This window comes from Rissa tridactyla, chromosome 10, assembly GCF_028500815.1.
Source record: "Rissa tridactyla isolate bRisTri1 chromosome 10, bRisTri1.patW.cur.20221130, whole genome shotgun sequence".
Classification (NCBI taxonomy): Eukaryota; Metazoa; Chordata; class Aves; order Charadriiformes; family Laridae; genus Rissa; species Rissa tridactyla.
This window is the reverse complement of record NC_071475.1, coordinates 13,421,074-13,565,252: the sequence shown is the minus strand read 5'-3', so window position 1 is coordinate 13,565,252 and position 144,179 is coordinate 13,421,074. Positions and strand designations below refer to the sequence as shown.

Sequence of the window (144,179 nt, the reverse complement as noted above, 5' to 3'; positions counted from 1 at the left end):
TCATGATTATCACATTCAGGATGAGTTTCAATGCACACTCAGCAATGGAATGAATGATTTGCTGATCTTAATTAGAGATGGCTGAGGGTAGAAGAAGTATCTGCCTGGTGAGGTAGACTGCAGGAATACACTTTTTCTACCAGTTTGAAGAGAATGGTCTAAGTAAGCCATCAATAGATTCTTTTAAAATGACCTTTTAAGACTGAATTTTAGCTAGAAGCCTATTTCTCTGTATCATGTGTACCTCAAAGATCAATGTTAAAAGATTATGGAACTGCTGCACATATTTCTTTGGTATTTGCTCACCTTCCTTCCAAATCTTTCTTTACTCGAGGTTTACTTTCAGCCAGGAGTCAGATTAGCCTCAGTGAATGAACCCACAGAGCAGCTCCTCAGATCCATAATGTATTTGTCTCAGCAGGATTCTACATTGGTTCTCTGCTGCAGAGGCTAAAAACCTAACAACCTTGTTTTCTAGCTTGGGTGTCTGTAGCTGTGAACCTGGAACTCTTACTACTTCCATGGATAAATGACCGGATCAGACTCTTCAGGACTGTTCCTGCATCAGAAATACGGAAGATATCTACATTCCATTTCAGTGGGTGCCAAATCAAATTGATACTTTCCATAAAGTATCAAAACATGGAGTTAATGTCTTGATTACATCAAATAGATCAGGTAAAAAGGAAATACTATATTAAAGAAATGCAGCTATAGAGTATCATACAAGTTTCTTTTGCAAACAATGTTAATGTTCCTTCAAGGCACTGCTGGTAAAGTTTTCCTGATGATGTGTATTGAGAAAGAATCAAGATAACTGATTACTCTTAACTGAGGTTTTATTTTCCAAAGTGTAAGTTTTCAGACAGGCTTCCAATCAATGCCTCTGCTACCAAATGCTTCTCTCAAGGGCATGCTGGGTCGACAGATATGGATCATGAGATCCATTTCATTTTCAGTTGGGAATATCCTGGTCCATGTATTAGCAATTGTGAAGAACTGCCTACTCTGTTACCACGACCTCTCCTACACTGGTGCAAGAGGGAGTGGGATTTGCTTCCTTGTATCCTATTCATCCTAAAAGGATTACATTAATATGTCCCAAGGGAAATAGGGGATAAAGAGTATTTGTAGCCATTCTTCCTCCCCATTTGTTAACTGTGGAACACGATTAATAGATTACGAGACAGAGTCATTTGAATATTTTCATTCAAACTAGTTGAATTTGGAATTTATTTATTTGCTTTTACTGTATACAAATTTTCTTCCCAACAGATATGTCACTGAAGGATATTTGATAAAAATCACATATTGTTTTGTCATCGTTCTAATCCCTTTGTTTGCAGGCTATGCTATGATGGCAGTTTCCTCCTTACCCCATTGTTATTTGCCTTGGGTTTCATTGTTCACTTCTTGTTTACTTCTGCTTCGTATTTCTTACTAAGCACTTTAGAGATTTTCACGACTTGAGGGTAAGACCTTGAGATTTTGCTTTTGTCTGTTTAGACATAATTTTGAATTATTAACTTCTCTATAGCTTTTATATTTTTATATTGCAGGTATAGCAAACATAGCTGTCCTTGTCTTCCTCTCTTTATTTGAGATTTAACAGCTAGTAAATCAACTGACATTAAAATGACTCTGTGGAATGTGCAGAGGCTTAAGTGAACCAATGAAGGCATAATGCACCTGATAATCTGAAAACAAGTAATGAAATTTGAAATGATTTTATTTGGAAAGACATCTAGAGGTCAAGGATATTCTGAGTTCTGTAGGGCTGAACGTGGGTTTTGTATGTTTTGGTTTTTTTCTCTTTCATTGTGAAATGCAATTAAAAAAAAAGAGGTCTCTGACATTTTAGCTGTTATGATTCAATATGTTGACTCTTAGAGCAATATGGAAATGAGAGGAGCAGAGATGCCCATTCACGTTACATTGTATAGCCCCAGTGGTACAAACAAGCTCAGTTGAGCACAATACAAATGTCTTTGAAGAGTGTGCAATCCTTGTGACAGCACTGCTCTTCCCTGCCGAGGTGGAAATAAAAAGCTGGTGGCCAAGAAACCTGGGGAGTGGTTCTTACACTGTTCCTCAGGGTCTCAGGGCAATATTGCGAAGGAAGCATCCTTGACATGTCTTTCTTTGGAGTGCAGAAGGCCAGGGGGTGAGAGGAGCTGTTGTCAGTTTTCTGCACAGAGCATCTGATCCAGACCATGCCACGCTGTGTCGGCTGCCCTGTCTGGTAAGGAAGTCACTAGTGTCCTCTTTTCAGCTCTACTGAATGCCGTGGAAAAGATGGACATCTCTAGGTACTGCGTTTTCCTCAGTGCTTTACTCATCTTTTCAAAAATGAAGGACTACCAAACATTTTTTAAAACAACTTATGGAATGTTTTAAATCTGAGATACTCTGTGCAAGAGGAACAAGGGAACCAGAATCTGGTAGCAATGTTTTTGGTTTTGGGAAGCACTTTAACAAACCAGGTTCTGAAACATGACTTCAGATCCCCCAGTTTGGGTCTTTGTAGTAACTAAGGAGTAGAACTGGAAGAAACCCCTTTTAACCACAGTCTGTTTTGATCCTAGAGGGAGCTACTGACGATGGTCCACACGGCACTGTGGGAACAAGCCACTGTGTTTGTGCTGTAGGCCACCAGGAAACAGAGGCTTTGGACCAAAACTGTGCATGTAGCGATCTGTCCTCCACAGGAGAGGCTGGCTGCATGTGAAGAGCTACACTGGGCATTTTCCACCAAAACAAAATTAAACTTGACTGCGGACCTTGTTGCGAGATGTTTTCAGGGAGACTTGTAGTTCTTTAAGAGATGAACTTAGATCTGAAAGCAGTGAGCTTCTAATGGGTTTGATTTCAATATTGTACAAATATTAATGAAAAACAAATGCTATGGCCCTTTTAATAAGGAAAAAAATTTCATCATGTTAAAATGTTCTTCTTCAAGGGAATCAGAACTATTTATGAAGTTAAGACAGTACAATCAGTAAGTTCAAATGGTGAAGCATGAATATTAGGCAAAGAAATATTTGCTGTGAATAGTCTACAATGCACAGACTATGTGAGTGTTGTTTTTTTGTAAGGCCTATTCGTTGAACAATTACAATTAATGAAAGAATTGAAAAACCCACCTCTTTGACACACAGGTTGCAAAGACAAAAGTACTAAGTAACACATTATTCATTGCAGATTGCACATTTGGGTTAGCTTTTTATACTCAATGGCTTCCTAGGAGCCAGCTTCATCTTTAAGCATTTCTTGTTTGCTGCCTTCTCTGAAACAGGATCATTTATAGTTTAACCTAAAGCTCAGTGTCCATCAATTCTCCATTTGAAGGGAGTAGCTTCATGCTGCATTGTATTTTTGACTGAAGTGTAAAAATATCTATCCATTAATTAATTGAATTTGCTCATAATTCTCCACTTCTCCTCTCCCTACTTAATTATCTGCATGTGGACTGAAAGAGGAGTGTTTTGCAGCTTGGAGCTGAAAGGATTTTGGATATGTGTTTGGAAGCCTTTAGCCACAGCTGAATGTCATTAACCAAGAAATTTACCATTTAATAAATGCCTAATACAGTGAAAACCTTTTATTTTGCCAGGAAAATATTTTCCTTTTTTTCCTATTTATTCCATGACTCCTAGAACATGTTTTTATGTAGATTAATATTCCTTCCGTGTTTATTTCATGTCACACCAATGTTTGTTTTCCATGCTTTGCTGAAATACCTTCAGTCCAAGTTGATTAAAATCAATCCAACTTTTGTCTTGCACTTATACAGATATTTATTAAATGGCAAAAATTAGATGATCAATGAAGAAATGGTAGTGGAAGTCAAAGCAAACCCTCATAACCTTTGCAGCCCTTTACAGCAGGATTTCGAAATGAGTTTTTTAAAAAGACCTTTATAAAATCTTTCATGAACAAATAATTCAGATAACATTTGTTGGCAGAAGAATATGAGAGAAGCAGAAAACTAAATGAGCTATCTGATTCCTGATCTAGTTTTCACAAAATGGTCAGCTGGCCTAAACAACCCGCAGAAAAATTAACTCTGTTCTCCAAGACAATGTCCAGTAGCAAACAAACTGAATTCAAGTTGGGTGCAGGAAAACTTGTAACATCTTTTCCTTTTCAGCTGATTCAACAGCAAGAGCTATATATCTTCTAAAGAACAAAATATTACCTTTTCTCTTTCCCTTCTTTTTATTACAAACACACAGCCACACAGATTTTGACTTCTAGCAGCCAACATAACGTGAGCCAGAAGCTTTTATGCAGATCAGCTTAGCAGCTCAAAAATGGAAATGGAAATCTCACCAAGGGGAAAAAAAAAAAATGATGCAGAAGAAAAATAAAAGGGACAAAAGACCAACAACAAACCATTGTCTCAGTGTCAGAGCGCTCACACCACAAAGCTCAGTTTTACTGGCGCTGAGTAACTGCATCTCCATCAGACAAACGATTTGTGGGAATTTTGCATGTCTGTAGGTCAAGTTCATGCAGCTTTAATCAGTGGCCGCTTTTGAAAATGTCAGCCATCGTGAGTCAAAGCAACAGCTCAGGGAAAGGAATTGGTCCAGACATGGGACATGTATTACGTCATTGTTAACTGCAGCGTAACTAATTCTGGGACTGGTTTGTAAAGAGTTTGGCCCATAATAGGTCGGGAATCTTGACTATTTCAGATAAAGACCATTCGTAGGAAGACAAAGAGGTACAAAGTGTTGGAGGGACACCTAAAGACACGCTATTTCATAATTTCTGATTCAACATGATGCATTGCCGTGTCTCCCTATCTCCAAGAGACCATGACTTTGGAAAACTTGATAGCACCATTAGGCAGCTGTGTAGCACTCAAACTGAAACACAGAAACTCAGGCTGAAACAGTGGAATTGGCTGAAGAGAATACAAATTAGCTAACAGATTTATTTCTCATACTGACATAATAAACAAATATTGATGGTTTCCTGTGGTGTAATACATCCTTATTCACTGCTTCACAACTCACTTGGAGCTTCATCATTTTCTCTTCACTGCTTCTAAATGGGTGATTTATCCCATACTTCTCGAAATATTAGTCTGTTTACAGTCTTCAGATAGCTAACAGATTGTGCATCATTAAAGTAACAATGTGGAGACTTGCAATGGTAGATTGTTGTGCCATTCACCTTTATTTTCTTTTTTATGCACCAGAGTTTTAAAGAAGAGAATGAAGCAAACTGCATCAGCTTTGCAGTTAATGGAAATATTTTGATTGTGGATCTCTGTAATGCCTTCTGAATAACTTCAGCATCCCAGAATACCTCCTGCCTTTTGAAAATTATGATTTGTTAGGTGCATAAATCAGAAAAAGAGCACAGGTTTGCAAATCACATGAAGAGTGATGGGCCCCAAGTTGCAACCTGAAGTGTAAACTCACATGCTGTGACAGAGTGTAAAACCGAGTTGCAAATTTCAAATGAATGGAGCCCAATTCATATGCAGCGAAGCCCAAACACTCCTCATGCTTGATGCATTCAGAGTCCGGATGAGAATAGTTTCACTTTCTCCTATCTTGGGCAGATACCCAAGCCCTACCTCCACACTACTCAAAGGTAAATATGAGAGTAATCACTGCAGGAACACCGGCTGAAACAGTTATGTATGATAAACATTATTTCTAGCCCTTTTCTTTACTCTCAGAATGAGAAATACTCTCATGCATTAAGTATGTAATACTTATTCGTCATAATGAAATATCCCAAATACTGAAAAATGTAATAACTATCTTTGCAGAATTTGTAGATGGAATCTTTGGATATATAAATTGTCAGAGTTTCCTCATGAACTTTCATAAAGCTAGGATCTTATTCATAGGAATTAAGTGCCAGAGTGGCCATAGTCCAGCTCTGGACTTGCACAATCACACAGAAATTAAACCAATCCAAGTTAAGATTTATAACGACTAAAAAATTATTTTGAAGATTTTGTACTAGTTCTAAAGTGTAAAAAACCACAAAGTTCTTATGGGATATAGTATTATCAAAATTTAAACAAATAAAATTACATAATGCTAGAAGTTTCCTGTGCAGAGAGAATAGTGCTCAGGTAGCACAAGTCTCATAGATCTTTGATTAAAATTATTTGACAGACTTTATTCCATTGTTTCCACCTTATTATGTAGAATTACTTCCAGATTTATGATGTTATTTCTTGACGTTAGCACAGAATATAAATTAAAAGTTACTTTATAAAGTAAGCTCTACTGAGATTTGAGAGTTTGGAATCAAACTCTACAAAGATCAAAATACAATTTTTTCTGTAGCTCTGTTTTACTAAATGAGTTAAATGCTTAAAGAAAGTTTCTTCCACCTTTTCAAAACTTAAGACATAAACCTCTGCCTAATTACGCTATTTTGTGCTGTATTCTAATACCTCTTTTAAGTTATTTTGCGTAACATGTAAGATGAATCAAGGGCTGCCAGAAGGTACAATTTGCTTTGGGGGCATTTTTCATAAAGAATATGTTAGAAAGTGCAATCCACAGCTTACTTTAAATGAGAAAGAAAGAAAGAAACAAACAAACAAAAAACCCAACAGATATATCAATGGAAAGTAAAACTATTTTGCCTACATTATTGATCTTAGAAAAAGGAACATTTTAATTAAATCTTCCATTTGCAATTTAATACTCCAATTTTGCATGAACAATCATTGGTAGGAAATGAAATATGTCTGTAAGAGGCATGGAAATCACACTGCTTTCAAGTGTGATGCGCACATTTGCCTTGTTCACTGTTAACGAAGAAAAGGGCCACTCATGGCAAGGGGTGGAAGAAACTGATTCCCTAATGTCTGTGTGGAGTTTCATCAGCTTTTTCTACCTTGCTTCAAGGGTTGAATGATTTGGTCCACTGAGAAAATCGGAATTAGAGGTAGACTCTTTCTACCCATCATCATCCTTCTCCAAGACAGCAAGGACATCTTTGCCACTACCTCTGCTCTGGAAAGGAGACCAAAGCGCAATTATTTTTCTTCTTCTCTTACTCCATGTTGCACTAGCTGGTATTTCTGAATGGGTTCCTTGAGAGCCCCAGGAATTCTGATCTACCCTGAGGAAAACAGGTGTCCTGGACTGAGTGATGGGAAGGAAACTAAGTTGCAGTGTTCTAAAGTGGAGACTGTAATACAGTCAAAAGAAAACTGGAGAGCTGTTTTTGTTAATGGTACTGATAGCCTTAGTGGGGAAAAAAAATACCTCCCTTACTCATTGCTAAAGTAGCCACTGGAGACTGAAGAGCTGTCATGCATTCCCTTGCCACAGTACCAATTTTCTAATCAAACTCCATTCGCGCCTTTCGGCAGCACCTGCTGGACCCAGATGCCCGGCTTTGGCTTGAGCTGCTGCTCCAGCAGCTCTGCTGCTCTGGCAGACATCTCCAACAATCGCATTGGCAGCTTTCACCTCACCTCGGGGCCTGCTGATGGCTTGCTGGGCTGGAGAGCATTGCTCTCCTGGATGCCTTTTTTTCATTTTGTATCAAGAGGAATATTCCAGTTTTAATCCATCTGTGACTCTGCCCAAAGCCTTGCTGATACCTCTGATCTCTGCAGAGGTTGTGTTGTAGTAATCCCATATTTCCATGTTCGGTTCAGACAGAAGTCTGCTCTGGGGCCTTTGAGTCACACGCAGCACCGTGTGCTTCTCCTGTAAATCAGTTCAGTGGCTTTTTGGATACTCCTTGACCTGAGGGTCCTTCACTGTGCAGGTTGGTTTGATGGACTATTCTTTCCAATTGCCCAGGCTCTCGCCTCTAGGAAACCAAATGTGTTTATATAGCGTTGATCTGATCTGTTTCTCGGAGAACTGGGCTCTGCTATGCCTATCTGAGGTAGACCATTTTATCTTCCTCAACATTGTAGGCAGGTAAATCTGCTTACAGTAGGTGAATCTGTCCCCCAAACACGCAAAAGCAATCATTCAGGACACTGAAATTGTATTGGCAAGAAGCACAGTAGCCCAAGGAGCACGTTAAGTGATCAACAGGATCATTAGTATTGACATTAATCATACGTCTAAGTTAACACAGCATTTTCTGAAAAGGCAGTGCTCAGGAGATATTGTTTACGGTTTCCTAAAGCCTGGACAAACTACACAGGCTTCTACACAGCTGCATTTTTTCCATTTTCCTTTTAGAACCTGCGGCTAGGGCAAATTTGAATAGAAACTTGCATTTACAGCATTGGTGTGTTTTGATGCTCATGCCATACCAAGACTGCATTAATAAATTTAATGTGATTGCCAGGAGCCCAAATCACACTTGTCAGCTCATCTTCATACCTGCCCTTTGTAGGAGAACCTATTCCCCCCAAATAATGTTATTGAAGGATTTCTTTACAGCCTTGTGAGCTGACTCTCCTGTTGCATGATCTGTTGAAGCAGATTTAGTTCAGCACGTTCCACGTGCTGCCTGAGGAGCACAGTCTGTATCCATCCTCTGACCCAGGGATCAATGGACACTTCGGCGTCTGCTTTCACCCTCACCCAACCAACCACACACTACATGAGATGTGGAGGGACATCTGTAAATCATAATAAATAGAAAGCGAATGTACAATTCAAGCCTTTCCCCGGTCTTTTTTGCATTCTGCAGGAAAACCTATCAATTCCCAGAACTGCTGATAATACGAAACTCCTGTGCGATCAAGTTCTTTCCTGTTTCACTGAATTATTTCAAGTGGTTATTCCTCCGTGTGCTTTTCCATTTCTGCATAGCTGTAGATTTCAAGCTTTCCTGTACAGCACTGCAAAACATAATAATCCTACTTCTCTCCATCCAGCATAATAACATCTTGAGATTGGCTAATAAATCTCATTTAAAAAAAATAATACATTCTTGATTCTTTTGATTTGCTTTCTGGTTTTCTAGATTAGATTTCTCCTGCTTAACTTGCAATTTTTCTTTTCTATATATGGGAGATAGGAAAATAACTTTTTTTTTTAGTTCAAAACTGAGATTTACATGAAAAATCAGCAGCTCAATCTTTAAAGAAAAAAAATCACTGGAAATCATTAAAGCTATGGTAACACTACAGTAGTGTATACTGTTTTCAGATTCACAGAAATCTTTTTTTTCTTATCTAAACCATAGACACTTGTAATTAGAACTCATGGATTGAGTCTTTGCAAATAAATTATGTGGGTAACTGAGCTCTTTTTCTGCTCATGAATGGCTGTGATCTGATCAGGATCTCTGCAGATGTATTTGTTATTAACAGCTGTCCAATGAGGAATTGGGATTAGACCTCTGCATATGGCTGTTCGCAGCCCGTTCACACCAATTATTGAATATTGACTATTTACAGTGTGGGACTGGACACCTCAGTTATGTGGGTTGCTCTTGCTGTCCGATGACAGACGCTGTAGAAAAAACAACTAAACAGTAGGAAATACAATTATTTACATGGAAATAGAGACATATAAAGGAAGAACATCCACACCTCAAAGAAGTACAACAAATTATTCACAAAAATGTTTTTGAATATTGAATGATTGAAGGACTTGAATACAGTCAAAACCAAATTGGTCCTGGAATTCAAAGGAATGTATTCAGAATTTGTTTGCAGCAATGGGAGACCTACATTAAGAAACTATTTGAGACTTCTTCAGTGTGTAACATCCCTTGTAAAATTAGTTACTGCATATGCGTGCTCATGTGCATCAGAAGGAAAGACTGAATCCTAAGTGAATACCTCTAATTCTCCAATTTATTGTTCTGTGACTTTTGCTAAAGTAATGTCACTTTATCGGCAAGCAATATATCGGTATGAGCAGAGCATCTCCCACCCGCAATCCCACCACTTCCCCGCTCACCAGCGAGCTCATCCCTGAGCTCTTCTTCACTCATCTGCTAAGCTGGTGTAAATCAGTGTCACTGCTGTGCAACAAGGCACCTGGCCTCTAGATTTTAGGATGCCATCATATCCCTGTACTTATTTTAAGTTGAACACAGAAATTGCACATCTATTTTTATCTGACACTACAGCACTGAGCTGGAAGCGAATAGCCTGGAAAGGAGCGAGCCTGACCTCAGTTCTGCTGGTGTTTTATCTTATGATTGTTCTGGGACTTCAGTACAGTTACACTGCATTAATACTTGAAAAAAAAGTATTTGGCTGGGATTTGTTTTCCTCTTCTGGGGAGTGGTAGGAAGCAAGTGAGTGGTTATTATAGTAATATTTGAAAGTTGCTAGAAATTAAAAATCAAATAACATCCCTCAAAATTGAGGGTTTGAATTTTTCTGAGGTTTACTGGAAGCTGTCCCTGACAACAGTGGGTCAGAGGCTGGTTCTGGAAAATGTGTTTTATACTTCCAATGAATAACTGTGGTATCTGGCTCATACTGGGATAAAACCCTAGCAACTGAACTTGTCGGATATATCTAATCTAAAAGCAGGAAAAACAGTACACAGCATTCAGGACCTCTGGGAACAATTCCTTCCCATGAACAGCAGACAGGGGAAAAATCTTCACCTGAGCTACTTTTCAAAGCAAGTTCTCTATGGAAACTGATAGGTACAGGCGAGTACCATGACCGCATCTCTCCGAACACTGAGCCCAGATCCATATGGCGCCGGGGGCCAGGTGATAACGTAGGGACAGACCCGAAAGAGTCTGTCATTTCACTTCAATAAATCTGAGCGCATACCTCAGCAGTGTTTTCCTATTGATAGGTCTTATCAAGACGCAATAGTACTATGTAATTCTGCTTTTATTACATTTTCTACCATACACGTCCTGAGTAGAATGGGAGGAAGAGAATATTGGGCGAAATTATGCTGCTTTTTGTAGCAAAGCCGCATGCCCACCGCAGTACTGCGCAATGCCACTACCCCTCTGCTTCGTGCTTAATTGGTTTCAGACTTGTCTGACATCAAAGCAATCCTTAATTTGAAAACTGGTATTTATCTAAACTGCCACCTCTGTACAACCCCTAATTGGTCTTCAAATTTATCTGATTAGATCTTTGTGGTTTGTTTTTTTATAAACACAGGACTAAATATTTCTGGGTCATATACTTGTGTTCATCAACAACGCTAAATATGACCTCTATTCACGAATGCATTTGAACGTGCTAAAATCAATATATCTAAAATCAATACTTTCATTCAAATCTGAGCTTAAGAAATGCAGATGAAGGTTGCATTAGACCAAAAATTTTGTCTGACTCCTTTTTCAAGCCAGCCCCACCCTGAGGGTATTTTGTTTTGGCTCTGGACAAAACACAGAGGAACACCCCAGAGCCCACATCTCACCAGCATCCCTCCACAGCCACGTGCTCTGGGAAGGATAACAAAATCAGTGGATTTCAGTTTGTAAGAGGTTATATGCAAAAAGTTACAGGAAACAAATGAATGAAAGGGTGGGTTTTTTTCCTCATTCTGAATTACATACTGCAGAAACAGAAGTGATCCATTTATTATTTTGTGGATGAAATAGAGCTGCCAGAATTATCGAGGCAATACTTAGATAACCCCCATGAGAGATAAGCAATAAAAAGTGCCCTGCAAGCAATATTACCTACTAAAGCACCATGGCCAGATGGATATATAGTGAATTTCATAGAGCATCAGTGATAAATGACTTCCAATTTCATATGTGATTTATAAATATTCTTTGGAGACTAAAGAAATATCTTCTTATTTTAATTAACCAACATTTCTGTCTTCTCAAAATAAGGTGAAAATCTCAAGTGCATCTGATCCAAACCCTTTCACAAAAATTTTAGCTATTAGCTCAGAGAAAGTCACAGTTATGCCTCCTTATCTTTCCCAAACTGGATTTGTTCTGGGCAAATTTTTAACAGATGGTTCCCAGTATCTAATGAATACAGCAGACCATTACAAATAGGACATGAGATACACTTAGATAAAGAAAAAGGAGTTTGAAAGAGTGTTGGAAAATACTTCAGAAGTTCAGGAAAATGTAGCTAAATTAGATTCAGGTACTTCATAATAAACTAATGACTTGAATTAAAACAACAAGACATAAAATGCTTTCAATTTGAAATGAAACTCATTTAGCATACCTAATAAGCCTTCCTCTTGCTTGAGAGCTTTGCCAGGATTCCAGGAGTAACTGAACAGGAGCTCACCCTCTCCTGCCATTAAATACTTTGTGGGGGAAAATAAAAAAAAAAAAACAAACAAAAAAACCCAGAAAAGTAATTTATTTTTTTACTAGACTATAAATAGAGGACAAAAAATGGATAATTGAGTGACAACATGCTATTCTTTAAGAAATACAGAAATAAAAAATTGGGGGGAAAAAGTAGCAGAGCTGAGGAGCACTTCACAGCTGCAGAAAAAAGAGGTTTCTGAGCAGATGCTTACAAAATGTCTGCACAGGGCTCCAGGTGCTGATGGTTAAATGTAACAGGGCAGACGAAGCAAAGGGTGTTCTGGGAAACAGGCAGGTGTGAAGGGTGGCTCTGTGGTGGCTGCTGTGTCAGGAGCCTTATGTTATCATCATACAAGTAGGGGTTTTTTTCTAACTTACCCCAAACTCAATCTTAACGTAAATATTAGTTGTGAGTACAGCACAAAATGAGAAAAGGCAATTGCAGGTTAAAATTGTGTGTGAAGCAGCTTCTCTTTAGGTATCTTCAGAATACGTAGGGCTTGCTATTGTGAGGTAACAACAGGATTGCTTGAAAGCCTTCTCTTTTTTTCAGCCTGTGTTAAAAAGACTGTCAGAGACTTGATGTTCTCTTTCTGTCTTGTGTAAATCACAAAAAGCGAAGGAAACTGAGTTCTGTACCTGCTATAACTAGCACCAAGCTGTGTCCCCTACAGCTTCAGGGGAGAAGCCATTTCTAAGGTAATGAAATGTGAGCTCCCTGAAGACTGTCCAGCATTTGGAAGGACATCACCAAACTACTGAAACTTCAAAATAGTGGATACAGCTCAGTCGCTGTTTGGGGAACGCTATAGCAGGCTGTGATACACAGAAGAAAACCTTAACATGGTTGACTTGTTGTTCTGGGGGGGATTTGTATAGCTCTCCTGGTACTGCTTCTAAATGTGGTGACTCATCAGGCAGCCTTGGGTTGACCAGGCTTTGTTCCTTGCTGGAAGTGTTGTTGGAACTTCAGCAGCAATGCAACCATGGTGATACAAGTACTGATCTTAGTGTGACCAAAATCCAAGCAGGCAGGAACCCTACTGCCGGGGACTAAGCAGGGCTTTGGGAATTGATGTTGCCCTATTTAATCTTGCTGTCAATCAACATTGCAAGCCTTGATCGACACACCGCATCTTAGGGAACCGCCTCATTTGGTGTTGTTGAGAAATTGTTGGCAGCTGTTGAGGGATGCCAAAATTAAGAAGGAAGGCAGAGGGAGGGCCATTAACTGTGTTGTCCTCCCTGCTGCCCATCGTTGGGGCAGTTGTGCAACGGGGAGTTCGCTGGGACTGCTTGCTCCTCTGTGTTGCAAGGTCTTAGGCAAATCATCATGCTTCTGTATGCCTTTGTTTCCCCTCCTTTCTCCCTCTGTTATACCCCCTTTGGTGTAAGACTGTTGGGTGAGCTGAAATCAGAAGGCCCAAGTCCCTGCGTGGGTGGTTACCTTGTTGGAGAGGTGCCTCCAGGCAGCTGGTGGAAAACCCTAAATACAGGACTCAAGGTAGAGCTTAAACCATCTGCATATGCCACTAAGGGTTTGTGTAATCTGTAAATGATACTGTAAAACTGATAATACCTGCTTAGAAAAACTAATATTGTGACAGCAGTTATTGTAGGGAGATGTATTGCATTTTTAATGACAACAGCTGTAATTTTCTAAAGAGATGGCTGCAAAATCTGAGAAAGGAAAAAAGGCAATAGTGCCCTATTTGTCACTACGCAGTCTAAAATGTCTTCAGATGAAAAAAAAAAATCCCAGTGTGGTGTATGGGATTAGAATCTCGTATGAAATTGTGTTGACAATGAAACTGTTTTAATCAGTTAAATTATCATTTTGTACAAAAAAGACAGATTTGCTTAATAACATCCCTACTCCAGGGAAGTAAGAAGAAATTGTCAATAAAAGCAATTACAAGTTAAATGAGAGAGACAAATACAGTACAGGATGGGTCTTGCCATTTTTTATTTGTAATTGCAAATAATTGTCCTCATACAAAGCAACTTACCCTATGTGTCATATAACAGATCAATACTGGTAGATCACCATTAAGATAGATTTTTCTTTTCTACCTAGCTATATTTAAATGATGTTTCCTGAAGAGGGCTCTTCCTGTATGCTAATAGGAGAGCTTTTACTTGCCAGAGATTGCCTGAATTGGGATAAAGGTGATCTTTATGATCACAGATTTAAATTGAGGTTTGCTCGTCTCCCCCTCAGTATGTGTATTTTAAAAAGGCTCTCAAAAAAATTATAGGGTAGGCAGAAGTCTATTATTCTACTATTAGCAGAAACCCTAAAAGAGCCCATTTTCACGTGGTTCATAACCACGCTTTCCCCTGTGAGCTGGAGTTGCTTCTTCAGCAGGCTCCATCCTTCCGCTGCAGTGTGGGACTTGGCAGGAGGGGCCAGAGGCTCATTTCAGTGATGTGTTTGGGCTGATTTTTAAGTGGAAAAGGGACAAGGCCATCTGTAACCAGAGATACCATGGTGGAGAGCAGGACTACAACAAACAGTTTAATAAACTATTGTTATTGTGGGATAGTATTCAGTGGGGAAGGAGTACTTTTGCAGTCTGTATGGCAGTTGAAATCCTTCCGTATGAAAGAAAACTGGGTTTCAGGATTGTGGGAGTCTTTCCCTTTTTCCTGAAGTCTTAAGTTAGAGCTAATTTTACTGATGAAATAACATGGACTGCTAAGGAATATTATTTTTCATTGGTGTATATATTAATTTTTTTAAATAAAGAAAAGTTCCCCATGGGGAAAGGGGTACCTGAACTGAGGAACTTTAAGGTAACTTGCAACTAACAGCTAACTTGCAGAAGTGTTCAAGACCACAGCAGCAACTTCTTTCCTTAGGAGAAGATTAAACCTTCCCCTTGTTAACAAGTCACAGGGTTCAGTGTGAGAGACCACTTCAATTTCAAAAAATCTCAAATTTACAAGTGAGCAGATGACAGAAGTGTCTCAAGTGCTGATGAGTTTATACGCATAATGCACTGAAGTGCAAATAATTAAGAATTGCACTGATCACAGGGCTTTAATGTGGCTTCAAAATTCAGGGTGAATTTGCACAAACATTTCTCTCCATTAGCAAAGCTGCTCTAAGCCTTTCCCGTTGGCTCCTTCCCTGCCTACCCTTCTGTTACAGATTGCAGTCTCCATGGTGCAGATTGCACTTGTTTTGGGGGCTGTGCTGTAAGCAGGACAGATGTAATTATCCGGATTAAGAAACTCAAAGCACAACAAACCTTCAGGTTATATTTTTCTAACTGGGATTATTTGCTGATCCCGTTTGCAGCACAGTCCTTGTGTTCTGAAGAGAGTGAGGAACCAAGTGAAGGCGGGGAGGAGAAAGGGCCAAGACCTCTGGTGCTTCAGCCTGAGAAAATGCTCTTCTACCTTCAGTGCTTGTGTATTGCTTTGCTCGATGCCACCCAAAACTGTTCTTCAACTCTGTTATTAAGACCTAGATATTAGGGATAATACTCTTTTGTGCTCTTTTTACTCTTGAAAAGAGTAAAATTCCTCAAATATCCAGGTGCTTTTAGACTGAGTCTGTCTTTTAAATGCAATGTGGGTTTTTTGCTTCTAGTTAAGCATTTCAACACACCTGTGTGCAATGATTCTTGAGTCAAAGAGTCATTCAAGAGTCAAACTCCTACCCCAGTGGAAGGAGCAGCCCATGGCAGGATGGAGGAGCCAGAGATGAGTGGGGTGGGAGGACCTTTCCCACTGCTGCAGCAGTTGAAGGACTTGCAATGTGGGGCTACCATCACTGAGCACCACAGCCTGTATTTAATCAGAATTGGTCCTATGAAAATATCCTTCTTCTCAGGGTAATCCTGTTGAGCGGCTCACAGGAGATGAAAAGCAACTTTAGATCTCTCAGGTTCTTCTCTTTCCAGTTTATTCAAAACTGGATTTTTTCAAATAGCTCAGAGTGAATAAGTTGCCATTCCAGGTGTCTCTTGTTTTTTTTTTGATTGCAAGTGAGTTTGCAGTCCAGCTGAAACAGATCGAACATTACCACTGGGAATTGCCAGTGGGGCTTAGGCACTTTGGAAATCCTACCACTGCGTATATTATGAGAGCAAGTTAGTAGCAGAACTGACCCATGTGACCTCTTTAATAAGATTGGAAATGATTGAAAGCTCAAAGTATGTTGTATGTCCCTAGCAAGGAAAAAACCATGAAGAGAATACCCTTTATGACAAAAGGTATTGAAAGTCCAGAATATTTGTTCTCAAAAATAGAAATGATGAGCTGGCTCAAAGACCTCCCTGATCTGGGCTTACTGTCGATGGATGTGTTTCACTGCTTTGTTTTTCTTTTAACATTTATTATCCCTTTGAATGCTGGGGGGGGAGAGGAGAAATTTTTTTTAATTCTTTTTTTTTAAATTGAAGCCTCAGGGTAAGGAGGATGCTCGTACAGTTTGGAATCTAGAGCTGTAGAAGACCAAACATGCTTTTTCTCTGCTATGGAACAACATGAAGACGGAGAAGTTGGGCAAAGAGAAGAGAATTTTCACTATTTTGGTTCTTAACCAGAGGGGTGTTCTATTCACAGCTCCCAGGGGACTGGGATCCTCCCCAGCCCCAGTACTGGGACTGTGTGTCGTGACACCAGCTTAACCGGTGAAGATCCTGCCCTTGCTCCCCATCCTCCTGACCATCCATCACTGCTGCTTCCACAGAAGTTTCTGCCTCCAGATCTTCCACGCTGCAGCTGTAGTTGTTTCTCAACCCAATTCTGTCAAAAAGATCCAGTTAATTTGAGCACTTTTAATAGTAGAGGTTTTTGGTTTCCTTTTTCAACCTGGATGATTTTGACAGACTGTGGAACCGAGTGGGCAGGGGAATGAATTACACTTGGACAGATGGTCCTTTAATTGACGGTGCTATTGCTACTTCTATGGTGGTGCTGTGATACTGTAATAAACCCGGCGGTGATCATAGCTCTGTTGCGGTAGGTGCTATACAAACAGAGATGGAAATAAATCCTGTCCTGGAAATCTGTACCTCCCTATAAGACAAAACATCCAAGAGGGGGGAGACGCTGAGGTTACGTAGGTGAAATGATGCATCCCCCTCACTGTTGCAAGCAAGAATGTAGTCCAGATCCTGTTGGGAGAACTCAATAAGAGCATGAGCTCACAGTTACTCAGACAGATTCAAAGGGTTTATGACCATGCTGCCTGCTCTCAAAAGACAATTATAAATTAGGACTCCAGCGATGCTGCCCTCTGGGGAGAAATCAGTATGAAATCACCTTTGGGTGATAAAACCAGACCAGTCCCTGCCATTGTTCCTCATCCCTTTTCATGCTTTACCAAAGCCACATCCATCCCCGCTGGGCTGGGGCTCACCCTCGCAGCTCTGGCACAAGCGACAGGAGTGTGAACATGGGTGTCACTCACAGACAGAGGGGTTGGCGGGGATGCGGTGGTGTCATCCTGCCGATACAGGGCACAGAGCATCCTTTGGCTGCAGCGGAGGTGGCCTCCCCACGCTTGTCTCCAAGGGAAGAGCTCACTATTACTCACGGCAGAGCTTACAGGGTCCAGCAGGGAGCCAGCCCTTTGCTCTGTGCACTGTATGAGCACACAGCACGACGAATTACGTGGCCTGAAGTGCGTGCAACCCAACCAAATAACAAAGGGCTAGAAGGAAACATTGTTTTCCCACTTTTACAAAGAGGAAAAAAAGCACGAGGAAATAGCAAGTTAGATTCTCTGAGGTGAGTGCATCATGTTGCCAGTTTCAGTTGTCCGATAATTAGACCACTGCTGTCCCATGGGAGAATTTTAACAGAATTTTAAGTTGACAGAATAAATGCTTTGCCATGCAGTACGTATGACATTTGCCTGAAAACTCTTGAGGTCCAATTACTTTTCCTATTATTCTGGAGTATGACAAGGTGCTTTCCCAGGTATTGCCAGGTGACAAGCCTTTTATAGGCTTTCTACAGGATGAACCCAAAAATTATTGAAACCTAGCGGAGATGTGTCCATCAGCCTGGGGGTACGTTAGAGGTGGAGAGGTGCTGGGCACTAGAAGTAGTACTTGGCAGTCTGTGGGTTTTGGAGCCCATCTCACCCAGAGGGATGGATTGCCTAGTGATTTATCAGACTACAGAGACTGCATATCCTTGGGATACCTTCAGATTTAAGGAAAAAAATAATAATTTTACTTGTAAATAATTATAGGTAGTAATAGAACCTTTTCAAAGGGATAGAAAACCAGACGCAGGATTCAGGTAACTTTATGGAAGAGCCGCGCTAAGCTGTAGCCCTTCTGCTTTTTGTAGTAAGAACCTGGGCAGCGGCGGCATCAGGGAATCGAGATGATTCCCTCCGCTTCTCCTGATGGCAGCGGGGAGGCAGGCACTGCTGGTGGGATCTAGCCTGCAGAGGTTAGTCCAGGCTCACTAAGTGAACCTCTAACAAGACCAAAGACTAAACTCATTTCTACATCTGCCCACTCAATCACAAAGCCATCGTTTCCTGCAGCCAGCAAAGCTCTTCCAAACCTGGCTAAATTAATGTGATTGTATTAAAGGGATGCAAAAGTGTTCATATAATGGATAATAATCTAATTATCTTCTTTGTACCACAGAGTTCGTTAGGTTTTTTCATTTTCCTCTAGGTTATGTTATCCACTATATAGAATTACCAGAATGTATAATCCTGTCCTAATAGCTGATTGATCATTTCTTCTTTATTCACAAATTATCTGACCCTAGAAAATGGCTCTGTGTTATCAGGGAAGAGCTTCAAACTTTGTTAGATAAGGTCAGGAATTTCTTTGACAAGTGCAGGTACCTCGAATACCAATCCAGACACATCAATGACTAAAAGGCGAATGGTAATAATCACAACAAATACCACATCCCAACAGCTTAGTCTGTGTGGTTTCAGCTATGTTTTTCTCTTTGCATTTATGTTTAATTAAACTAATACTATATGATGCTGTTAGCAGGGTTTCTTATTCTTCCTTTGATAGTCTCAAAGCCAGTAAAATAGGCTGTGGTGCTTGAACAATTTTGCAATTAATGACTCAATGCGGTTGGCAAGTGTGTTGCTAGGGAGATAGTCAAAATGATATTTTTTTGATTAGTGCTGTAATTCAAGGTGGGTCCCAAAGAGTATTGTAGCTTTTGCCTTGTTTGCTGTCATCTCTGCTCTAGATGTCAAAGCGAGAGAACCTTGTTCGTTTTGTTCTGAAAGCATAAAGGAAGTGGAACAGAGGACATTTTAGTATATTGATTTTTTGCTTGTTTTTTCCATCTTCCTAAAGCATTTTCTGGCCTTTTAAATTTTCTCTATCAATCATGTTCTTTTTCTTATTGTTGGAATAGTAATAAGATGTTCTATATAAATGTCTTTCCCTTATTATATAATGCCCTTAGTCAGGCTGTAGTCTATAATTATTTTCTGCTCCTACTTTTGTATGTAACCACCAGCAAGAGATTTTTCTCTTAACTCCTTCACAGTAACACGACTGTGATTTTATTTCCAGTATCAGCTGGGCAGATTTAAACACTCCTACCTAGTATGAGATAGCATGTGTCTGTCCGTGACTGTGGGAAAGCGCATCCTTAGGAGCTGCTGGCTCTAACTACGCCCAGCTTAGGAGAGGTTTAGACACTTGTGGCGGTTCCTCCATCAATGCCCGGTAAAACCAGCAATGCCCGGCACAGCTTTGCTGGTCATTACCTCCTGGGTTGCAAAATCTCTGTGCCAGAAAGGTGGATGGACATGCTGTCAGATCTCTGCACCACAGCCGTGGCCAAAGACCTCTGCTTCAGGTGAAGGCTCCGCTGACCTCCTCACCCAGCAGAGTGTGTGGTTTGAACTGAACAAGCTCAAGGTGTGAATGAAATAAGGTGGGCAAAGAGGCCTCTAGGTATGTATAGGGGAATATAGGTGATGCCATGCTTAAAGATATCTTAAAAAACACTCCTACAGCATTGTCCAGTGACTTCATGGTCAAGATGTATATGGAGGAAGCCATATCATGATGTACCTTAACACTTAACCTTGCGATTTGCGTGCCTTTGTCTTCTGACTGATGATATAATAAAAATAGTTAATTCAAGTGGAAGTAAGAAAAGGTAACAGATATCCTACAAACAGTAAGTAATGCCTCTTACACACCACCCCATCCCGATTAGCACACTGTGCTTCACAGCGTGCAGCCTCATAAAAATAAACCCTCTGCATCGCTTGTGGCAGGGCACTTTCATCCACAGTGAGATGGTGAAAGCCGACCTGTGGTCCCACAAAAAGATGATTATCTGCTTGGGTTTCCAGGAAAGCTCTGAAAACTTGGGAGGAATCAGCTTCCAAGCAAACTCCTTTTCCACTGACCTGCACTACATTTGCAATTCCACCCTCTCAATTAGCAGTGAGCCTCCAGGTGAACGGCATTTAGCTTACAGGCTTTGAGGGACTTGTTTGCTAGATACTGAGGCTCCTGTGCAAGGCATGCTGTGATTCTGTGTTTTAATGACATGGCAGAGCAATAGCCCAGGGCAACAGAAATCCATGGCCATGGAGATTCTGTGCATTTAAGGTTTTCGCAGGTTTTAGGGTATTCACAAAGATTTCCTGAAAAATGTGTCATATTTTCCAGCTAATAAAGTTCTCACTTCTGGGAAATGAAATTTCTGTTCTCCCTCTAGTCCTGGGAGACAGACTAGAAAGTGAAAGTGGATGTGTTTGGAATCTGCAACTTGGCAGGATTGAAAAAACAGGTTCATTCCTCAGGAATAACAATAATAAAAAAATCGAACTAACACACCTGCGGTTTCCCCTCACTGTTCCATGTAAAATCACCAAGAAGATGTGGAGGGCAACTGGGATAGTTTTGCCAAGGTGGCCTGTGAAATCCGTGGCTGTTCTGTCGTGTGTCCCGACGAATGAATTCATCCTCGTTTCAGAGTTTGTACATCCACCAGACCAGCCGTCTGATCCTGCTCTTGCTCTCTCGCTGCTTCATTAGTATAAGTTTAAACCTCATCTTTTGGCAAAATCACTGTGGATGCTGCTGACTGAAGCACCTCCAGTCCTGATTTAGAGCACTGCCTGGGGGGTCACAGGTTTGATGCTGAGCAAACCTTGTGTGATTAAATAAATATTCAGATGATGAGCAAAACCTTGCGTGGATGAGCGTCTCTGTAGGATTGTGTTAATGGCGAGTGAGTCATATCATTTAGCCTTGTGTATCTGTTTATTAAGCTAAACAGCCTGCCTCTGCTCCTGCTCTGCGTTTATATAGAAGTGAAGTTACAGGAGCTAAAGGAACTAGCTCAATCTACGGAAGAGTACGGTGGGGTAACACCAAAGGGTGTTGGGTCTGGGGGTGAAGTAGATGACTGCAGTGTGGTTATGGGAGCAGCGAGCTTGCCTTTTTTGAAAGAACAGAAAAGGTTCAGAAAGAATTTGGCCCACTTTTGAAAATGGTCACATTGATTTCAGTTCATGAAGCCACTCCTGGAGAGGAATGTAACTAATACAGCAAGGTTGAAACAGCCTGGCTCTTGGGTTTGTTACCTTAAGACAAACAAACAGCTTGTCTGAACAACTGAAAAAAGAACGGCATTATGGCACCTGCTTTTTTTGCAGGTATTAGGAAGACAACCCAAAGAGACATTTTGCCGATTGACATAGACTAATTAGACCAAACTGTACTGGGTCACAACATTGAGGGTGCAGTTTAGTTAGACACCTGAATATCCATTGTTGTTCAGCCTCCACTTCAGAGGTTTTTATTTTTATTGCTTTTCTTCTTCTAAAGGTACCAGAGAGATCAGAAAGAGAAGGATCACTGAAGGACAATTTGGCGTTTCACTCACAGGGATCTGGACAATGTGAAGATGACTAATGCAGCTATTTCAGATGTAAGAACATACATCCCGTAGACAGCGAGCAACCTTACTCTTAATTCTAACAGTGGGTGCATAGATCGCAGGTGTGCCTTAGTAGGTGCATAGATCGTTGAGGTGTTTGATTTTAAACGTATCTTTTCAAGAGCTGTGAGCAGAACAAGGCCAAATCCTCGGATGATGAACAGAATCCTTGTGTGGATGAGTTTCTATGCAGCGCTGTGTAAATGACAAATGAGTCACTTCATTTTGACTAATTGATCTTGTCTTGTGTATTTGTTTATTAACATGAAACCACTTACTGCTGTTCCCATTTTGCATTTATATAGAAATGAAGGTTGCAAGCAGTTAACAGCTAGGTTTCCATTGAACTAGAATGGTAGGGAGAAGGGAACCGGGTGTTTTCAGGTGGTTTTGTGCTCATGCAACAAAAGCAGCAAAACATTACTTTTTTTTTTTTTTTTAAATGGCAAGCTAAATTTTGACTTGTTCCTAGAAGTCACTGCTTGGGGTTACCAGAGAAAGTAAAGCTGTGGACATGTTAGTGTTTCCAAGCTTTTGGACTAGGCTTAGTGCCACTACCTTCACGCATGTAACTACAGAACGGCATCTAACTTACAAACAGGTTGTTATAAACTCCTTTTCCAATCCTTTTCCTAACTTCTGATGCCTGGGAACACTTTTTTTCATGAATTAAAATTGGTGAATCTCCACTGGCCAAATGGATGTCTAACTGCACCTTTCCAGTCGGGTCCCAGGCCACGGGTGCCTGCCAGGGTTTGAGGCTGCTCAGGGATGGCAGATGAGGCACAGGCTGCTGATGTGTCACACCATGTACTGCACCCTGTTGGACCGATGGGTGTAGAGGGATGGTTGGGTACTCCTGGGGTGACTCAGCCCACCTGGGGTTTGAGTTGCCTCTATGGGTGCCCAGCTCTCTTCCAGGTGACTTAGGAAAGCTGCATCTGCCCGGTAGGTGCCCAAGGTTAGGGGTGGTGATTCTGTTTTTTGTGTCTATCCGGAGACTGATCTGGACCTGAATCACACACTGATATGTATTGTCAAGAAAAGACACGTGAGAGGGAGTTATAGTAAGCTGGAAAACATTTGGCATCCTCTTTCCTTGCATGCTGTTTGGCAGGACAGAGTTGTTTTTGACAAGCACCACAAGGTCTTGCCAAAGGGTTGTTAGAAGAGTAATGAGTATCAAATCATAGTTTTCCAGTTTTGAACTTTCACCCCCCCTGCCCTCTTAAAGAGGAAAAATGGATCAAAGTACTGTAAAGAATTTGTTATCCAATGCTAAAACCAATGCACAAGCAAACAAAAGCCCATGGAATATAAAGGGAGTGTGACAATGCCTCTCTTATCCTTTCTCTTCTGGTTCGCCTCTTCAAATGGATGATATACTTCAAAGCTTCCAGAACCATTTTCTTTTGTTTTCTGGGTAATTCCAGACTAGGAACTAAATCCTTCAGAAAATACAATTGTATTTCATGATGGGACATCTATGACCAAAGAGGTTTTAAACTTTCACAACACGTAGTGTCTTTCCCAGTGTGTAAAATGGTTAAAAAATGTCCACAAGAGGAAAGCAAAAATTAAAATTGAGGTGTTCAGAGATAACTGTAATCCTATGTGGAGCTCAAGAAGCAGAATTAAGCAATTGTATTTAACTGCAGAGGCAGAATTAATCTCAGTACATTTAAACACGCATTGACAACTGAATTGGCTATCACAAGCTAGTGGAAAAGAAGTTGAGAGCCATTTTCTTTCATGAATTTTTGGACTTTTCTCACCAATTAATAAGTCCAGAGACTTAAAAGCATTGCTGTAGATTTTGAAGCTAACTGAATTAGACGGACGTGAATAGCTTGCAAAGAACAAGCTTTTTTGGAAACGTACTCATTTCCAAATCCATATTTCTTCTGTAGATTGTGAATGGAGAAGTGAAATGGACTCTGACGCCAGGTCTATAATGAGCCCAGAGAAGAATGCAATGGGAGGGAAGCACAAAGAACTGTGTCCTGTGCTGATGTGAAATACTGTCGCCCCTGCTCTGTTGGGCTGGTTTGCTGTAGCCTTGGGATGGGACCATATAGCATTCAACGTGAAAGGAAACTGCAGAATGATCTGAAAGAGAAGTTAGGAAGATTCAGTTTGAGCATTTTAAAAATATAAAGAAGGTATAACATTGAAGATAATTAGCAGGAACAGAATGTGTTGTGTTGCTGATACAGGATGTAAGAAATGTTTTTCCATTGCCTGGTTCCTACCTGAATGCGGCTGTGCTCATTGCCAAGCCCGAAATCAGTTTAAACACAGGCTCTTTGACACTAACCTTGATTCCTCTATCATGAAAACGGCTGAAGCTATTATTTAACTGGATAAGGGCAGAGGAATTATTTTCATTTCAGCACTTGGTATCACAGGGAATAAAACACATACACTAAATGCATTTAAACAGCCTGAGAGGGAGGAGGAGTATGACAGGAGGCAACTACAGTCCATCGTTGACTGTTCTCTCGGGGTGACACTCACTAATAGCTCGAAGATGTACAAAGCCTGTGGTGGAAAACTTCAGTGACATGTAGCATCTTTGCAGGGGTACATTATCCACACTGCCCTTGATGGCCTACAGTATAGCTGGAGAGAGAGCTTACATGATTTCTTTCCCACCAGTTTTCAATGGTTTCTTTGATGAAGAATCCTGGCAGGTAGTTTCCATCCTACTTCAATATTGGTTTTAGCAACAGGAAGAATTTTACTGTCTAAAATATTAAACAAGCCTTCAAATATTAAACAGTTAACATTCTTCTTTTAGTTTGTATTGGAACCACCTGGAGGCCATGGTGCAGGCCGTACGTTTGGAACGGGTGCCATCGGAGCAGAACACGCTCAAAAGCAGAGGGTGCTCCCCACCCCTCGCCTCTCGCAGCTCCGTGCTCCGCACGAAGGGAAGAGCTTGCTTTGCAGAATATGTGACTTTGCAATTGATCTTCTAGGAAACAAATCCATGCCAATGAGCCTAAAGGGCCAGGCTGATCAAAAGAATAATAGGCAGGTTGATGTTGAGGGTTTCTTTTTCCCCTTTATGTTGCGGTTTTACCTAAAGTGATTCATTAAAATCGGAAGGGAGATAAATGACAAAATCTAGTTTCGGTACTAACTTCTGGGGTCCAAATGCTATCCCTGTTCAACCCCTGTGCTGAAAACAAAGGAGAAAATCAGAGAGCGTTGTAAAGGGAGAGCTGACATGAGCTAACGGTGTTTAGAGGTGAGGCGTCCTCACCCTCCCTCTGTCCCCTTGGCATTGGCCATGCAGATGTGCAACTGCGATCGCTGTCAGCCGTGAAGTGCACGGGCGGCAGGTGGGGGAAGATGGGGAAGGAAGTGCGCTGAGTGTTTGCAAACCTAGCTATAGAAATCACTCTGTCTGGCTGAGCCCAGCTGCAGACCCCAGTTTCTGTAGCTGCGGTGCCATGGTGGCACGGTACGGAAACGCCCCAAAGCTTAGTTTTCTGAGTGCCACCAGGTCGCTGAGCTGCAGCAGTTCCGGTGTCAAACCCATCCTCTGAAATGGGATAAGAAAGTAAACATCCAGCTCCAAGTGTCTATATTTCTAGGAGGGAAATGACATTTCATAAATACTCAACTATGCTATTCTCAACATCCAATTTTCTATATTGGATTCATTTCTCAAATCTACTTACTCAGTGCACAAGACTGAAATGTTAATCTAACAAGTCCTGCAGTTTTATAAGCAGCATGTAGCTTTCCATTTAATCTGACAGTTGCATTTAAATGACCCTACAGCTTCAGGGCACTGAGGCAACCATTATTTCATTATAACATTTCTATACAATAATAAATAACTATGCATGACAACTCTTGAAAGGAAATAACATGCATATGGTATGGCTAGTATCAGCTATTGAAAGAATGTGTGCTGTTATGGAAATTTGTCTATGAGCACCGCAGGAAACCTCTATTCCCAGAGGCCAGATACCAACTGTGCAGTAAAACCGAGCTGTTCCTCACGGTAGTTTACTATTTCCCTCATCTGCAGAGAAGCAGGCTTTTTGACCTCTGCATTGGGACTGCCAGCAAAAAAAAATTCTAGTTAATGACAGTTCTGGTACATTTTAGCATTTTCCATTTTGGAGCCAGCTAAGACTTTCTGTTCAGTGCACCACTGAGCGGTTGTCAGTTGTTAATCAGACCAAGTCAATTAGTGTTCTTGCTATGGATTTGTTCAGAGTATGACAGCACTGGATGGCTCTATGGGACTAGAAAGTAGCTGAAAAATAGGAAAGAAATATTTCTAGAAATTCCTTGGTTCTGCACTTATATTCTGGACACTTTTGCAAGTTTTCATCACAATTTTAAAGTGAAAGTTTTAGGCAGTCCCCATCAACCATTTTATTTAGCCTTCCAAAACTACTGACCAAAAGCACAGGGCAGTTGGTTTATCCTCAGAATGGTCACCCTTAGTTTTGCACTCAGGGGTGACCTGCTGGGTAAGGCATCATCCCGAAGATGAGTGTGGGACCACCAAAACACCTTTGCCTCAATGCGCTTTTGGTCTGGTCATCTATTGTCACTGGGAATGCACAGGTTGGTCCTGGGTGCTCCTGTGGAACGTGAAGGGAATCCTACATATGGATGATGGGCAATAAGGGCAAAAAATGCCTCCTTTTTGTGAGAACACAATGCTGTGCAGGTAACCTCCTCTAAGCTCTTAGATGACCTTGTTTGAGAACTAAGTTGGACTAGAGACCTCCTGAGGTCCCACCCAGCCTCAGTTATCCTATGCTCCTAAGAAGGTGGGAGGAGAAGGACAATTCATGACTATCTGAAGCTCTAAGAAGAAACACTGTGTTGAGTCTTAAACAAAATGCAAGTCGTTGTTTCTTCATCTCAACTCTTCCCTTCCAGAGCAGCACACAAACCAATTAACTTAATTCCTTCATATTTTTAAGAAATGAGCCTTCATGTTTACGAAAGTTGAAACTTGGGTTTAAAGGTTTTAATTTTGTTTTAAAGTTCATCCATTTCTCTCAGGAGCTGTATTCCACGGAGCACTGAATATATGCATGTACACAGACAATGGCGATTCATTAACTGGATGAAGTGTGGGGACTTGCGTCTGTTTTGTTGACACTTCTTTTCATATGGAAAATCCAGTGCCAAGTTTTCATCTATTCATGTTGTGTCACCTCTTGTAAAAGTCAATATGTCACTATTTTCTGTATGTCAGCTGAGACTGATGGGAGTGCTGACTTTAAAGACAGGTCAGAAAGGCATTGGGAAAAAAAAGCAACAACCTTTGCTAAAGCAGAGTGATGCTAAATGTCACAGAACAAAGATTTAGATGCAATTTAGAGTGCGGACATGTAAAATGTGTACACTGTGGAGTTCGGAGACTTGGTTAAAATGTAACAAAGTCTGCGATATTATACCCAGATACCTTATTACTTCCTCATTCTCCCCCAAAACTCCGATGTGTCTTTTAAGGCAGTGAGATAGATGCTCTTTTAGCAGTACTGGAGATGTGCATCAGCTAGCGCAAGGCTCAGGGGCGTTTTGCAGAGTGTTGTTCAGCCTTCCCCATCAGTTGGAAGCGTATCTACTCGTATCCATTTCGGGATATCCTCTGCTTTTACATTAGCCCATTATCCCTGAATGGATTCAGACTAAAAGTTTAGCTTAAAGCTGCTTTTGGCTACTGAGACCGTCATTAGAGCAGCCTAAGGAGAGAGCAGAGGCACTAACTGGAAGTGCTTCAGACCTGGGAATTCTGCACTGGCGTCAGTCCCATTTCCATTCCCTGTCCCTTGCCATTTTTTAAAACTCGTGCATTACCATAATGGTGCAAGGTACTACAGAAATCTATACTGCAGCTTGCCTTTAACATGCAAGAAGTTGAGTCCGAGCGCTGAGCTGGGAGACCCTAATTCATACGAGTAATTGTCATCACAAAGACCTGTCCTCCCTGCAGTGAGTGGGATGGAGGAATTAGGATGTAGATATCTCTGCCTGTCACTCTCTAGAGGTCACTATTTTGGATTGATGAATTGTGAACCAGAGTATCTGCCTGTGTACAGTTTAAGACCTGATCTTTGTCTGTTCTTTCCTGTGACCTCTATTGTTATGCCCATATTGTTACTTTGGTGCTGGAAATCAAAGGCAAGCACAGACTAAAAATACTGCAAGCAAAAAAAATTAGCTTTAATAACTTGGTCTTACCTTTGCATTTCAAAGGGTCTGTCATATCATTCAAAGAGCCACACGTTTTTAAAGATAATGCCACCTATACTAGAGATGCCATTTTATTCATACCAAAAATTATTGATTCTTTAATTGAATTTGAGTGAAAATACAAGTGAACTAGATACTCTCCATTCCAGTAATTTGCAGCAGAATCCTTCAGTTCTAGGTCACTTGATTTTATACATGTATATATATATGCATAAATATATAAAAAAGTATGCAACCAAGCCTGGAAATGACAGAGAAGCATCGCATGTTCAGTGCCCATTGTGAAATGAGTTGGCTGCTTTCCTCTGTGCTTGGTAGAGACCTGTTCCTATCACAGATCTGTCATCACAAGTGTCATGAACTGACAGCATCTCAGCGGGGAGGCTGGCTCGCGGGTCGAAGAGAAGACACGCTGGAGCCACTTGCTTCTCTCAGACGTTCCTCTGGTTCGAATGACTCGCACGGAGGGTACGAAGCTGGGTTTCCACTTGGAAACACGCAAGTGGAGATCTTCATCGCAGGCCCTGAGGCAGCAGGAGCAGCTTTCTGGTCAGGTATGTCCAGATTTCTCGTGCCGAGGTATTGGACAGATTTCCTTTGCTAACCACTTTCCAGGGCATCTGTTTCTCTGAGTACTCGGGACACCTCTCAGATTTACACACAGGTCTTTGTGCTCACAGAGAAAGCATCATTATTTCAGAAAAGGTTCCTGGATATTAATGTACGATTTTATGAGACCTTATTTACAGGAGGATGAAATGAAATGGAATGAAAGCAATATTCTGTCATTTCTAGTTCCATGCTGCACCTTTTTTGGAAAGTATGAAAATAAAGTAAACCTGTCAAAACCATTTAAAGCTAAAAGATTCTACTTTTAGCTGCTTCTGATTTTCCAAGCTGCTCCTGAGGAACTTCGAGGGTCTTATATCCAAGATTTTAAGAACTTTGATCAGCACAACAGTTTGAATAATTGTGATTGACAGCTGTAATTATTTAAACTATTGCACTGTGTAGCCCCACCTCCCCTTTAATGGTTCAGGGAAGAATATATGTATCATATTAACATAAATTTAATTTACTGTCTCATATAAAATGCAAATCAATAAGGCTAAACTTGAAGCAGCATTCATTTAGTTTTTAATGCAGGGCAAGGATTCTTACCAAGGGTGAGGGATAAACAAATCAACATAAATATACGAGTAATTTGAATTCATCTATGAAGATTGAGCACAGTCCTTCTAAGAGTCCCCTTTACGGGTCTGCCTGATGCTCGTTTAGGAATTCTGACGTTCTTGTTCTCTACCTGCTAGTTTTCTCAAATGCGATGTGATGCAGTCCCCCTCAAATTCTTTGCTAGAAACCTTTATTTAAACCCATTTCGAGATCAGCGCTTTAGCAATGCCAATCAACACTAACTGAAGGTACAAATTCCCAAAATATTTTCAATCCAAGACCAAGTTCTTCTTTAAGGCTGACTGATGTCTTAACTCACCAGTGGATGATCCATTCACTCCCTTGGGATAATTAACCCAATAGCAGTTATCATGGCTATGGGTGTCAGCAGCCAGCACCATATCAACATCTCAGAAGCTTGTTGCCTTCAACACTCAAACGCCACCTGTAAAATGCTGCTCTTCTCTATATAAAACTTCCCTTCAGAGCCTTGTTTTCTGGCAAGTCTGGGAAAATAAACAGGCTTTGAACTATGCCCTGAAAGTCTTTCCAAACTGTAAGTCAAAGGCAACTTTCTACAAGATGACAAGAGTTTAACATGATTCCTATGTTTATATATATTTTTTTTTTAAGTCAAAGTTCTTTATTTATCATAGGATTTGAGAAACAAAAGTCTCCTGCCTTTGATTGCCTGGGAGAAAACATTTTGCAGATGCCTCTATAAGAGTTCTAAGGGTTGTTTAAAGTCATCTGCTTTTCTAAAGATGGAAGTTCAAGGGGAATAATTTCAAAGAACCTCAGAGGAGAGAAACCGAAGTTGGCATATCTTCTCATTTGTATATTCTTTATTTCCTATTTGAAAGAAGAAAAAGTCTTGTTTTGTATAGACAGAAGAACTGAGATGGAAATTGCCAAAAATTTAAATCAGCTCCAAAGGAACGAAGACTTGTTCTATCACCTGCTGAAATCAATGGGGTATTGCCTTTGCTTCATTCCAGAACCAGACCTGGATGTAAATAATGCAAATGGAATTGTAAGCAGAGGTTAGAAGGAGAATATAATGGTTGAACCTCTTCAGCCTCATCAAGTCTTTATTAAAGATGCTGTTCAGGGCAAGGCATTGGAATAAAATCTCTTTAGGGAACTTCAGCAATACTGAAATGTTTATGAAAAATGGTGGAAAAGTGTTCTTTTGTTTTAACTCTGCGTTACCATCTGTGTTCAAAGTACCACTCTGTCAATATTAGCCTTTTTTTGAAGGAGATGGAAATGCCTAATAACATCTAGGAGATTTTCTAGAATTGAAGTATAATTTCTAGTTGCAACCTGCTTTTTTAATGTACAAATAACTTTTCTGGAATAGAAGTCGTCAGAAAGAGCATTCTGCAGTCCTCTTTGCCAGGTATCACTTGGTCTTTGAAACAGACACTTTGGGAGTCTGCTGCTTCTCTTCAGGGCTTCATTTAGAAACAAATACTGTGAAAAGTCTACACCTTTATTGAAAAATGTTCATTTTATTCATCCACTGAAAAACATAACTTGCAACAACAGCAAGAGACTTTATAAACAGCCTGCAAGAGGTCTCTCTGGTCATTTCTGCTTAGAACATAATCTTAAATTATTATATCATATTGAACTCACAAAAATAAGAAAAGGCTTTAATTAATTAAAATAAATAGATTGATAGCCTTTCATTTACCATTGGCATGCTTACACTTCCCTGATCCATGGCGCCTCCTGGACTGTTCACAGCAACATGACACAATAATTTCAAACAGGATGAAGTGATTATATTATCTAATTTAGAATACAGATGCATCATGGGAAAGCAGATTATCAGACAAAATGGTGTGTCAGCTTTATTCAGGAGAAAGGAGAATTGTATAGATTATTTTTCCTTCAGATCTAATATCTGTTGTTCGCAGTAAGTGACTGTATTTTCTGCTTGGTCATAGTTAATTTTCTTTCTGTTTTTGACATATTTTCCTGATTTTCATAAAAATATCTCATGTTATTATATTATCTATAAAGTCAAGTTCTGTTTTAAGATAGTCTCTCAATTTCATGTATTTGTGTCTTCATCTAGCTCCGTTTTTTTCCCCGAAGTATTTAGGGCTCAATGACTTAAGAATCCTCTCCACAATGCTCAAATGAAAGCATTTGACAGCTCATTTTACTCCTCTCTAATCTAATCTTCTCCAGCCTGCACACAAGATCTGTGCTCCTCCCTACCTCTTCTCTAACAGCCTGGATCAAGCCTGGATTTAAGTCATTGAAAGGCAATGGTGGTATGAAGGACCTTTGTCAAACATGGAGTAATTTATTATGATAATGATAGTAGCAATTTAAGAACGGTAAGTTTCCAAAGATCATCCTTAATTAGTTAACTGAATTGTATCAGCAGACCAACATCCAAAGAACGTTTATTTGCTTAGTGTCCTCACTGCTCACTGTCCTTCTGACTCTCATACTTACCATCTTGCCCTCCTGCATTTGATGTTTGATCAATATTATCAAGAAACCTGATCTGGTTGCCATTGAAATGACTGCAAAACTTTCTTTGTTTTGGCTGGAAACATGACCAGCCTCAGATTTTTGTCTTTTAATTAACAAGAGGTTTTAAAGATGAGTCTCATTATATCTGGCTTCATTTGATCTGCGTAGTGACCTTTTCTGGTGCACTCACAGCCGTGCTTCGGAGCCGCACCGGTGCAGAGGAGAGACCTTTCCGTGGGGGCGAAGGGAGCAAAGCAGCAGAAGAATAAAACAGCCAGCTCTGACGATGTCCCAGGAAGAACAAAGAACACGACTAATTAGATTACTTTATGGCAGTGTTTAATCTTTTCCAATGAATCGAGATCTGTTTCCTGTCTCCATTCCCTGCTGGTTTCTCTGCGCTATACAACATCAGTGCATTCTTTGTAAATGTTCTTCCCAAGACTGAATAAGACCCCTGTGAAAATGTTTAACCATCAGACTTTGTTAATCCACTTTTGCAGATTAATGTCTGAACCGAACCGTAGTATCTGTCCAGCAAAAGCACCTGGCGCTCTCTCTGCTGTTTTCAATACACCTTCGTATAATCACCGGTCCCAAAGAAAGGATTAGTCTGTCATTTCTTAATTCATCTTTAAATCCCCTTTCAATAAATCTTTGAAATTAGGAGAAATGTTATAAATAAGGGATTTAATCAACAATGTAGTTTTAGTGTTCATTTCCTTTTAGGTTGGGTTTGGTCTCTATGCTTTCTAAAGTCTGTGGAGATTATTCAGTTTCTCTTCCAATCTTTTCATCTCATCTATATGAAATATTTAAACTTTCAACATTTAATAATGATGAATAAGATCAAGAATGGAGCTTACAGCAACTTCAGGAAAATTCTTTCATTTCAGCCGATGACGGCCTGAGAGCATTAAAGTTACAAAATCAACATTCTCCTGTTTCCTTTAGGGTGATATATAAAGGTGCTGCCCCTTTATATTGAAATGTATCTTTTTTTTATGTTCATATCATCTTTCAGACTTGCTGACTAAAAGATCCAAATTTTGCCTGGTCAATTTGCCTATAAAACATTGTTCTTTGGGTTGTTTTTTTCTGATATGTGGGTTTAGGAGTGACCTCAGGTCTTTGGCCCCTTAGTTGAGCAGGAGATAGAAGCTGTGTCCTGTCTGCAGGCCCCACACAGGCTTCCCCAATGAAATCATTAAAGATACTACTCACTGTAGGTGAGGAAGGGTTGGATGACGGGGATCAGAGGAAGAACTGAAGTATCTATCACAAGTGCTTCTCAAATCCTAATCTTTTAAACATATTTTAATGTGACAAAATCTAAAAGCTTTCCAGTGTCACCCTTATTCTTTTTCAGTTTCACCCCTTTCTCTCTGCGACAATTTTGAACTTCCCTAAGACAGATATATACCCAACTAGAAATGGTAATTCTCTCCTTGCGCTTCTTGCATTCAGATGTATTGTAGTGGATGCTAATAATATATATTTTCGTTATGGGCTGTTCATTCAAGTTGTATGCTTTTCCAAATGACATATGCAATTTGAGGATTCCATTTCTTTGCTTTCCCCAATACTCTTTATTGAGGATAATACACCCAAACACCACCAGATACTTCTAGCTCTTAGGAAAAACTATTAAGTCATTAACAGTTTCAATTTTTGCCATTTCTTTGACTAAGGACATATTTTTGGTATGGATTTATATGCTAAAGCATGATTTCTCTTTAATAAAAAATTTGTCCAAGTTATTGATAAAATTCCATTTTTGTCTTGTTTCCATCCACGCTTTGAGTTAGTTTCTCAACTTAATTACCCTTTGCGCATGTGTGTATTTATTATTTTCTTTTTTTTTTTTCATTAATGAGCACATCATCATTACAACACCTACATAAGCAAAGCAGGAACAAAAGAGTTCAGTGATTTGAGGAAGGTGGTCTCCTCTTTCCTCATCTCCCAGACACTCCCATTCCTATGTTGCCCTGTTGCCCTGTTCTTCACATGTCCTTAAGGGGATGAAGACATTTTAGAGATGGAATTGTAACCCTTTCATGCTGCTCATGCAGTGAATAGTCAGCAGTTGATGCTCTTGCCCACTGGGGAGTGAAACCAGTGCAGGGGTTGGAAGAAAGCGGTAGCAGAAAGTGATTTCTCTGATGGTCTCGACAGTACCTTCAGCCTATGGTGCTGATAGTGCCTGAGCCAACGTAGATGGCAATGTGAAAACTGCATTTCTGAAAACCCAGTTCGAAGTGGATTGTGAAAGAGCACAGCAAATTCTGTTGCAGTTCTGAAACTATAACTGAGGTCCTCAAAATCCCAGGGCATCCCTCTCTTAAGCCCACCCATGGACTTGGTGGCGTTAGGTTAATAGTTGGGCTTGATGATCTTATGAGTTTTTTCCAACCTAAACGATTCTATGATTCCATGTCCCTAATTTGAAATGGAGTAATGGTTGTACCTATCATGAATGGGGTTTGTCTTTTTTTTCTCTCCTCTCTTTCTCCTCTTCCTTTCTCCTCTTGTCCTGTTGTGCTTGTTCTAGTTCTTCATGAAATGCCTGGAATAGATCATTATGCCAAGATCAGGCTCCTCTGACTCTTCTTTTTATCACCTCAGAACTTCTTACAGGTAAATCATATGTAGGTACTGAAAGTTGTTCCTTTAGAAGGAGCCTTCACAATTACAGCTCTAAGGCAGAAACACGTCGCAGAGTTTACATGCCGTTTTAGTTTCTTGTTTGTTCTGCTTTACCTTCATTTCAAATTGGGAATGTAAAAATAGCAAATGTCTTCATTTTGTTTATGCTTATTTCATGACTATATAGGGCAAGCTTCTTCCTGGTTTCATGCCTTCATTTTGTATCTTATTCAACGTTTTACAGTTTGATCTTTTTTTGGTCAATAACAGAAGTAGCTTTGGTGACAATCTATCTGTTCCTTACTGTATGCTGTTTAATAGTTGTCGTTAGGTGCCTTTACTGCGGTTGTCTCAGAAAACGTGCCACGGCCAATGCATGCGTCAGAATACCACCACCGAAACGTGGTAATGGGAACATCCTGGAAGGCATTCCCTGCTCTGGAGTGGTCCTTGTCCTCCCTCCGCTCAAAGGAGCACAGGAAAGAAAAAAAAAAAGAAAGAAAAAATGTCTAAAAGTTTCCTTTTTTTCTTTTTTTTTGTTAAACTTTGTTTCTCCCTGCCCGGCAGGAGGCAGAAGCGGCTAATGTCTCCCTGCTGAAAGCATTAACTGATTGCATTGTTGCTTGAGCACAGCAGCTGTCCTTATACATTTAGACTCCCAGTGACAACAAAATTAAGGCAGCCTCCCCTTCTGTCAGGCAATAAAATGATTTTCTCAACTTCTTTATTTCTTCTGAGAACTTCTTAGTGCCTGCCTTTCTATGACTGCAGTGAGATGCTACACTCGAACTGATCATAATGAAGGGGACCTTTTACTCAGTGCTTTCTGCAAAGGCTGGAAAGGAAAAACAAAAAATAACCCAGATTCCAGTGTGCCCTGAGGACTGATTTCCCCCACTTTTCCATTTGCTTTAAATTCGTTGATGCGAGTGGGTGTTTAATCCCATTTACGCCACCAATGCTATGCTTGGTAATTGCCCATTGCTTTCCGGTATCTGACTAAACAGATCTTGCTATGACACCCGTGGCAAAGCTCCATTCCCTGGCAAGGAGGAAGGAGGGTGCTCCTGCATGGTCTTAACTATTTATTTTTGAGTCTGGAAGGATCCTAAATCTTTCTGCTAGATGGTGAAACTAATGCAATATCCACACATTTCTGGCAAGCTTTCTGTGTCTTCAGCATCCCTTGGCAGACCAAGGGCTCCCAGTTGAGAGCTGGAGCCAAATGCCATCTGCTCTTGCTATCCTACTGGGCTGCCTAGCGCGAGGTGGGTAACCAGGCCTTCAGATGTCCTGCAATGACTGTGCTGGTTTCCACTGCTCCTCTAGGCTCTGTCAAAATCGATCTAATCAGGCAATTCAGGATTTTCTGTTCCGATCTGCAGGAGACACCTCCCCACCGTCCGCAGAGGCAGCAGTGCCGGGGAGGCAGACCAGGACGTGGGGACAGCAATGGGTGGGCTTGGACTCATGAGGCAGCTCAACCACCCCCACGGTGCTTTGCAATAATTTTATACCTATGTTTTTCAAGACCAAGGGCTCACTCTCCTGACTCATCCCAAGATTTGGGCAATTTTATTTTTTTGTTCTTTTTGCCCTTTGTACCAGACAATAACGTGACAATGAAGCCGTCTTCAAAACACATGTAAAAGTCCCACATAGATTCCCCTGCCAGGATCTTAAGATGACATGGAAGCACAGCTCACTAAGAAAATAATTTTAAACTCAGTCCTGTCCTCTTTCAATGACCTATTTTGGATACTTCTCTTTAAGCAGACATTCCTACCTGCAATAAAAGAGCAACAGGAATGGAAGGTGTATCACCGCTGCTGAATAGCTGAAGTGTATTTCTATTGTGAATATAGATCTGTATTCCCAGCTTCTGATTTTATATATATTTAAATTTAAATATGCATTGTTTTTAATGGGAAAATAACTCATCAATACAATTATTACCTTGCTTTGTCTGGTTCTGATTGTGTCTTTTTACACGCAGTTGCTTGTTCCAGCTTGATACTCTAAGAGCACTGACTCTACTATAACTTATAGATTACAGGGGAAAAAAACCCGCAGCACTAGGCTAAATCATCCAAATTTGCCACAGCAGGATCCTTCACCTATTTTCTGAAACATTTAGTTTCATTTTTTCCTCTCCATCTGACCCTTGCAGCTCAGTATTGGTAATTAGCCCCCTGCTTCTTCTGTAGCTACTAAAAACTGGGGAAAAATAAATGTTTCCATTTTAAACCATTATTGCAAAGGCACAGCCGTGGAACACTGGAGACTAACTCATGATGTAAGGGCAATTTTCATAAAATGACACTCAGGCATTCGGGTTCTAGCCTTCAGAATTAAGAATAGTATATTTTCTTTTTCTTTCTCTCTCTTTTTTTTTTTAAATGAAAACTTGAGGCAGTGCTATTTCTGTGGTTTCAAAGTATGAATTCAGCTGTTGATATTTCAGCTTGAGATACTACCGTCCTAAAGTCCCTTATACAAACCCCTCCAAATGGAGATAAAAACAATTAGTATTAATGCAAGCAAAGTAAAAGCATTTGGGAACGTGATTTCTTCTCCAGTGGTACCCAAAGGAAACGATGTCTATATGGAAGGATGGCCAAGTGATGAACTTTTTTTAAAAAACTTATTGCAGGAGAGCTGCAAAATGATTTACCATCACGCACGGTCCTAACAGCACTTGAGAGCTTTTCGTAGCAGCTCCCTCGACAAAATATCCTTCCAATTACTGCATCTATGCCACTCAAATCAAAACAAAAGTTTAAAGAATCCAGTAAAAGGTCAGATCAGCTGCCACATGGTTGTCCAGTTATGAACTTTCTGCAGACAGATACAATTAAGCAGATATTTCATTAAATCAGTAAACAGCAAAACCAGGCAAGAATTTACCAAAACCTCTGTGGAATTTTTGCACCTTGCTAGCTATGAATCTGCTGCTCTGCTTCCTGTGCAATCTATGGACTTAAATTTAAACCATATTCTCCGCTTTCCATAAGGGACATATTGGAACAGATGTTATCAGCTGAGAACCTAGTCCTACAATGACACCACCTCCAACTCACCCTATGTTCTTGTGAAATTTGATGGTTTTCTTTAAGCTTCAGCTGCTTGTTTCAACCAGTTGTGTAAGACCAGCCTTTCATTCATTTCAAGAAGTGTGTTTCTGACAGGCAGGATTGAGGGCTTGGGTACACACTGAAGCCTCAAAAAGCCCCACATATATAAATGTTAAAATCATAGCCCACTTTGGGTAGCAATTGTGATTTTTTAATGTATTCACCCAGAAATGATGGGGTGCACTCAGTGGAGGCACTGACGCTCGTTGCATGGGGCTGCAGAGGAGCGTAGTGGAGATGAGGAAGGGCAGGACACCCCACCCAACCGACAGCCCAACGTATGGGGTGGTTTTCAGAGGAGACGGAAACAACTACCAGAGAAACATGAGGGATCTTACGGTGTTTGCTGGCTCCGTTGGAAGACTCCAGCTCCCCGATTCCCAATCCCTCTCTTCTGTGCTTCTTAGGATTCTCAGAGATTAAACTGGAAATAATGTTGCCTTTTTGTGTGTTTTTACTGAGTTCCCCCTTTCCTAGGAAGGTTTTATCTACTCCATCGTTGTGTTGATGCCATTCTGCTTCAGAAATTCTACTCAACTTCGACTTTTCTCGTAGCACAAAGGCAACCCTAGAGCCCTTAAAGACATCATTAAATTTTTTATTTCCATGCCTTTCAAAGCCCCTGGAAATACATACTGTATTACGTGCCATCGTTGTAAATAGCATTTCTCTTAATGCGATAATCTTGGTCTAATCTTCCAGTGGTGTGAATATGCTAAAAGGAAGGCTTTCAGCGATAGATGCTAAATAAATTAAAAAGAGCTAAGGGAAGATGCTTTATAACCCTAGAAATATTGCAAGCATTATTTAAAGCAGTTAATATTTTTACAGCCTCGTGAATGCTAATCTCTGGGAAATCTCAGGTAGCAAATATAGTTTTAATTCTCAATTTTAGTTATCACAATCTGGAACTGTAAATTAATTTCAACACTATAAAAAGTAATAGAGACGTTTATTTTCTTAAGCAATCTGGCTTATTCAACTGCAGACTAAATCTGAATTAATGGTCCTGGTATGCCGAATACAAAATTAGTAATAATGTGAAATGCACATAACGATAATATCCGCTGTAAGAGTTATAGTGCTGGGGTCCAACTTTTTCTCATTAATACACTCCATTACTATTAAAAAAATGATACTGAGTATCATGGCTGGCACTCGAGTGCTTTTCTGGTGAATTCTTTATAAAAAAATGACACCTTTGGCAGTATCACTACAGCCTAAGCATTCTTTATTCTTTTGGGAATGCATTAAACATAGAATTATGGTGCCTGTTGTATTTGTAGACTAAGGTAAAACCTTAGAAAAGTCCCTGGATGTGACAGCCAGACTTCACTCTGCATAGATGGAAGAAGCCCTTCTTTCAGTCATAAAAAATGGAAACAATTGGGATCAACAATGAAACCCCGCTGCCGATCAATGGAAACACCCTGCTCTTCAAGGGCCATTGGCACTGCCCTGTCCCAAAGGAGATGGTTCCTCAAGCGTAGACTGAGGACTTGCGTGAATCTGTGTGTAGGTTTGCAGAAGTGCCAAGAGAAGAGACAAGAAGCAACCCAGAAGAGTGCACGGAGGGACTGAAAATATGGTTGAGAGAGAAAGTGGAGATGCTGAGAGGCTAAGGGCGGTACATATGGAGCTGTGAGAGAAAAAGTGCCTTCCAGTGTTTGATTCTGTTGTATGTCAGAAACTAGCACTGCTTTTTATACTGTTTTCCTTTTTCCTTAAGCAATAGGGTACTGCCCGAAAGATATATTGCTTTGTTTCTCTCCCTAACAGAAACATCCCACAAGACTTCCACTGTCCCTTGACTCACTCAGACCAAGTTGATTAACAAAGGAATTTTCCAGCAATAGCCAGACTATAGTGGTGTTCATCTAAACATAGCCCTGACACCTGCATTCAACAAACAGAAGTGTCCGGGCACGGTGGGGTGGTGTCGGCCCAGTGTGAAGCCAGTGGAGGAGCCGGGGTCGGTAGCCTGATTCCTCGCACCAAGTCCCCATGGTGAGCTCAGCCCATCCGTGCCTCCTCCGGGCCCTTCGCGCTCAAAGGTTATTTGAAAGCCCTTACAAACGGAAGGGGAATCACTCGGTACTTGTGGCATTAAACAAAAGTCAAAGCAAATAGCACGGCAAGAACGAACTTATTCTCCAGCATTAAAGGTGCTGGATCTTTGATGTGTGAGCTTGCAGAGAAATCTGTCCCATCCCTGTCGATGCGCGCGGGCTGTCCTCCTCCCCCCAGCCAGGCCCTTAACCCAGGGCAATGTCGGAGGGTGTCCTGGTTTGAGCGACACAGGATTCATTCATTTTTCTGTAATTTTACTTTTCAGCAAGGGATCTTCTAACGCTTGGAAACCTGCATTTTTAGAAGACACTAGTGTCTGAATTTGTGAAAATATTTACGTTATCACCAGCACTGGGGTGCGAGTTTCAAGGTCTCAGTGTTTCCGAGCTCACCAGCTGTGTGGATGAGGAGGAGCGAGGCCTGGGCTGCCAACAGGAATATTTCATACCATGAACGTCACATTCAGTATTAGAAAGTTTGCTGAGGAGTTTCTCTTCCTCTTCTACGCTGGCTGCGATCCTGAGAACTCCTCACCCCGTTGCCGGAGCCCTGAGCCCTTCCCGTGCTCCCGCAGCCGCAGCGCTCGCAGCGTCCCACGTCGGCCATCCCTGCGGGGAGTGCACGGCTCCTGCTGATGGAATGGGCTGAGGAGGACCCCTGTGCATTTCATATTGGTATTGGGATCAATATTGGTTCTTTAGTGTTATTAATGTTAATTATTTAGTATTATTCTATTAAATGTGTTTATATTCCAACACTCAGATTTCCTTGTCTTACCCTGATTCCTCTTCCTGGGTGGGGAGGGGTTGTCGGGCGACAGGATAATTGACTAAATGACAATAAATTGTTGTGGCTTCTTCAAACCGTAACAGAGGGCTGTTGGTTCTTGGTTTGTATGTGTTAAATGGGGTGAGAGGGGCTGGAAGCGGCCCTGGTCACCTGCCCATGCTTTGGGTGACGATGCTCTGGGAGCGGCCGATGCCCCGAATGGGTGACCAGAGGCAGGGGGGGCACCGGGGGAGGCTGGGATGGGCGGGAGGGGAGGGTGGCACCTTCTCCTGGTGAGAACACAGCCGCCTCCAAAGGGTTTTATCCCTCAGGGTGTTTCTGTGGCGAAAGTAAAAGGTTTTGCGTTCGACGGCATTTATTTTGTTTTTTCTTTCTTTGAGCTAATGCGCCTGAGTCAGGAAACTACGCCGGGAAAATCAGTATGCTTTGTGAATAGCGTGAGCATCAATTTAAATCTACCAAGTTGCAGTGGGCTATATAAAGCCTTATTAATCAAAACATTGGCAAAATACTGACTGTGCACGTACTCTGTCAGGCCTGAGAGATCATCTGCGAAGTAAAGCTTGAATTAATCACTTCTCCTCGTAAATTAATCTTTGCAGAATTAAAAAAAAAATAAAATACGTAGGAGATATTTGTGGATATTTTCCTAAATGTGTTTTTGGTAATTTTGTTCTCTAATTTAAAATTATTTCCACTCAACTGTTGTCATGGGGAGAGTAGAAACAAAAACTCAGGGTAAGCAGCCAAAGTACGGCTCAGGGAACAAATGTTGTTTTGGATCCGGGCTGGCTCCTGTCTGTCCCCCCCCCCCCCAAAACCCCCCCGGGGGGACGAGCTCAACGCGTGAAGCTCCCGCAGGGGCCAAACACAAGGGAGGAACGACACCGAGAGCCTTTTTCTGCCTCTTTTGGCTTAAATGGCTCCAGTGAACACAGATCTAGGAAAATCAGGTTAGGAGGGTTTGGCAGCACCTGTTGCCTGCAAAAATAAGAGTTGTGTCATAAGAATAAAGCAGAAGAAAATGTGTTGCTGATTGAAAAACAAAAAAAAAACACCCCGTATTTCAGTATCCAACCAAAGAAATGTTCCCATTTTTTCTTTTTAAAATCATGGTTTGTTTAAAAATTCTGCCTGGCATTATCCAAGCTCAAAATATTATGCTAAAGCGTTAAGTAAAGATTAAAACATGAAAACATTCTTTGCTGAAAAATTACTTTTAGGTTTTGTTCCCTATCAGACAAAAAAAAAAAAAAAGAAAGAAAACTGGAAAACACTAAAAACCCAACAGGGACCTACATTTTTGACAGCTCTTTAAGAACATGAAGGCATCCACGTTTCTGTCTGAAAGTCCCTGTAAACTACTTGCTGTTCTTTGGTTACCAGCAAATTGCTTTAATGAAGACTTTGCATGAAAAAAATACGTGGGTGTTTTAGTGTTCTTAGACCTCAAAAGAAATGTCATAAAAATCAAGTATCTCTGATGAAGCAGCATTTGACGTGTTTCCCAAAGTGAAGTTTCCCATCCTCAGAGGGCGGATGTCTTCCTGCCGGCGCCTGTTTGGCTGGGAGAGGCTCGTGAATAAGCAGACAGCATCCTGGCCACCTCGAATGATGACAAGAGACTTATTAAACACTGGATATTGTACCGATTAAAAACCAATGGGCATAATTTGGCCTGGGCTATTTATTTTTATTAAATGCTAAGGTATGTACCACCATACCCCGGAGTGCTTATGAATCGATAAGTGCTGGCAGGCTTATTTTATTTGAAGTTGTGAATGGCGAGAAAGTGAGTGTACTATAGTTGATGCCTTTAATTTAAAAAAAAAAGAATCAATTTGTGGGCCTGGCGTAATGGTAAGCAATGGCCACGATTTTATTTCATATGTGCCTTTCAGTGGTTTTATGAAGATGTTTTTATAAACAAAGTTTTAAAGTGCAAGGCATGCTATTATTTTATTTCCTTAGAACAACTAATAAGTGAGAGAGCCAGCAATGTATTTATGGCAGGATGTATTTATAGAAGAAATCTTGCAGCGACCGGGGCGGGGGGGGGTAACGGGGGAGGCACACACATCCCCTAATGCAGAGAAATGACTGGGAGCTCACACTTATGAACGCAGTGCCATAGCTAAATTAGACAAACTATTATAGGCCCTAGATACCGATGTCTGCTGCTGCGCGCTGCCTACTCCTGCAGAATCACGCTTATGATTTTCCTTCCCAGGGAGAGAGGGAAAATAAAAAACATATTGCTCTCTTCATTACACAGCTCTCTATTTTCGGCTCCTTATATCCGTGTGCGTGCATTTGTGTGGATATATATATAAAAGCTCACTTAGTTACTAACTTTTATTTTTAATTTTCTTTTTTCCTAAGTGCACCCAGCTGCCCTGTGCGTGCCCGGGGGGGTGCGCGTCGCTGCAGGCGATGCTGGTGCCCCACATCTGCACCGACCGCTGCGTCCAGCCCACAGCGATTTCGGAGCTGTCTATTCATTCTTTGGGGGTAGAAATTCCTTCCGAGGAAAAGAATGAAACTTAATCTAAGTCCTTAAAACCAAACTATTCTCTGCATTAAATCCATTACTTAATGGAATAAACCTCCATCTTCTGCCAACCAATCCAACAGGCACAGAACGCGGCATCGCTCGTCTAACAGGTAACTGTGATAGATACGGGCAGAGGGGTGTGTGTATATTAAACAGGAGCAAAAGATTTATTTTATGCTTTAGACTTTAGAAGAAAGCTTCAAAATCTTTGTGTGACTCAGTAGCCTGGGAGAATTTCTGTTAGAGAGCGTCTCCGAACTGGAACAGAGTACGCTTTATAGACGGTCTCTATAGAAGCTATTTCTTGATCTATAATAATTTTACATTACGTATTTCACTAGATAAGGCATATATACAAATATATAAAAAATATAGTAATACTGACTTGTAAACCTCATGCAGAACAGATTATGTGAAATAAGACTAAAAGTGTTCCATCCTCTAGACAATCCTGAAATTTCTTACCACTGCAAATGAGAATGAAAACCGGAATGGTTCAAAAATTTATTCTGAACTGTTCTTTTTGAAAACATTAGAAAGCCCTCGTTACTTGCAGTAATGCTGGAGAAATATTATTTTCTAATGTAAACCATTGTGTGTGCTTGTGTGCATCTGCACAAGCTGGAGTGGGAGAAGGTGCAGTAACCAGACACATCACTCGTTACAAGCCGAACAACGCTGCTAAGTAAATGTTTACATGAAGCAAAACAAGGCATGCGTCAAAAGAAAAACAAAAGTCATAGAATCAGGGACACTGAAAAGAAATACTCAGTTTAATTCTGAGCCACTGGAAAACATATCTCCTGAAAACATCAAAAATCAACATGTTCCTGTTAATGTTTTGCTCTGAAGAAACAGTGCTTTCTGATGAGAAACTGTTTCACGAAACGTTTTCCAACCAGCTTTAGCACAAATACTGCCAATTGTCGTCGTGTGGGAACGTGAAGAATACGTTTTACTTCAGCTTCAGTTCCAGCAGTGTGCGGGAAAGGGGCCTCTTTAGCAGAAGCCTTTGAGCCAGAGAAGCGGGGGTGCAGAACGTCACCTCGTGGGCCGATAGCCCCGGTGTCCCGCTGCCCCCCTCCCGACCCGGAGTAAGCAGGAGCGTTGTTATGAAATGTTCCCGCTCAGGAAAATGGTGTTTCTTCAGACAAGCTCATAAAATCAAATGATGATTGAACTGCCACATTTCTGGATGCTCAGAGCTGATCATTGCTTTCCCATTTTATTTTATTCTTTTTTTTTTTTTTTTTAATAAAGAAGCAGGAAAACCTGCCAGCTACAGCAGAACTTTTTTTCTGCAGCTGCCCACCTTACTCTTTTTCTCTTTTCCTAGGGCTTTAACAATTGATCTGTCCCGCTGCTGTTTCTGTGTTTGCTGTAACTCAGCTATATGGGCATACAGTTGTTTGAAGTAGCTTCTGGCTTTGAGGGCTCGTTTAAAATCAAAGAGGAACCGGCTTCGGCGACCCTCGGTGGCTGGTGCAGGGGGAGAGGGGCAGACAAAATTCCTGCTGCGTCTTTCACTGTGGAGTTTGAGACAAAGTGTTCTCTTTTTCTTTTCTGATTTGCTTCCATATTTCTTCCTCTGGCCTTTCATGGGCCTCCTTCTCCCCCTGCGCTGTTACGGCTCCTGCGAGCTGTGCAAGATTCTCCAGGAGCGTTAATTCCATTTGAAATTTGTCAGCATAAAAGAAGCATCGAATCCTCGGTGCGGGTGCGGGGTGGGGGAATGTGCAGTATTTGATCTATGGGTTTGCCTTATTTGTTTGGTTTGTTTTAAATATTTTAGATATTCTTCAGGATAGATTTGAAGCCTGGGCTGATAGGGAGCCTCCAAACAGAGAGAATTTACCCAGGAGAATATCTGCGTTTGAAGTGAATTCAGTTTTCCAGGCTCCTAATGAAATAGGGAAGTTGCAGGAAGCCGTGATGCTCTGCACGGGCGGTGGGGTGGCCCCGGGGCAGTGACTTGGGCACCATTCGCAGGTGGACTTTCCTGTTCCTCAGCCTGGGTGGCCTCAGAGAGCAGCTCCACCAGGAGCACGGCCGACAGCCGAAGAGAGTATCAGTCAAACCTATCAGGGGCACAGGATCCTTCTTACCTCAATTTGGGAACACTTCAGAACAGCCTTGATAAACGTCAGTTATATTCGCCTTATGGCACTGTAAAGCAAATCCATATCCCAACTGTGTGTGCTGCAGATAGCACTGACTATTCCTAATACAGCAGGAAAAAGAGCAACATCTCATCCATTGAGGAAGACCTTGGGATGCCTCAAGCCTTTCCTCCACAGGAGCCCATCTGAAGCTCCCCATCTCTTGCTGGACGAAGGGGACAGGGAAGGTAGCTTTAGAAAGAGCAACAAGCTCTGAAGAATGTGTTCACCCTTCGATATTATGAGAATGAACAGCAGTTTAATCCTCTTCTTCAAAAGTCAAACGCCTGCTTGTCTTTTTACCAGCCGAACCTTCCATCGCTATGACATTGGGCTGGATTTAGCCCAGCCGGGGCAATATCGTAGGGGTTAAGCCTTGTAACTTCTTTCCTTCTGCTCTGTCTCAGTGTTTCTCTCCTACTTTTCTCCGCTAGAAGCAGGAATACAAAAAAAGTACTCCTAGCCCAGCCAGTGGATGATTTTTATCAGCTCATTTTAGTCAATAAAGAAAGAAGTCAATCACTCCTGGAAAACAGCACTTTCCAGTACTGTATATACCCGGCCAGTACAATCACAGAATAAATCAATAACCACATTAATCAATACGATGTAAACTGCTGATCTCTGTGGATAAATTGTCCTGCTGTAAGAAGGCTTTCAAATAAATTCTAAACCCACTCAAACTGCATAGGCTTTAAATCTACTAAGGGCAGTGGGACACGCGAAAGATTTGTGCTGTTTCTCTTTAAACTCTCTGGGATAGCAGGGCTGCGGGATAATGTAATTAAATCATGCTAGCAGTGCTCACACACTCTCACAGACAAAGCCTACTTCAACGAGAGCCCCAGAAAATATCCCTTCACTCAAATCTGCCGGCAACAGGGGACTTCTGGTGTCGTGCGACATCTCGGGAGGAAAGGCCAGGCTGAATGGGACGGGGCGGACTGAGAAGGGAAGGCTGAGCTGAAATCTGGTTATGTTACCGCCCCGAGAGCTGTAGGAGATTATGCTCCTCTAGGCACCTCGGTTTTTTATAAAACCCTGAACCTAAGCATCTCATTGGTGGTCCCGTGGTCCCACGGTCCCACGCAAGACCACTGGTGGTCATCATAGTGGTCCCATGCAAGACCACTGGCAGAGACTACGGGCACATTGCATGTAAGGGAAAAACTGGGTTGTGCCTAAGGAAAACACCAGGGAGTGTAGCAATAAGACAAGGGGGAATGGCTTTAAACTGGAAGAGGGGAGATTCAGATGAGATCCCAGGAAGAGATTCTTTGCTGTGAGGGTGGTGAGCCCCTGGCCCAAGTTGCCCAGAGAAGCTGTGGCTGCCCCATCCCTGGAGGTGTTCAAGGCCAGGCTGGACGGGGCTTGGAGCAACCTGGTCTGGTGGGAGGTGTCCCTGCCCAGGGCAGGGGGGTGGCACTGGGTGGGCTTTAAGGTCCCTTCCAACCCAAACCGTTCTGTGATTCCATGATTCTACGAAGCTGGACTCGCAGCAGCAGCGTGACTTGCAGCAGGTTGTCCCTCTGCTCCAGCCGCGCTGCCCTGTGTGTGCATGGCTGGCAAACAAGCAGAAGGAGATAAACAGGAATATCATTTGTGAAAATTTCTGCCAGGCTCTTCACCGTGGGCCTGAACCTGTTGTGGCAAAGGCAATTGCTAGGAGGCAATGGTAGCCATGAATTTGTACGTAGCATTAGTAGGAATGCAGAAGGGATGTGCGCAGGTGGTGGGTATGGGCTGAAGGGAGATTTCATGCTTTAGCAGGTCAGGGTCATACTCAAGTGCAAAAGTTCTAGAGACTTGAAGGTATCTTGTGAAAAACTTGCATATTACAAGGGGTCTTCTAGTACCCTTCTCTCAGAATTATTCCAATTTATCCTCTAAGGATGGGAAATACTTGTGACCGTTTTTCAGTAGTGAACTATATTGGCATATATAGAATAGGTTAACTAAAGAAATGCTACGTAACAGTATTATTAATATGACATTTTAATTGTTACATCAGACATATCTTCAAGCACTAAGTGCCAGGAACTGATAAAAAGAAGAAGTTCATATTAAAAAAAAAGCCTGAATGATTGACGCCATTTAGAGGCCTTTATTGTACCATGCTGTCAAAATGTCCAACTGACCTTTTCTACATGGTAAATTTCTCCAAGAAAGATTTTATACAAGCTATTTTAATAGCTCCGATTCCCCTCCCAAATAGTTTTTGGATTAGATAACGGTCAGAGCAAGAGAAATGCCAAATCCTACTTTGAGGATGACCAGGGGCATCATATACGAAGTCTCTGCAACCTTACTTAGATTTTTAGATACATGGATCTTTCAGAATGCATCATTTGCTGTTCTTTCACACTTTCAGCCCCTAACAACCCCGTAAGTGGCAGCCCTCCGTTAATTCGCACTCAGTAGCTGAAGGCAGCACACAGATACTACCTCGGCTTGACAGCTGGACCACTCCTTGGCATAAATAATGCGGGACTGCAAGGCGATGCGCGTTCCCACACTACCTGTGCTTTGAAGAGCTCACCATTCTCACAGCAACATTCCCACAGTCCGCTGCTAATATTACCACACCTTGACCCACGTTCACCCAAAGGCCACATTGTGGCATGGGCACTTGAAACCTAATATTCATGAGCGCCGAGATGCAGCAGCTCTCTGGCACTTGGAGGGAAATTGGCGGGGACGGTGCTTTGGAAATACCAGTGCCGGAGGGGATCAAAGGCATCGGTTTATTCAGAGTAGGACAAGTTTTGCCCAGGGAAAGGCAAAGGGCAGTTCGATGTGTGCTCCCTGAACAGACAAAATTCTGTGGAGGGGCGTAGGGAGGGAGGCAGGATCCCCAGGCATCGGCCCATGGCAGCCCAGTGCATCCCCAAACCTCTCGGAGCAGACGAATTCTCTCTCTGGCAGGCTCTGCAGATCATTGGGGGAAATTCTCTGCAACTGCAATACAGTCAGATATTAATAAAATCCTTTTTCTGCTTTTACAACATATTTATACGTAAGCGTGATTTAGAGCCCTGCGTCAAGTCGTCACCAGGGCTGCATTCCAATGACCTGCAGAAAACACGGGGTGTTTCTGCACTTTAGGATAATGTTGATTTAGGGGCTGGTACAATAGCACACATGGGCTATTTTATTTAGTTTCTTGGCATTTGTATTCAAAAATTGCCCTATAAAGATGGGAGAAGGCATTAAAAAAAGTTTAAATGCTCTTAAATCACAAAGAAACATTGTGTTTAGAGTGAACGGAAACATTTGGATAGACTCAAAATTGCTTTTTTCATGGAGAAATATTTTGTTGATGTGTTAAATTTAAAATGAAAATCTCTGACAGTGGCTCTTTTTCATTTTTTGGTACTTTGCTTCGGTTATGAAAATGAAATAGGTATTACTCTTCCAGCTACTTGAAAACTTTGGCTGGTCTGTGATTTGATCTGGTGCCTCTATAACCTGGTAAAACTGGGCCCACGGCTCTCTGTATTGGGCACCGTTAAGTGGTGTTTTTAATTCAGCTTCCTAGTTGCTAAAAATCAGGAGCTTTGCAGAGGTTTTTTTGTTGGTTTTTTTTTTTTCCATTTTGACTTATGGTTTTAGAGGATTTACACTGTTGCTATTTTGAAACTTCTTCGTGCAACTCTGAGTGACAAAACTATTTTTTGACCCTTTTTTCTTTTAATGAAAGCTGCCAGTCACCTGAACTCTTTCTATTTCACCATCAAGGGCTTTAACAATATTTTCACGTAACAAGATTTTCACCGCTTTGGGCAGCTCAGACATCAGTTCATCCTAGTGAAACACCAGAAGAGAACTGGGGAGCTGAAGAGAAGAAAATGAACCTGCAGGAGTTAGAGGGTCTACACTGATTTAGGGAGGATGGGGGAGCTATCATTATATGTCTATTTAAAGATACTCTCCTTAAGACTGCTTAGAAGTTCGGCTCCCAAGGCAGAATGGTCTCTCCCAAAGCACTTGTGCTCCAGCTCTAAGGGAGTTCTGCAAGGGAATAGCTTCATTCACATTATTGGTTGACCCAGGTTGTCCCTTGCTTTAAAAAGGGCCATTCCCATGGGGAAGACAAAACAGGACCAATGCAGAAATTATGAGGTCAAACACTGGAGAAATGAAGAGCCTGATTTTGCAAAGTTTCTTCTACAGTGAGAAGAGCAAAGAACATCAGGAATGCATACAGCAATGAAAACAAATCTGAAGAAATGATTCATTGTTTAGTTTGGCTGCAAAGAAAAATGTTTTTACTTCATTAGGATATTATCAAGACTTTTTATACCACATCCACTTCTTCCTAAACTGTTCTCCTCTTTTGAAAGCTACGTTAAACCTCTTCCTAATAACTCCTGTGATTAGCATCTTTGTAGAAATCCCAGAGGACAGGCTTCTAAAAGTGGCATTATATTTCTAGAGCCTCCCTGTAATTAAACATCTATCAGGCCTTCTATTCAGTCGTACATGAAACTGCTCTGCAGAAAATCTCTCTTCGCTTGAATAAAAAGAGCTGTTTTGTTTAAACTTAGGAGAAGGCTTGCACTTATGTTATACAATATAAGAGGTTTAGATACAGTTTAACTGGGAAAAAAATAATGTACCCATTGCTTAACAGACAGAAGAAGGTTTGCGAGTGAGCTGCCGTGGCAGAGGGCAGCTCCAGCTAGAGACCTGCTGGGGTGCAAAAAGCTCCACCAAATAGTGGTCAACTCTGTGAAACAGCTTGTTGAACTCAATACAGGGATTATTAAGGTGATCAGGTATAGGTGATATCCTATTTGCTTATCCACAGTAAAGGAAAAAGCCCAGGTTTCAACAACCTTCAGTGAGACTGCAGCTGCACAGCCGTGAGAACCCGAAACACATGCTCTTTGGCTTTGATAATGTCAACACAACACGCAGATGTTTAACGGTGAACGCAACCCCAGGTGAAACACCTTGTCCTAGGGACTTAATATGCTTTTCATCTTCTGGAGTCCTTAGATCAAAATTAGACATTGTTCTGTAATGCGTGCTTCCGCAGTGTTTTTATCAGTTACGATTTTATTTGATGTGGGTGTGTGAAGTTCTCCCTGGAAGTCCAGCACACAGGGCTCCAGGAGTAATCTCAGGTACCAAAGTTCCGGTAGCTTCTTATATACCTATATATATTCCTATATATATTTGTCAGCTTCCTATATACCAAAGTTTTGGTAGCTTCCTAAATGTGACTCTTCCTGTAGAGTCGCATTTTAGACTCTCTTGCTGCCAATCAGGCCTCTCGTACCCATGGAGAAGAAACACGTTCAAGACGCTGTTTGAAGGAACATCATGCACAGATGAACCTCTATCCTTTCGCTTATCCCTGTGTTTACACACCCCCATCCCCATTTAAACCTTCTTCTTTTAAAAAATATCAGGGGGTATTTGATTCACTTGTAGTTAGAAATGGTTACAAAGATGACACAACACGCATTTGGCAGTGGTGAAAAGAAAATATACTTCAGAGTGAAGTGGGAAGGAAGAAAAGGTCCCCCAGTAATGACATGAGACAAAAAAACACCTTCTATCAGATGTTGCTGAAGTTGACACGAGTGTGACTTCCCATTTTGAGCTGTAGCTACTGACTTGAAAGCCATGCTCACTCTGGTGTTTAATTTGTCATTCTAATAACTGAATAGATGGAAGGGCTAATTAGATACTTTTATTTATATTTCAAGATCATGAAAATCAATGTTCTTCTCATTTACCTTCATACCCAGCCCAAAGATGAATCGTCACTTTCAAGCTACGGTAAAGAATAACAATATCAGATGAGGGAGCAACTGAACCTGCTTGAAGACAGAGATATTTCCATCTCCCTTCAAAAAAGGTATTCAGCATCTCCGCTAGTTTTGTTGCTCAGAATAGTCTTTGCATGAAAAAGTCCTTTAAAATGTGTTTGAGAATATGTAATGCATCTCATATTATAAAAGGTACTGTTTCAGTCAGATCTGGTTCAAGGCTTGCTGATGCCATTGAAAGTCTTTCTATTGAATTCAATGGGCTTTGGGTTGGTACATGTGATGCCTTTTATTTAAGTTTTTCCCTTTTCTGAAGAAAATAGTACAGTATAGCTCATATAATGCATTGTATGACACCCCTTGTAATACAAACCAGTGCCAAAAGTAAACAAATAGCTTTTATTTAATTGAAAGTGGGGTTCTTTTACAGGTTACATTGAAGGAAGTGAAATAAATAAAATTCACATCACAAGCAATTGCAAGTCTCTTCCTCTCCCAGTTAAAACAACTTGCATGGGTCTTTCATGTTTGACGTACCGTTACACTGGAGTTTCAATAACTACTGCTTCTAAAAGATTTGAGACCACTCTCCTTTACAATCTCAAGATATGTTTGGCACCACTCCATTTAATTAATGCATACACATTTATCCATTAATTTCAAAGCTTATTTTTAAAAATTAATGTAATATTGATACTTAATGTTTTCTTAATAATAGACCACTCCTATCTCCCTCCCCCATCCCCACCTTTTTTCTTTATCAGGAATGTTGGTCATGGTGAAGTACTGAGATAAAATCTACAGATGGTTTATTTTTAAAAGTCCATGGCTGAACATTGCTTTAATCATCAAGGAGAAGGGTAATAAGAACAGAACTCAATAGCGGGATCCCAGATGTCAATATATGGTTTACCCTCTGGGACATTTTTATTGCTCCAGAGCTTAAACCTGTAAAAATATAAGCACACAAAATTTTCTGGCATAAGTAAATTTGTGTCAAAAAAGCTGTTCTATGCATTCGAGCATAACGGTAATCTTTGTTCTATGTTCAAAATGAAACATTATCCACAAACGTTATTTCTATGTGTTTTTTTTTTAAGTTGTAGCAGTGACTCCACAAGTATGGTTTTCATTCAGCTTCCCACCCTCCCTGTGAATATCTCCTTTTTGGCTAGTTCGTTGCAAAATTAAGCTCCATTTTGCAGGAATAATGAGGTACTTCTGAGAGCAGAGGTTGGACCCTGGGCCACCCCACCCCAGCCATGGAGCAGGGCTGAGGTTCTCCATCTCAGCAGCAGCAGCAGCTCCAGAGCAGAACAAGGGCCGCGTTATACGTGAGAGCTGCTGCTTCGACTTTAGCAAGAAAGTTTGTTTCTCTGTCCTTCCCTGAGCACTTCAGGCCAGGACAGATGGAGGCCTACACTAACAATAAGGTCACATCTACGTGTTGCGCAAAATACCTGCTCCTCTAATTAATCTGAGAGTAGCAGAGTCTAATCTACACGTGCCCAGCATTACAAAGCAACAGGAGAGAGGCCACCTACGGTAGTGGAAAGTCTGTTAATCTATTCTTCACAGAGACACACAGATTTCTTATTACGCAATAACATTCAGAGAAAAAAAAATAATCTCACGTACTTGATATTTTTGGAATCCTAATTTCCTCACTGCTGCTGCCATCCCCACCGTCACTGACTGTTCTTATTTCTATCAGATAATCTTCTTCAAATGGTACCAGAAGCTCAGCTGAAGTGTTGTTTGTCTCCAGAATGTGTGTTTTGCTGTGCCTGTTTTGTCTGTACAAAATCTAAGGAAAAAGGGATTAGAAAACAAGTTATTTAAATTTTTTTCAAGTTTTAACAGATTTTTTTTGTCTGAGAATATCTTCTGTCATGTCCCAAACTTTTCAGAGCACCATCAGCATCCTGCAGAGTTTAAACTTAATTCAAAATCGAGAAATACATTCTGCAGAATTTTGGAAGGGAGACCACAGCGAGCATTTGCTCCAACTTTGAGGAGGGCCTTTGTCTGCTAGAACTGAAGCTCACCCTGAAAGTGGGGTCAGGAAATCCTTACCCAATACACTTACGCTCTGCTGTTCGTACGCGTTAGACGCACCTTTAAACGAGACTTCAATCTGTAACATCTTTTAATATCCAGAACTCATCTGACACTGCAGGAACTGAGGTTTCAGTGGGTTTTGGTTTTTTTTAAGTTTTGCCTCGTTGTGGTGAGTGTTTATAGTCAAACAGAAATAGTCAGGTTGGCTTCCGTGTAAAATTACCAGCTGCTAAGGAACACCTGGGACATTGCTTAGCAGTATGTTTTTAAAGACTTCAAGAAAGGACAAGAAAATTGGATAGTCGCATCTGAGATTCCACTTAGGAAGCGCATTTCTACAGGCAAACATGACAGAGGCGGTGCCTGCTTGCACTTAGGTCTTTTCGCTGATGAACCATTGGGCCAAGGTGCGGAGCAGCTTGGGGAGTCTGCACAGGGATCCCACAGACTACAAACGGCTTTTTTCCTCCAAGAAGCCTTTCTTCCTTTCTAGCACATCAATGACAGTGTTTGACTCCTTTCTCTTGACAATCTTTTGACATATTTATGCTAAAAAGAGCAACTGATGACCAAAGCAGAAGGAGAAACGGGGATCATATAATAAATACCGCGGCAAGTACTTAAAGCGCTCTTTCCACATCAAAATGTAATCAGCAAGGGTAGCCTAGAAGCAGGTGGTCAGACACACAGGGAAAATGCTTAATAGTCTAGTTTTAACTTTTTCCCCGGTGTGTGGAGCTACTCAAACACACTCACTAGGGTGTAAGAGAATACCTTCTCAAGAAAGATTGCAAAGTGGGGTTTTTTGTGTACTTTTTCTCCCGAGGCTTAAATAAACTTGTGTAGGCACTAAAATGCCTAGGAACATGAGGATCTTGATCCTGAGAAAGTTTCCTCATGTAAGCACTCTCCACCTCCATTTTTACAGTCCTTCAGGAGTAAAAGAGTCTTTCCGTAAGTCTTTTGGGGTCAGAGCCACTGCAAGCAAACTTTAAACTAAATTTTCCTTTCCTTAAAAAACAGATTTATGGAAGTGCCTTTTACTTCACTCACGTTCATCTTTACTTATCTTCCTACTTATTTTCAAAGGTACATTTACACCAGAGAGTCAGAACTTTTAAATGTGGTTTATGCCTGTCTTTAAAGCTTGAGAGACTGTTCTCCAGTTCTTAAATACGTGTGAAACTCCTTTCCAAAGAAGATGTGAATGAAAGAATTTTATATGATTACAAGGGAAATGGGACAAGAGAGATCCAGTGTTGGGGACAGAAAATCCCAGCGTTGGGAGAAAGATGTCCTGCTCTGAACCACCACAGCTGTTCTTCCATGTGTATACATGTCAGCCAATCATCTCAGTAAGAGCAGAAAAGTCACTGTTTTCCAGGTACACTGTTTGTACCTCTATTATAAACAACATGTCTGATTAATGAGATAAAGAAATTACTTACTTTGTAGCCTAGCACCTCTGATTCATTCTCCATTGTCTTCACATGTTCCCAGTTCAAGCAGATTTTGGAATTTGACAGTTTCCAGGCGATGTTTGCCGGGGGCTGACTTGGTGCTTTAAAAAAAAAGATGATGATAATCGCAAGATACAACTGAATATTAATTTACATAGTGTAATTGAATGAGCTGCTGACATGAAAGTAGCAAATGCACGGGTGATTCAAATCTAAAAGAGTAAAAAATATTTTCCAGTCCATCATTGCTCTCGTATTAGTCACAATAAAGATCTATTCATAGTGCAAAACCACTTACTGTGAGAGTTCATTTTCGAAATTAGGAAAAGCCTGACAGTGTCTGACAGTTCAAGTCATATTTGATAGATTTTGTTTAAGTACTATGTTGTTCTTATCTGTATTTTAATGTACTAGAGAATGTTTTGCCGTATGGATTTCAGAAAAAGCTAAAGCTAAGAGCAGAATACAAAAGGCTAGATTTTCATCAGCCATGAGGACAGGCTACAAAGAGCTACACATTAAAGTCTCCATGTGATCCATCATGAAACATTGTAGGATTTTATAAATTCTCGGCACAATAGGCTGAGAGTAGCTTTTCAAAGGCTTTTTATGCCTAAGTGCCAGGACTTTGAAAATTTGCCTATAAGTGACTGAAATCGAATCCTGTGTGAACTTGTGAAGTTGAAACTGCCTTTGAACTGCATCTCCAATTTAGAACAACACATTATCTCCTTCTTCACGGCGCGTCCTCCCGGACCCTGCCTGGGAGGACGGTGGTGTGGGTGTTAGAAGAAATAAGGTCTTGAACAGAACTAAGAAAAAAAAGGACAGATTTGGAGCAACAAGTTGTGAGTGTCCCAGACCTTTAAAATTCTGGGATCCTGCTGTTGTCCCTACAGTTCCTATATATTGCTGATTAATGTATGTGACTTGGAAGGTACTGTTGATTGGGTAATATTCCACAATTTCTTTCATATTCCATGGAGACAGAATAAAGTGACGGTGCCTGTTGTTTCATATCTATCCGCTTCGTGACTGTGGAGAAGTTCAATCCATCCCAGCAGCAGGGAAAAGAGGTGTTAGTGGACCACACGTGAATATAAGCGAATGTCCTTCCACGAGCCATACTGTCAGTGACAGAAAAAGTTCATTTTCTCTTTGAAAGCATTTATATACATTCACATACATAAAACTGCAAATTTACTTAAGTGTCGTTTGAAACCTCTTTGTTTTATATAAGGAATTTGGTAACAAAAAACTCACAAGAGACAAAGGATATCAAATGTTGCATTGACTGTGGACTCTGAAAACTCTTGGAAGCTCTCAAAAATGGGTGAAAACTGCCTTTTTCAAAGGTCTTTAGCATAGCACTTAAAACCATCTTAATTCATAGTCTTTGGGCTGAAAAAACACCACAGGATGATTTCCAAAACAAAATTAGCCAGGGACCAGAACAGGTGGTAACGTAGCACTTCTCCACAGTGCTATGTTATCCATAGTGCTCCAAATCCATACTAATACCCACAAGCAACAACACTGTGAACAGTTATTCAGCTCTAAGCGTAACAGATCACTTCCTCCACTACTAACTTCTTGTAATCAACAATGTCAAGAATAATAGACGTCTCAAGCATATGCTTAAGTTTATTAAATTAATGATGTTACTCTCATGTTTTAGGTAACACCTGGCTTTGTTGCTGTACTGAGTTGAGGTTTTATCTTTGCAAAATATTTCTAATATCTATATCTGTTGATGTATGTATTTGTAAAGAAAAAGAACAGCCATCTCTTTAAAGAAAGTAAAGAAACAGAAGAGCTGAGCCTCACAAGAGCTCCTGATGGAGCAGTATGTTCATCATTTCCACTTTCCACAGTAGTTTAAACTTAAACCAGGATATCAACTTAGACCTTAAATTGATCTTAGATAAGTATGTTTCAATCAGAATTGCACCTATGTGGCAGAAGGACTGTTTTAGTTTTGCTTAGTCTCCACAATAATGGCATGCACAAACATTGTAGGAATCCTGGAGAAAGAGTATGAAGACAGAGCTATTACCGTGAAGCTAAAGCTGTAGAGGTACATTGTTTATATTCTCTTGACATATTATCTCTGCTCAGATTGAAAGTGCTTGCATCTTTCAGAAAGTAGAGCTTAAAATTTTAATACATGTTTTTAAATATTAAAAGGTTTATTTTGACTTTAATTTTTAAATGAACCATTAGCATGATCCTGAATTTGACAGAAGATGAAGTCAATGTAAAACAAAAGCAAATTTATTCCTTATATGTCTTGTCACTTGACTGCTATGTCTTTAACTTGTCTTTCATACATATACACATACGAATATAGAGAATGATTTCCAAAGATGAGTCTATTTCCCATTAAGACATTGCCTGTGAGAACAGTTCTGTTTCAGTCCTTAAGAAACACCTTCTCTGGCTTTATTTTGGTTTATGCTATTCACATTAAATGGTAATTTTTATCATGAACTCATTTTACAAGTTGGTTCCTGTCTTGCATTTTGAGTAATAGCACAGAACAACACATAGACAAGAGGTGAAAGACAGGAGAAATAATTCCCTTTTTGTGCAAAAGGGCTGATCAATAGTTCAATGGGAAAACATAGTCCAAGGAAAGTATATAAAAAATGGAATGTCTAAGCAGTAAAGAATTTAGGTCACTCTAGTCCACAGCAGATTAACAAGGTTTCCTGCTTTATGACTGTTTTGCTCTTAGTGAACGTTTACTTCACGGGTTCGATCCTGCAGGCTGGTGCTCAGTGTTTCCCTGTTACCTTGGAGGATGGGCCCATGAAAGCCCTGGTTTCACAAAGCCCCTTCTCACAAACAGAATAGCACATGGTTTTGCTTCTATAATTGCAGGAAATTTTAAAAAAAATCATGCCTAAATATTATTTATATGAATGTATCACTTATGCTATTCTCTGTAGCGCACAATTTAGAGGTCTCCCTAAAGCACTGCATTTGGAGCAGTCAACAGTTTTCTTTTAAAAAAACACCCACATATTCCCACACCCAAATCTATTGTTTGATCTGGGGAACATCTTTCCTTTATTGACTCTGCACCCCTTTTGAAATTTCCTGAAAGCAAGTGGCGCACTGTTGCAAAGCAAAAGGAAATCCTTCCTATGGTTGCTACACCGCAGGAACACAAACACCAGTGTTATCGAATTTTGTAGGTGTACAGAATTACTTCAGCATATAAATAGAATCGGGTAAATGAAATAACCTTCCCAGCTCTGATTTAAGCTGATGAGAATTTTGGCTTCTATTGAGACAGAACTGAAGCCCAAGCTAATTATTATAATAAAGTCTTAATTACTAAAGTTTGAGTCAACTTGATGGTGACCACAAAAGTATCATCAGGAAAGAGAGAGAGAGAAGTTTCCTGGTCACAGATTTTGTTGCTTAATTTTCTGAAGGAATGTGGGATCCAGTTTTCTTTGATATTGCAACATTTAGCAGAGATGGGTCACGGTAAGCTGAAATGTCACTGTCACACTTGGGAGTTTGCAACATTTGTCGTACGAAATTGAATACTCACGTGATTTTTTAGTGGTGACATTTACTGGGGTGCTAGAGGGCCCCGTCCCTGCAGTGTTGTAAGCTCGAACTGTTGCAAAATACACTGTGTTAGCTTTTAGTCCTGTGATATTTTTGGCTGTTACATTCCCATTGACTCTGACTTTACCAGCTGTGCTTTCCTTGGGATCATCAGTCCAATATAAAACCTGAAAAGTGAGAACAAAAACCAGGCAATACATTGTTTACCATCAATTACAGATTTGGCTGGGAAGCAGACATGCCGACAATGAAGATTTCAAGGAATACAGGCTTTTTCATATTCAAAACCAGCAGGAAATAAAACCAAGCATGAATACTTACAGAAAAGAACTAAAATTTCAGAGATTGAATACCAATTAAGGAAGTAAATGAAATTCTTAGCTTTATACATGTCCAAAAGGAAAACTTTGGTAGTAATTTTAAAAGCTTGTTTGCTTTTACAGTTTGAACACATTTGAGGAAAACTTTAAAAGGGACAAAGAAAGATTTATCTTGGACATCTAAGAGGTTTTTTAATTATTTTGTAACCAGCCTCTAGTGTTGAGTCCATGGCAGATACTTAGACCTGGGGTGGGGTTTTTTTGGTGAGTAATTGATTTAGGAAGGTTTGTGTACATATGTGACTCCTATGACCTTCATTTATACATTGGTAATGGCACGACAGAATTTAAAGTATTTCTGACTTCGTTTACTCTTGGGTTTATCTTATCTAAAAAAAAAATTAAAATAAACTTTTACATTGTGCAAGTAAAATGCCCAGGAACCGTATCTGAGGCTATTTCAAAGTATCTAAGTTATTAATACAAAAATCTGCCCTCCCAACCTCTGCTGGAGGGACCTCTGCTCTGTCCCATGGACGTCAGATGAGTTGATCCAGGGTTTCTGCTCCCCGCGGGGGCTGGAGCCCAGAACGCAGCCAGCAGCAGCACGGCCGGCTGAGTGCCACCGGGGTCCGGCAGCATCCACGTGTCCTCGCAGCTCAGACCCTGAAATGTCTGGCCCTGGCCCTGGCCCTGGCCCTGGACTTGGTGCCGTGCCAGCAGCATAGCACCCAAGTGCACAGGACAAAAAACCTGACAGTGAATGGGCAGGTGCTCACTAGGAATAGGAGAAGCCAAAAGCCTCTCAAATACGCCGCAGCACAAGGTTTGAAAAGCAATGAAGTGCATTTATTCTGGTTTCTTCTGTAAGCGATATGATGGGACATGTGCATGTTCCAAACTATCAAGGACCCCATGGTGCTCAGAGAACGTTACAGCTCTGTAAGAAGAGCAGGATCAGCTGTTTTGTGGAGTCAACCACAATCCTTTTATAGTAGCCCTCCCAAATGATTAATCTTGAGGTTTAAATTTACATTACAAAAAGTCTGGGACAGAGCTGCAGTTTGATCTGTAAATGCTTGTGATTATCCCAGGTGAAATGTTGATAATGAAAGTTGAGTGAGGAACTCCATTGTCTTTTGAAGCAAGGGAGGAGGATCCAGAATACAAATGTGGCTGGGACAGGGACATCTGTGGGGTGTCAGACACCAGCATCGGCTGCCTCACCTCGTAGCCCAGCACCCTGCCCGTGTGCCTGTTCCATGCGATGGGCTGCCAGGAGACCTCCACCTCCGCTGCCGAAACACTCAGTGCCGAAGCCCCCGCTGGTGCTATCTGCGGCTCTGGATGATGGGAGAAAACACTGGTGGAACATTTGTGTTACCAAAAGGGTGTGAGGTCAGAAACTGAGGGAGATTCAAGAAAAGAGGATGACATTCTGGGGAGAAGCAGCAGGCAAAGGCTCAGGAAACCTGGTGTGAATCCCTAGTTTTGCTGCCCATTTATTCTGCAACATCAGCTTATGGGTAATTTTTCAAAAGTGGTCATTACCCATAAACTGGGACAGATTTTCAGAGATCAGCTGCACTGAGTGGTCTGAAAAGCTGGGCTCTTTGAGAGCTAAACTGGTTTAGTTTTGATTTTCCCAGGCCGCTCAGTGGGAGTTCTTTGGGGACAAATAAACATGCTGTCTGCTTAAAGCAATTCTGAAAATCTGCCCCTTGCTATTTTCTACTTCAATTTCTCATCTTCTGTCTCGTCTCTCTTGTCAATCTTCAACAAACAGCCTAGAGCAGGCTCCTCAATATCCCTGTGGAGCTCTGTCTGATCATATCTGGGACCTGTTGACGCTACACAGACATTACTAATAACAGTAACACACATTACCGTCTTCTCCTGAGTAGACAATGGATATGGAGCTCAGGGTGCCTTCTCCTTCGTTGTTGTAGACACCAACTTTCACTTCGAAAGGAGAGAGAGGTGTAATGCTTTCGTTCCTATAAACATATTTGCTTGCTTCCACTGAAGCCACCACTGCTTTTGTCCAGGTTATTGAGCCAAGAGGACGCAACATCACGATGTAGCCAAAACCTTCCCCGTTTTGTAGTTCTTCTGGAACTGGCTGTAGAGACAAGGCAGTCAGTCAATAAGCATTTGCAAGTATACACCATTTTAATTGAATCTTCATTCTCTGAGTATATTTTAGTGGTATTGATTTAGTTGACTGTGCCTTAGAGAAGATAATAATGTTTGCTCCATCGGTCAATGTAATGTTGAAATAAAAATCAAAATAATACATCTATTGAGACAATCAATTTAGAAACAAAAGATCTGATCAGCTCCATTAAAGTTATTCTCTTTCAGGCACAAAGTTTTCAAAATTAAAAGCATTTCACTCAGCACAGGTTGTAGCTGATTATTTTTTTTCCCCAAGGGGTATAGGAATGCTAATTTTAAAAAGTTATTTTTAAAGAAAAAAAAGAGTGGGCAAAGGCGCAAATGCATACACAGAAGTGTGCGTCAGCTGTATAACTGCCTGCATACAAGTACAGCACTTACATATTTTTTTACCACAAGCGAAAGTCTCAAGTGCATGAACATATTCTTATTTAAGTTTGTTTGGAGCAGAAATGTTATTTCACGTCAACATGGCAAAATTAATGTTTCTATTAATAAAATCTCATGTCAAGATATGTATTAATGACTCATACTGAACAGGCAATTACATCAACACTGTATCCAGCATGAACTTTTTTGTTTTCTTGGGATAAAAATACTTCTATATTGGCTTCTGAAAGCAGGGGAACATTTGCAAAACAAGAAAAGATCAGTAGTACATGGAGGAAGGAAGCGTTTCTCAGCAAAATTTCATTTATTTTAGATGCTTGCATCGAAGTAAGGTGCACGGAAAAGCAAACGTGAAAAATGGTGGAAAAAGAAAAACACAGGGGCAGAACCGCAGCTCCTGTGCTCGTCCCTGGCTCCGAGCTCCTCTCCTGCAGAGAAACTCCTGGGAGACTAACGGTGCGAGAAGACGGGAGAAAAAAATCAGGAAGTACATCAGAAGATTTCAGGGCACTTATTTTATTCTTTTCTTCATATATTCTTTCTAATTCTAATAACAACCCTGTCCTGGCATATATAACAAATGTGTCTTTCCTTAATTGTTTTACAAACATTTAATTCCCCAGTATGCCCCCTTCTCTCTCTTATCCAGTCCTGAGAGAGTTAAGCGTGAGGGATGACGGTGCACTGGGGATTTGTAAGAGTTCAAGCTCCTTTCTAGAGCATTTAATTTGTTTTTGAGGCTTCTGTGACCTCAGATTTAATCAAGATGTTTAGCGAGTTCATCACAGAAAGCTACAGAGTCGTGTTCAGTGTTGTTAGCTTGGCATAATTAGTATTTCTTCTGACTATTTTTCAGGACACGCTATGGAGTCCAATGGGATAATTTGATTGAGATCTCTCAGGTTGTTTTCAATTTTCATGTTCTTCTGCTCCCAAAGAGTAGATCAGTAGAGGAGAAAATGAAACAAAACAGTGAAAGATCCATATGGAGGAGAACTTAGTTTGGTAAAAGTGAAGTTTCACTCTATTTGGAGCATGAGGAGGGGAAAGCATTGGCAGTATTATTTATTTAGTGGGGATGTTTTACTTCTGACCTCATTTTTTTCCTATCACTTCCCTTTTCTCCCAAAAGGCTGGTTAAATGTCACAGTTTTTAGCATACAGGAGAACACAGGTAACTAACTCAGTTGATGAAAACATCATTTTAGTTTAATTCCTTTTCCTTTCCTTCAAACTGTACACATGAGCTTGGTTATTTCACTGGGAAAAGATGAAGTCAAGGGAGCGAGAAGACAGCTTTCCTTGCTTAAGCTGAACTAGAAGGTTTTGGGAGGTTTTTTTACATGAAGAAATGTTTTCCATGACTTATGAAGGGAGCACTGTGTTTTTGGAGGCCCCATCCCAAATTAGGAACTAACCAGAGGTCCTTTTGTGCAGCCCCTCACAGTAAGACACATGGCAAAGCTGCCTGGCCCCTGCCCTCCCAGCTGGGTGCTGCTGGTGGCTCCTACTTCAGCCAGATGCCCTCAAAGCTAAGGCAGAGATTTAATTAGGTGAGCCTCATGAACTTCATACGTGTTTTTCAGCAGCAACGAAAAACGCAGAGCTGTGTTTTGAGGAGTTTTTCCAACCAAGCACCTGCCCCATCACCGCAGGAGCGTCGCAAGAGGCTGCCTGCCCTCATGGCGATGCCCACGGGATGGGGGCTGGGTGGCTGGAGAAGGAGCGCTCCTTCCCACAACGCTTCCTCCCTGCTTTGAAATGACCCGCGCGCACCCACGGCAACTTGTAGTGTGGTATTAACCGTTCCGGAAATGTATATTCCCTCCTCTCACTGGAGTGCTGGAGAATTAAAGGGCTCATCTCCTTTAACGCATAATAGGATATGTCTTGTCAGCACAGTGTTCCAGAATGAAAAACATGTAAACAAAAAGTATGAAAAATGTTAATGCAGAAAATGGCCAAGCAGATTAGTGTGTTAAGCACCTCCTGTACAATGGAGATAAGAGGGTTATACAGACTTCTAAACATCTTTATAACATGCCTCTTAAACTGTTTATTTTTATAAACTGTTCACTATAACACAGAAAACTTGCTGTATATCTTACAGGCTGTTTTCTCTGCAGATGCAAGAGGAAATTCAGGCTCAGCCAAAGCCAATGACCAAAAGCCTTTGGATTTCAGCAGAGCTGTGATTTCACCCATGGACTCTTCCCCAGTAGACAGCTTAGGTTAACTGAGCTAACCATTACCTCCCACGTGATGACCAGCTCAGAACGGCTCCCTCCTCCTCCGCTGACGTTTGTTGGTGCCACGACAGGAACTGGAGAAGAAAAGGCATTGGTGTTTGCAACTGCTCACCGCTTCTGCCAGGGGTCCTGTCAACTGCAGGATTAGAGGTCTTCCTAGCTCACACGCAGCTACTCTGCCTTTCAGCGCGTAGAACAGGGACTATATTCTACAACAGTACATTTTAAATGAACTGAAATTATATTTACACATTTTCAAGTTTCTAAGGCTGAAGCCACAGATGTATTTGATACATGAGTACCCTGGTTCAAAAAATTAATTAAAGAAGCTAGTAGCATCAAGTATCTGACATTATTATGCCTCATCAACTAATTGGCAAAATGATGTTCCATTCAGACTGTAGCTGCAACACTACTGATTTACTAATTATGCATTTGTTCAGTAAACATGTTGTTGGAGCAATATATTAATTTTTTTAATTGGCTGTACACTTTCCTTAGGAAATTCAAAACTCATAATTTGCTTTTCTCTTTCTCCCAAGACTGCAAGTGTCCAAAAGTTCGTTGATTAGAGCTTGATTTGCCCAGCGTTGCTGCAGGTGTATGGCACCATAGGTACAGGGTCGAGGTCAAGCAACGCGCTGGTGTTCCAGGCTGAAGGGGCTCCTCATCACTCAAATGGCTCTTGGTGGAGAGGCAAAGAAAACATCAGCATTTCTTGCCTCTTGCTCTGCATTTCCATAAACATGCCCACTCCATTAGCCTGTAAGAACAGACAGTTTTGGGGAACCGGTTTCTGATGTAATGGATGGAATTTAGACAGACCAGCCTTGTTCTTATTGTATAGTTCACTATAGATCTACTTGCAAGGATGATATCATCTTCCTTTTCAGCTGCTCGAGAAGTATAACAAAGAGGACAACCCCAGAACTGACTGAGACAGAAATCCCTTATAAGAGGGCATTTGCACTGTTTGCCATCTCCAAAACCTCAGTGCTAATTTTAGAAATTTCCAGATTGTTTTGTTCCCTTCATTCAGCTCTCACTGTCTGAGAACTGGATGTGTTGGGGCAGGGCTGTAGACAGGGTCAGAAACAGGCAGGTCAGTTATATCTCAGAAGCTTTTTCAGAGATTTTGGCAAGTTTTGCCACATCCACCTGCCCTTCCCCATGTTCCCCCAGCGTTAGCCCAGCTGCAGTAGAGGCAGTAAAGGGAACAGCCATTTAAGTTCACAGAAATTTATGTGAACCCACTACCACTTCCAGATTCAAGTCCACACATAAATCTTTATCTGACTTCATCCTCTCTAGAAATGTAGACATTTCTCAAAAATTTTGTTGTGCAATCATAAAAGTGAGTGCAAGTGCAAACGGACTCTCTTTTGAAGAGTTTAGCATAGATATTCGATTTTGTCACTCACAATCAATGTCTTTGTGCACATCAGAGGCAAATAATCTAAGACTGAAAAGAAAGCATTAAAGGAAAAAATGACAAAACAGACTTTCAAGCCGAGTGCTTCCCTGTTTCATGAACCAGTTGATGCTCAATTAGTTCATGTGTTAAATGTGTTCAGCACTCACTACATTTGCATGGGGAAAAAATTTGTACTACTGCTCAGCAGAGCCTCAACTGGGTCATAGTTGAGAAACAGATGAAAATTTACAGCTGAGTGAACCAACAGAGGCTCAATTAATTCTGAGCTCCATTTTAATGAAATGAACAGTGGCTCATTTGCATCCGCAAATCGACTAATGCTCAGATTTCAGCTGGCAAAATAGCTATTATAGCAGTGAAGTTCAAATTCACCCTTTCATGGCCAGCCTTTTGCTGTCCACACTATCATACCATTTCCAGTTTCCTACTCTGATATAAAAAATAAAGATAAGCTGTTACTTCTCCCACCGTACGGCCACGTTTTGAGACAGAATGATTTACAGCAGTGAAGAGGTTAAGCAACAAAACCTGAATGGAGTCTTTCTATTCCTTTTGTTAAGCTTCAGATAGGGCTACACTGTGAGGAAATAATGTTCCTGGTGCTATTGACATGATAAATAATATTCATTTTATTGTTTCTTTCTCTTTCCAGCCCTAGCCTTGTGAATCTCTCTAATAAAAAAAAGCTTTAAAAGATGAAAGCTTTTACTGACTATATAGGTGGTTTTAAATATCACACTTTACAAAGCCCCAAGGTAGCAACAGCAAGAAAGACCTTCTCAAGACTAATTCTGACTTCACGGTCAATCACGTAACAGAGAACACCTATCTGTGATGCTCTGCTGGGAAATTTAGAAAATCTGCTCTCTTCCTGTCTCCAGCTTTTCTTTAGCTTTCCCTTTTCACATTGCCCCTTACTCCTTGCGTACAAAAGTTTCCCGTGGTTCTCCTGCTGGAGGAAGGGGTCACGTACCACTTGGGCATGCATCCCCCAGACACCTAAGCCAGGCAGGATCAGTGTATCATCTTCCCAGGATGGAGGCTCTCAGGCTCCTTCCCTTTGCTTGGGAGCAGTCTGCAATCTGGTTTACCACCAAACCGGACAGGCAGTGATAAGACTCTTATCTACTGATAAGACTCATTTGCACCTGGAAAGCTGACAAAATCTATCAAAATTGGTGTTCTAACGATCAAACATATTTTTCTAGCATCAGTACCCAGTCTAAGTTTTTGCTTCAACAATAGGCAAAAGAACTTACTAAATTTAAATCAACTGATATAATACATTTTGAAGTAATTCTGCCTTTGGACAAGCATTATAGGTATTCTGATTAACAAATGGATCCCCTCTCTAAGGATATATGCATTTTCTGCTGTATAATCTACTATACTGTATTTTGAGTTCTGTCTTGAAATGCAGCTTGCCAAACTTCAGAGCTTGGCAAATGAGATAAACAGAGAAGAGAAAGTGGATTGTAAAAGCTGCTTCCATTTTACTGCTTTCCATCCTATAAATACTGATTTTATAGGTGGAAGAGAGTTGGTAAGAAGGGGGCTGGGAGAAACATGAAACAAACCAAAGGTTTGGGCTTCAAATAAATTGTACCAAACTGAGTAGGTCAAAGGACTGACAGTGTCAGTCATCCGAGAATGAGTCTTCTTCCTATGAGGTTCCAAGTCCCAGCAGATAAATGTGTAAAGGTTAGACAGACAGATAGTAAGGATCTCGCCCTGGAGTCAGTGGAAGCTATTAGTTTCACTGGGCTTTGGATGCCGTAATTTATTTCCCCCAGTTAAAGACAATATCCTGTCCCTACTGATGCTCAGATATCAAACACTCTCTGCAGCAAAGGCATTCCGTGCTTGTGCGAGGATATGCCAGAGAGCTGGCTTTACCATTTTCTATGCAAGTCCCTGAGCAGGGTATAAACGTGGTTATAATTGGAAGAAAACAAACATTGCTCCCCAATCACTTGAATGAAAACTTGCGTTCAGGCATGAGGATTAGACATATTTTGGGACATATCAAAGGGAGGAAGCATGGGCCAGCTCCAGCCTTTATTGCTGGCCCAAGTGATCTCCAAAGCAGAGCGCAAAGCGTGTGGTACCTCAATCACGTCCAAGCATCCCTTGCATCGGTAGCACAGGTCTGCTGACATGAAGCCATAGCAGCCACAGACTAAAGTGCCAGACAGGTATGTGAGTAACTCTGGAAGAGTGAGTGGCTCTGCTGCAGTAAAGTTCTCACACCCCAGACACGTCAACGTGTTTGTGTGGAAAAACTGACAGAAACTAGGGACTGACTTACCTGCTGCTTTAGTTTTCAGTAGAGCTGACGGTCTGCTTGGCTCCCCAATTCCAACACTGTTGCTGGCAACCACACGAAACTCATAGTCAACCCAAGGGCTTAAGTCAACCACTGTCGCCTTGTGAGTCCTACCATTAATGACTTCAGGAACTAAAGGCAAAATAAACATGTCACGACAATTTATTTTTGGGGTAATTAATGGTATGTGCAAAAAATACAAGGCAACTCTCAAATTGCTTACCTGTTGCAACTGCCTGCCATCCAACTGAGAAAGGAGTCCTCATCTGAATACTGTAGATCTGGACTGGACTGTTATTATCTATTCCAGGCTTCCAGGACAACACAGCAGTAGTGCTAGAAATATGTTCAACTTTAACGTCTTCTGGTGGACCTGGGGGGCCTAATATGATTAGCATTTTAAGATGAAAGTATTAGGAAGAGAAGATTCATTGCTGGGTTGGGTTGGGCAACTCTGACTTTCTCAAGTCAGTGGAATTATTCATGAAGCTGCACTTCATAAAAGCAGCACAATCTCTAAACGATGGCTTCATGACTGCATTACATTTTGCTAATTAATGAGGGGGCTTGAATCAGGAAAATAAATGTCTTTATGTTTCTAAGATGAAAACTGCAAACAAGGGAATGTTTTTTTTTTTGTCTGACAAAGTTACCCAACGTGTCTTTTGCTGCACCATCCAACATTTTCAGAATTCCTATTGAATTTAATTAAAACTGGGGTTTAGAAAGAATGCAAGATGGTGCGCTGCACAGGTTTCTGATTTCTGCTAGGTTTTAGAGGAGCTGCGCCCATAACAGCATTTCTCTTGCTGCTGGCAGTCAAAAGATCAGTTGACCATAGAAAATAATTTTTCATATCATCTCCAAATAGCAGAAAGGAATCAGGTCTCGATCTAGGAATCATTTGAACAACAGCTGATGTTAAGAATTTCTAATTCCTCCAGAAGATATATGTGTCTACCTTTAACAGACATACCTCTTACAATTATATCTACTGTTGCAGATCGACTGTCTAAAGCTGTTTGTACCATGCACACATATTTCCCAGAATGATGTAGCTGAATATTTCTTATCATCAAATCCCCAACAGATTCCTGGAGATACAAAGAAAGTAAACTAATCACTCACAACATGCTTTCCATACTGGACATTTTTATAAATTGCTCAATATTAATAAAAAATTCAGCTTTTAAATTAAAATATTCATAGCTATCATCAGTTTCTTTCATGTGGACATTTTTATTATGGCTTCACAAATAACTCAAGCGCCTTTATGAAATTTAAGAAAGAAAAATAAATGGCTGCAGCCCTTCTAAAGAAACAGTGATTTGCCATGCATATAAATAGCGATGGAAGAATTATGATAAATATTTGCGTCGTCTGAAGACTGTGGCAAATAGTTAAGCACTAAGCAGTTTAAGAAACTTACTCTTCCGATTCTTTCAAGATGATGTATTCCTCTATTAAAATCAATTCTCTTGCCATTGAATGACCATGTGAACACCACATCAACGGAGGGGTCATGAGACACCTGGCATGGAAGGACTATGCTTTCTCCAACTGTTACATCCATATTAGAAGGTGGAATAGTAATTACAGTCCTTTCTGTGGAAACAAAAAAAAAAAAAAAAGAAATTCTTTTTATTAAAATGCTTATGAAAATAGCAGATCGTGAATGAGTTTTGTACCATTTGTGAAATTATTTAAAATTGGCCCAAATGTTCCATAATAAAGAAAATTATCTGTAATACAGTGATGGTTTCAGAACACTCTTAGCCGTGTGTAGCTTATTACTTTTGCAGTATCAATACAACGAGCATGCTGTGTGCCTCTGAGAGCGAGCCCATGGCAGAGGCAACGTCCAAAATTAGTCATATGTTACTTTGTAAAGCCCATAGTCAATAGATATGACTTCAGCTCAAAAAAAGTGCAGACTTCATTACTGAGACTGTTAAAAATATGCCCACATTCTTCAAACTTGAAAATCTCTCCTTACAGGAAACTGCAGCAAAAGCAAAATTGCTGTTCATCTCCGCTTACTCTATACATTGAGATCCTTAATCTGTATAAATGTTCGTGGTAGCTTACCACACGGTGTTGCTTATGTTACAGCTTCAAAGAAGATACCTTCACAGACAGAAAAACTATTTCTGTGATCTTTTTTAATCCCTTACACTAACAAACTTGCAACTCTTATTAAGGGAAGTAGTAGCTCGCTGAAGGGGAAAGAAATAGGTTTATTTGGCTTCACTTTTGCTGATATGACTGGGAGATAGATTAGAGATAACAACCACTTTGTTGTAAGCAATTCCCTTGACTAAAGCTCTTGTGCATGAAAGTGTTATAAAATGGTGAGAACTTAGAGGCACAGGAATAAAACGAGAGCAGAATCTATTCAACACTATTAATACATTCTGAAAATAATGTGAGGGGAGGAGAAGAAAATTTCCACGAGCTGCATTGGTTCAGCGCTCATTCTGGCTTAACCCTCTGTGTTAGAAATGTACTCCAGAATTCGGGATTTGGGTTTTACCACAGCCTTGGTTCCAAAGGGTTGGTGCACGATGGGGAATCCAACCCCTTACCTTCAAACACACTGTCCTTCAGACTATCACCGTCATTGCGGTAACTGATGAATATGTAGATACAAACAGGAAATATGGGCTGAAACTTGAAGGGCTTCTTCCCAGCATCGAGCTGCACTGGATGAGTGACTTACAGCAGTGGTCAAGTGGAAACAAGGTAGAATGTTGCATTTTCTGCTAATCTTTTAAAATAAAAACTGGATCTTACTAGTTTCAGAGATGTACCTGCTGCAGGCATCTAGTAACATTTTCCAAGGAAAAGAAAGAAAGAATGTGTCTGGTTTTTGTTGTTATAGACAAATTAGGTGGGTTTTTTTCTGGTGTCATTAAGAGATCGTCAGAGGTTCTCATCTTGAGTTAGAGCTCAGACTTGGAACAGCTTTCTCAGATTTCTCTGAGTACTCTGATTACTCTTCACAGCCATGTAAAACTATCATTGTGGCAGCTCCATCAGTTTGTCTGAAGTCAAGGACTGCAAAAATGTGAAGGCCTCAGATGACTGTCTTAAAGATACTCGATCATTAGGTTAGAGAAATCTCTTCCTCTCCCTGGAAGCTGTGTGTCAGATGCAATAAATTCCAGATGATTCAAGGGCCATATTCTTTGTTGGCACAACTCCACTGATTTCAGCACACGCTGGCAAAGAACTCGGCTCCATAAATCTCAAATGAAGTAATTCCATTGTGAAGTACAGGTAGCTTTTATAGAATAATTTTGAAAAGTATCTGGGAACTACAGAGAACCTCCACAAAGTTTGCTTTTCTTCCTTTTCTTGCTTTTGCTCCTTCTCATTCTCACAGATGAAATAGAACTGCATGAATAACACTTTGAGGAGAGAAATTCTATTACTTGCAGTAACGCTGTATATGTTAAAAGAAGAAAAAGACATAATATGCTGGCATATATTAAAAATTGGAAAGTTGCTTTCATGGAACTTCTCTTTGCCACTAGCATGTGAAGAGACATGATCTGGTCCTCCAAACTCGTCACCTCTTCCTCCAAAGTCATCCTGTAAGACTCTCTCCTTCTTCAACCTATACATCACATGCATCTCTACACTGAGCTTTTAAAGCTAATGAAATAGGGCATCGAAGAAACAAAGTCTTCCCCTGAACACCTGACAGACCTCGAAGTGGAAATTATGCATTGCTCTGAATGTTTATGACACACTTTCTCCCAGACTCTACTTGGGTTTTATCTGCTCTGTCTTTAGCTGCGCAGGAGAGATGTCTCCACACATATTCTCTCGTAAATGATACAAAAAGTTACACCTGATTTACAAGTTTACCTGATTTACACCCTGTTGAATAGGCTGGCAAGTCAGCCTGGGCTGTCCCCCACCTCATGTAGCCCCTGGGTCTGACCTGCGCGGTGGAGCTGGTTGAACCAGGAGGTGGGAACTGGCTCCTCTGAAACCACTGCAAGGATCACCTCCACAGCTCCTGGCTCTTGTAGAGTGTGACTGCCCCGGGAATGGAGAGGGCTGGCCCTATCAAGGCTCATTTACAATGTCAGTCAATTAGATGGGCAACAACATATTTTCTGAGCCTTCCAATGGAAGTAGTAAGCTCAATATCTGGATATGAGTTAACAGTGAACAAGGTTCATCTTCCCAGCCCTCTTGGATAGACCCCAAAGCTTAAGATGAGCTCCTTCCTGTCAGGTATAAACTGCTGCTGGTATTTTATCTGTCTTACGTAAAGCTGACTTGGATGTATCCATTTTGCACAGCTTTGATGACAGCCTTAGAAGATACCCTTTGGGTTGGGCATTCTGCTAAAACTCAAAATCAAGGCACTTACACCAGGGATGAAATTCACCTTTTCTGCTTCCAGATCATGCAGCATTAGTAAAACTTTGCGCCACTACAGAACTTTTCATGTGTCAAGTACTCCCTGTCCTTCAAATTTCTCTTTACAATATCTACCCTTCACAAGACCCACATCACCTCTACTGCCACAAGACTTCACGCCACCTCATTTTGTAACTCCTGCTTCTCTGTATTGGATGGTTGGTCACGAGGATCGGTGCATTTTGACCCTTCCAAGGCACTGTGTACAATTACAGCATTCTATAAATAAGTAAAATACTATAAATAAAATCAATTTATTTCTATGGAAAGGTTGAAGTAAGACTAAGCAAGAATGATACAACAGGATTGCTTAGAGGTTTTAATCAGATTCAATAGTTACATTCTAAAATCCATAGAATACAAATAGAAAACTATGTCCTGTTTTTTGTAAAATCTTTAAGCCTCTATCAAAGCCAGTAATCTATTGTACAGGAAGGGGCCATTAGCTCCAGTTGGTTGTAATGACACTGGCTGGGATTTTTTTGAAACTTCTTCATCAGAAGGTTCCAATAATATTATGGTTGCCTCATTAGGTCTGTCATGTGATTTCTTGTGTCATTATTTGATCACACATTCAAAGAGATCAGAAATAAGACATCTGCAATCCTGTTACAGAATGTTACTAGAAGGAATAAAAATTCCGGAGATCATTTGTCTGTTAAAACCTATGGAATGCCTCCGTAGGGAAAAGATAAATATTTGGAAAAAAATGCATCCTACAGAAGCTTCTAGTGAACTGGTGTTTTGGAGTATCAGAGCATGAAGGGCTCTCCTTATAACACAACAAATCCCAATAGCTATATGCTGTTAGTATTATAAGAAGTCAGCTGACTTATTGGAATGAACCTATTTGCTTCTACCAAATAAATATTGAAAACTGTCCTTTTGTGAAGTATCCTAGGTTTGTGTGTGAGGTGTGTTTTTTTAGTTAGCAAAAAAATCCATTCTATTATGGTATTATCATCCTCTTGTATATTTTGTTCTAGCCTGCTCGTATCCAGTGATACCACTGACATAGAGAGTGGTTCACTTGTGCAATATTTTCTGCTTCTTTTAAGGGGTTGTCTTTAAGACTTTCACCTCAAATACTTTTAAAAGCTTCTTAAAAGCTCTTGGTTCTACATTATCTATCTATCTTGCTTAGCAACTGCAGACATGCATTATATGGCAAATCCCATTCCAGAGGAGAAAATAGATAAGATGATGTGAGTGCTGGAGGTATAATAAAGACTTCTCACACAAAGAATAAACAACTCAATGAGCAGCAATAAACTTAATTTGCACATTAGATATGCTTTTCCAAGTTCTGACATTTCAGTTGAAAATAATGCTGAAGCAATGAGGCCTATAATTGAACAGCCAAAACTTCTCCAGAGGGGAAACAAAAACAAATGTTCCCTGCAAACAAGATCATTTTTATACCATGTTGTTACTCAGTGTTTTAATAAACTTCATAAATGCCAAACAAAATCTTTTTTTCGTATTTTAATGTGATTTTCCCATATTGCTCCATTAGGATGTATGTATGTGATATGTGAAATGGTATATAACCTTAATGAAGTCAGAGCTGCCTAAACCCTAAACTTCGTGGTTTATTCATTGCTAGCTGTGCTGTAACATCGTCTCAGATTACACGTTGCACTACATCGATGCTAATTGCTCTTTCATAATATGAGTACGAAAAAGACTTTTGCCAGCTGCAGTAGGTTAGGGAGGAGGTCATGCCTGCAGGCTGCAGTAACCAGTCTGAAGTCATTGAAAACAAGAATATTAAGAAAAAAGAGAGTTACAAACTACATTTAATAACGTGTTCCTCTTGTAACTCCAGACATTATTATTGTTAACTGTTTTGCAAACTGATTAAGATGCTTACTATAATCTCAGAAGTTTCACTTTTTAACTTGTTTTCCTCATGTAAAATCAACAAACATGAACACTTTTATAAGAAAACGTCTGTATTGAAAAGATTATGTTGGAGCAAAAAAAAAAAACATATTAAGTTTGCTTCAGTTTTCCTTTTTTTTCCCTGTCAGTGATCAAAGATCAGGGCATAGCCATTTCATACGCTGCTCATAGGAATATCTCTACAAACAATATCTCTTTTCATGTCCTCCAGCTCTGGACTAGTCCACCTGAGCAATGAGTTCGTACAAATTCTTTTTACTAATGGAGACAGACCATCCACCAGCACAGCAAAAACTTGAGGCAAAGGACTGCTTTGGACATAACATACTTCAATGTGTTCCACAATGTATTTTACTGCATTTCAAAGAAGGGTGAAAAATACTGTAAGGAAGACACCCCCCTGCAGAGCATCACTGGATCGGGACCAGACCCAGAGTGTGCGGTTACACCAGATGCTCAGCCCCAGCGCAGACAAAGCTGCAGCTTTGGAGAGAAGGAGAATTACAGCAGATGTGACCATTCGATATGGTGTGTCTCCTAGTCCGTAACAGGATTTTCTGGATGTTTAAACTGATAATCACAGGATGGCTGTTAGGGAAGTTAATTATACACCTCCAACTAAAGCATCACAACATCTACAAATAAAACTCCTGGCCTCACCAAGGTGAATCATAGAATCGTTTGGATTGGAAGAGACCTTTAAGATCATCAAGACCAACCATAAACCTAGCACTGCCAAGTCCACCATGAAACTATGTCTCTAAGCACAATGTCTACCCGTCTTTTAGATACCTCCAGGGATGGCGACTCAACCACTTCCCTGGGCAGCCTGTTCCAATTCTCGACAACCATTTTGGTGAAGAACTTTTTCCTAAAAGAAATTTTTCCTAAATGCTGAATTAGGTGTTGAAGTTGCCAGTGTCTTCAGTGGGAGGACTTAGATTCCCATCCAGAAGCAACACAGACTACTCACTAAATTGCCTAGACCAAGAGCAGAAGCTAAGCAGAGCCACATGCCCAAATGCTGCCTGTGCCCGCTGCAGCTTTGGCTGACAGCAAGTGAGGACTGTCACCCAAGTGGGATCTTGCTCAAAAGGCTTTTTCTGTGACTGCACACCTTCCTGGGCAAGCGGCACGCTGCTCAGAGTGACAGTGGCCTGTGGGCTGTCCACCTTTGACTCTAATGGTTGTCTCAAGGTTACAGTGCTCATCCAGAGTACGGGAGACCCAGGGTCAAGTCCTTCCCAGTGAAGGGTTGTGAACCCCGTGTCTCCCACTTCTCTCAGCCATGACTTTGTACAAGTCCACTCCAGCCGGAAAAGAGCTGAGGGCAAAGAAAGCAGCAGCTCGGGGAAAACTTGGCTCCCCAGTGAGGGCACACAGTGAAGACGGCGGGGGGAAAGGACAGAAGAAGGAAACCCAGCTTTCCAGTCCTAAAGGTAATTTCTGTTTTACAGGAAAATGCTACAAAATGTGACTGGTAGATAATTACCTGCACTTGGTGCCTTAATCAAAAGCAAGAGGGGAAAAAAAGGAAAAACAGAAGAAAAAAGCATGACTTGCATTGGAGCTGGAAGCGTTATGCTGTCAGGTCAGTCCTGCTGACATCTGTGCAAAGTTTGGAAAACATCATGCATAACTAGGTAGTTGCAGTATGGCACATCTCGGTGGATCCCATCAGTCATTTTGTCTTAGAGGACATAGGATTTGGCTTCTTATAATGATCCTGATGGGACAAGTTCATAGTGATGGCTCTCAAAGAAGCAAATCACTTTCTTTTTAAGGAGAGAATTAAAATTTTAGTTCATACGCATAATGGAGAAGAAAATAACGCTGAAAGGAGGATATCCCTCATTCTCCCTTCAGAAAAAGATCCGTTTAGTTACATTAATCACTAACCTGTAGTTAATAGTTGAAATGGTTCAATTAAACCAAAATCTAATGTAAGAAAACATGCACAAAAAAGTCAAATGATTTCAGACAAAGGGGTGTCCCGTGAAATGAGGTGTCTTAGTGTTAATATTCAGAAAAACAAAGTAGTCTGAAAGCTTTGAAGATACCCTAATGGATTCCTTCTTTTATTATTAATGTAGCAATTAGACTGGGGGAAGGCTGTGGAAGATGACCATTTTAACATTCAGAATCAGAAGTCCTGTGAAGGGCCAAAGAAGAGTTGTTGGTTGGCTCTGATTTGTTTTGGAGTTATCTACCAAAGTAGCACAGAGCAGCTGGGATGCAGAGAAGGGGTGGGTGGCTTCAGGGTCTGCAGGAATGCAACGTATACCACATATATCATTGAAGAAAATAAACCTACCTGAAGCTCAGTTTCAGCTTCAAACTGCAAGTAAAAACATGTCAATACCAGGACTGATTGGCACAGACTTGGGCATCCCAAAGAACAAAAAGCACATACTTTCTAATATTCATAAAGCACAAAAGAATATACTAACTTACCTTTCACAATCAGGTTCCCTGAATTTCTGGCAACTCCGAACTGGTTTGTCGCTATACAAGTGTACACCCCGGCATCTGATTTGGTGACGTTATAGAGCCTGAGACTGCCATCCTCTAGTAAGATGACCCTGGGGAAAAAAACAAACAAACGAAAAAGAAGGAAAAAATACTTCTGTTACAGGAACTGTCATAGAAATGCAGTGCTACTTTTAATATTTAAATGCTTCCATTATACTTTTTCTCTTCTACAGCAAGATGAATATATATCAATCAATTTTCACCTCTGCTTGTTATTGATTGCTATTAGGATATTAGGAATGTTATATTGAAATATTGGACTTAACCATTAACTTATCTAGCTGGCTTTCTTGCAGCAAAATTTGGAGTCTCAATAGGAAGAAGGAAGACCCAACTTGTTATCTAATTGTGCTACATTTTACCATGGGGGGCTGCTTTTTTTTCAGATCCCAATGCTCCTATGCCATACTGATGTCTTGTCTGAGCCCAGCTGCCTGTCCAATTTTGTCAGGATTATTAAAAGACATTAGCAGACTAGCTGAGATGCTGAAATGCCACCTCACGAGCCAAGGAGCCAAATCAAATACATGGCTGTCTCACAGGGCCCTCAAATCACCTTATTAGTCACTATGTTGTTTACACCAGTTTGCAGAGTATTGGGTAAATTGCATTTAGGAGTCTTTTCAGGACCACTCCTGGGTTTTATGGACAAAATTAATTTCTAAGCTTGTTCATATCCTTGTTCATGTCAGTAAGATACTTTAGGATGTATGACGGTACAGAGTTTGGCATATGTTTTCCTTACGTAAGCTTTCACTGCGTGCCTGGCACCTTTTTGCTTTTACATATAAGGACAGCACTTCAGGGTTTGGGGATTTTCTTCACAAATATACAGAACACGTATCTATCAAAGGCAGAGAATTTAAAAATGAAAACTGAATTAGGTAAGCAATCAAGTTTTGGACAGAAAATAATATTATCCCGTAATGTTTTGTTAATTTTATGTCAGTTCTTCCATCCACCTGTTGCACTTGGTAGATGTTCTTGACCAATTTTTGAAGTTTAGAAGGACAATGGGCTGAAAGACATGAAATTCCTGGAAGTTTGATGAAAATGGGGTCAGGGTCTGTAAGTACAGCCCCTCTTGCCATTAAGGCCACTGCTTGAGCACACTCGTCAGTAGACATCAGAGAATCTGCACCCAAGCAGGGAAGAGCTGCACTCACATGCCACACTTTCTTCCATCTGATAAAATCCATCTCTAAGTCACAAATCCACGGAAAACCAGGCTTCATTCATTCCAGCGCTCATAGAAGCACTGCATTATTTTTTTTATATTCCTCTTTTAATTGACATTTATATCTAATACAAGAATCCTTTTATAAAAAGAAAATATCTAATTCATGCATCACAGCTTGGGTATTTAATATTTATTACTAACAACATAAGATTGGATGATGTAATGAATTATTAAAGGAAACGAACAATAACAAGAGCAGAAGTTGAAGCTGGCAGTAATATCACAGCCATTAAACACACAAAAGCATCGTAGTGTCTTGCTGCATTCCACTCTGGTATTTACACACTTGTAGCTATATGTGTAACACACGTTAGACCTTGTTCTGCTTCCCGTTACGTGTTCCCAGCCGCTCAGCTGATGAAGAGGAGCGCTAGACAGGGATTTCTGGTGGTCTTCTCGCTTCCATCCCCTCAGTTTCATGTCTCCCACTCTTGTCTGACCTAACCCCCCCGAAAGATCTCCTCCTGAGCAGAGCAGGGCTGGATTTAGATATGAGAAAAACTGAGATGTCCCCGTCACGGGGGTGTGGAGCTGAGAGGAGAAGGGATTTAGGCCTGAATGAAAAAATCTTTGTTTCCTTGGCAATAACCACCAGGTACTGCAGCACTTGTTTGTGTGCAATTTGTAGCACGATGAGAAAATAAGTTTGGGTTTAATAATCCATCATATATCCATACTAAACTGGAGAGGAGCAATATGAAGAACAAAGTACGCTATTCAATATAATGATGTATCAACTAAATGACATTTTTTGGATAAGGAAGGAAGAATAAGCATGAAAGAGCTGAGTCTCTCTGCTGGCTTCCCGATGCTGTGCATCGAAACGAGAGACTACGGGTGCTTCTCCCTCTCAGTGTGGGGACACACCTGATGACAGCATTTCAAAGGCAGGTTTAAATATGAAGAAACATTTGCAAGCATTCCACTTCTGCCTCTGCAATTTTCTTTGTATTAATGATGCGTTTCTTCACATCAGTTTGCACCAGCCACAAGAAAACACCCTCATAAGAAACTGCTGGTGATAAAATAGTTGATTCAATTGGGTGGTTAGCTAACATATGGTGGCTTCATCAAACAGTGTCAAAAGAGATTCAGGTGTGAATCAGCAAATGTTCATACACTGGATACCTGAATAATAAGTTGTAACAAGCCACTGTAGTGTCCTTCTCACCATCAAACATCAATGCTGCAGTTATTTTACTGCAGGGTTTTTTTTATATTTTATTGAAAATATTTGACTGCAGTTGCACCCAAAAACTCTAGGTACAAACTGGAACCCATAAATGGGCATGAGGCAAAAAAAAAGACAGTCCCAGTCCCCAAAAACTTCCAATGTAGGTAAATATATGGGAAAAAACAGTCTGTAAAAACACAGAATAATAAAGGGGAGAATCTTTGAATGCTCCCTCTGGGTTTCTGGCTAGGGTTTTTACACTGAAGTTTAGTCTTTTATTTTTTCTCCTGTATTCTTCATTAGGAATTGAAACCTGAATAATTCCCGGCTTCTTGGTTTATCCACTAAAAGGGGTTTGTACTCACTCAAGAGCTGATGAGGTAACGTTTGATCTGAAGAAATGCTGTTCTGAAACAATAATTCAATGGCTGGGCAGGCTGAGGGTGGAATGGCGCTTCCAACGGATCAAAACGGAGTTCAGCAAATAGAAACCATAAGCTAATAAAAGCTGCAGAGTTGTTTGAAACAGAGGTCACGCTACCTAAAGACAATTAGGGAGCTAGCAGTAAATAAGATACGTAAAAGCAGAAAGGACTCCAGAGTAATTAGTTAGCGAGGAAGGGAATTAAAGAAAAAAAATAAGTGAGTAATTTCCAGCTGCACTGAGGTCTGTGTCAGGAGAGGGATGAGAAAGCAGAGCACAGCAAAAAATCAAGATGATGCATTTCACATGCAACAAAAAAAAATGCAATGTGAAATACCGACCCAGTTGCCATGACCAACAAAGTTGCCAGAAACTTCCTCAGAGCCGTGACTTTCCGCTGCGGGTGGGTCCAGAGGGGCTGTGCTTTGTCCTCTTCCATTTGTCTTTCAAATAACGGAGCTGTGATTCTGAAGGCAATGGGAATATCTCCTTTAATGGGCTTTGGATTAAGCTCTAACAAACAACTGAAAAAGCAGCTGTGAAACACAGGTCTCACCTGCTGGAGGGCTTGCTGAAAACCGTTACTTTTCACAACATTTTAGGCTGTGTGAAGGCTATAGATAATAATTCTTAGCATTTGCATCAGAAGACAAGGTAATTCCAAGTACTGCGACAAGACAAAAAAGTTTAACTTGTCCCATATAATGCAAGTAGAATATTTTGTCTGCTAAGAAAACTGGACTTCTCTCAATAAATAAATGAGTGCCTGTCCAGGGACAAATAGCAAAAGACCTGAAGCAGATCTGATAAATGCATCCCTGCAAAAGAAGAAGGAGGAATGAAATGAGCTACTCGGGACACAGCTGTTCATAAAGCCCTGTCGCAGCAAGGGATTTCTTAAGCATAAGCCTAACTCTAAACTGGCATCTCTGACTTACAAAATGCTTAAATTCTTCTCAGACTAGTGCTGATGCCTGTGTTCCTGCCTGAATTACACAGGTGCTACCTCTGGGTAAATAGCTCAATTAAGCAAAGTTGCTCTGAGGAAAAGACGAGATGAAAATCCAGTTATAGAAATCCATGGAAACTTCCTGCACATAAACGCTAATTAGAAATGCCCAGAAATACCATTCCATATGTAACAAGCTTGGGAACTTACCCTGCAAAAAGATGGATATGTTGGATGCAGTTCACTTCATGAGGATTACAGGAAGACAAGACAGCTCTTAACGCCCACAGGCTGACATCTAGCCAACCTTCCATCCACAGGATGCCCGTGGCAGAGGGCAAGGGCAGGGTAAGGATGCAGCCGCGGGTACCACAGTCCCTTCCCAGCACCGAGTGACCTGTGACCCAGGGCATGGATCTAGAGACAGTGCTTTTCTCAATCGGATGAAATCTTAGTGATGGCTTTTGTCAGAGTTAGGTTGATGGTTGGACTAGATGATCTGAAAGGTCCCTTCCAACCTAAGCAATTCTATGATTTTATGATTCAGGAATGAACCCAAAGCCCTTTGAGCCTTTGCAAACCTTTAGTCCCACAACAGTTTGTGCGCAGTTTCCCCCCAGTTTATTTAAGCACACTGCAAGTGACATCCTTTTGTTTGTTTTTAATCTACTCGTTCCATGGGATTGATCCTCGCCCTTGTCCTCTCTGAGTGACTCCATTAGGATACAAGGTAAGTATTATACGCCGAAAGGGAAAACAACCAGCCTCCCTGAGATCTGCTGGAGTCAAAACTCTGCGTAACGTTCAAAAAGAAGAGTTTGCAATGTTTCTGCAGAAGACATGAGACTGGGAAGAAGTGAGAGCTCATTAAAATTGTCACACATACTTTTTAAGTAAAGAACTTGAGAAATCAAGCAGGGATGATAGGTACAGCTTTTAATTAACCAGGCCAAACAAACCATCTCCGAAAGTGTTGTCTCATGTGAACAAAAGATTGTTGATGGCTATTTGCTTTGATCTTAAGAGCATGAAAGAATAATATGTATTTAACAAGGCTGATAGGAAAATAAAATCTGAGAAAAGAAAGAGGTGTCAACTCATTAGATTTTAAGGTGCAGCAGAGGCAAGTTTTGTGCACTGCTGTATTGTTCAGCCAATGTGTATTAGAGAAAGGTGCAATTTTTATTCATGGATGTGAAGCGCGTTAATTCAATACAGCAAATGTCTTTGAAATCCCCACCAAAATCGGCTGAGCTGCAATGGTGTAAAACTGGGGTGAATCCGGCCGACTTCTGCAGATTTCAGCGCTGCCAGTGGGGCAGCTATTTCTTCAACGGCGTAATGTAATTCCTTTCAAAATAAAGTAACCCTGATACTTAATGTAAAGATTCACTCCTCTTTTCTTCTGTCTGCCTCTAACATCAAGTGTCTGCCACCTCATAATGTCACTGAAGTCATCATCATAGCACTGTGCAGATAAAAAGGGAGTGTGCTGGATCTGATGAAATCAGAGGCAAAGTAATTTTTATTATCTGAGAAATCCTATTTGAAACCGTGTCTTCTCAGTCTCACTTTACTGCTCAAGAGCCAAAACACTCTTGCTTTCATAGGCTATGGAAAGATATATTGTTTATAAATTTCTTCAGATATGCCAGCAGACATGGAGACAATAACTGACTTTTCTAATTTTACAAAGATTGAGAAGCGTGAGAGGGGCTGAATTAGAAAGTAGAAGGGAAGTAAGTGAGGGGCAGGAACATGAGCCCTGCTCCCAAGTGACTCAGAATTCCTAGTGATTTATGCAGATGGAAATGTGAGTAAAGTTTGGCTGAGTGAATGAATTGTACCTGCTGATGACAGCTCTGGTATTTTTGAAAAGGTCCCACTGAGTCCCATCTGAGATCTGACTGTCTGTATTATATGTTAATGATCTTTGTACCTGTTTATCCTATTCTGAGTGTAATTTGTATGCTAATAGTATTGCCATTTAATAAACTATGCTTAAAAGAAGATTTTCCTTATCTGCATCCTGATATAAACGAGCTTCAGAGTTGACTGACAATTAATTGGAAATAAAATAAACACCATTAAACTCTGCGTTAACTATTTGGATCAAAACAAAATTACACAATCCAGCTGAACAGTCTTATTAAAATATTTTAGAAAAGAATACTATTAGCAAGGATAGAAGGTGATACTGTAACACTGTTCCTTGCTATTTCCTAAAGTTTCCCTCCATTCCTGAAAAGGAGCGTGATTTTTGTATAGAATCTCTGCAATCTGGGTCCACAAGTATTTATGTTATGTAAATATATACAGACATCTGAACTGAGTTCTACTCCATCATAAGGCTTCCAGACAAAACACAGTATTTTCAGGAGATGGTACTCCCTTTAACATGAAATAGCAAAAGTTGTCCTGCCCTGCCTTTAACACACTCAAGAATTAAATGTGAGGCAGGTGTTTTTATGCAATGACCAAAGAAAAAAGTGACAAGAATACCGTGTCTGTAGACATGTGTCTAAATCTATTGTAGCAATATGCCACAAAACTTGCAGCCAGGGAATACTGGGCAACAGCACCTCTGTGTGTACAGGAAAGACAGACGAGCCAACCAACCAACCAGTTTAGTGATGAAACCAAACCAACAAGCAAATCCCAAAAACCTTGCCTGCCATGTTTTAATCCCTTTGGCTTTCTAAATCCTTGTGCTGGTTTTAAGGTGCTTGCGAGCCTGCTCATCCTCAGTCTGCTGTGTCGAACAAACACGCACATTTCTGGTCTTTTTCCATGTAGAGAACTTACTTGGTCTCGTGTCATATTTACAAGATACAGCCCATTTATATGGCTCTTCTCCTCCCTGTAACTCTCCTTGCCCTATTTCAAATCTTCATCTAGACAGTGGAAGTCACGAAAGGAGTGATTTAGTATAATCCTGGACTGAGACAAGAGCCATCCCTTAGCATGTCCAAGCAAAAAAAAAACATTTCTTGGTTATTAGTCTACCTCGTGCACAGGACATAATGAAATATCGTATCTATGTAGCCATACGTTGATTAGGCTGAACATTCAGAGCAGAAAAGAAAATATAGTGATGAAGTAATACACTGAGAAGGAAAGGATCAGGAACCAGACTTGGCAAAATCCTATGCCGACAATCCAGGTAGAAAATGAACTGAATTGCCAAAGAAAAAGGCTGCCATTTTTTTCTATTTGCCCACAATTTCTGCTGTTTTTACGAAATCTTTACAATGCTGGTACATCAGAGAAAAGTTCTTTCAGCACAGGATGGTATCTGCACACCACTACTATTCAATCTAATCCCACCATTAATCATTATTTTTGATTCAGACATTGTTAGGAGTTCAGACACAGCCATTCACACAACCAAATTCACTCCAGATGTAAAACAAACCCCTTAATATGGGTCTTAGGTAGAATTTAAGCAGTACATAAGGCCCCAAATTACCCTCTGCGTGGGAGTTTAATTCACTTACAGGAATCTTCTTCCCTATCTGCTTGTCAGAACATATTTCAAAAATAAAAGTACAATAAAACCTGCTGTTAACTTTAAAGAATTCTGCATATGCAACAAGCAGCTGACACCAGGTACACAGCATGGTACTGGCTTGCTTTCAGCATGTTCACGTGCACATGTCCATAAGAGATACAGAACTGGAGATGAACAGTGTTCAACTTCAGTGATTTCAGCTTCCATGCTGAATTGGACTCATCTTCTTTCAGCTGCACATGCCCTTGGCTCTTGTGTCTCTAGCTCTTATCACCTCTAGCTTCTTCTGCCTGTTCGCTGGGCTACCTGTTGTCTTGGAGGAAACCCTTCGGCAATCTTGACTGGGCTATTGAATTTAGGCTTAATTTGAGTGACAATGGTAGGGACTGTATGTGGTTCACCGAAGCCTTAGACCCACATCCTTGCTCAAAATAACAGATCATAGAAATTTTGTCTTTTTAATGTGTGAGTAAAATGTCCGTGTCCATTAAGCAGACTTTTCCTTTCACTGAAAAGTTGAAAAGATTTTTACTTGTCATAGAAAAGAAGTAATGAAAAACTGGTATTTGTTTGCAATAAAATCCTATGGCTAAACCAGAGGGGTCAGTCTCCTCCTACAAACCCTTCATGTTGGCCAAGCATTAGCCACGTTCTCAAGGTGCTGTTTCTATGCTTCCTCTCACATAACCCTTCACACTCAAAATGATCCCAGAAACTCCTCCCTGGGAGACTCTTTATTCATCACGCCCATGGCGTGACTGGCAACAGCCCATTTGCCATGTTCATCAGTATCTTACTGCTCCTTTTTACACCACCTCCCCGACATATCCTGAACTGTTACCTCTAATGTTACTCTTAGGTTGAAAACTTTCAGGACCAGGAACTACCTTTCATCTGGTTTTCGTGCAGTATGTTTTTCATCCAATACAAGTATTTTTGTATGCTATGGCAGTAAACACACCAGAATCGTGCGACAGTAATGATGTTCATGGCAGTACAACTTGGACTAGAAGAGGAGCACAGACGGTTTCATTCTCTCATTATTTTTTTGTGCAAACTCCTAATTAGGAACCTCGATTCAAAGTCAATGGAAGAAGACCAAGGAGATTAGCTGGCTTTGGATCAAATCCTGAACGTCAATCAGAACACACGCATGAAGCAGGGCTAGAACATGAACTGAAAGGGAGAGAGGGCACAAGACTGACATTCACTGGGGTTTAGTTTATTGCAACTCCATATGACATGGAAGAATGACAGATTGCTTGGGACATCTCAGCATGTAGGACAGCCCCTCAGAAAGGCTCACCTTAACAAGGTTCCCAGGAGTTGGGTAAGAACAATTTAAAATTGTATTAGAGAGGTGTCATACAGAAGGGAAATTGTAATGAATCCAGCATCACGCAGGTTGTCATTCTTTCTTATACGTGAGAACATATGGTTCATTTGCTTACTTGATGCTCATGCTATCTGATGTGCTAAACACTATTGCATTAAGTAGTCAGTAATACATGATGAAATTAGGTTCATTGGCTTGTTCCATTACGAAACTCTCCAAGGAGAGAGAAAAGAAAGGAAAAGCCCTTTTCTTATGTCTTCTACTGCAGTGATATTCTCTGTCTGCTGCCTGCCAGTGTTTCATTGGGTCAAGTAGCAATGGGGGTCCCCTTCTGCCTTTTCATTACTCTGCAGTGGATTGACTTCAAATGGAAAGATAACAGAGAAAGAAGAAAGGGGGAAAACAAAGCAAAATAAGATTAAGAAGAAAAATAAAATATTGTCTTTTTCTTCCCCTCATCTCTGCTCATTCTTCCTTCTCCCTATATCTCCCTCCTCATCTTTCACTCACATGCTTTCCACTCCCCTGCCTTTGCTTTCAGCTTGGGGGAGAAGACAGAAATAACTGTGTGGAGAACACAAAGAAGACATGACTGAAAGTACTTCAGGTCAGTCTGAGGCATTTTCTGGCATCCCCTTGCTTGTAAAACTTTCCTTGTGCCAGTATCATTATTTTTGCTGGATCACCAAACAATTCTGCTCATGCACACTCATTTTTCCGTGAATACTGTCACATTTTACATTCCTCCTAGATTCGATGACATTATTCAGAAGGAAGCATGGGCAAACGCTGGCACACTTATGCCCACAACCAACACTGAAAACAGAAGAATACCACTGCTGTTAGCAAATAAATATTCAAGAAATAGATTATAGCTGCCTCCATTAGTCTTTTGCAGTACCCTCTTCTCTGCCTTTCATATAGAAACCAAGACCATTATAATCCGAGCATAAGATATTTTTAGTGAGAAGAAAGAATATTCCTTGCAGCTCTCAGCATTCCCTTGGGAAAGGTGTAATGATGGGTTTTGTCTGTTTAGCACCGAATATGCAATAGTAGTGTGGCCTGAGAGATGAAAAACCAAAGCAATTCTATACAGCAATCTCAGGTTTTGTAGGAGTTTTCATGTCTTAATACGTAAGTTCAGGCCAAGCACTGAAAGCAGCCAGGTAAATCCACCCTTTGATTTCTGTAAATCTATTTGTTAGCAAGAAATGGGACTGAAGTGATTAATCAAATTTAGCAGATGTGGAATCAATGCATTGGTTCCCTAAGCAAAATCATAATTTCATCAAGAGATAAGCTTAATTTGTATTCATGTTGACTTACAACGATGGTGTCTAAGATATCTGGAATTGCTCTGATTGCTGATGCCCACACTTCAAGTGCTGTATTTAAAAACTGAAATAGGAAATGAACTTCTTTACAAGCACACAGACACTGATAAGATAGAGGGGTTAAGGCGTATCATCAAAGCTATGCAAGGCTTCTTGTGGTAGAAAAGCAAGAAGGATAAAAATGGAGATACACTTAATCCAAGCTTCAAAAACCAGACTTAAAAAATAAAATAATAGTCATATTAATATCCCATTGCTATTCACCTAACCGCACTGCTGTAGAAAGCTGGGAATAGAACTGTAAGTGCTGGAATAGCATAAGAAAATATGTTCTATATGAAACTTGCTACCAGCATACAAATGCCTATACTACCTTTATCTGCAAACAGCGGGTGCATAAAGCAGTGTGGTTTGTGTCACTAAGCAGCATGACAAGTAAAACTTCTCTTTCTCTGTGCTACTCATCGGGTCTAACTTCAATATAGGTAGGGGGTTTTTTTAGACACTGTGGATAGGTTTCATTCCTTCAGCTTTGCTCATGTAAAGTTAGGCATCTCATTTGAGATGGAGGTGCCTGCCAAGAAAAAGTAAATAACTACCTTAGACTGCATATTGACTTCAGCTAAATAAAAGTTAAGTGACATCAATCTCCTCCTTTGTTAGTAGAGTAGTGCAAATTTTGGAATTTTCAATCCATTTTGTCTTGATTCCTCCCCAAGCAGACCTTTTTTTTTTTTATTTTTTAAAGACAATGGACATTCTGGAAGGTTTCAGTACAAGCTAAACAAACAGTGTTGACATTCTGGTAATTGAAATGTTTCATTGAAGTTTGTTGAACTGCCCTGACACATTTCTTCTCAAATTGGTTCAAGCTGAAATGCTATTTCACAGTACAATATGTTTTGTATGTTGTATTTGATCAGTGGATTGAGGACTTCTCCTGTTTACCAATTAATTGCCCTTAGTTTTTTAACTCCCTATTTCTCTAAATCCAACAGCTGCCCACAAAAAGACGTAATTCTTTCCCCAAATAACGAAAAAGTTTAAAATATATCCAAATGTTCATGGGTTTGGAACCTGACTTTGCACAGTGGAGCAGCAGAAAAAAGGCAGAAGCAGATGGTGGCCATGAGTGCTCTGAAGGCTGTAGGAGAATGGTCCTACCAGGAGACTGGGAGAGCAATTCAGATGCAGCACACAGCTATGAGTGGATCCAACCCTTTAATTAATGAAACCTGCTGGGTCCTTGCGTTTCACATGGAGCAGGAGAATCCCCTTGAGTTTGAGGCTCCAAGAGGCAGCTGTTAGACCTCAACAGTTACCAGACAATTCCCCCCACCCATAGCGTTAGAAGTCTCCAGTCACACCATCTGCTCAGTTTTCTTTGCATATGGTTGTTGAAAAACAGCTTCTTGTTTCGGTGCTCAATCATTCCCCCATGTTTCCTTTGAGAAATGGCAACAACTTGAGCGCAAAACACCAAAACCAAGTGTGGCATGGGAGAGAGAATTTACCATCAATTACCATCCTTCACATAGATGGGACTGAACTGTGTCCTACAAGCAAGTCTAGGAGCCAACAAGTATCGAGCATATTTTATTGACCCCTAGACATACTTCTTGTCCAGTCCCCAGAAAAGGATTTAAATTATGAATATTTGCTTATTACTGATTATTAATGCATGGAAAGTGCTGTATATGACTAATGCATTCTTCCAGCCTACCTCATTTCTCGGTTTTTCCCTCAGCTATCCTCATTTAAATTCTGAGTGGAGTGAATCACATATGTTTATATGCATCCACTACAGTGTTTGGGGATCCTCAACTCATGGCGAGGGAATAGCACCTCTCTCTGGTAAAGCAAAAGGGGTTCCAATTCCCTTTTATTAAAATGCTTCATTCAAAAAGAATTTTCATAAAATAAGTTTTCCATAAGGGTCCTGATCCTGAATCCACTGAAGGTGATAACAAGATACGCATTTGTGATGAGATCAGTGTCTAGACTTGCAAATTTGCTTTATTTAATATATGAATTGTTCCCTTCTACTCCTTCTTTTCCTCAGTAGACACATGAGATGATAGAAGTGAGATGAAGAAAAGTCCCATCACACTTACTGAGAATACATGACACGTATGAAAATAGCTCGTATCTGTGTCAAACTCCACAGGGTGGGAGTTCAGAGCATGAAGCTTGTTCTTTTTCTTTGTTACATTTCATTTCTACATTGAGCTAAAAATCACACCACATGCCAGGAAAAAGTTGTGCATTCAGCAAAGGGCAAACAAAATCTTTTCAAACTGTTGCCCGTTGGACAAGTGGCATTGCTTCCAAATGCCCATTTCTCAAGACTTGAAGTGGTACTGCTAGATGATCCAGAGGAGCAGACTGGGGGATCACGGGAAGAGAGAGGAGGTAAAACCAGCTAGGATTAGCCAACTGTGGAATTTCTTTTTGATTCCTGCAGCTGATAACCTTGAATTCCCTCTCTACAGTGGCCAGCAGCACAAACCAAAAAGAGAAATCCCACTACTCAGGGGGTGAGCCGTATGAATGAGAGTGGAATTTAGCTATTTCTGAAAATTTTGTAGTAGAAATCCCAATGCAGAGGGGACGTTAGGTCTGGGAACAGTAAGCAGACCTGGTACAGGTATGTTCAGGCTTTGTTTTACCATCTAGTGTAAAAATTAATTGATTTGGGAATTTTTTGAAGGACTTACGTTTATGTTTCAAATGCTATAAAGCATTCTACATAAATCAGGGCATACAAGTTGTTGAAGATCTGGACAATGATGTGTTTGGGCTGCAAAGAAGATGGGGGAGACAAGCCAGGCTGGAGGAAACTAACTGTGCCCTGCAAAGGGGATGAGGGCTGAGGACCTTCACTACTGAACTGTGGCAAGAGATTCAGAAGATTACGCTTCAAACTCGGGAAACATTTAGGTATTTTTCAAATAGTAGGGGCCCAAATACTGCAGCTTGGTAAACTTAAAAAGACTTTATAAAAAACTCTCAGAGGAAATAAAATAAAAAATATTTTATGGTCCTTTTTGTTAATATGGATAGTCTATTAATTAGCTCTTCCTAGTTAGCACACTTCTAACATAGTTACAAACTAACATTAATATAAAGCAGTGTTATCTTGTCCTATTAAGAGCCCAGATGATCAGGGAGAGCAGTGAACACGCATGCATGACGATCAGGAATAAACTATTACCACAAGTGAAAGAAAGAAGGTGAAAAAGAAAGAATATCCTTTCCCCTTAGGGTGGAATAGGTCTAGCTGCACTATTTCTGTAACAGAAGATCGAATTTGTCCATATCATTTTGAAGAACTTATATGATCTGACATATTTAGCAATGTGTCCATCACAGTTTTGCTGCCAGAACCATAAGGGATTGGTATTTCCTTTTTTTTTTTCAGCATTTACAACCCAACCAAATATTAAAAAAAAAAGAAGCTCGTAAAGGAGTCCAAGAGATTATAAATGCTGCACAATTAAGTGGGAGCAGAAATACGGAAAGCTTTAGTTAAAATAGTTAATCTTTATGTGACACGTCAGGGTTTAATCATAGAGAAATGCAGAGCAGATTCCTTCTGTTTTTTATGAGCAAAGATACATATGATTTGAGTACTTCAATTAGCTGTGTACTTTAATTAAAGCCATAGAAATCCTTATTTCCTTTTCTGCTTTCTGTCACAAAGATCTCTGGAAAAATACTGTATAGATGAGTTATTTTCTCTTCTTTAAAACCATGGCATTAGCTATTTTGTCATTTTATAATCAAAAAGCCTCATAAATTCCACTTTGTACCAGTGGACACACTGGTAATAATATTTTGCACATGGAGACTTTAAACTCTCTCCCTTTGCCTCAGTGTAAATCCTGCTCTTTTTGTTTACTCCTGGCTCAGCAGCAGGTGGCCTTCTGGGATGCTCAAAACTTACAGCGTGCTTATAATTATTGTTAGCAAATTAATACAGAAGCACAAGTAAATACTGCATGCAGCATATAAATATTATTTTTTATAAGCAAATCAGATGGGGAATATCATGGTACTAGAACCTCAAGATCTACACTTAATTCAGCAATTTAAATTGTAAGTTTTAAACTTTGCTCTCCTTGACTCCGTTCTCATCAATGTCAGAAAATCCAGAGATCGCCTGTGGCAAACCATACCCTGAGCATGTTCTCCACGTACAGTAGGGATAGGCTGCATCTAATGGGATGAACAGGCATTTTTGTGGAATAGACCATACAATCAAAATGCAAAAAAAAGATTTGACCGAACGCTAGTTAGAAAAATATTTTTCATCAATAGCTGAGCAGTTAAACAGGAAATAGAACTGCCATTACTGAAAGGGGGGGAAAAATCATTGAGAAGTTCTCTATATCCCATGGCATGGATTGCTTACCCAAATTTGTCTGATTCATTATGAGTACCTATGTGAAATACCTCTTCTCAGATTTGCACTTGCTTTCGCATATACTTCTCCCATTTACTTTTGTCTGCATTGTACATTACTGCAGCATGGGCTAGGGAAATATTGCTTTCTGTCACAGTTTTGGATAATGTTGTTTTAATTATAATTATTTTAAGTCTTATCTGACTCAAACTAACCTCCTTGAGCAACTGGTCCTATGTGCAAAATCTGATGTTAAATTTCCAGAGCTTTATGAATTACTTATTCTGTTTTCAGTCTTTGAAAATGATAATGTGATAAAACAGTGCTGCTGTTATGTTTGTGAGCTGAAAGAGATGCTGAGAAAGATAACAGTTCTTAGACACTGTTGCCCATTGCATCCGTCTACATTTGTATATGGAAATATCACGATTGTATATTGTGTATACTATTCGCAACCTACTCGAGTCAGTAAGTTGCTTCTGATTTTCATGCTTTACCATTTAATTGACATTAGCGTGTAATAACATAGACGGTTTGTAGCATCTCACAAATACCACAAAAATCAGCCATCACAGACCAAACATCAGTAAAGCCCTGCTGAAGACCACTGCTCACCAACCCCGTACTGGTTGGTGAGGGACTGTGCCAGTATGTGGGTCCAGTCGTCAGATTCTGCCTAAAAAGAAGAGTGAGAATATGGCTGTTGATTTAGCTATGGGTTGTGGTACAACCTGTACAGCTGCTAAGCAATTATACTGCAACCTGGGGGTATATTCTGCTTCCCTGAAGCCTCCACTGATGTCTCCTACATGAGGCTGATTCACCCCGGCTTTGTGCTCAGTAAACAATCAGCTCTGATAGCCCTGCAGTGAATTAACTGCTGATGAACGCCAACGTATGTATCATACAATTACCCACACGTATCGGGTTTGGCTTTGTTCTCAATCATCTGTATATCTGCAGAACTGCACGGCCACTGCTGAAGACAAACAGGCCTCTGGCACCAAAGTTTTCCGTCATTGAGCTGTCAAAAGCAATACTAAGCCAGCTGCGTTTCGGTGATGTTTAAATTACATTAAAACAGAGAACACCCAACAATCCAGCAACTGGTTTATGACGGTACCTTTTGTTCTGGCGCAGAACCTCTGAGCCCTTTCTCCAGTTAATAACGGCTCTGGGAGAAGCGTTCGGTTTGCAACCAATTGTAACTTCGCCTCCAACTTGAACAACAGACATTTGTTTCACAGGATTTTTGGAAAAATCAGGTGCTGCAGCTAAAAATAGGGAAGTAAAAAGAAAGACCAGAACAGTATGCAGCTGACAAGTTACCAAATGAACTTGCTAAAAATTCTACTCTTCAAGTTACATAGTAGGTGAATCCAATAATTGCTTTGCTTTTGAAACTTCTGTGAAAGCAGATATATCAAACTTGAAAAATGTATTTAAGCACCAAAGAATTAAATTCATTGTATCTTATTTATGCTATTTCTAAGCTGTCTACCTAGAAACTGCTCTGACAACCTTTCCTTAGGGTTCTCTGCAGACCATTCTGGGAGAATGGGTCTATCTGCAATGAACAGTGAGGTCCCTGAGCAGAGCGATGTCGGCAGGATAAACATCATGCTCCTGATCTCAGCCACAGGTCTTCATCCCCAGAGTTTAGTTCAGAACATTCAATTACAAATACAGTTTTTTAATGGCTTTCTGTTCGTAAACCAGTGCTGTTTCCAGAAAATGTGTTTATTTGCCCAGTAATTTATGTGAAAATTCACTCTTGGAGAAGGAGACAACACAAGATCCGTACAACAGTTAGGTGCTCCTAAAGTCTGTGTTTTACTGCTTCCACTAGTATTTGTCTGTTGAACAAACTTTGTATTTGGATATCTATAACAGAATACCTTTCATAATATACGAACAAATTCCATTTTATGTGCGTCTCTGGTAATCGTTAATGAGATTATTTGCTATATGTTATTTGTTTTTATAGACATATTTGCCATATGCTCTTTGTTTATAGTTAAAATTATTTTTCCCACTTGCTGAAATTGACTTTTAAAAACTGCAGAATAACTATTAATAACCCATAATACTAAGTGAGAAACAGCATTCATTAAAATTGTGTGTATGTGATAAAAAAAAAAAAAGACCACACATGGGATTAGAATTTTCCTCCAAACCAGCCACAAAATGAAAAAAATCCATTCACACATGGGTGATGAAGAGCAAGCAGCAAAGAAATACAAATAAACTTCAACAGACTGGTGTAATTTAATCCACTCATTTCTTAATTTGAAATATTTTAAATGAATGTCCTGTTATACTCAGTATCTGCTCATTTTAGTGGCATTTACTCACCTATCACCCGCAACTCTGCATTGGCATAAATAGTACCGTACTTGTTTTCTGCCACACACTGATAGAGGCCAGAGTCTGACATATTCAGCATAGGTATGATAAGAGTTCCATTTTCTATTTGGATTCTTTCCTGAGAAAAGAAAACAAGCAAAAAAAACCCCATTGACTGAGCCAATAACTGTACAATCCCAATTTTTTTGGTATCACACTGCTGCACCCGACCATAATTCAGGAGCAGAAATGTTATTTTCTTGGAAGCAATGTGAATGAATACATCAGGAATACAATGTACACCTCAACTATACGATGGTGGGTATGTTTTCAGACCTCTTCAGTCTTCAGACTTTCCAAGAACTCCAGTGTTGCAGAGTCATTGCCTTGGGCAAGTTTGCCCAGATGTTCCAGCTGTGGCGTGTGTTTTTCTCTGCATTGCTGAACCGTGAATCTGTGGATAGGCTTCGCCACAAAGCAGGTACTGCAGGGCAGGAACAGTGGCTCCACACCCGGAGCCTGGAGCATCTTCCACGTGGCTCCCGAGAAGCAGCACCTGCAGCCCTGTCTGGGGGCACGGCGAAGCACGACCAACCCCCTCATCCGATGAGATGACTCTGCTGACGATAATCTAAGATGATCAGAAAAGCTCCACAGGAGACAGAGGTGCTCAAATAATGGAAAAAATTTCCAAATGTCATCAGATCACAAGTCACAGAAAAATGATCCACTGAAAAAGCTCTACCGAAGGCCAACTCTCTTCAGTTCCTATTGCAAACCCCCAGGCAGCTGCTCAGACCAGAGGGAGAGCACGCTCCGCAGGGCTTGAATTGCTACACACACTAAGTTTCTTCTGCTGAAATAGAGGAAACTGCACAGTAGATAAATTTGGACCAGAGCTCAGGTTTTGGTGTATTAAAAGGAGTTTTATTTGCTCTATTTTGGCAAATAGAAAAAAGCCTGTTTCATGCTACAAGTATAACTTAAAGCTAAATATTTTGCAATTTTACAATTACTAGTCTCCAGAGACAATAACAGCTCCACTGCAAATGTAATGCTGAGAATGAGAAGAGAGTATGCTCCCCAAAACAGATCAGTGTGGAAGAAACCCAGAAGAAGGAATATAAATTCCATCACCAAATGCAAGTCTGAAACAACAGATATTACTATTATTATTATGCTGCTCCTTTAGCCTGGCTCTGCTGCCTCTGGAGCAGTGATGGGAGCGTACAGCGTTAGAGTACACAGCTCAGTCTTTGCTCTACAGCTACAAGCATCTAAAATGTATTTGTGGACTGCGAATGTATATAACCCAACTTGCTGAGTTGCCACAGATAAGGCAGTTGCTCAGCCTGTTGGGGGGATTCCTCTTGCAGAGGGGAGACTGCCACCTACTGAGCTCTGTTTTCCAATACTCCAGCTTTTCCTTGGAGGTCTCCCAACCAAGAACTGACCCAACCCAACCTTGTTTGGCTTGGAAATCTGATGAGACCACAGCCTGCAGTCGTATGGCTGGTGCATTGCAAACTAATTAACACCATTACATTAGTTATCCACTGTTAATTTTTTCTGAGGCTTTTGCTACAGATATCTTTTTTTGCATACTTAGTTTTACCTTCAGGCTGTTTGCCATCCTCTCGATGAATTCTATTTTTACAAACAGCCTTTGAATATAAAACCCCCTTCTGAAGCGAGACTCGTGTTTCATGCACATGCCGAATTCACCACCATTCTGTGCTGGCTCTTTTGAGCTATGCAGACAAAGAGAAGAATAAAGCACCCCATGTACACAAGCAGAAATAATGCAGGCATGACCAAGTAGGTGGTCAGGGAGAAAGGTCTGACAAAGAGTAGACAATATCCTCAGAATCAGCCCCAAGGCGGAAAGCGTCTGGAAGGTATTCTTCCTGTGATATTTCCAACAAGCAGAGTGCTGTGCCAGACTGAATATTTTATTACACCTCCCGTGTACTTTCACCTCCAAACTATCCATTTTGTCCATTGAGCAATAACATTCAGCATTTTGTTGCCTGAAGTATTCCATTTACAATACACTGTAAGTACTGTGAAAACGTTGGTTGAAAATGTGTCTGTAGAGCGTTTTATTCTTTTTTATTGAAACTATGCAATTGAAGAGTGACAGATTCTAAATATCGCTGTCTTCAAAGGGAGATAAACTAGATAATCTTGCTTAGGCAGAGGTGACAATGAGTAGAACGATCAGGTTCAGAAAAATTGCAATCCAAGTAAATTCTGGCTAGCCTTCTCAGATGCTAGTTGAGCTGTTTAGGACTAATCCAGCAGAAAATCATATGGAAGATTGGACCCCCCTCCAATTGCTTCAAATAAGTATTACGAAGTCAAACAAGTGCTGGTTCTGCAACCCAGCAGGTGCTAATTTGCCCCATATGTTTTGGAAATGATTCTGTATCTGTTCTTGCTAGGCAGAAATTAATCACAGTATTATTTCTTCCCAAGCAAGTAAGATCGCATTACAGATGAGCCATGCCATTTTATGCTCCATAGGTACTGAAAAGATGCTTAATAAAAAGGAAAACTTGGCCTCAGCAGAATGCAAATGCAGCAAAGAGTCTCTTGCCACAAAAGTCATTCTCCATGAGGTCACCAACAACTGAAGAATGGAGAATTGATGTGCCAAAGCTTGGCCATCACAGAAGTATAATTATAGTGCCTGGAAAGAGACAAAGCTGTGTTCTCAAAGACTTGTCTGCATAAGTATCTCACCAGGTTTCTTAAATGCTTGAGCTCCAATTGATTTCCCCTCTCCTCTTGTACTCCTACCACTTCACCACTTTCCTTTCCACTTAGTCCTCCTTTTTCCTTTAAGTGCGTTTTTTCACTTATTCACCTTTTCCTTATAACTTTGTATGATTTTCTTTAGTCTATTATTCCTCTACGTAGCACCAGAGAAGTATTAACCTCTATATTAGCCTATTTTCATAGCTGACTGATTGGTTCAGTTAAAGGATTAACAGAGCATCAGATTGGCCATAACTGCACGAGACCACGGGTCCACCCAGCCTGTAGATTAAGAACAGAAACAGAAGAAAAGTGCAAGTTAAAATGCTGATTGGTTTGCAATGCCAGCTCTGAAATGCTCTTCCACACTCCATTGGCATCCTACCAATGCCCCAAATTACAGATTATGTCTACAAATGCGTTTGGTGTTTCTGGACAGACCTTTCTTTCCCTCACTGTAATTGTTATTTTTAAAGCCATCCATACTTACTGCCACATCTTGTAGCAATTAGATGCTCTGTAAGATAAATCACATGAAGAAATTGGTGTATCTATCTATCTATCTAAACTGGCAATACCATACATTTTCAACAACGATGAACTCCAAGAACTGAGGCTTTGTGTTGCAAAAAACTTGTGCTATTATGTTTGTTTTGATATGTTAAGCTTTAATAAAATTTCTGAAAAAGGGTAATGCACTGCAAAATAAATGTCGTGACTAAATCATGTAAAAACAAAAAAGACAAGTGAGAACGCAAACAAGATGACAGGAACTTTACCTCTGATGTGAGCGGCTGGCCATTTTTTAACCAACTGTAGGAAGGGCTTGGTTTTCCTTTTGCCTTACATTCCCAAAATAAGCTGTCATAGAGAGACAGAAAGGCATTTTGGATTTTTTTATCCCATTCCGGGAGTGCTGAAAAGAATATGCAAACCATTTTAAGCAGGTGAAAAATTATTTCGCTGGAGGTATGTTGCCGTTAATTAATGAACTGAGCAAGGCTAATTAGTATTTGTCCAACACATTCTTATTATATTGCAAGTGAATTCTGCACAACAATTCCCCAACATTAAACTGCAGGACTAACTTGGGAAAGTGGTAGAGATCAAGGAGCTAGCAGACAGGAAGCTTATTTTTATTTTATTAATTTTCTTTTCTTCACTTTTATGGACAAAATTTGCAGCAGCAGTGATTTTAGATGCCTGAAATTCTGGACGTGCTCTCTGAAAGCAATGAGACCCCTGTTTTCTAAACAAAGTCCTCCTCCCAAGGGACTTGAATCTGTGTACCAAAAATAGAAATATCAAAATCATTAGTCAGTAGCTAAGAAAAATAATGGATTGTAAATATTACTTCTCTGTTCTACCCACATACCTGAGACCATGGGTTTAGACCATGGGTTCTTTGGTTGTAATTTGCAACACAAAAACTACACGAAGGAGTTAGGGCTACTCAGATCAGAATAACACCTTCTGAATACTTGTGGCCACTGACATACGTTCATTGCTGCATAAAAGCAGAATTTGCAAGAATCACATACGAGCTCCGTAAACATCCAACTAAGTACTCAAGTACTGAGCTGAGCAGGTATTAGCTTGGGGCAGGCTGACATTTAGAATAGCTGTCAAGATAGAGGTGAATATGAGACCTAGGGAGAACAACTAACATCCACCTAACTTGGGACAGATCAAAGCCACAGGAGAGAGTAGGTCGCATTCCTCTGTCTCTAACATAAGTGGCTGGTGTCTTAACATCCTGTGAAAGATTTTTGGCTGGGTTATTAGAGATATGGTTTAGTAAAGGTTTTTGTCAGTGTTAGTTTGATGATTGGACTTGATGATCTGAAAGGTCTCTTTCAACCTAGGCAGTTCTATGATAATGCTGTAGTCTCTATATGTATATAAATATATCCACATACACACACATAGTTCTTATACTGAGCAATTTAATTTTAGGAAGAGAATTATTATACTTTAAGACTGGCAGAACAAGTTACCAAAAAGCCTCCCTCTACAGCGTGACCATGCGGGCAGCTCATGACTCTGCCCCAACGAAGTACCTGGAGATTGTCCAACACTAGATTAATACCATTGTCCAACACTAGATTAATACACCACCAATGAGCCACTTCCCAGAATGGGAAAGTAGCTGGGATATAGCTCACCATGCTTAAAAGCGATTATAATTATGTGTCTTTATTGCTCTCAGAGCTTAAGGCATGGGATGTAGGTATCATACGGAAAGCAGCAAGACAGCGTCCAGGAAAGAAACCCTACTTCTTAGAGCCAAACTGCCTACAGAGTAAAAACACTGCAGCACAGAAATTAAGCAAGAGGAAGTCAATTACGTAGATAATACACCAGCCCGCTCCTAATATGATCAAAAAATCCTGCGCAAAAGCTTCATGAGTGCTGTTTATATATTTCACTGTGAACAGCTATTAATTAATTTACAAAGCACATTTAATAAGCACATTGTTTTAGATTGTATTAACTGATCATAATTTTGTAATTGCCTATCCTGTTATCAATCATGTCCAGGTAATCTACTGAACTTAATTTTAATGGAACTGCTTGATTGATGTTCTGCAAAAATTAGTGAGCAGCGAGAACAAAAATAACCCCCTAAAAGCAAAGAAATAATTAAATATTCAAAACAGCAGCAGACTGCTCTATTTCTGGCATATATCTTGATATTAGCCATGGCTGCAGGAGACTGGTAGCTTATCAGCAAAGCCTGCATCTCTTTATTAGAAGAGATTTACTTTAAAAAAAATAAAAATACTTGCCAAGATCTTCTCAACAGACGTTAATTGTAGGCTCAGTCTAGCTTTCTGCGATTTTTTTTCCTCACTGTTACATTTTAGTTTATTATTTCCCTTTTCTTTTGAAAGATTTATGAGGTAAAGAAAAGATCTCCCTTCTTACTCATGTCAAAATACGTTGCTTTCCCTGGGTATTAACAAAGGGACTAAGGAGCACATAATTCACCTTGGCTACGAGGGACCATTGTGTGTGACTTGGATCACGGGAAATTAATGCACGCAGGGAGGGAAAGGGGAGAACAGTTTCACAGAAATATTATTCTCCACTTTTAGACAGGGAGGAAGGAGAGGGAGGCAATGAAATGAGTTTCCCCTGCTTTGCCCTCGTCTGTTTATGGAGCAATAGAGTTCAGCTCGAATAGGAGGTGAAATAATCTTACACTCGCATGAACCAAAACCTCATGAATCCTTCCCTGATCTGCATCTGGGGCAGCACAGCTTTATGCTGCTGTGAGCTAGTGAGAGTAAATCTTTTTGCCTGCCCTTAATGTTTCATGTAAATGTACCAGGGATTTCTTTCTGCCTCGTATTAACCTTTACAACTTCATCATGGCACAGCCCACATCTTCAATCTGAGTTTTAATGCAAAATATCTTTATTTGCTGAGGATGTAATTCAGTGAAGGTCACTGCAGACCTCCAATCATTTTTTAATCAGCTTAACCTGAACTACATTTCGTATCTCCAGTAAGGGGCTAATAGACTTCATCTACAAAATACATCTGAACAACATCATGCTCTGTAAGAAAAAATAAATGAACAAATTAATCAATCTGCTTACCATAGACAAATAATTGACCTCTTGCAATGTTTCTTCCGCGACTGTTTCCTGCAACACACTCATAAGAGCCTTCATCTTCTTGCTGAACATCTGGGATTTCAAGAACCCCTTTGGTTTTGTTGTGTTCGATTTTCTTTGTCAATGAGTTCCCATCAGACCTCTTCCAGCTAATACTAGGGACAGGACTAAATAATTATATTTCATAGAGAAAAAGAGAGAGCATTTGTTATAGCAGAGAGAAGATCATATGAAAACCTTTCATAAGAGTAATAATATTTAAAAAAAGAAATAATTTCTGTTTCTAAGCATGACATACAGAGGTTCATAAGACTGAGATTTTACAACATGTCCAATTTATTTAATGGCACATGTCCAACAGTGGGATGAAGATTTGACTCCATTCTATGATTGGTTCTTAGGCCAATTTGGATTTTCCCCACAGTAACTCCTACTTGGGGCTCAAACCTGCTTTTAAACACCGCAACACTGAAGGAATGACTTTGGAAGTCAAATAAACACCATAAAAGCACTGAATTATTGACTGGTTTTCAGAGCAAACAAATTCCCTGTAGCATCAGAGGTATTTTCACACCTCAAAACAGGAAATATTAGACAAGAATTCAAAGGACCTAAAAATACCAATAAATCTAGGTATAAAAAAATGGGAGCCAAGGTAGAGGAGGGCAGACAGACAGTTGAGTGAGGAAGAGGAAAGCATGAGGCATTGAGGCTGAAAGGAGAGAGAGAGAGACAAAAGAGAATATTTCTTGTTTCATGTTTTCGTACCTTTCTATCATTTTCATTTATATTTGGATCAATGTATTCTATAACATAAAAAAAAAACAGTCAAGTGTGAAGGTGGCTATAAATACTTCTTGGATTTCTGGTAACATCACAAACCATATACGCCTTGCTTCCATGATCTATTATGCCACCAAAACACTTCGAAATATTACCAGTCTTGGATTTCACAGTTGCTTTCTGTTTCTGCAAACTGAAGTAAGCTGCTTTTTCTAAGCAGACGAGCAGTTACAATTTGAACAGCTTTTTACAGAGGCTTTGGCTAACTGCTGACTTCTTTTCCACTGGAAGTAACACCGACAGCAAATACCCGGTACTGAACTTGAAAACATAACTTTCATGGAAATTAGAGGTGCATGTTGCCCTTGCCTGCCAGTCCCCAAGGTCTCTGGCCTGCAGTGCTGACTTCCAAACTATTTATTTCTTTTTAGCAGAGGCTATAACTGCTCACAACTTACATTATTTAGGTCGCTGGTTCAAATCCTTGTTTGTTGACCAAAGAAATCAAGTCACAAATACAGAATGAATGAATGACTTCACACAGGTATGTCTAGGCCTAATTTCTGCATTTTGAGTTTGCGTGGCTACGAGGTTTGCAAGTTCACCCAAAGCCAGAAGAACCAGGACCCAGGAGAAGTACAAATACTCGGCAAATTACAGGATTGAACAGCTGGGCAGGTGCTAACAGAGTAACTACAAACATAAAATCAACAGAAATAGACTATGTACAGCACAATTTACAGCTAGACCACTAACAATGAATAACAATCCCATAAATTTGCTTAGTTCTGCATTTAAGCATGAAAGATCGCATGGGTGCACTGGAAGCCTGTAAATGTTTTCCTCGTGCTGGTGGGAGTTCAGCTGGGCAAGAGCCTCCGAGCTGTGCTTCCCCCGGCTCTGTACAACAGAAAGTCATAGTCCCCAGACAACAAATTTAACCGAGGGATCTCCAAGTGCTATTTAAGCAGCATAATAATTTCTCTAGCTACCTTACATTTTCCACCATAACTGAACTGCCTGTGAAAATGGTTTGGACCTATAAGCAATTTGCTCCAGATTTTGGTGTTAGCTCTGCAGTGGTATGAGTGGTATGTGTGTGTGTGTATATATATATGTGTGTGTGTATATATGCGAGTAACTCACCTATATGTACATACACAAGTTCTGACTCTTCCATGACCCCTCCAATACAGCTGAACAATTTACTACAAACGAGAGCGACTGAGACACGCCAGACATCATTAACCAGTGAAAGAGCTGGGAAGAACAACTGAGATTTTATTCTTCTATTTCCCATTTTGGTTCAAGACCTTTATAGTTGTTTAAATTCCAAATCTTTTTGGAAAACAGTCATTGTCACCGCCACCTTTATTAACTGCCCTTCACTATGAGACCAAAACCTATTTCAGATGCAAACTTGTTTAATATTATTCCTTACTAGAACTTTAAAAGGGCTTGTCTTTTTCTCAAGTGCACTGGCTGGTCGGTTAAAAGGTGCTGTCTCCTCCACAAATCTTGCGTGACGTTATTCATGCAGAATTTCCATAAACCAAGTTACTTTGAGTTATTTAAAAGAAATGCAGCTCTAGCACAGAACAGGTCTATCCCACAGTTGCTGGGCTCTAGTCAGGAAAACAGCTGGAGGTATTTTGCAGTCTTGTGGTAGATTGATACAGACTATTGATGACACGAAGGAGAGCATGGCTGGCTTTTAAAATGCTATTGCATATTAAAGAGTGGGTGAATAGCTACTGTATAACAGAAGCATGCAGTGCACTGAATGCCAGAAGCGTTTAACTACTTACTTTAAAGGCATCTCTTCCGGATTTATTTTTTTCTAACAAAGAGATTAAAGGCAACTAGCATCCATATGGGAGAAGAAAACAATTAAATGCATTCATTCATGCTCTGCTACCTGAAAGTGCCTCATCTGAATATTTCCTATTCTATCAGCCATTTGTTTTCTCTTAGCACTGCCTGCTCATGAATAAGGCAAGTCTACGCTGACACCAAGGCCAGAGGCAGGGCTCAGTGGAAAAAGGGCCCTTCTGTCAACTTGTCACGTCAAGTTTACCAAGGCTTGAGCTGAAGACACTGTCCTGTTTTCCTTACCCACCCCACATACTTATAATGACATCCCTGGGGATGTTTCAAGGCCAACTCGCCTCATTTTTGGCCAAACATGAAGGTGTTTGAAACGCACTCCTTCTGATGCTAACGTAAATACCTCATAGTTTGGTTCATCAACTTTGCTGCGTTAAAATGCATAATTGCAATAAATAGTTGACAGCACTTTTTTCTCCTGCCAGGGAGTCTTGCACCAAGTGCCCTAGTTCTATGAGGAGAGGGGATTCGTTTGTCAGGACAGCAGCTCCTCATCAGCCCCAGCTCTAGGTTACAGGAGCAGGAGGATCTGTGCCATGTGCCATCATCCACAGGAAGGACCCTCATTCAGCATGAGAAAATCTGCATTTCTTCATTGACTTGCTAATATCTCATTATCCTAGGTTTTCCAGCATCTTCACTCACTATATTTTGCAGAAGACAGGGGTTTTTTGGCTGGTTTCACCTTCTTCTGATGTTAGTTTACATTTTCGTAACCAAATCTCTTAACAGCAACCATTACTACAGGCCATGTGAAACCCTTCAAGGTAAAAAAAACAAACCCTGAATTTAAATTTAAGATTTACCTCAATGAAATTGCTTTTTGTAACAAATTATCTATTTTAAAGGTTAATGCTTTATGGAGTGAAACTGTCCTTTAGGTATAGGTAAATGTACACAAAACTTAGTTTGATAAGTATAGCCTTGTGAATTTTTCTAGGATTATGTTGCGTAATCACATTCTGTTGAAGGCCAGTATCTGACATTGCCACACAGACTAGAACCTTCCCAGGCAGGTTTGCAGTGGTCCCACAACTGGTGGGTTTCATTTAGTCACTACCAATAACCAGATTAAAATAGATATCTGCTTAGGGCTAAAAAGCTTTGGAATATATAAAGAAACAATTAATACACTTTTTGAATTCATTACACTCTTGCTTTCACCTGGGTAAATAAGAAAACAGTGCATAAATATGAGAGTGTCTTTGTACATAAATCTGCAGTTTATTTGAAACCTTCAGAGCACCTAGGAGTACTAATTTAATTTATATTCTACCATACAGGCGGCAGAATCACAAAACCATAAGTTACTAACTCAGAAAGAAAAGGCGATGGAAAATATTTTTTGGTTGCTGACAAGTCTTGTCACACCGAACATGAAATTAATTTGTCTGCAACATTACAGCCTGCACCAAGATGAAGGTTCCACCTTTTTGCAGCAAAGACTCAGCAGCCAGATGATGCATCGCGTCTATGCCTCATCTTTTGTCCTATGCATCTGAGGGCAATTCACAACAAAATTAAATCTACAGCTTGGGTAATGAAGACCATGCCTAGTTAAACAAATGAGACAAAGCTGAGGTTGGAAAGCTGCTATCACGTCTGCATCAACTGCTGGCACAAGGGAGAATTAGGATCCAAGGGGCATAATAATTAAAGCACTCAGGCTTCTAATCATCCTGATGTATTACTTGGGAAACAGTAAAGAAGCAAAGTTTTCTGAAACCTGATAGTATCTCCTCCTGTGGTCACAAGCCACTCATCTTAACTACGTAAAAGAGGATCTTCCAGAGCTGCTTGCTCTTCCCTTAAAGTACAAATCTTAAGGTAATAGCTCTATCAGGAATGTAGGCTGAAAATAGCAAACTTCACTTGTGGTGGCAGAAGTCCTTCATATAGATATGATTTTAGAATCCTGTAAGTGATCTTTTTATAACCTCTTACATAAACTCCTTGAGAATATGCTAGAATAGCCATCTAAAGAAGAAGTGAAGCCCTGTATTTTTATATAAGTTTAGTAAAGATGGTTGTTTGCTTGTAGCTGCGTGACTATCTACTTATTTTAACAGCCTCTAGAAAAACCCTTCCCTGAATGCATTTACAGGAGTATGTGGGGTCTTCCCATGAAGAATGAATATTCTGGGTTGAAAGAAATCCTGTTTTATATTATTCACATATGCTCTTTACAATCTCAGCTGGCAATAGCCCATCTGCAGGAATTCTGAACAGATTATTTCCCTATCTTCGAGAAGAGAATGAAGAAAAATGTAAAACACAGACCCAGTTTAATAAATGTGTGCACCAGACATGAAAACTATTTCACTTATTTTCATTCCAGAAGCTATTCTTATCTGTGCAACAGATAGATAAAAGTTATTTTGGAAGAAAGCAGCAAAGTAACTCAACTGAATGTAACTCCTTCCATGGTATTCAATCCCCCCAAAGACTCGTGAACAATAATTTAGATGTACGGCATGATTAATATAGTTTGATCCAAAACATGACTTTTAATACTGGCATAGTATTAAACACTGTCAACATAATGAATATTAGTGCAGAACACAAAGCCTCATCTCTTCCTCTAAATTGCCACAGGCTGCAGTATTTGAATCAGTCAAGCTACTATTTCATATTTTAGTTTTCTCTCTTTAAGGAATTAAGTATAAGGTGCATTTATTTTTTTTTCCTGTTTAGATTCCCCATGCCAATCATCAGGTAGTTGCATGCTACTTACATCCCTTTTTGCCTATTTGCATTTCCATCAGTGAGGATTAATTTACTTCTCAAAATTTTCTCTACTATTCACAGTCTCTTTTCTACAAAATAGGATTACAAGTCAAGAGCCAGCCCAAGCACTTTTGTCTATTTGGGATCCGTCCCTCCAAACCCTCTTCCCAGGAATAAATATTGACTCTATGGCCCCCTTGTATTTATTTTCCTCAAAACAAGAAAGTTTATGACTAGGCTGGAAGACCATTTCTGAGAGTCAGTCATGATATTTTCATGTAAAAAGCAAAAAGAGCTTTACACCAGAGCTCTGTGGAATATACCTACCTCTGCGTGTCCCCAGCCTGGCTGAAGGTACTTCCATGGCTTTGAGCTTCCCCACGTAAAAAGGCATCTTAAAACTCAGCCATAAGTCTGGCCTCTTGTACTTGGCGTTTTAAATGTGGAAGTGCTTTTTGAGCAAGGTCCAATAGGTATGATTTGCTGTTCCATATAGAAGAGAGATGCTATTTCTCTAAATACCATGAAAGTACTTTCATTTAAGACTTTTGGAGACCAAAACCACAGCAGGTTGCCTATAATCTGCCTTAGATGTGAAAGATTTCTGTTATTCATAGCACAGAGGTAGCAGCAGCTGACAGCATTGTCTGAACCAGTGGACTAACAGTATGAATATAGAAAATTATGGATAATGGGAAAGCAGTTCTGAAATCCAAGAGAGATAATAACCGTTAGTGCTTGTGGCAGATCAGAGGTATAGCTCAACAAATACTGAGCTGAATTGATTTTAACATAAACAGACAATAGTAGGGGCTAGAGTTTTAGTGGAATTTAGGCATCTAAAGGTGCAGATGGCCACACTGCTGCATTTATATGTGCCTAACTACAATTGTAAACAGCTGGAGGTAGGAAATTTCAAGCTTTTAACAATACCACTAATCACCTACATACCTTTAGAAATCTGGCCTTATCTATCAAGTTAAGAGTATTTCACCTGCAATCTGTTTCTCTTGCTTTATTCACATATAAATGCCAGCTCTGAAAGAAAGCTTTTTCACTGATTGACACATTAGTGAAAATGTGGTTCAAGGCTCTGTTCAAAGAGAAAAAAGCAGACTGAAAACAGTACAGTTCTGTATAAGACATCTAATCTATAAAAAAAAAAATCTAGGGAGGAGAAATTCTCCAGAGACACCACTAAAAAGCCTTTGCTCCCAAACAGCACCTCTCCAACACATGCACTAGACTAGATGCACATTAGCAGTATGATATAAAAAAAATATTTGTGAAGAACGGATCTCTGCCCACAGATCATTGGTATTTATGCAGTATGACTCCAGGGAAGTATGGTATCACTGGTTTCAGCTGCAGTCCTACATATATGAAGAAGGAAATGTATATTAAAGCTGCATTAACCCTCTCAGCCATTCCATTTTCTAAGCACAGCACAGAAGGTACTGTGTTCACTGAGGGATTTCATTATCTTATGTCCTTTCAGTCCTTTCCCCCCCCCCTCAGATGTTCTTAAAATGACAAAATCTCAGTGCCACATTACCATGACCCATCTTTACCCCTTCAGTAAGAGGCCACTGTTTTGTACATATCATTTACTCTGTTTTTGAAATGCTTTTCTGCAGTCAATGTATCATTGTTAAATGCTTTCCATGCAACAGATGGAAATACGAAATGACAACTTGAAATGTAAAGCCTGCACTGACTCACACACAATTAAGGAGGTATTTAAAGAGAAGTAGCTTGACAGTATTTGGAAAGGAAAAATCAGCTTTAGCAGCAGTGTTCCAGTTTGCTACTTGTTTTGGGCCCCAAAAAAATGCATATGCCTTTGAAAATGGCTCTGCAGAAATACTCTTCATCCTTAAATAAAAATTAGCCCTAAGATTAGTTTATATAAAAATCTCATCTGAAAGGTAAGGCCATTTCCTGTCTTAATAACTTTTTATTTGCTTTATTTTTCTACTTCCAGAGGAACATTTGATTAATTTGTGCTGTCTGCAAGTCAGGCTTTTAACCTCTGGGAAAGCTCTAAACACTTTAAAAGCTTACAGCCTTAAAACGGATTGTCAAAGTGAACTTAAACTAAATAGAGGTCAACAATCTAAGATTATTTTAGCTTTCCCAGGGAAAACGGATACTCATTGGAAAGACTAGTTTTCGTAGGCTGGTTACATTTATTCAGTTAACCGTCTGCTCTTTGAACACAGAGCACCCCTTGCTGTTTGAATACAACAGTGTAAGCAACCTAGGAAAAATACAGGCTACCAGAAGCCTAATAGATTTGTGGATCTGAGCAGGAGGGACTAGCGCTAGGGCTTCATAGGGCTCCTCAGCATCGCTTTGGAACCTCTTTGGTCCATTCTAGACACTCTATGCACTCTTTAAACACAATCTGTTTCCCCGAGTTTCATTCTTAATGATGGCATACAGAAAAACCTTCCTGTTTTGATGTGTTTTGGATGCGAATGTGCAGTTACACTGAATGCTGTGATCTGGAGTCAGGTCTCATCCCAGAGTTAGAACAACTCTCAAGGAATATAGTCTTTGTTCTGATTTTCCCTCCCCACCCTTCCCCCCGCCTTAAGCTATAACCAAATGAGCTGCAGTTATGGTATAGATTTCTTTCTTATTTCCTTGGGAACGCATTGCATAGAAACAATCAAACTAAGTTAAGGTTTAAAAAAAAGGTAAGTTTTACAAATTCACATTCTGAGCAAAAAATTCTACTGTGCAAATTAGAAAGAACCATCATTCTTCCACTGTAAAACAGCGTTAGAACCCACATTTTAATAAAAGACAAAAATCTTACTTTCCAAGGGCAAAGCATTCCAGTTTAACAGACGAGCCCTTCGCTGCATATGTTGTTTCTGGAAAACGTACTTCAATCTTTGGTTCATACTCCCCCATCACACCTGTTGAACATCAAAACAGCTAGCACTCCAGTGGAGCCTCAGACCTGTCTAGTACAACAGAATTTCAGTGTAAAAGAAAGGACGGCATTAATAATGTTAGAGCCTTATGTTCCACCCGTGGCAATCAACACATGATGTCTACGGAGCAGGTTTAGCCTGCAGGGTGGAATTCACCCCTGAGCTGAAAGATTGCATGAAATCTGTAAATTCTATGCTCTTGAGAGTGGAAGAGCATGAAGTATACAGGTTCTACATGTACAAGTATGTTACACTTGTGCATTAAGGTTTTAGAGATAATTTAGGGTTCACACCTCTTGTTAAGAGGCATTAACAAGCAATGCCTTTAACATTGGCCACTTCACTGAGTGGTCACTTCTCAGGACACTAGATAGATTCTGGCTGCAAGGGAGAATCAAGGAATTCTGTGTTTAAAACACATAAAACTTCTTTAAAACATCCAAACATGAGCTCCAGGCTTGAGAAAGGCTGATGTAATTAGATGTAATGATCACATTTGAAAATCTGGCTGAACATCTGATAAGCCACAGATAATCCATTATCAGTTTAGGGCAGATCCCACCCTGAAAATGAACTGATTCTTATTTTAACAGGGATCTGGCTAACATTACACATACAATTTGCACCATTGCCTTAGAGGCTGCTTGTTTAGGACCCAATCCAGAGGCCGCCCAAGTGAATGGGAGAAGATAAACAGACGGATAGAACAAGTCTGAGAAAAGGAATAAAGCAGGGCGATGAAAAGGAAGAAAATAGTCAGAAGAGATCTTTAGCATTTACACTCAGTTTGTACCAAATTATTAACTTTTGATCTGTGAATCTATAACTTTGTTTTGGGTGATCTGACTTAATAGCTTATAAAGCAGCGCAGCCTCACAGTAGAAGTATTAATCTATAATACACAGTTGAGTCTTATTTATCCTAGAAACATAATTCTATACAGACTTTTGTTACTGACTGCTGCTATTGCTTTGCAAACAGTACAGGTATATTGAAATTTAGGTGAAACTTGCAAAACAAACTTTGTGTAAAGATTTCCCAGGTATATATTTCTCACTGTGAACATTAATTAGAAGTGTTGCCAGAATGATATTTGTGTATGTGCGGGTGAGTTTCTCACCTCAGTGACTCACTTTGAAACAGCTTTCTAGATTTGATATTTGAGCTATACCTAGATTATAAATCTAAAGTTTTGCTGGATTTAAACCTCAACACAGGCATCCATGAGATGAAAAACATTAACATACCATTTGACATTCTCTTGCTATTTTTCAACTATATTGAGCACTGCTTTCTTTGCGTATATTTATCTCATCATCCCAGTCCTGACAGTTCAAATCTCACTTCAATACAGCAGAAACTGGGATCATGTCACACTACGCATCATTTTACTGGGAGCCTTTTACCTCCATGAAGATGTATATCAGTATCAATTCCCAGTAACTGGAGATGGACCAGTTAGGGTGTTTTCAGCCAAGCATGCGCAGACGACTCACCATCGCTGCGGAGGGTGAGAGGCGTGGGGGGCCCCCGCACGCTTTGCTCCGCTTCAGAGTTCGTTACAACGCAGGTATAATTGCCCACATCTGATGGCTCTACTTTGGCAATGTACAGATTTCCCGTTTCTTGTGAAACAAAGCGGCGACTATCTTCCTGAACATATAAGGTATTGTTGTTGAAGATCCACGTGTAGGACAAGCCTGGAAAACACCAGATACATATCATTCATCCTTTCCAGTATTATCTGCTTCCTTGGTAGTGCTGAAGTGCAATATTGCCACTTGAAAGAACGAGTCAGCTACAGGGCAAACCACGGGGGATGCCCAAATTAGCAAAGGCAAGGTAAGCATTGCTTTAGTTTTAAACTCATTTCAAGCCACTTCAGAAGGTCAGAGAAGTTTTTCTCCCCTGCTACTTTTCATTTTCCTGCTTAGCCTCTTTGTAAGTAGGAATGGCAGCACTGCAATGCCATGAGAATGCTGTTTTTAGTAAATAATTTCTATTTATACCACTTTCCCTCTGAACATCCAGAGAGCAAATTGCTGGTCAGTGTTACAGCTCCTTTCTTCACTCTCAGTATGGAAAAAAAGAAACTGGTAACATGGAGCTTTATCACGAGATTCTCATGAAGGGGGAGCTCAGGTGCACGCAAATATTTTTGAGATTATTTAATATTTGATCCTTTTGCACCTTTGACCCTTCTGCTAATCTTCCATACTTACATCTGCTCCATGTTTCTTGTCCTATTCTGACTTCCTAACCTTTTTCTGCCATCCTTTTCCATACAGGGTTTGACGATGCCTACCTTAATAATCTATGTCTACAGCCTAGGCAAATTAAAACTAATTTATTTGTCTGTCCCACCCTGGAAGTGCAGGTCTCCATCTGAGCTTAACATGCAGGGACCGTGCTTTTTGGAAGGGCTTTTTGGCCAAGCGCTGTGACACTGCCATCAGTACCGCAGGGAGCGTGTGACACACGAGGTGTCCCACCGGCTGCTCTGCGTTGCTGCCGGCACCCAACAGCAGGAGCAGGACTGAAATTCTGTTTTAATAAGACACAGTAAATCAGAAGTTTCAAAATCTACCAGTTTAGCTTTCCTTAATTAAATGTATAATTCATAAGCTAACAGTGTTCTGCCAACAGCTTCATTTTTACACATTTCCCCCATCAACAATCCCATTTGAAAAAGATTATTTACGTTTCCTTCCCTCCCTCGGTTACAACACGGGTACAGTATGGTAATAAGTCTGCAAACTCCAGTAGTTTTGTGGAGTTTTATGTTATCATCTTCTAACATTTTAGGACTCTCATTAGAAATGATGCACCTCCAGGGAGCAATCAATGACACTTTCTATACTTGGCTAAATTCTGCAATAGGCTCTGTTTTACTACAGCTTAATGCCAAACCTTTTTTCTGGTGTACAGTAAACCTAGAAGATGCAACAATTCCTAAAATAGTGCAATACAACACATGTGTGTACATATGCATGTGCATACACACAAGATAACAGCACCATGTTTTCACATTTGCACACCCATGTACTTTTAGGTACCTGGTTAAAGCATCTATTTACAGAAGAAAATATGGAGATGGGTGGGTTTTTGCACAGGGAGGATCAGCCTACATCTCGATAGAAGGGATGTAGCCATGACCTGATACGTTTTCCGGAGACATACTATATACAGACTGTGTTCCTGTTTCAGGCACAAGGTTTGATGACTATAGCCTGGCTGGACAAACAGACCAAAGCGACTCATGTGGGGGAAACTCTGGTTTCAACTCATTCTTTGAAGTCCTTTAACCTGAAAGTTAAGGACTAATGAAAAGGCTGAAGATCTGCACGGTAAATACTTTAATCTGCATTCAATGAAACAGTATGTTGTAAACTTGGAACTTCTGTGGGAAGAAACACCTTGGATCTGCAATCTCCTCAGATTTCACAAGAACAGCCAAGGGCTGGTGTCCTAATGTCCCTTTTGTGACAGCTGGACCCCTTGCTTTCCTCCACACCCAGACCTATGCAAAGGCTTACAATAAAACTGCTCCAAGAGGTTGAACCACTGATAGCTGAACACACAGACTTTCATGAAAAGTTAGTGCATCTAATGATAAACTGGAAGTAGTTTAAAATACAAGCTAAATAGGAAAAATGAGTTTGGAGGTTCCCTTCCCAAAGTCCAGTTCTGGTGCTGGTAGTTACCTGTCTGAAGAAAGCACTGACCCACTCTCACAGGGGTTACCCGGTGGTTGCACCACCATACCTGCCAAAACACAGCTGGATGCCTATGAAGGACCTTCAAACCATCTTATACCATGCAATCAAAAAAACAGATTCCTGCTGTGGGATGTGGGGACATAACAAAGTTTTCTGTGCAGGACAGAGTCTACAAATCGTAATAAAACTCTGTTAAAACCAATGTTATGCCACACAGACATTCTTCACGAGGTCAATCTGTGAATTAATTAATCAGTAAAAAGAGACTCAGTCTTTGTTTGTCCTGATTTCAGTTCTCGGGGGGTTCCAGTTCACTTTATCTTCCAAAGTTTCTGTTACTCTCTCCATGTCTGTACTCCACCATTGCCTTGGGGCCTATTGATGAATTTTCCCATTAATTGGGAACAAGTGCAGGCCCTTCCTTTTCATATTTAAATCCCCCGTCCCCCCAGTATGAGGGATATAAATACTACCACTCTTGTAACTGCAGGTTCATCATCACCCATCTGCAGCCCATACTTGCCTAGAGCCTAATTCAGCTCCACTAAACTCTGTAGAAACTCAAATTCTAATTGACTTCAATGGGAGTTGGATGAAATCTCAAGAGGAAGGAACCAACTTTGGAGCTCAATCTTTTTTTGTCTTCTAAGGCATAATACCAGCAACCTACTCCCTTACACAGTATCTTTTCTTTGAAAGTTAACTGACATCATCAACCGATGTAACAGGCTAGAAAATATAACGTTACCTTATAAAAGAAGCTATTATTATTTAAAAATTGCCATTTTGGGTCACTGAATAAATCAGATGTGGAGCAGACCCGTTGAAGGGACTACCCTGCTAATGAAGTCTAGCTAAAATGAACCTGAAAATTGCTGCTGCCAGCAATTTTATGGAAGAACAAATAAAATAACAATTATTTTTTAGTTTATTTTTTTGTTTTCCGTTTAACCACGAGATTTCTGGAACAGGTATTGGTTGGGATCACACTTCAACATACCTGTGACAGTCTCACAATTGCCTTTCAGAGACCACTATGAAAGTGCTTCAGCATAAAAGCTCTTACGCAAGTTTTTGCCATTACCAACAGCAAAGATTTTTGTGCGCTTGTTTTCATTTTTTCCCCTGTGTTTACAGATCTGGTTGGCTGTAACTTTCCCTCTGGAGTAGCCACTTTTCACACAATGTTGAAGATGGATCAACATGCCTGAAGTAAGGGAATAGAGATTTTCTGTACCAGATGAATTAGTCCAATTTTCCTATTGCTCTTTTCATTATAGTTAATGTGCAATGTTTTAGAAAAATAAACATGTAAGGTAAAATTTATGTATTGGGCAAGAGAGAGAGAAGAGACTGGGGAAGGGAGCCCTTCCAGAGAAATGTTCACTGATCACAGAGTGCTGCTGTGTGTGGTAAGAAGGAAGTTGGAGTAAATTCAGGCGACTCCTTCCTCAATGGTGCTTTAGATGTGGACCAAACAAGCAGAATTTGGTCCCAGATTGTTGTGGGTTTTTTTCCCCCCATGAACTTTCGAAGGAAACTGTTTACAGTAAAAGTTGAGCTTGTTCCAAAGACAGAGAGAGAGAAACTATGATTTACCCCTAGGTTACGAAAAAATTCTGCTAACGGTATGGAATTTTAAAGACAGAGAGAATCCCTGTGACATCTGGACCTACAAATAACTACAATATAAAATTCAGAGCACTATGAAAGTTTCAGGATTTAGTTCACAAGAACTAATAATAAAATATTATTCATATAATTTCTACTCTCAATTTTTTTAATTTAACACTTATGTATCAAGGTGTTTTCTAAGACAAGATTCAAAAGCATTAATCACCTTCAGATTATGAATTTTTTTAAATTCTCTCTAGCTATAGCATAATAAATACCATAGTACAGCTCCTTTTCACATGTACAGTTGATTGGTCTCAGCTCAAATTAATAAAATTTGAGCACTGAACACTGGAAAGTGCTATTTTCTCTCAAAAGACAGTGATCCCAATGCTGTTACTGACTCTGTGAGAAGATGCCTTGGACAGCACAGATCCACCTTTACTTCAAAGGGCTACATGTCAGTGGAGAGATAATTACAGCAATGTAGACTTCATTAGGCGCATGCCAGAGCATGAGCTATTTTATTAGTGCCACAACCCTGTGTTTGGGTTTATTTGGGTTTTTTTAATCCAAGGCAGGTGACTATGTGGTGTCAGTCTCCCTTCTCATCCCAGAGGCTCCCTAAAAGTAGGTGAACTCCATCTCACCTCCCAGCCAAGCACTGGCTGGTGGGCAAGACCCAAGCCTGGCCAGGCAGGAAAGCACTGCCTACACCCGGCAGCTCTGAGCACAGCTGGGAAAGAAGAGCAGCTGATAATCACTCCTGATACACTAGTCTGGGGAATATAACATTTCAGTGCTTTCCTCACCCCAAGCAAATTCAAATCAATATTGCTCATTCTGCAGGAGAAGAGCTACAGGCTGGTCTGAGGGAAGAGACTCTCCCCCTCCCACCGGAGCTGGCAGGAGAGGATTAAAGATTCATAGGAGTATTGAGGAATAGGAGCAGAGAGAAAGGGACTCGAAACAAACGAATAAGGTACTTAGCTTTATAAAGGGAGATACACTTCAAACCATCACTTTAAGATTATGCATTTTATCAAGTGAGTGTTTAATATAAAATACAGAAACAACTCAAAGCAGAAGTCTAAGACCCTTCTGCATAAGGCAGTGCTGCTCATCCCATCCTCTCCACAGCTTCCCATCTCCTGCTCTCACGCGCATCTCCTTCCCCACCCTTCTGCTGGCTGAGGAGTTGGCATATTCCCCCACTAAGCAGGTCCACAGGGCTCCTACTCCCTTAACAACATGGTTTTGGGTTGGTTTGTGGGGTTTTTTTGTAGCCTTGGTATAGCAACATCAGTACAGAGAAAAGCCTACAGACTCAGCATCCCAACTTCAAACCCCGGCAGCTTTTATGAACAACTAAATGCATATGCAGAAGTGATCCTGCTGCTCCTAACAAGATTAGCAACTTCCTTAAAGCTCTGCAGGGAGCCAGCGTGAAGGAAACAGGCCTTACATCAGACTACACTTCTAAGAAAATAAATGAATAACAGTCCACCCCGGAGCCTTGTGTCAAGTATTACCATTTAGGCAGCAGGTTCTTAATCATAGTAGGGTCAAGCTCATATATAGCTAGAGAAATAAAAGCTTCTTCAAACTTCTTTCCTCCTTACGTATTTTTCTCTACTTCTTTGCTCTATATAAAGCACTATTTTAAAATAGTACTATCTATCGATTAGATAGAGGGGAAAAAAAACAGCTGACCTGAAAAACTTAAGCTAAAGAAGAGACATGCCCCACAGAAAGAAATACAGCTTCCCTCCCCACCTCTGCACTCAGGAGCCTGGCTAACAACTCGGGAGCCTGGTCTTTTTTATCTATTTCCTGTGTTTGCTTTTTACTATAAGTGCTGATATTTGTTCATATTATCATAGAATAGGTTCTCTTTTGGTGTTAAAGGCTTCAGTAGAGCTCTAGCAGTAACTCTGTAAGGCTTTTGTTCTCTGAGAGTTTGTCAAGGGTCTAAAGCTGTGAGAAAACTGTTAGAGCAGCCCTTCTGAACTTTTTTCTTATTTCTCATCACTTAGCTACCTAATACATTTTCTATCTGTTGTTAGAGGCAGATAGCCTATTTTTGTTTATACAAGAAAAATAAGTTATCAGTGCACTCTCAGTTAAGAAGTATGTATTTAAAGCAGGCAGTAGCATAGTTGTTCTTGTCAGAAAACTAAGTTTGTGTTAACTTTGGCTTTAAATATTTTATATACTTTGAATGTAGAAAAATATTTACAACAAACAACAGAATGGTCCAAGGATAACTGTAGTGCTTGCTTTCCTGTGAACTTAGCAGAAAGTTTAACTTCACGCTGTTGTGGTATAGGGCTAGGCAAGCTTGGCAATGGGTTGGTCTCTGTTATGAAAGGTAGAAAGAGAAGTGAACCATTTCTCTAGTAATGTAAGTGGGAGAAATATTTCTTGAGCTCTTATTCTAGCTACATAATCCTACTTAATGTTATATGGGAAGAAATTTCAAGTAATAAAAAAATCCTTGTTTTCTTAGGTTCTTGTCTTTTTGTCTCTTCTATTGCTAGAAGAAGCAGATACAGACTTTTTAGGTTAACAGGAAGACAGAGGCTTTAGCTGGACAATCCTATTCCAAAGTAACTATACTAATGATAGCTGTTTCAAATAACTGCTGTACAGAGAGTTTCAGTCTTCCTTCAAGTCAAGGGAAAAGAGACCAGTAACCATCAGGACCATGTTCCTCCTCCCTCTGTGTAATATATGGGTAGGGCCAGGTCTGTGAAGTGGCTCATCCTGGGGAAAGAAGCAGCTGGCCTGTAGGAAGGAGAGCCTGAAGGGCTGTGTCCATTTGCTCTGGCTCCCTTGAGTGTCTTGTCAATGACACGGATAACTTCTCTCAAAGAGCCTAGTCAGTGTTTTCTACCCACACACTTAACTTCAGTTTCCCTGGAAATGCTCAGACTGGCAGAAGGTCTACATTAGTTATAGGCTGTATCTACTCAGTTGCACAGGGAAATTCTAAGAGCAATTTTGTTTCCTAGTGTATAGGACACATTATACAGCTTGTATGGTCTTACTCATGTTATTATAGGAAAGGCAACTTTTTTCCTGCTGGCATGGTCTATCTTCCAAATTCCTCAATATCTAAGCAATTCTTGTCACATTTAAAGTACTGAGCGGAACACTTGGAATAGAAGCTGTGTGTGATGCTAGTAATCCTTTCTCCTGTAGGTATGGTGAGTCAGAGGCAAGGGTTTCAATTAAAAAAAGAACATATGATCCTTTTCAATAAAAACAACTTCCTAAGCATCCTGAGATAGTATACAACTTATCATAGTTCACACCATGTACTTCATCCCCATGGCATATAATTTTGGATCACAAATACAGTGTTTATGAATGACAAAAGAAGGCAGTTTCTGTTCTCTAGAGACTTGTTATTTCAGATAATGTATTTTTCAGGCCTATTGGCCAACAGCTCACATCTCCAGCTTAAGAAACACTGTGACAAAGGCTTTGTTCATGGATACCATTTTCTCAGTTCAATTAATCTGGGGTGAACTCGCTTGTTAACTATTTATTTGTTCTGAGTCTCTCTTCTTCTGCTCATTCCTATTTGTCAAATCATAATTTTACCCTACAGCAAGAGGAAAATATATGGCTTACTGACTCAAGGATGGATGTGTTGTCTTTCTGTCTGTCCTGTTGATACATTTCAGGAACTCTTTCAAGCCTTTTCTGCCCTTAAGGACCAGGTTTCACTTCATTTCCTTGATTATATACTTCTTTCATATGGCTATAAACACTAAGTGGACTGACATTTCCTCTGTTCAAGACTTGCAGGCTTTAAATTGATTGATGGGTTTCTCTACATCTCTGATATACTGCATCCTCTTTATAGATCACTATTTACCTTCTCATGGGAATTTGTCTTATAACTCTGTTTCTTTAAGAAGAATTGAGGAGATGTTGCAGAGAGCCGTATGCTGGTGCTAGAACACAGAAAACTGCAGAGTCTGTGGATGTGTGGTCACTCCTGCTGAAAGCAGGACTTGAGTCATCTAAAAACTGCTGATTCTTTCAATCCAGAACAAGAAAATTTGGTAACTATGCTATTGCTATTTCCCCTTTTTAGTAAACATTTGCTTTTCCAGGGTAGAATTTCCAATCACCTTCAGCTAGTTATGTTAGAAAACCACAGTTCTTACTCCAGATTTCAAAAGATCTGAAGCAGTTTTGATCTTGGTTCTAACACCCCTGGAGGAGATCTGTGAATGCGTGTGGCTCAAAACTTGCAAGAGTCTATGTTGGGGAGAAAAAATAAATATCAAAAGAGCACTCAAGAGCTTCTCACTTCTGCTAGGTACAAAAAGTGTTAAGAAAAAATGAAGGTATCAGTGTACAACAATGTTCAAGCCTTTGTATTGCTCTGTAAATGCCGATGTGGGAGGTGGTAATGTGCCTATAAAAAGGAGGAAAAGGAAAATTGTGCCCCATGATGAGTGTTGTCTTCCATGAAAAATCTGAAGCATTATGCTAAATGCATTACTGGTTCATTGCTTGTCACCTGGACTTTATCTTGTCCAGAAAAGAAGATCTCAAAAACAACCTTATGGTTAAGATGCAGTAGTAGGTAATGGCAACACATGCAAGGCATCCCCAAATCAATTCCCAAGAAAAATCCTTTTTGTTCTTTACCTGAAGCACTGAAAACTACCTGATCTAATCAGACCTTCTTTGATCAGAGAGTTTACCTCTTCAGAAGTCCCTTGCAATCTAAATTTGTCTATGATTTTTATGATTATCAGGGAGGAGATAATCAGGTATTCAAGATCAGAAGACAAATTTTCATGACAAATCTAATGTAGAAAATGCAGGATTCAAATTACAGCATTGAAGTAGCAAGCACCAAAAGGCACTTGGACCTGAAGCATTTTCAGTGTGGAAAGAACTGCTGTTGCTTGCTCTTCTGCCATTCCATATGGGTGAAGGAGTTGAGATAACCAGTCATGGCAGCAGATGGTCTTTTAGATCTTACTGCTTTCTTTGCTTGTGTCACACCCAAAGAGCGATGATGTGCTCTAGTCCCTCAAGTGACCACAGAATAATAAACAAGGGCCTCTTAAGAAGTGCAAACCCTCATGTTCTTTAAAGAAATGACTCCAAATTTGTTGTAAACCCATGCACTTCATACACAAATAAATTCCAGCATTAACCAGGCAGGATACTGTATAGACTATTTCTCCTGAGCTACAGCAGTTGAAGTTCAGGCTGCACACAACATAGAGCTGTTCATCATACCTCCATAATGTGGTGGAGGCCCACAGAGCAGAACCACTCCTTGTCCTTCTCTGACTGACACCGTGCTTCTTGTTTTCGTTTCAAAATTTTCAAGATCTTGAGAGAGAAGGAGAAAACATGACCTGGTTATTATCTGTCACATTTATACCTGTACCCCAACTATGCACAGCTTATGGAACTCAAAAACATATTCACGTATTCAACAGTGGAATATTATCTCAGTATGTAAGTTGCCACCCTGTAATATCTCATCCAACCCAGTATCTAGTCCTCTGGCAATCATGAAAGGCCTATTTATAAAGCTATTATAGTCTGACCTTGTGAGTTTGCATTTACAATTCCTAATTGCAAAGCTAGCGTATCATTCCATTACTTTTTCTAGCATTGTTTTTTGGAACTTCTTGGACTCTTAACACAAAATGCTTTTTTCCCTACTCATGTAGATTGTTTCCTTTTTCATAGAAATAAAAAGCAGGTGTGCTTTTCTATACATACAAATGATAATTAAACATCATCAGGACTCCCACAGAATGTGTTTGTGCGATGATAAAAGTATGTTGTATTCTTAATGAGTCTGTTCTATCCTAGAGCTGGCTGCAGTAAGTAGGTATGTTTTGACTCAAACATTAGCTCTGAGTTTAAAGGGAAGAAACAAGATATTTTCAGTAGGAAATCATGTGATAGTTTGGGGAAATGTCCTGTATAAACACGACCGTGCCTATCTCCCATAGGTGGTTTTTATGGTTATTGGTTTACTTTTTTTCTTCCTGAACCTAACATCACACTCAATCTTTTCATCTTTCTTGCATCTCACTAAGATGTGGCAGTATTTTTATCAACCTTATTCCCTTTAAATAATAATTCAGTTGCAAAACCTGCCACAATAGATGTACTTTAAAAACTGTTTATTTTTTGATTCGGTTCTCATCCCAATGAGAAGACGTACTACTTTTGTCAGAGTACTTTGGGAAATGATTGCTTGAAATACATTCAAAATATGTTTTAATATAATAAACAATATCAGCTTTCCTTTAAAACATCTTTATTCCATGGTGTCATATACTGCTTGCCTTCAGCTTATTTTATCTACCTTGCTGTAGATTCTTGTTTCACACTATTGTTCCATTTTTCATCAGCTGAACAACTACCTGATCCAGAGTTCAATAGAGAGAAACAGTTCTCATTGGTCTAAGCAATAATGATTACTACCTGTACAGGCTCAGCTATTTATGTCAATATATCAATTTTCTCCCCCTTAGTTGAACTTTACACGGTTAATTTTTCTCTTCCTTCTCTTCATCTCCTGTATATTGGTCTTCTATGAAGACACTGTCTACTCAGAGGTGAGTGAATTGAATTAGGCAGCTGTAGCTCCTCCTTGCACTGTCACAGCCACAATAGATGGTACCTGTCAATACACTGAAAAAGTGTTTTAAACTCTGATGTTCTTTTAATTGCCTGCTGGCTAGATCTCTGCCTTGCAGTCTGGGTAGTCCAGAGGGACAAAAAAAGACAAGAAATGCCAAAAAAAAAAAATTATTTCCTTAAGTTTTCTTCCATCCTGTCATACTAATTGGAAATGAAAACAGTGGATGGATGTAATATGACGAACCGGGGTTTAGTTTCATATTTAGAAGGTATTTACTGGTCCAATCTCTGAACGTGTGGATTTATTTACTTACCTGTTCTGAAAATTCAGTTCGAGAAAATCTATCCGCTTTTTCTTTTCTTTCCCATGGGTTAAGCGTTTTCTGAGAAGGAGAAGGCCAGCACAGAATATTTGTGTGGAAAAGTGGCCCCTGGGTCAACTGTCAAGACGTTACATGGGAATTTGCTTGGTTTGGCTGCCCTGAGGCTTCGTGCTCTGGGAGAAGGGGCCAGCTTTGTATGGAAAAAATAAAAAAACACCTTTGAATTTTCCTATTTATTATGTTAAATAGAAAAAAGATTGGAAAGGTGCAAAACATTCAGATCTTTTAGGATTCAAGCACAAAAATAGTCGCATTTCCCTTTCCTATCACTTTCCTTGTGTGGTTTCTACATAAAAATGGAGTTTAATAAAAAAACCCAAAACTCTTGGGCAGTATGGTAAATATATGTAGTCAACTAGTAGTTTCCAATGCTTTCTGCTATGGTAGATCAAGATTATTTTTTTGCTGAGGAGGAATTTCAGTTGTTATGAAACACTCGAGAAAGGAGGAAAGAAAAAAAAAACGAAGCACGGTGCAGCAGTAGCAAAAGGTTTTCTGACAATTCAGAATTAACTATGTAATACTTTGAAATTGGAATAGATTTTGGAACGTCATACGGTGCTAGTAGCAATTCTTAGTTTAATGACACGATATCTCATGGTATCATTTTTACTCTAATTTTAGAAGCTGTATCACCTGTCCATGTTTCTCTATTAAAACCATGACAAGTATCCCTGACTTAAATAACAAAAAAGCAGTAGTACTAGATCTCTTATGGGATCCACTACTTTATAATTAGTAAGGACTACTTTTGATTATATGTGGGGGAAAAGTTGACTTTCTCTTTTAAATCTATGTTTTTCAACCTTAAATTGAGTATCAAAGTCTGTGTGCAAGAGTCCAAGCTCTTTTGTGGCAGGTTTATAGGTTGGTTATACAAAGCAGCTCAGCTTTAACTTGTGCTGGGAGAGAAGATTTTCATCCCATTATGCTAACTAGTGAATCACAGGTATAAAAGAGTAAATACGGAGGCACATAAATGGTCATTTAATCTATTTGTCTGGCCCATGACAGTATGGTACAAGTACGCTATGTCCTTCCTAACATTTTAACCCTTTTTTAAAGACCTCCAGGGATAGACATTTTCTTTTGACAGTCCATTCCAGTGCTTGACTCTGAGGTCTTTGTCACACTGCATCTTTTAGAAATCCCCATCCCCAAAAATGCAGTAGGCCTAAACAGGAACGATTTTTATTTTTTTTTCTATCTGAAGTTGATTTTGGTAGATAATTGTACAAAATTAATTTATTCGGTGTCTCTCTCTGTAATAAAGAATAATTGCATATTAAAAAAAAACTCTGAAAAGGCAAAACAAAGCAAAATGAGTAAAAATGACTCATTAGGGGAGTCAGTCTTACTTCTGTTGTCATCTTTATTGGACCCTGCAGAAGCAGGCAGGCAGCATCTCCTACGAAATATTATGACACCTCATTCAGATGGGATTCAATAATGAGGTATAAAATTGTCTATCTTTATGTAGCCCAGGGTGATAAAGAGAAGAAAGAGGTGGACCATCAGAAATGATGTTTCTTTTGGCTGGAAGCAGTCTTTTTGCCCAAAAGACTTTTGCATCCATTCTTCCCCCTGTGGGGTTGTTGTCCATTTTCAATGATTAATTGCAATCTAAAAGGTGTTAAATATATATAAAAAAATAACCTGAGGATGAATATGAATGCAGATACTCCACTTTGCTCTTGTTATTCTGAAAATCTGGCTGGTTCTCAAAACCACTTCTCTTTGCCCCGAGCAGGCATTTACACCAACAGAGCAAACCACTCCCTTCGCCCAGTTACTGTTACCTAGCAGAGCTTTATAACATAATATGACATAATTTAATACAGCATAATGTTGCTTGTCAAGAAGAGTATCAAATAAGATTGCCAAGATCAGGTGTTTGGCACACATCTAGATGGCTAATATGCACTTAGGAATAGTACAACTATTTAACAGATGGTATATTTGCTAACTTCAGTGTTTCTGCAGAGATCTATAAATAAATTATCACCTAGTTCCCACATAATGCCTGCCATTCTTTGTATTTCTCTCACTTTATGAACAGTGAGTTCCCTCACACTGCATTGCTCTCTCAGCTGCCGGTTTTAACAAAAACCCAACTTTTCCCCAGCACTGTGCACGCTGGCAGATGACTATTGGTATAGCACAATTAATCAGTTGGCTGTGATAACGAGGTCATGTAGGCTAAGCAAAATGCTCTGGTGAACAAGTGATTCTTCACAGAGCAGAGTGGAAATATATGGACTCAGCTGCGTGTGGCAAGAAGTCATCATCTTCAGCTGGGAATATTTGCAGACCTAAGCAAGAAAGGGGTGTGCTCAGAACGAGCGAAACATACGGCATTTTGTGGAAACTGAATTAGAGAATGACAGGGCTTTCTCTGATGTCAGTGGGAAGAGTTGGGGAGAAGCTTTCAGCTCCTTTCCAGGTATGAAGGGAGGGATGGGGAGAAGGAATGGGCTAGGGCTTTTTTCAGCTGGTGTAAGGCCATAGTACCCTACTGGGATCATGGAAGTTATGCTTATTTATGGCAGTGAAGGAGACAGCCTGCAAGTCTGGAGTACTGTGTCCAGTTCTGGGCTCCCCGGTTCAAGAAGGACAGGGAACTGCTGGAGAGGGTGCAGCAAAGGGCTACCAAGATGATTAGGGGACTGGAACACCTCTCTTATGAAGAAAGGCTGAGGGACTTGGGTCTTTTCAGTCTGGAAAAAAGACGACTGAGGGGGATCGTATCAGTGCTTATAAGTACTTAAGGGGTGGGTGTCAGGAAGATGGGGCAAGACTCCTTTCAGTGGTGCCCGGGGACAGGACAAGGGGTAATGGGCACAAACTCGAACATAGGAAGTTCTACCTAAACATGAAGAGGAACTTCTTTCCTTTGAGGGTGGCAGAGCCCTGGCACAGGCTGCCCGGAGAGGTGGTGGAGTCTCATCTCTGGAGACATTCCAAACCCACCTGGACGCGTTCCTGTGCAGCCTGCTCTGGGTGACCCTGCTCTGGCAGGGGCTTGGACTAGATGAGCTCCAGAGGTCCCTGCCAACCCCTGCCATTCTGTGATTCAAAGAAGTCTTCAGTGCAGATATTAAACTACAATAAAAACAGAAGTTGAGGAGAACAGCATTTTTGGATGAGGATGACCATCAGCCTGTCTTTACCAAGTACAGAACTGCCATTGAGAGAAGGGAAGCAAACCCAAAACGGTGGGTGAGGTGTTTACCTAAAGTGATGATCTATGGAGATAGAAACCGATTGTAACTGATATACACAAATATTTCCTGCTAAAACACTTGTGTTAATTAATAGGTTTGGCCACACAGTATTTTTTCTTTAGTGTTCTAGAGCTCAGCACTGACATAATTGCCAATTGTATCACAGAATCACACCATCACCACCACTATAACCCACACATCTGGATTCTCTTTTCGTCTGTTTGTTTTTTTTATATTAAAACTGCCTTAAAATTGTTAGACTTCTAGGTTTAACTTGCACAAAAGAATGTGTGATGACATGATCAGTTTTCCTGGGATAAGCGAACTACTTAAATTTGTCTGATAGGAACAAAAACCTAATCACAAGTAGCAGCTCATTCATTTCAACTCCCATTCATGTGTTTGAAATTCCTTAAACTGCTCAGGGGCAGGTGTAGCACTTCCAACCCTGTCCATTTTAAGAGCTAGCATAGGACAGATCTGTATTGCCAAATAGCAAACAAAGAAACTAGGGCATTTTAATATATGAAATTGTTACAGACAATTAGAGAAAGTCCAATTTATCACCTTGGATAATTACTAACAGTTCATCTGAATTAATGTAATTTCATGCTTTCTTGAACTTTTGATTTTTTCCATAAATGTTTTGTCATTACATAATCCCAAATATTATAGTTGTAATTACTTGTTATTGAAATGTGCGATGAATGTTAAGGCATTAGTAGTAAGAGCACTTTACAAATTAGCTATGCTCCTGAGGACAAATCAATAACATTTTTCACATTTCCATGTGGCTGCATCAAATTGTGATCTATCACATTTGTTCCAGTTTCTTCTGTTTCTCTTATTGGCTATGATATACTGCAACATGATAGGTGTTACAGGATGTGATGTATCACAATAGAAATTCTCTTGCAGGAAAATGAGATAAAAATTACAACCTCAGCAGTTTTGAAAAGCAGCTCATCGTTATCATTTGCTATAAGCATTTCTAACACCTCTGTTATGAGTTTACAATTAATTACCTTCACTTGCCTGTGCCTGTAATGAATTAGGGGGCCCATTAGTAAGCGTGGGTCTGAATTCACCGCCCAATTCAGAGGAGTCAGGTCTGTTATAGCCACAAATAGGAAAAATTGGAACTTACTGGATCTTTGAAATTATCTCTAATTCTGGGAGGTCCCCTACTTGGCCAGGGTTGGGGTTTTTCTTCTTTCACATACAGCAAGTCCCAAACTTCTGTTGGGCTAAAATGCTTTTAGATACAGACTGTGCCTGTTGCCAAAAGGTTGTGATCATCTGTTCAGCCCACCCCAGAAGACCTCCTATGTGTCTAGCCATGTCTCTTGCTTCTTCTGAATCACTTTCTAGGAGATTAATACCAACCTCTTGCAGCTTGGTTACCAACAGGGTGTGTTATGGAAATGTCTTTCTCATTTCCTACAACTTTCACTAGAAAGTAAACTCTTTTTTCAGTTTTCAGAACTGTAGTAAACTTGCTAAACAAACCCTCTGACAGTTCCTTTGTCTTGATAATAGCATCGATACATTAATCTTTTCCCTTTAGCATCTAATCTCAATTTTTTTAAATGTTCTAATTGATTTTCTATGAATTCAATTCTGAGATTAAGAGCGGTGTTATCTCTAATTAAGGTGTCTGAAAGCTGCTTAGCGTTTCCTGTTTCCTGATTTTTAAATACTTGCGTTTTCCACTAAACACCTACCAAGTTCTTCCGCTCCTTCCCCATTTGAAGCACATCTGAGACACTTCAGATGTAGGGGCTGTATAGGACTTGAAGCTGCTTCAGCCAGGACAAGCCTGGGCAACACCTGAGTGTCTCCCTTCACCAGCACAGGTTAAAAATCAACCATAGTTATCACTGTTGTTCTAGTTTTCCACCCGAGGTGAACACTGCATCCCATCATCGTTAAAATAGAAAGTTGCCCTCTCCTTTCCCCTTGAAGAAAGCCACCAGGAGAGCCCTGTTCCTCTCTGACCCAGCAGAGCACTCTGCCAAACCAAGAGGCAAAAGCACAATCGCTGGGTCTTGTCCTTCTCCAAAGCTGTATAATCAACCAAGGACCTTCATCAGAGCTCCTTTATTCAGTTAAATTGCTTTGGAGCTTCTAAAGGGAGAGGAACTGTAATTTACACATTAGGATGCACACGGGCCCCAGGTCTTCAATTCAGCTTAAATGGCATGAATAGCCAATCCAGGCACTAATTTTCAAGGTGGGGAACAATAATTTCTGCCACAGCCTGATTGTCTTTTTCAATTAAAGAGTGAAAATGCCCTTTACAAAGTAATATCAAGCTTCTCTAGAGGAAAAAATGGAAGGTCACAATTAAATTAAACAGGGAGAGTGGGGGTGGGGGGGAACTCCTTAGCTGACTTGATTTTTTTTTTGTTCATGCACCAAGAAACCTGGTGCAAAGAAACATATGCCGTGAAGCTGTAGTGCCGGTCTACAGCTGGTTTTTGTTATTTTTTTTCCATTTTTTACACAGTTAGCAGCATAAAATATTAAAGCTCTCTTCTGAACCGAACACAGGACTTGCAGCGAGCAGTAAGTGTTGATGCAGCCTTAGGGCTCTCGCTCTAAACCCCATCTGCAGGCCAGCGGCATATGCGAGGGTTCTGACCCTCTCAAAGGGAGGGGGATGTAAGAAATATATTTTTAATATTTCATATTCCTGAACAGTTTTCTCACTTGTCACAGCAGAGTTCATTTGTCACCTGTCATCACAGACTCACTTTGCCGTCTGCATGAGTTTTCTCCAGATTGGAGTGCTCTTAAAAACAGATTTCTCTCCCCAGACTAAATCTCAGAGGCCAGATTTATCCCTGCCATAACTACGCCGCTTATGACTGACTTACACCGGAGATGGCCCTGGCTCCCTGTGTCAACCTACCTCTTGGCAGAGGTGTTAACTCTTACCCAAAACTGCCTTCTTTCATTTATGTTTGCCTGTGCTCCCATAGATACCTGGTTTCCCAGGGCGTGTGGAGAGGGTTCATGAATTCGCCCCTTCCCTTGGACCTTGACCTTCTTGTTGGCAGTGAGCAGCCATACCCCGTGTCCTGCGGGGAGCCCCCCAAACCTCCATGTCCAGGGTCCTGCTGGGTGACTCCTGTTGAACACCCCACAGTCCCACTGCAGGCTATTCTTTTTATAATGCTTCTACCAACAAGTTAATGGTCTATGCTTATAATACGTACAATAAAAAAATGGCAAGTAACAAAATGTCCATGCATATTTCAGCCCTTCCCCAATTTCTGCCCAGTCCTTTGGAGATCTTAATCCAGCACAGAATTACTTCTCACAGAATTACTTTGGGTTATGCCCAGATACCACTGCTTTGTTTCCATCAAAGCCATCAAAGACTTCCTTCCAATGGGAATTTCAAGATTTACTTGAGTGATAGATGTAAAAGATTTTTGAATGTGAATCATCTAAGTGGGATTTCAGGTGTGGTATGGTATTAGTACTAGTAATTAGTATCACTTTCAGTAGCATTTAGAAGTGAAGATTTAGATCTCAGTGCATTCAGTACCAAATGCCTACTGAGAAAGGCTATGCCTGTGCCCTTATTCCTTCACTCCATGGAAGGTACCAATGACACAGACTGTTCCTCCTTCTTGAACACAAGCCACAGAATAAAGAAGTTTATCTTGTACCTTAAAAGCTTCGTATTAGACATAATCAACCTTCACTGCAAAATAACTGACCAATTTATCTCATTATTTTAATTTTAAAAAGCCAGTCATTTATTCCAAATAATTTAATTCACTTTTTTTTTTCCTTGCAAGCCTCCACCTGTAACTTTTTATTTTTTGTCATACCAATGAATGAAGAAGCTCATGTGGACATCGTGGATATTTCATTCAATAAGTTATTGGAATCTAAGTCGTATTGTCTGCAATGAAAGTAGAACAGATAAAAAGAAAATCACCCAGACTGCAAATATAGACTGGTTTTATCCTTCAGAAATATTAAATTTTATCAATCAGAATCTAGCAGCGCTGGGACCTGTAGATGCTTTGTTACCTCCCATATCTCAATCACATATATTGCTTTTCCAATACAACTTGCAATGGACTGATTTAGGATAAACACTTTCACAGGACCTACAGAATAGTAAATATTACATAACTAAAAGATAATCTTCAAATACTTATACAGTCCCTATTACTACTTTATCTGACTAGCTCCCTGCCTGTAATGCTCCTTACAACCTCTCTGTAATGTATGTCTCCATTTCATAGATAAAGAATTCCTGAACAAGAAGAGTGAGAGCCTCTTTTTATAATAAAAGTTTAAGCAAGTAATCTAATGGAATAAGAGAGCTTTAGAAAGTGTCCTGATACAGCATAGCCTTGAAGACGGTAGTTAGGTACTCTGAGAGAGATGTTTAAAACCATTTGAGAGGGGGAAAAAAAAATGCAGCTTGGGTTTCTGATGCTGCTTGGTCTGCTATGACATGAAATAAAAGAGGAACGTTGCTACCATCAGCTCCAGTTCGTGTGTTGAACAAGAGAGAGGAGCTCATGACTGCACTTGGTGTCGATGGACATGAGATGGACTGTGAAAACACAGAACCAACTCAAACCTGCAGGGAATGATGGAGAGAACAAACACCTTTTATTATGCAGACATACCCATATCTGCTGGTTTTAAGATTCCAAGCTGTTCTTGCTGTCTTCAGGAATGTCTGGGTATTTCCATGATCTATTCTTGTAGTATCTGAGCTTTAAAATAGCAATGCTATTATCACCCTGCCTTGTCCTGCCACCAAGCAGGTGAAACCCTTCCACGCTTCCCGCTTCATCGCTGTCGAAGAGTGTTTGATGGCTCCTGCTTTTCCTTCAGCCTGGGAGAGCCAGTGTGTGCACAGACTTCTGCCAAGAGATAAATACTGGAAAGCTCAACAGAGATACAGAAAGATGAGCTGAACGTAGTGAGGTCTTGCAGCATTTTTGGTCTTTGAGTGAATGAACTGTATTGCTTATAGTCCATTCCCTGCAAATACTCTGCTCAAAGTAACCTTGTAGGAACCACAGTGCTCCCCTTCAGAGCGGCTGGAGCAGCATACAGACCCCTTGCAGTGATGCATATCAAGTTCTCACCATGTTTTTCCTAATTTTGTGTGAAAGCATTGTGGAGAAATGTAAAAAAAAAAATATATGCCTGAGGCTGCTGGGTCTGCCTGATGGAGAGCATCCATTAAGCAAAGACCTTGATGTAGACTCCCACTATGGTGAACTGCTGCAGAGAGAGTTGGAACATTGGCACAAAGTGTCCATAGCAATCAGAGTTGATAAATGAAAGTTCAGTTTCTCTTTACTCCGGGCAGAGTTTTGACAAAATGTGGGCTTTATTTCCAAGTAATAGACTGAATTCTTGTTATATTTACTGTTAACTCATTCTCTTCAGAAGCTTGCCCTCCACCTACCCAAACACAGGGAGAGGCAGGTGCTGCTGTAGTTATATTGGATTCTTTAACTGTGGTTAAAAGTCCAAAAGGCTATTTTGAGCCGTAAGCCTCATTTAGTGACATAAGGAGAGATGACAGAATTATTTCCATTCTCCAGCCAGGATCAATCTGCAGGGAGCGTTGCTACTGCAGGTTACATTCTTTTCTCACAGGAAAGATGGAGATCGTGAGATGTTGCCGGGATCATCAGGAAATGTGCAGAGCCTGGAGAGGACACTATTTTAGAGCTGATTCTGCACGTATCTGCAATTTGAGATGTGTTTCTGCACTATACAAAAGGAAGCCCTTTCAAAACAGGGAGGTAGGCTTCATGCATTAATTTGCATTTGTAGGTTATAAAATTATGTGAATAGAAGCAAGTCGATGACGTTACCTGAAGTGTCCCTATAGAGGATAAGGGAATGTAATAAATGAAATAAAACTTTGGGGGATGTATCTTTGTTGGTGACCAGTGAAAGTTGAGCTCTTCCTCCTGTTTGCTCTTCAGTTATCAGCTGGCCATCCCCAAGTGCCTACCGAGCGCTGAATTGAGAAGCATATACCTCCCTTTGGAAAAGAAAGAAGTCGCAGTGTTCATTCTTTCAGAATAAGCGGCTCAGCAGCCTGATCAGTATGCCAGCCCTCGCACGCAGGGATGAATTAACAAGCAGTTTAAAGACCCAGAGAGCTTTACTCAAGGTGGTAGTTACAACATCTAGCACACCTTTTAATCAAATACAATTGTTACAGAGGGATTTCTGGACACACACAGTACCACAATACAACCAATCCAGAAAGGTATGTGCCATTTAGACTAAAATTCATGCACGTCCAGACTTTGCAAATTCAGACTATCTGATCTAAGCGTATTGATTTTTCCATTTTCTGTTTCAAAGCATATAGTAGAAGTAAAAAGGGTTATGACATTTTGAGGCACGCTGTATTGCTTTGTGATGTTTGTGTAATTTGTGTGCAGTCAAAGGTAAATAACATGATGAAGTAATCAGATGAAAAGTGGGCTTTCATGCGAGCTGAGCATCTCAGACAGTCACTCTAACAGGGCTTTGCAAATGCGCAGACTGTCAGGATCTAGCAAAAAATAAATGGACTTGATTGCTTTTAATGTATTTCCCCTGCAACAGTTAAATGTTAATGATGGGCTATTGTTTTATGTTTCAGAATGGGAAAACTCTGTCCAGGAGGAATTTTTGCCTCTTTAATTCATTATTTCAGCAAAGCTGTGTCCTGTCTATCTGACAAAAAGCACGTGAGAGCACTTGGGAGCTGCAGATTTTATTCCAAGTGCTCCAGCACTATCACTCTCATCCACGCTGCTAAGAGCACCTCGACACTGGCCAAGAGGAAGGACGATGTGTGTATTTAGAAAAATGCTATTGAGAATAAGCAGCAAGCAAAACCCCTGAGCACCCCTTTGAAAAACCTGAGAATGTGGTTGCAGCCCAAAAATGGCAAAGAAAACTCCTTCCTTGGTCTGTAGCACTGGGGGAAAACTTTTAAATATGTGGTCTAATGTCTCCAGTGTTCCCTCTTGGGTGGTTCAGGGCAAAATGAATAATCTTAGTCATTAATTTAAATTGTTGTCACTGTTTCTCAGAATTCATGATTAATAATGGGGGCCTGAGGTCTGAGAAAGCCGCAATCATCATGACTGTCTATCATGGCAGAACAATTTGGCTGAGAATCTCTTTAAGATCCCTAGGCTACTAGATGATTTCAATTAATACTGAATTTTATGGGTTTAAGCCCTGAATAGTTATAAATTAGGTTCACACTTGATTCTTTTTCATGGTGGAGTACTTTTTTTTTTGTTTCTCCTACATATCAGTTAATGTTTCTATTATAGACATGCACAAGAACTAAAAGAATTAGTAACAGGCCTGGACAGACTGTTTCACTGCAGCTGGTTATGGGGATTTCCCTAAAGACCAGTTGTTTGCACACAGTTACTTTTACTTAAAACCAATGAAATAATTAAAACAAACCTCCCGTATGCCTTGGGATATAGTTCCACTTGAAACCATATTTAAGCAGTTCTCCGTAACAGGTTTTTTGTTTGTCTTTTTTAAGGCTTGAAATGCAATTGAGATCCTCTTCATTAATAAAAACAGATTTTTGCAAATAACCTCATTAATATGCACGCGAATGCATCTTGGCAGCACAGAATAGGAGAAACTCCAGTTTTACTGATCAAAATACTTCTTTAAACCTGGATGCTTTTTTCTTTTGTGAGTCTTGAACATGGCTGCAGTCCCACTACCTCTGGCTCTGGCTCAGAAGCGATAGCTGCTGTTCTTGTGCCTGGTCAGGCTCTGCCATGTCCTTGGAAGGTGGCTCTGCTGGTGTCAGAGCTGGGGCAGCTGCTTCATCCACGGGGTCTGCTCCCATGTGCATGCAGGAGAAGCAAAACCTGTGACATCTGGGAAGCTCGTGCATAAACATCTTCATTTCAGTTTGGAAACTTGTGTAAAACCAGAAGGAAAACCTTCCATGTCTCCTTCTCTTTCTTCCAGCTGACTCTTGCATGATTCACAAAGATGAGCTCCCCACGGAGTTGTCTTTGACCTTCCATTTACGTAGAGCTGAAGCATCACTAGTGACCTTGTGCTGGATGTCAATACTGACCTTACAGGGGTGAAAGTACCTCATGGGTGGCAGGTTGTGACTCGGGAGCAAAGCTCAAATCTCAAATCTGCGTGAGGAGCCCTGCGCCTGGGGCAGGCTCTGGCTGGGATCTGACACCAACGCTTTCTAGCTGGACTGATCAATGGCTCCAGCTCTTGCAAAACACACGTTAGCTTTTCAAAACGTACTGCTTGCTGGGTAGCAAGAGACGTGCAGGATTTATAGAGAGCTTTCAACTTTATTTATGACAAAACAAACCTTCACCAGGAAGTACAAGTACACAGGACTGCCATCCTATGTATGCTGCTAACGCATTTATGTGCTCTTGCTCTGCACTCTCTCACTGATGCTGTCTCTCATTTTCAGCTTGTAGCTTTAATAATCTATGCCACTTCCTTCTGTACAATATTCCTCCCGCAGCTTTCATTTGACAGCTCTGTTTTTAATAGAGGATAAGCATGAAACTCCAGCTGAATCTGAAGACATATTTCTAATCTCATACCGCATTTATTTTGCTACTCAGAGGCCTCACTATCTTGAACAGAGGAAAAAGTATTCTTCACATACTAAGTTGAGATGTACAATAGGTTTCCAGAGGCATCATTAATTTAAACTCAAACCCAGAGTTAGTTACCTTGTAGTAAAAAGACAAATACACATAAACCCTGTTACCTGGATAATAGGCTTGATTCAATTATTTATCACAGTGATTGCAATAATATGCCAGGCAGCCCAATTCAGGGAAGAGTCCCAATTTGTCAGGTATTGAATGAAAGTGTCATAATATCAACATGACTGCCTGCCTGCCTGGATTTTAAGATATAGCCTGAAGTACTGGTTGAAACAAAGAAGTAAATTGGATGGCAACATGAAAATAAGAAGTAAGAAAATGTTAACTGTGAAATAACTGTTTCAAGGTAATTTACTACACTATTCTCATCAGGTCATTATAACATTTTCCACCTACTGTGCTTTTTTCTATTGTAAGACAAGTTAAAACTCCCTAGTTTCACAGCGATGCCGCTAAATTGAAGCATTTTTCTGTATGTTTGTGTTTGCCAATGTAAATGACAACCTTGAATTTGTCTGTCCTCTCTCTTTATATGGGAAAAGATGGAAATGTCTGTCACTGCTAATGAAAAAGCAATGTGCTTGTTGAATATGGGATATCTCTACCATTATATGGTTTCTGTGAAGAACTGGAGGATTAAGCAGGATGGGACCTGTGAGTTTGTCTGCTGCCATGGACAAACGAGACCTGACTTTGTTGTGACCTGCTCTCCACAGTAACTTTGGGAAGTCTCTTGGTGGGGGTATGAAGCCTAAATAAAGGAACTGCTTGATATTTAGCCCATTTTGATTGTCGTATATTGGCATAAGACTTTGAGCTATTAGTGAGTTAAGTGCTTCAGAGGGAATGCTTCACCAGCACAGAGTATTGAAGAAGTGGCGTTTAACTGCTGAAAATACTTCATGCCATCAGTCCGTTTTCTGGCAAACAGGTCGTCTAGCTGCTAAGTGGCACCAGCTGCATTGCACTGGGATGTGCTTTGCCTCAGACAGGCCAGAAATCACATGTGATTTCTTTCAGGTTTGCATGTCTGAGTGCAGGTCTCTGGCCCACAGTGACACCAGGAGTGGGGGAATGGCAAGAGGGCTCTGCAGGGCCACTGTGCTCTCCGTTAGAAGGTGCACACCCACGTTTAGATCCTTAGTAAACTCAGTCTCATAAAGAAAACTGTGCATTGTGGTGTTCGGTTTCTCTTTTCTACCAGGGAAAACTTCCAAAGGATGACATTTCCAGCAAGAGCTTGAAGATGTGACACTTTGTGCCAACCAGCATCTTTCATTCCCCTGAGGACCATCAGGACAAACACAGACCAGCATCCTGAGAAGGGACTTTTCTCCTCTCTCTTCCTTACCAGTGAGACTTTTCCATAAGCTTTCTTTTCCTTCTTTGATTCTCTCACCTTGCTCCAAAGCCTTCTCCTTGCAAAGAGTTAAGCCAATTTTCCAGAGCTAGCTTTGGTTATGAAATGGCAATAGATAAAAGTGAACATAGAAAACCACAGGAAGGGAGTGCTATTAAGCATAATTCAAAGGAGCACTGGCTGGAAGAGCTGGGTATTACCCCAAGAACTGGTGCACAAACCCAGCGCGATTCCCTGTGGGCTGGGGCAGCAGCGAGCAGGAAACCAAAGTGCTTCCAGAATTTGAATCACAGGTAGAATTCTCCAGAAAAAGATGAAATCATTGAGTAATAGGATATGCTGAACAATCACTGGAGCCTTCTTTCTTTCACAGATATTCTGGTTTTTCCTTCCCCCTCTCCCCCTTTATTTTTTCTATCTCCTTCTTTGTGCCTTTTTTTGAGGGTATTCCTTTTTTTTTTAGGCCTTTTCCCAGCTCCATTCCTGGCCTATCCTGGTTTCTTGGGGATTACAGATCCCACAGACAAATCTGAGGAGGCCATCTATTCTTGATTCTTCCTAAAATAGGATTTGTCCTGTCACTAAACAATTTTCACCTCCAGGTCTTGAAATAACTTCCCATGCAGGAAGGCTGGCTTGCAATGATATTTCAGAAAAAGTGGGAAAATAATGAATCAAAATTTTTGTTTCCATTTGACCAGCTCTTGGGAATCAAAAGCTCTTTGACAAATTCAGGGTAAAACATTATTAAATGAGATACTAGCAATATACTGTTTGATCAGCTCTCCTAAAAGAGAGTCTGTGAACCATCATGACCTCTAACGTCTCCTTTGTATAACCCCTGCGACATGAGATTTGCTATGAGAAATGGAACAAGATTAATAATTAATACGTTTGCTGGTGTCTGAAATAGCGACACAAGGTTGGCTTTAGACACATGTTTTATTAATGAGGTTTGAAAACAATTGCTTTCTCCCAGCAACAGACAGCTCAGCCCTTTATACTGAAGAAAAAGGGATGGAGGTAATATCTGGGGTTTTTGTTGTTGTTGTTATTGTTCCCCCCCAGGGCATTAACAGAACTCAGTCACCGCATATAAACGTTGTGAAAAAGATTGTGAAGTTGTGAAGAAGTGAAATGGGGAGCAAGCCTAAAATGAATTTTAAATTGTCTCAAGGCAGCATACGTGCTCTACCCATTTGAGCTGAAATATGAAACATTTCAGAGCATTGCTCATCATTTTGCACAGTGTAAGGAAAAAGTGTTTCTTACTCTGTTAATCTAACAAAATGTCAGTGTGGCAATTAGGGGTACAATGTTTTTATGATCCAGTTAGACCTCATTACACTATAGAAAATAGAAAGCCTAAGTTCTGCAACATTCCCCCCCCCTCAACTGTAGCTACCTGCAATACAGCAAAGAAAGCACTGTCTTAAACAGCGCAAACACCTTTATTAAGTGAAAATAATTGCACTCATCTTCCTTGACCTTTCAATTTTCTGAAAGTTATTCTTGTTCCTAAGGGCTAGCAGCCATCAGATGTCTGTTTTCATTATTAATATTTACTAGGAACAATTTTTTTAAAAAATAAGCACTGCTGAAGTAAGCCAAACCTTTTGAACAGAATCATCGATGATACTTTAATTATCCAATAAATTACAGTTCGTGTGCAGAATTAATCGGAAAATAATGCTCTAATAAATATGATCTTCCCAACTTACATGCAAATTGAAGCTTTGCCTTCCTGCTCAGAATTGTTCCAAATGAATTTGTGGCCAAACACTGGTATGTTCCAATATCCTGTTTTTTATGTGGGTTATTGATTGCCAAGCTGCCTCCAACCAACCTGTAGTGATAACTCATGGTAAGATCAATATCTGTGCCATTTTGCTTCCACCTTTGAGGGGAAAAAAATCAAATTATGCTTATAATTTACAGAGCCTATTCATATTTATCTTAAATAGTGTGCTGTAGCATACCTGTAATGATAAAAATGTAGTTAAATATCACAAAATTATATCATTTTTCACACAAGACTGCTTCTTATATCAATCTTAATGACATCAATAATTCTGTTCTTTGAAAAATCTTTACTGCTTTTATGCTAGTCACCACTGTTCATCCAAATGTCTACAAAAAGTAATTATAACTTATTCATACAAACTAAGTTATCCATCCAATTGGGAGTATGGCATACACCTCGACTGAAGCTACCTTGTTTTTTATAATATAAATGGAACCTGAAAGTGCTTTACAGTCCTCGCAAATGATGCCATAAATTTGGTTACAAAAATGATCTGGAGATATAAATCAGGACGCATTACACTTCAGAGGACAGAAGAAAGCAAGGAAAGAACTTTATGTACAGCAAGTTTGAGACTGATAATTGAATGATGAGAATGCTGCTATTTTAAACCATGATTTGTCCCTGTTAGTCCATGAAGTAGAAAAAGGATTGTTTCTGCAACATTACACTGCTATTTACAAATGTCAAAATAAAATTTATATTTCAAAGAAAATAAATATTACCCATTTTAAGAAGGGAAATCTTGTGGCTTTACCATTAGTCACATAAGGCTTGAAATTTCATTGTCCACATGAGACCCAAAGGAAGAATAAAGGACCTCAGCCACTGATGTCTGCAAGCTCTGGGCTTGTTTATGCCACGCTTAAGGCTGTCAGCAATCCCCAAACTACAGAATCACGTATTTTCTTCTCCTAATTTTATACCATAACCACCTCTTTAGCCTGTATCATTTCTGCTGACCCATGTGGGCGTGATGCCCAGCCCTCCATAGGATGCAAACACCACACAAGAGTTGCTAATGGTTCACTTTGGGTTTGCAGAAGGCTTTCTGACAACCCTTGACACAAGGGCAATTGTCTCCTCCATAATTATCGGAAGGGTCATAGCATAGGGCCATGAAGATACTGAGAGGGCTGAAGCACCTCTCCTATGAAGACAGGTTGAGAGAGTTGGGGGTGTTCAGCCTGGACAACAGGAGGCTCTGGGGAGACCTCAGAGCCCCTTCCAGTCCGTAAAGGGGCTACAGGAAAGACTGGGGGGGGGGGGGGGGGAACCTCTTGATCAGGGAGGGGACCCATAGGACGAGTGGGAATGGTTTTAAACTGAAAGGGGGGAGATTAGATATCAGGAAGAAATTCTTTCCTGTGAGGGTGGTGAGCCCCTGGCCCAGGTTGCCCAGAGAAGCTGTGGCTGCCCCATCCCTGGAGGTGTTCAAGGCCAGGTTGGACAGGGTTTGGAGCAACCTGGGCTGGTGGGAGGTGTCCCTGCACAGGGCAGGGGGGTTGGAACTGGATAATCTTTTAAGGTCCCTTCCAACCCAAACCATTCCATGATTCTATAATAATTTTCTGTTTCTTGTTATTTGCATCACTGACAGTTATGGGAGTTTCCACAGCCAAAAAACTGAAGCAAACTTGCACCGTAACTATATTCCTGGAAGATGTGACCTGGATGTACAGCCCAATGCTTGACTACCACCCACAGACCTCCTCTCCAGGATCAGACTGCACAGGTCCTTGTTCTTTTGGAGGAAGATTTTCAAACTCTGCTGTAAAATGCAATTCTGGGTTCCAAAGGAAATCTTGACAAATATGCACAGAGGAAGCAACGATCCTGACCTTTTAAGTGGGCATTTGTTGTTTTTAAAGATGAGTAATGACTGATTAAAATATGAAATCAATTGAATACTATGAACAAACTCTAGTAGCGTTAAATAATTTATCTGGGTCTGCCAGTCTGCTTCCTCTTTCATGAACGCATCAACATTAAGAAATTTAGAGGCAACAGTGGTCCATCAGTAATTCTTTCTATCAATTGCTGATTTTTGACCTTTCCATATCTCTGCTCTGTTCCGTTCTTATATTTTGCTTGAGTTGGTCCAGGTTTTTGCTGCTGTTTTGGAGGGGTTTGGGCTTTTTTCTTTCCCCCCAAGATGAACAAAATCTTAGCTAGTGCTCATCCAAGAGCATTTTCTATGAAACATTAGTCTGTGTCAGTGTTAGGATTTAGCCGTATTTCGGGATTTACATATGGTACCTGCTGTCTAAACCTTTCAATTTTCTAATATAGAATATACTGGTATTTAGTTTGCCAGTTCTCTTTAATTTCTGAATCAATCACTGAAATAACTGCTGTCATCATTACATGGCTCCCAATTAAGCGATATAATTGTTTTTCAAAACAAATGCAAAGTTGTTGGCTTAGTTGCTGCAAATGAATTCTTCACAGTATCCCCATAATCATTCTAATCACCACGGTACAATGATTATTAAACTTTGCATATAGATCAGGGGTTCATCTCCTGGTGTGGGCTTTTTCCTAATTAATATGTTTACATCACTGAAGGAAGCAAATTAATGAATTCATGTGATAGACAGTGATTTAATGACTTTGTGTGTTCTGCACTATACTGTCTAACACACTGAAATCTTTGAAGAATTATTTGAAGAAAATTTTAATATAAGCTTGTTAAGGCAGGGATCACCTACATATTTTCATGAACTTCTTCATGCAACCATTGGAAAATACTTTTCATCGTTACAGGAAATGCATCCTGGACCAATTGTTTCAGAATTTAAACTTTTTAAAAAATGTGCTATATTCTGATGCTGAATTAAGTAGTTCCCTAGGAATGTAAGACTTCTCAAATCATACTGCTATGTCTAAACTTAAAAAACCTCAACTTTGTGTTTTATGAATTCATAGAGAAAATGATCATAGTCCATTTGCTTCAAAATCTGGCTTTTTATAGACCACCGGTTATAAAATGTTCCAAATAAATTATTCATTTAGTTAAAGACTTTGGGAACATATATATAACTTGGACCTCACTCCCTTCCCATCTTGAGCAAGAGGTAGTATATTCTCTCTTGTTCTCTTTTCTTTAATTGTTACCAATTTATCCTGACATTCAAATATACCTATACACCAATATTCTTCCAAGCCACTGGGTTATGTTAAATCTTTGATGCTGGACTTATTGGGGACTTCATTCTAAATTGCACTGCAGTCAAATCACTGATATAAGCATAAACTTGTAATATATGATCATTTCCTCGTTTTTATACTACTTAATCAATACATGTGATTTGCTATTCAAATAGTCTCCATCTCCAGCAAATAAAAATGATGAGCAGTAGAATTTATTAATGAACATGAATATGCGAGTAATGTGTGTTTACAATGCAACTGCAAATTATGCAATCTATCTTTAGGGTGATAGCTCATAAAAATAATTGTGGAAAAAATAATATAATGAATTTCTATCATGTTTTCACACTGCAAAAATATTGATCTAGCTAAAAATGTTCAAAGAACACAGAAGCACATACAGCTTATAAGAATGGTGAAACATTAGAGATCTTTGCGGAATACAAATATTCTTAGGACTTGTTTGAGAAACGTCAATATGTTTCATTATCCACAAGTGAATGGTTAAGCTGCATACCCACAGCTTTCTCTGGTGTTTAAACTCCCCTTTATCCTCTCTGAGTAGAGCTGCTTCTGGGCCACAGATCTACTGACACTGCCGTCCCGATGCTTCCCATTGCACCCTGACCTGTGTTCTGAGTAAATCCAGCAGAGGCAGAACCCAGATAATTGACCAGGAAATTTCTGATCACATCTGTAAGGATACTACAGTGCTATCTAACATCTAAGCAGCTATAATTAAATGAGTCCCATTTCTATGATTAATGAATCTGGAAAAGAGTATTGTTCCAGAGAAACTATTTAGCAAAAGGAAACGTTTTCTTTCAGATGTGACTTCTTTGTGAAGTTGAAATGTGAAGGTGTGTCATTTTCAGTGAAACTATCAATGCATGAATGTTGATGCAATTAAGGAATCGGTAAAATATTCCACTTAGGCAATGTGCAAATATTTTGGATAAATTCAAATACATGTTTCATTAATCTGTTTTACTTGCCTTTAAAAAAAAGATACATTTAGGACTATTAGAATTTCCTGCTGAAAGAGCTTTCTCTAGCTCTAGAAGTAAAATCCTGTAAGTATTACAAAGCACGCATGGCTACATCATGATTTTGTACCAAAGTTATCATAGCTAGAAGCCCTTACTTGCATATATACTTTCCTAATTTGAACTCCTTTCTATGTGGATATATGCGTAAATGATTTAGTGAATTATCTTTTCAGTGTACTGTTATAGTAAAAATACATGTTTTTTTAAGTCTTCATTGTGTTCTGTATTTCTTAGATTATTTACATTCAAATGCAAATGTCTTGCCAAGTCACCTGAGACTTTACAGTAATTGGGAAAAAAACTCACAAAACCCCCTAGTACACAGTATTTCCATAAAGGAAGAAAATAGAAAGTTTAAAAACTATTGACTGTGAATAAGACAACAGAGTTTGAAGGCATTTCTATTTCTATTCCACTTTTGAAGCAGAATCTTCGATGAGTCAAGGGACAGGACTTTAGCGAACAAGTACACCATAGCAGGGTTGTCATTTGTTTTACAAGGGTTTGAATAAGATAAATATATTTTTTGAGTTACTGAGAATCATTCTACAATTTTATGCAATGATTATAAACATATCTTATGTCATTTGTAATCATCTTAGACTTTGTGCTTCTGTTCCCCTCATTTTTATTTGTCTGTTGCGGTTATCTTCTGTAGTACTTTGATTTGGATTGAATTTGAATCTCTTTGTCTTATTTTACTGCATCATTCTAAGCTATGCTAAAATATTAAAATATTGCTATAATGAATAATGCTTATGTTGTCCTTGGATTTCTTGTTTATTTGTTCAATTGACTGCTCTCTCTGAAGATTATTGAGGAAAAAAAAATCCTCATTTCAAACTTGCATGAAAATGCGAGATTATGTGATTACTCTGTAAATTTAGAGAAAGAGTCAGAACCAAGCACCTGAGACCAAAAAGGAAGTGTCAAAATACTGCAGAAACACTTGTTTGGTAGGCTGTAGGTGATTTCCTTCTGTTTTTTTTTCAGTGTGGAAGAAGGCTAGCTGTACTGAACTGAATGACTTAATGAAAGAAAACTGTGGAACTGTGATATGTTCATGGATAGGCTGTAAGCAGAAAAAGAAGTAAAATTTGTTACTTAAGTTAGTTGATGGTAAATCCTCAATCAACTGTAACAGAAAAGCTTAAGTGCAAAAAACCCACAAATCTCATTTGAAAGGTTATGTTCATTTACCACCAACATCACACAGGGAAACAGCTGAAATAATGTACCTGATACTATAAACAATTTTGAGTGTTTAGAAAAAAGGCATAATAGATAAACTGGTATTTATCAGGACATTTATGTAGATTTCCTAACACATGTGCTGATTTTAGAGATATTTCTATTCATATTTTTGTTTCCATTGTAATCAGATCTATGTTCTCTGTTACTTCCAACAGTGTCCAACAGGAAATCAGTATGTCTCATTTTTTATTACTTAGCCCTTATGTCTACTTCAATTCTGTGCAATTCATGCGTTGTGGTTGTTACACACATACATAGGATTTTGAAATGAAACTGCAAAAGGTTACTACTATATTCAGTGGATCTATAAGACTAATATCATACAATACATAATAAAATAAAACTTTTAGAAAATGTTAAGCATTTGAAGAAAAGGCATAAATCAGCATATTTATTTATGTAAAAGGTGCTAAATAGCAAATTTGCGTGGCTATAACTTTATTTTTGTTTTAGTGGTTCTGTATTTCTGAATCAAAGAAAAACCTTGCAGTAGTCCTTGCAGTTCTTTTCCATCACTTAACAAAGGATATGATTAAAATTTCATACTGTGCTTGATTTATCTAGAATTGTTGGAATTTTAAATATATGGGCTCAATCTGATAAAACTGGCATTAGCTCTAGTAAAATCAAAGAAAAGTGCTGAAGACTTCCCATTCCTTTCAAGTCATGGTAAAAACCTCCCGGGTTGTAATAGCAGCAGTGATAGTCTGATAACTTCTAATTGACCTAGATGGTTCAAGATCCATCCCCAGATGTTGATCTGGTCTTACTATAGTAACTGAGGCTTTGCAAAATATCTTTATAGTACAGAGAAAATAATGAATCTAATTAATGGATGGGCAGAAAAAAGAGAAAATATGAATATCAGATGAATGATGGGAAGAGACTTCATAGCTCTGCCTAATGAAAACCGCTGTCTCCACTATTTGTGCATGTGAATAGTCCATGGTTGCAACAGAAGAGACAGTAATTTTTATAGCCTTCTGAGGAAGCTGCCTGTGTAAGTGGGTATGAAGCAGATGGATGGATGAACTGGAAAGTCTTGAATTTCACGACATGAACCAGTGGATGTTCACGTTGAAAACACGAAGAACAAAGGGGATGGGAAGTGGGTGAGAATTTCTACTCATAGCAAAAGAAGTTACACTGTGAAAAGGAGATAAAGTGTTCCTTTACTAGCACAGTATTTGGAAACAAATTAATACATGAAGTACAAAAGCCAAGTTGATAACTAGTAGTGGTACTTTACAGAGGAAACTGTAGTGTGAGCAATTAAAAGCTATTGAATAAATACTCTCTAACTATTTGGTAGGACACAATTTTCTTCCATGTCTTGCATGAACGATTCCTCCTTTTTTTCTTTTTTTTTTTTTTTTAATTTTCCTTTTTGCAGACCATTATTCTCCCCATTATTTTCTGAAGAAAGTAAACTGTCTTTTTTTTTTCTCCAGATTTACAGCTTTTCCTCTTATCGGACTCAGCTTTCCAGATCCTTGGTGCAACAAGCTCCGTTTTAAATGATGAATCCGTAGTTATTGAATAAACAAACAATCCTATGTACCAAGGTTTTATTAAGCGAGTCTACAGAGTATTGTAAGCTAGATACCAGAGCTGTGCCTTGCTTTTTCTCTAAATAAACACTATAAATATATACATGAAATGTTAGAATTAGAAATGGGAAAGGATGTTGCTCTTCTGCTTTCCAAGCATTTATTAATGTACAGAAAGTTTTATCAAATACAGATGCGCAGCATTTCCATTTTTCACAGCTGTTCTGTGGATTCAGAAGTAATTTTGTATGTTTTAAAATACTTTGGGGACAATTTTCAATGATGTGCTTTCTTTTCCTTTGTTAATTTTCTTAGCAGTAGACTAGCAAAAATATTTTTCCTTCATTCCCCAAATATACTCTACCTATGTATACTCTCACTGTAAGTGTTCAACGCATTCTGAGGTATATATGATAGTGTACTACTGATTAAAACACAGTCAAAAGATTTACAGTGAGACAGTACTTTTGCAAAGTTGACTTCACCTGTAGTATGGGAGTGGATATCCTTTAGCTGTACAGTTCAGTAGGATTTCTGGATTTGCAGAGTCCATGGAGTAAGTGGTATCATATGGCTCTTGGATAAAAATAGGACCATGGAGGGTTTCTTCCCCTGTGAAAGAAAAACAGTAATTTAAGATTAGCATGTCCTTACACATAAAAGTGTCCTTTGGTGTCCTTTGCTTTCGGTCAAAAGTTAAGGTCTGCTACTATATTCATCAGAGAATCCACCTCCAGATATTTCACTATTAAGGAGGAAATATTTCAAGCCTGATTGGTAATAAAATCACATATCCCAGGTGCTGGTGATTTATTTTGCCAGTGACAGTGAAGACTAGCTTCTTTCCATATTTCCTATGGAAGCGATATGGCCATCTATTAAATCTCCCCATCTACTTTGTATTTGTGCTTTAGATCATGACTGGAAGCAGCAAAGGATGAAGTTGTAGCTTCCTGTATTTGGTGCTTCTACCTCCCTGCTCGCCCGGTGGGGTGGATGCGTCAGCTTCACGGCACCCTTTGATAGACAGGCAGCTCATCCACTGCGGCCAAGCTCTGGCAGCACAGAACTTTCGGTCCGGTCCACGAGACGGTGGGAGAGTGAGGACCTCTAGCAAAGCAGCAAATAGCTTCTAGATCAGGAGGTACATCATGGTATGGTGGTGGACCTTTCCTTTCCTCTGCCATTTGGCCTCTCTTTCTGGTGATGGGGTCCAGACGGTCACATCACAGTCTAAGGGAAGCAGTCAGTTCCTTCTCCTCTAACCTTTCACATCCCTCGATATATTACTTTTGTATACTTTAGCTGGCCTGGTTGCAGGATTTGGTTTGGGTTGGTTTGTGTTTCTTTTTCCCCAGTCATCTGAGCTCTTTTAAAACACCAGTAGCATAAAATAAAGGTTGATTATTCATCATTTTCACTAGAACCTGTATCCTCCTGGTGACCCACAAAGTCTAATTACAGCATGAAAACACAAGGAGACAACAGGCATGCGGGCTGGGCAAGACCCATTTGCTTTCTCAAAATCTCAGAGGTTTCTGCAAGGAAAACTTTATAAAAAGAGATTAAATGATTTTTTTTCACAGCTATAACCAGATACTAGTGATAGAACAAATAAATGACCCCAGATCTTTATATAAATCTTAGTGACTGGACCATCCTACAGTTCTCAGATGCCTTACATGAGTCCAAGAAACCCAGAGAAAATTTGCAGTACAGTTACACAGCTGGGAAAAGAGGTACTAACCCAAAAAACTAGTTGCTTTATGGTTGTATTCTAGAAGCAATGTGAATGGTGGCAGTAATCATGCCTGATTTTATTCACCCATTTTATCTGCTGGTTGGTAATGGGAGAGGGAAGGCACTACCTTCTTCCCAAAGGCCGCTGCTTCACCGCACCTCGTGGCATCACTTCATCCCCAGGCTGCCAAGCACAATCCTCTTCCTCTCTAGCCCCCTAACTCCTAGAGGATTTTCGCAGCTGCTACAAATAGGTCTTGCTCTGCTGACACCACCGGTCTCCTCCTGCATCCCCAGGGATGCTCAGCTCTCCCCATGCACTGATTAACGCACCCTGCACCCCCGGGCAGCTCCCAGAGCTTCGCCCCGGCCGGGCCCCCTCAGCCCAGGGCCATGAGCCACCGCACAGGGTGCGCATCAGACAGCGCGTCCGCTGGCTCTGACACCGGCTGCACACGGATCCATCTCCCTTCCTCCTTCCCAACCCCTGCAATCTATTTCCTCTACATTTTAAAAAAGCCTGATCGGCACTGTTA

General features: G+C 40.2%; 1 protein-coding gene across 1 annotated transcript; it reads right to left on the bottom strand.

Moving 5' to 3' along the window:
* Positions 1-51,560: 51,560 nt before the first annotated feature.
* On the bottom strand, positions 51,561-134,971 carry LOC128915587 (contactin-6-like). Its single transcript, XM_054216154.1, has 20 exons — positions 134,815-134,971; positions 118,069-118,164; positions 108,958-109,161; positions 107,341-107,443; positions 99,102-99,286; positions 96,276-96,412; positions 92,746-92,875; positions 91,514-91,664; positions 75,937-76,064; positions 68,570-68,745; positions 68,117-68,234; positions 67,364-67,522; positions 67,123-67,272; positions 63,383-63,453; positions 60,450-60,684; positions 59,790-59,905; positions 58,223-58,409; positions 54,646-54,758; positions 52,775-52,943; positions 51,561-52,084 (listed from the first exon to the last, which is right to left on the bottom strand). Exons 1-20 carry the CDS (start codon positions 134,954-134,956, stop codon positions 51,978-51,980), a joined length of 2,877 nt encoding a protein of 958 aa, XP_054072129.1. The 5' UTR covers positions 134,957-134,971; the 3' UTR covers positions 51,561-51,977.
* Between the last annotated feature and the right edge of the window lie 9,208 nt (positions 134,972-144,179).

Coding starts and splice junctions, on each gene's coding strand:
- LOC128915587 (XM_054216154.1), bottom strand. CDS start 134,956: ATGAGTTATCACTACAGGTTGGTTGGAGGCAGCTTGGCAATCAATAAC. Junction 68,746..75,936: donor AGGGAACCTGATTGTGAAAG/GTAAGTTAGTAT, acceptor TTGTTTCCACAG/AAAGGACTGTAATTACTATT. Junction 67,273..67,363: donor ATGGCAGGCAGTTGCAACAG/GTAAGCAATTTG, acceptor TTTTGCCTTTAG/TTCCTGAAGTCATTAATGGT.